Source organism: Dromaius novaehollandiae, chromosome 4 (assembly GCF_036370855.1).
Source record: "Dromaius novaehollandiae isolate bDroNov1 chromosome 4, bDroNov1.hap1, whole genome shotgun sequence".
NCBI classification, from domain to species: Eukaryota; Metazoa; Chordata; class Aves; order Casuariiformes; family Dromaiidae; genus Dromaius; species Dromaius novaehollandiae.
In genome coordinates this window covers 6,971,469-7,103,793 of record NC_088101.1, presented here as the reverse complement: position 1 = coordinate 7,103,793, position 132,325 = coordinate 6,971,469, and the positions used below count along the sequence as shown (strand labels likewise).

At 57.2% G+C, this 132,325-nt stretch overlaps 7 protein-coding genes and 9 long non-coding RNA genes across 21 annotated transcripts in view; 13 read left to right on the top strand and 3 right to left on the bottom strand.

The window, feature by feature from the left end:
- The window catches only part of PPM1K (protein phosphatase, Mg2+/Mn2+ dependent 1K), a 21,547-nt gene extending 12,494 nt beyond the window's left edge, over positions 1–9,053 (bottom strand). For 2 of the 5 annotated variants that reach the window (XR_010388829.1, XM_064510303.1), the window contains exons 1-3: positions 8,834–8,971; positions 4,587–5,114; positions 3,548–3,648 (exon numbers count right to left, since the gene is read on the bottom strand). Coding sequence is in view for 4 of the 5 variants with exons in the window: in XM_064510303.1 (XP_064366373.1) it covers positions 3,548–3,648; positions 4,587–5,026 (541 nt within the window). In the remaining variant the exon portion in view is untranslated. Of the gene's footprint in view, positions 1–3,547; positions 3,649–4,586; positions 5,115–6,762; positions 6,889–8,833; positions 8,972–9,029 lie in introns of those variants that run through there. The other 3 variants (XM_064510305.1, XM_064510304.1, XM_064510306.1) reach the window with 3 other exon arrangements.
- A 20,906-nt stretch (positions 9,054–29,959) lies between these two features.
- LOC135328104 (uncharacterized) lies at positions 29,960–32,558 on the top strand. Of its 2 annotated transcripts, none has more exons than XR_010388828.1 (5): positions 29,960–30,138; positions 30,559–30,682; positions 30,904–31,025; positions 31,791–31,967; positions 32,080–32,558. It is a non-coding gene; the product is annotated as an uncharacterized LOC135328104 (long non-coding RNA). The 2 variants fall into 2 exon arrangements; XR_010388827.1 differs by having other exon boundaries at positions 29,962–30,138; positions 30,569–30,682.
- Positions 32,559–59,293: 26,735 nt separating this feature from the next.
- On the bottom strand, positions 59,294–59,770 carry LOC135328367 (uncharacterized). Its single transcript, XR_010389199.1, has 3 exons — positions 59,730–59,770; positions 59,460–59,562; positions 59,294–59,317 (listed from the first exon to the last, which is right to left on the bottom strand). It is a non-coding gene; the product is annotated as an uncharacterized LOC135328367 (long non-coding RNA).
- A 936-nt stretch (positions 59,771–60,706) lies between these two features.
- On the bottom strand, positions 60,707–62,749 carry LOC135328271 (maestro heat-like repeat-containing protein family member 2B). Its single transcript, XM_064511203.1, has 6 exons — positions 62,610–62,749; positions 62,198–62,360; positions 61,736–61,902; positions 61,300–61,437; positions 61,015–61,126; positions 60,707–60,916 (listed from the first exon to the last, which is right to left on the bottom strand). Exons 2-6 carry the CDS (start codon positions 62,354–62,356, stop codon positions 60,707–60,709), a joined length of 786 nt encoding a protein of 261 aa, XP_064367273.1. The 5' UTR covers positions 62,357–62,360; positions 62,610–62,749.
- Positions 62,750–64,173: 1,424 nt separating this feature from the next.
- On the top strand, positions 64,174–66,662 carry LOC135328269 (maestro heat-like repeat-containing protein family member 2B). Its single transcript, XM_064511197.1, has 8 exons — positions 64,174–64,366; positions 64,695–64,814; positions 65,002–65,097; positions 65,262–65,411; positions 65,786–65,908; positions 66,268–66,338; positions 66,523–66,589; positions 66,627–66,662. The coding sequence occupies exons 3-8, from the start codon at positions 65,005–65,007 to the stop codon at positions 66,660–66,662; spliced, it is 540 nt and encodes a 179-aa protein (XP_064367267.1). The 5' UTR covers positions 64,174–64,366; positions 64,695–64,814; positions 65,002–65,004.
- Positions 66,663–66,809: 147 nt separating this feature from the next.
- LOC135328366 (uncharacterized) lies at positions 66,810–67,688 on the top strand. The gene is made up of 3 exons (XR_010389198.1): positions 66,810–66,883; positions 67,363–67,467; positions 67,654–67,688. It is a non-coding gene; the product is annotated as an uncharacterized LOC135328366 (long non-coding RNA).
- An 8,906-nt stretch (positions 67,689–76,594) lies between these two features.
- Positions 76,595–77,621, top strand: LOC135328103 (uncharacterized). The gene is made up of 3 exons (XR_010388826.1): positions 76,595–76,726; positions 77,088–77,210; positions 77,462–77,621. It is a non-coding gene; the product is annotated as an uncharacterized LOC135328103 (long non-coding RNA).
- Positions 77,622–80,019: 2,398 nt separating this feature from the next.
- On the top strand, positions 80,020–80,539 carry LOC135328101 (uncharacterized). Its single transcript, XR_010388824.1, has 3 exons — positions 80,020–80,098; positions 80,302–80,371; positions 80,484–80,539. It is a non-coding gene; the product is annotated as an uncharacterized LOC135328101 (long non-coding RNA).
- Positions 80,540–80,770: 231 nt separating this feature from the next.
- On the top strand, positions 80,771–85,913 carry LOC135328266 (maestro heat-like repeat-containing protein family member 2B; the record flags this gene model as incomplete). Its single annotated transcript, XM_064511166.1, has 14 exons — positions 80,771–80,846; positions 81,081–81,200; positions 81,398–81,505; positions 81,810–81,969; positions 82,303–82,421; positions 82,622–82,766; positions 82,984–83,036; positions 83,490–83,597; positions 83,926–84,045; positions 84,233–84,328; positions 84,493–84,642; positions 85,017–85,139; positions 85,499–85,569; positions 85,754–85,913. Coding segments are annotated over exons 1-14 (1,599 nt in total), but the record flags the coding sequence as incomplete, so codon positions are not given.
- Positions 85,914–86,040: 127 nt separating this feature from the next.
- LOC135328102 (uncharacterized) lies at positions 86,041–86,919 on the top strand. Its single transcript, XR_010388825.1, has 3 exons — positions 86,041–86,114; positions 86,594–86,698; positions 86,885–86,919. It is a non-coding gene; the product is annotated as an uncharacterized LOC135328102 (long non-coding RNA).
- A 354-nt stretch (positions 86,920–87,273) lies between these two features.
- On the top strand, positions 87,274–94,514 carry LOC135328263 (maestro heat-like repeat-containing protein family member 2B). The gene is made up of 13 exons (XM_064511156.1): positions 87,274–87,353; positions 87,507–87,662; positions 87,780–87,934; positions 88,184–88,346; positions 88,642–88,808; positions 89,416–89,527; positions 89,626–89,772; positions 90,061–90,243; positions 90,390–90,542; positions 90,690–90,812; positions 90,980–91,082; positions 91,225–91,290; positions 94,501–94,514. Exons 2-13 carry the CDS (start codon positions 87,549–87,551, stop codon positions 94,512–94,514), a joined length of 1,500 nt encoding a protein of 499 aa, XP_064367226.1. The 5' UTR covers positions 87,274–87,353; positions 87,507–87,548.
- Positions 94,515–95,844: 1,330 nt separating this feature from the next.
- On the top strand, positions 95,845–96,871 carry LOC135328100 (uncharacterized). Its single transcript, XR_010388823.1, has 3 exons — positions 95,845–95,976; positions 96,338–96,460; positions 96,712–96,871. It is a non-coding gene; the product is annotated as an uncharacterized LOC135328100 (long non-coding RNA).
- Positions 96,872–99,894: 3,023 nt separating this feature from the next.
- Positions 99,895–105,125, top strand: LOC135328260 (maestro heat-like repeat-containing protein family member 2B; the record flags this gene model as incomplete). Its single annotated transcript, XM_064511137.1, has 15 exons — positions 99,895–99,964; positions 100,048–100,121; positions 100,356–100,475; positions 100,673–100,780; positions 101,085–101,244; positions 101,578–101,618; positions 101,897–102,041; positions 102,259–102,311; positions 102,765–102,872; positions 103,201–103,320; positions 103,508–103,603; positions 103,768–103,917; positions 104,292–104,414; positions 104,774–104,844; positions 105,029–105,125. Coding segments are annotated over exons 1-15 (1,536 nt in total), but the record flags the coding sequence as incomplete, so codon positions are not given.
- A 173-nt stretch (positions 105,126–105,298) lies between these two features.
- On the top strand, positions 105,299–106,194 carry LOC135328099 (uncharacterized). The gene is made up of 3 exons (XR_010388822.1): positions 105,299–105,389; positions 105,869–105,973; positions 106,160–106,194. It is a non-coding gene; the product is annotated as an uncharacterized LOC135328099 (long non-coding RNA).
- Positions 106,195–107,344: 1,150 nt separating this feature from the next.
- LOC135328365 (maestro heat-like repeat-containing protein family member 7) lies at positions 107,345–108,537 on the top strand. Its single transcript, XM_064511761.1, has 3 exons — positions 107,345–107,625; positions 107,921–108,087; positions 108,386–108,537. Exons 1-3 carry the CDS (start codon positions 107,467–107,469, stop codon positions 108,525–108,527), a joined length of 468 nt encoding a protein of 155 aa, XP_064367831.1. The 5' UTR covers positions 107,345–107,466; the 3' UTR covers positions 108,528–108,537.
- Positions 108,538–110,033: 1,496 nt separating this feature from the next.
- LOC135328364 (uncharacterized) lies at positions 110,034–110,561 on the top strand. The gene is made up of 3 exons (XR_010389197.1): positions 110,034–110,093; positions 110,261–110,363; positions 110,506–110,561. It is a non-coding gene; the product is annotated as an uncharacterized LOC135328364 (long non-coding RNA).
- Positions 110,562–132,325: the final 21,764 nt, after the last annotated feature.

Here is a 132,325-nt window from a genome sequence, read left to right as displayed (position 1 = left end):
GTATAGCCTGAAAACACAGACTTCTTGTCTCTACTTTTATTCCCTTGCACTGAACCACAGCAGCACACATGCACTGCTATCCACTCTGCCAGTGCTCTCTCATCTTGAAGGCCACAAAGCCTTTTGGCTCCCATACAGTAAAGCACTCCAGATAAATACACTGTCACTGTCTGAAAAATACTGCACAGTGGACCTGGGTTGTGCCACAAACCTGTCACCTTCCGAGTCAACAGTAGCTGCCGTTGCTGTGAGAATGTCTTCTATTTCTCCTGAGTGATGCTCTAATTTCCGCAAGCGCGTTATTCACTTGCTTATTTCTGTCCTTATTCAGCCTTTACATATACATTTTTACTGCTATTCAGAAATACCAGAAAATTCTGTCCATCTGTATTAATGGTTGCCTCATGGATAACGATGTGTTTGCCTGACATGAGCATCCTTTAGTGTATCACATACTTAAGTTTAGCAGTGATTTAAAAGTGACTGAATGTATTTAAATGTGTGAAAGTGAATGAAAATGCATTTTTGAAGAGATAGCAAACATCATGCTTCAAGCCTCAGGCAGATCTCTGACCTGTTAACAACTAGAAAGGATTTATGTGGAGGACACATTATCCCAGATCTGCTTACAGCATGTTTCTTATGCTTGTGTGTGAAACATCTTGTACAGACCACTATCAGAGGGGATACTGGAATGGACCACAGGCCAGTACAGCAGTCCAGCAGCACTAGTCATCCTGCACACAAGACACAAGGAGCAATATCGGAACATACATCTTTAATTTTTACTGAAAGCTCAAAGAAAGTATTACTTTATGTATTTTTCAAGTATAGTTTCAAATATTCTGTCACAGGGAAGCGACCTTCAAAAAGCATTGTCCTCAAGGACACAGCCAGATGCTCTGAGAATGCACGCCTTCAGCCTGTTATATTTGTGCCATATTATGATTTTTTTTCCCTAAACAGTGTTATAAGCATAATGTTGCCCAAAGTACCTGTAACTTTGGCTACCGGGATTTGTCCCGGGAGTCATGCTCCTTCAAACACGCAGGCACACACTTTCAAAGTTGGGCACATGTTAGAAAAGTGAAGATCTGGAGTCATCCTGGACACTCACTGTATCTTTTCCAGACACGGTTAAAAGAGTGGATGCTGGCAGAGCGATCTACCAGAACAAGACTAAGCTATCATTTTCCACCGTCAGCTATAGAAGGGTTTGGAAAGGGAGTCAGTCCTGGGACCCATCCAGTGTGTCCTGGACACCCAGAGTTCCTCCACCACCGTTTTCAAGAAGCTTGAGCAACACTCTTGACAGTCACATCTAGAATAGCCACAATTAATCAGAAATTTTGCTGCCAAACTGAATCTTAGGCTTCTAACCAGGATACATGCAAAGCAACTGACTTTTATGTAACTTTCAAAACAGCAACAACAACAAAAATACCCACACCAAACAGTCAACAAAGCATTGAAAATTTTCAACAGCAGATATGTGAGAAGTTCACTTTGTTCATAAATCTGTGTTTGTCTTTACATCCTATTACTCCACTCTTCCCCCTATAGCTTGATTTTCAGCTGGGCAATCAGTCAAGAGCATTGGGCACATTCCCATCCTACAGGTTCCTCTGGGAGCTTGCCTGAAACCTACCTAAAGAAGCACTGAGTACTTTGCAAAATGCGGCCCTTGTGGTTGTTAAACAGTGTCTTTGCCCAATATTTTGTTTGACCTCAAGGTTTTTTAATGAAGAGAGTTTGTCCACGATCTTGTAACTGTGCTGTTTAGCTGTTATGTAAATTTGTTGGCATTTTCATTAAGTAAGCAGCCTAGTTATCCAGTTAAACAGTATGATAATACCCTAAAAGCAGTTCCAAATACTCAGCTTGCCGCTGAACTTGTCTGTCAAATATTCTTGTTATCCAGGTCAGTAAGACTCGTGTACAAAATGCTGTATGAGAAACCATTTTCAGAATAATCAAATAATACACCAAGTACGATTTCCAATTCTGCTTAAGGAGCTGCTCTGAAACTTAACAAAGGTCATTTAGATGAGCAAAAGCAAGACCTGTCTTGTTAACAAAGGGGAGGCCAAATGTAACAATCTTCATGTTAGTAGAAATGAAAGGTCTTGATCCAAGGAAGCACATAAGCCTGAATTCAGACGTTTTCTTGAATCCGAGCTCTCAAGATGACATTTACAAGGGCACTCTTGGATACAGAGCATATCTGCTCTACTGATGTATCTCAGACTACTCAGTCAGAACCGACTCCATAGTTCAAAAGTGACTCTGGATTTTTTACCATGTCATTGTTTTTTAAAAGAACACAGGTGGATTTCAATAGTGAAAGATAAAATGGTGGGTGGGGGAGAGACTTTTAAAGATTTAATTCTGCTTTTTTAAGGGATGCACTTCAGGATTTACGACTTTTTTTTTTCTGGTACCTCAGCTTGCACCAGGTAAGAGAAAAGGTATATATATATGTGTGTACATCGCTCACCATGCTGCAGCGTCCAGACTACCTGTCCTGCCAGGAAACATTTCCTAGGAGTCTAACCAGGTTCATTGGGCTGTTTGTTAAGCACAGGAAACAGTTCTCGTAATTTATGGTTTTCATTCATTGCTTAAGGAAAGTAACCCAAGAATACAGTATAATTTCAGTCCCAAGAGGGCTTGTTGTGTTTAACTTCTTTCTTGGAGGGAAAACTTTTAAAAATTCTGCTCTTCTAAAACAACCTCAGTTGTGTTGCAAGCATCTGCACCAACACTGGGACAGTTTAAGACTGGCGCAGCTGACTCCGAAAATAGTATCTTATTGCTGAGGAAATGCCTGTCACAGAGAACCAAGGCTGTAACCTCTATCACCTCCTCCTTTCCCAAAATACTCCCTCTAAGTCCTGGCTGCTGTAACTGGCACACTTCAGCTGTGCTTAGTCTCTAGACATGTATACAAGAACCCGATTCACAGCCAAGACTAAGGAGGCTAAAAGGGCTGATGCCAGCCTTATCACAGCCAACCTCGTTCTCCAGTTGCCTGCCTTCACACTCAGAGCTGCTCTTGTAACTCTGCGCAGAAGCAACATCTATTGTATTAATTTTGGCCTATGTTCCTCCTCAGTCGCAGCAGCTGAGTCAGCAAGGGGAACTTTAGACACTGTTCCTTAGAACACACAAAAATAACAGCTTTAAAAAAAAAATGACTGGGTTTATTTCTCACACAATATGTAAAGTTATGTATGTTCTGTGCCAATTGAAACCATTCCTTGCTAACTTGACAAACACTCTGCTTGACAGAATTTAAGATAAATTGAAGGTTATGCTAAGATTTTAGATTAATAACTCCCCAATAAATTTCATTTACACCTTTCATAGCTCTCTCATTTTAAAAAGGTTAAACATGATTGTTTCATCTGCAATAAGTGATCAGAGCAAAAATCTGTGTTAAGTAAGACTGCTTTTAAGTGTTTTTCAGGAAGTCTTAATACAAAACAACTGAGCAAATAAGAAAAAAACATTTTCCCACCCCAAGAGCAGAATATTTTTTACTTACCATCAGCAGACAGATGAGCGTGGCTTTCATATGCTTTGTTTATTTCTAGAAAAGCTTTGTTCAAAACATTTTCCAAGTTTTCATCCTGAGTAAGAAATTCTCTGGAAATAAAATTTTAAAAAATTTAATTTCTTTCCTGGAAATATTCATCTTACTGAATCTCTTCAATAGAATTATTTCCTCCCTGCATGCACTGAATCACACTTGATTATGTTAGAGCAATATGATGTCACTAATGATTTGCACTGGAAGCAAACCTTACAATTTTGCAAATAGATATAATAGTTTATCTTCTTGCATCTGATCTGTAAAGATAAAAGAACACTCTCATAGTGTAATTTCTACTTGTCCTGTCTAGGTCCACAGCTGAGCAGTTCCCCAGACAAGGCAACAGATTTGCATGTGCTGGGTTACAAAAAGGAGCTAGCTCCCTTAGCAAAGAAGACTCTGTTTCTTACGGACAGCAATACTACCTAGTCCTGACTAACTAGGTGCACTTTCCTATATTCTGGAATGAGGGAAAAACACCTTAAAAAAAACAAACCACCCCCTCCCCCAACAAAAGCCTTGAGCCCAAACCTGTAAGAAATGAACCACTTATCACAGTAGGGTCCAAGCCTTGTTCTGTCCCAGCAGCAGCAATTCCTCTGCAAACACCCAGCCATGCGACATGGCCCCACAGGGAAGCGTCAGCAAGCTATGCAGGTCACGATCAAAGTGACCTCATCTGACAACAGGCAAGTCACACTCCCTCTGTGTTCCCACCCCTTTCCCGAAAGGGGGGGACAATTACATTTTACTTTCTTGCCCTTATGGGCTTGCTCCATGGTGCAAGAACCATACAGGATAACAGGTTCATACCATGTCCAGCACAACAGGGACTATTCCAGTCCCATGTTCCTACTGTCCCGTTGGACTAGATGACAATATAACCTAAGATAACTAGGGACAATCTGTGACCCACAGGTTCCTTTTCAGTTCTGAGGAAGGAGGCTCTGCTGTAATTCAAATGCCATGCATTTGCCTGCTGCACACTTACTTAATGTATTTTTCCATATACTTATCACAGAAGTCAGCTGCTGCCGCCCCACCGTGTCCGTCATATACTGCAAAGTATAGGATGTCCTCTGTCAGCTGAGCGTAATCAAACCGGTCTTCGTTTTCCTTCCGTTTCCCAATATGGCTAGCGCAGCCCACATTGGTCAGGCTGACTTTTGGGATTGGCTTCCCATACTTTATGCTCGGTGGGAGGAGGATGGGTTCATCAATGCGATTGTCCCAGATGCCAAAGGTGTCCCATGTGGCGGGTCGCCCACTCCCGTCTGCTTCGAAGCGGGAGGCCCGGTGTTCGGAGGTGGAGCTGTAGCCCGCGGCTGCCGGACGCTTCTCGTCTTGCAAGAGGCGGGATGTCAGCAGGGCTCTCCTTCTTACTTGATACCCTCCATTTCTAACCAAATTAATTAAAGCAGCTGTTGACATAACTTGTCTTCACAGAGATTTGTAGGAATAAAAGATCAGGAATAAAAGATATGCAGCTGCTGGAATGTCTTCAAGAACAATGAGAAAACTGATCAGGAAACAAGAAGCACAGGAAGGGGAATTTTCAGTTACATCATTCGGGAAACATTTTCACGGTCAGAGCCCGCTAATCCTGCATAGCACAGCACTGCCTCGAAGCTACAGAGCAATCTGCATGACTCACCAAGAAACAGTCCTACACAGACCAGCCCACAGTTACAGCTCTGATGGGGAGTACTGCAGATAAATCAAGGTAAGGCATTTCTGCTGACCACCTGCATAATGATACCCTGAATTTTCAGAGGTGGTAATGGAGCAAACATTAGCAGCAATGACTTTGCTCCATGCCAGCTGAAATGTGAAAACTATTTAATAATGTATTGCCTAGATTTTAAAGAGTTGATTTTTCAATCCACACAAGAAACTTGCTATTCAATTGTGTCACGCTTCTTTAGGACTTCAGCAATACTTTTCAAAACAGACCTGTAAAGTGAATTGTAATTTTGTGAGGCTAAGAATGCCCATTAAGACTGTATCCACGGATGCACATGAGCACACACACACAAACTTCCCAAAATACAACTCTCATCTATTTTGTCTGGCCTGCAGTTCTCTACTACACAACCCCAAAATGTACGTCCTTGGCTAGCACCAGCAAGCAAGATTCTCTGCCAGTTTCTCAGATCCCTTCTCTAGCCCAAATAGATGGAAAACACCAGTTGGCTCTGCATAGATAAAAATGCGTTAATGCTGATTCATCTAGCATGCTGAAAGACGCAGAAAGATTTGTTTATTTTACCATTTGTAGAGTAACAGTCAACCTGATGAAAGTCAAACATGCGGGGAGGTAATTTGTAATAAGTTAATGCTGTAGTATCAGATTAGTTTGAACTGGACCATCAGGTCCCTGTAACTGACTGATTCAGATATTAAATGAGTGATTTCTCATTTCATTGCCAGATGTTTACTGGTGCTAGATATTTACTGACAGCAAAATTATGAGCTAAAGCTGACAGTTACCGTATGCCTCAATCACTTATAAGAAAGTGTACTTAAAATAGATGCCATAATAAAGGGATTAAAATATGCAGGCTCAAGGTGAAGGCCAATAAATAAGATAGCAGAGTGCTCTCACATCATCCAGAAGCAAAGAGCAACAAATGTACCCCAGAAATGCTGTAATACTTGGCTGAAGTGCCTCATAGCGGTAATTTCTAGATCCCAATTCCATTTTCATCTGTAGTTTTGAAATAATCATTAAAATTAATTTTTTAAATTCCTAGCCAAAAACCCAGTGCTTGCAAAAACATTCAGTCAAAGGCAACTTAATGAGTAGTTATTTTTATTAGAGAACAGCCTGGAAAAGAGGCCCATATTAAACTTGTCATTCACAGCTCAAAACACACTGTTTGGGATGTTCCTGTTTACCTTTAATGCAATTCTTAGATGAAGAAAGATTTGTTTATTTAGCATTAGTGGAGTAACAGTCAACCTGATGAAAGTCAAACATGCTGGGAGTGAATGTTGTTGCACCAGCTTAATGTGGTCTAACTCACCAGGTCACTTACCTGACTGATTTATATTTTAAATGAGCAATTTTCCATTTTATTGTTGGATGTCTGCAACATGCTATCATTGTGTCTATTCCCCCTTTGCCCTTATTTCAGTATACTTATAGGTATTAAAGACTGACTTACTTTCTTGACTTGCTCTCTTTTGTTACCCCGGACTCATAACAACAGCATGTTAACTTCCGTCTGTGAAATACAGCACGACAAAAGTTGCCAATTTACAAATCCCACATTTGATTTCACTTCTGCCAGCTTGAAAGGAGAACATTAAACGTTAGCTATACTTAGTTTTCCCTTTATCCACAGCCTGAATCAGAATATTAATCTAAAATCCAGAGCTAATTAGTATTTGTTTCGTATCATATTCATCTCTCAAAAGCCCATTGCTTCCAGGCAAGTATAAATACCCACAATGGTTTGGCTTTTTAAGTATCTCTGCGAGCCAGGAATGGGAACCCAGCTGGGCATACAGCAAACAGTCTGTGCCTTCACAACTGATACGTACTCAAACACAGAGCAAAGGTATACGGGAAAAATAAAACAAAGATATCATAAAGGATGGTACTGAAATTAAAGCCAAAGTCCTTGAGAGACAGCTATAGATGGAAATCTTTTCTGAGGTGCTCCATCTGATCTGCTAATCTGTACACATTTAACTTAAAAAAAACTCATAGACAGACACAGAAATATATAGTGTATAAAGTGAATGATTAAACAATAGTTCAAGTTGTACAGTGCCCTTTTTACAGGAGGCTGCTTCACAGCAGATGGAAATTTTCCAGACTGCTAGCCAAAAAAAGAAAGAAAAGAAAGAGATGCATGCCTGCTGCCCCAGGGGCTTAAACAGCCATTTAAAATTTTGAACACATATATAGCTAAATAAGATAAGCGTGCTTGCCTTGCTTGCTTTCCAAACCCCACAGATGAGGTCAGTACTATATGATGTTTCTGTAGATTAAGCCCTTGTTTTAATCAGCTTTTTCTTTTTAATCTACAACAACATAATTTTACCCCTCACCTGAATAATAAACTGCACAGGCAGCGTGAGTTTGCTTAAAGAGGTTTCTGCTGTTACTTAGTACTTGCAAATTAGTACATGATCATCTGAAATGCAGATGATCTATTCTATGCATACAAAAGATGTGCAGTTATCTTAGGTGGTGTTTAGGTGGCATTTACCCAGGACAAGCATCTTTTCTAATGCAAGCACCTCCATGATGGGAGAGACGTCTTTGCTGCAGCCTTTTCCTCCCAGGTTCTGGGGAGGGTCATCTGAATTGGTTAGCAAAGAGAAGTGCAGGCAGGTCATAGGATAGTCCTCACTTCTCCACTGAGGTCTTTGGGGCATGAAGGAGTGTGGCCCGCTGGCTAAAGCAGTGGCCTGGGACCAAAGCCCGGATGCTGTTTCTAAGCAGTGAAAGAAAAGCAGAAACCTCACACAGTTGCCTAAGGTAGCGGAGAAAGAAAAATCTAGAATAAGAACTTAGATCAGGAAAAGCATTTACCTCCCGGGGAGCTAAATGCTCCTCACAACTCTATTAATTAGGAGGGTAGAAGATCACGGACAGAGCCCTGCTGACGCTTAGACTGGACTCAACCAGCCACTTCTACTGCTGGGCCTATAAATAGGTTAGGTGAGCAAACAGTTCTCTCAGAGGCAACTCGCTGCAATGCCAAGTAGGCCATTTTCCAGAATTTCAGTCCCTTCACCGCAGGCGCACAGTGCATCGCCCCAGCAGATGCGCCCAGGCGTGTGCCCGGCAGCACGGCGACAGGAGCCGGCGGGGCTCGGACCTTGGCTGGCGGCCCCGCAACTCAAACTTCCTGACGGTCACCTCTAGCCCTGACGGGCGCTGCAGGGAAGGATGAGTTTAATAAACCAGTGCAAGCCTTCAGCCCAGCCTCCTCCGGGGGAACGGCGTGGTCTGCTTCGCAGCACCTCCGTGACGAGGGGCAGCGGGGGCGAGCCCTGCCGGGGGGCTCCGGGCAGAGCCGCTCCCTGCCCCTCCCAGCCTGCCCGGCATAAATTAATAAGGCGGCAAAGCTTTCCGCCCCGCTCGCGGGATCGCTTGCCAAGGGCGCGGCACGGCGACGCCGCTCGCCTCCCTCCCCGCGGCCCCGACGAGCCCCCCCCCCCGGGCCCGGCACCGCCGGCACCAAATGGCGGCGCGGGCGCGGCGCTGCCGCCGGCGCTCACCTCCCTCCGCGCCGCCGTGCCGCGCTCGCCGTCGCCTCTCGCACGCAGCCGGGCAGCTGTGCCCGAGCGGACCGTGTGAGGCGCCTCCCGAGAGCAATCCCCGAAAAAGGCTCCCCTTTTTCTTTCTTCCCTTTCCCCTCCCCTCCTACCCCCTCTCTCTTTATTTTTTCCTCCCCTTCCCCCGGCCCCCGCCCACCTCGCCCCCGCCGCCGCCGCGCCGGAGGCCGCCAAGCCAATGCGGCGGCGGCGGGGGCCGGGCCGCCCGCTGCCCGGCCCCCCCCGTCGGTCCCAATAGCGGCGGCAGAGGCGGGCGAGCCTCCCCCCCCGCCCCCGCCCCGCCCCGCCCCTCCCGCCGCGCGCTCGCGCGCGCGCCCGCTGGAGCCGTTGGGGGCGCCGCGCCAACGGCCGTAACGGCCCGACGCTGCCTCGCGCGCGGCGGGGAGCGGCGCCCGCAGCCGGGCCGGCGCTGTGTGCACCGGGGGGCAGCGAGGCGGCCTTTACACCCCGCCGCTCCAGCGACGGCGACATTTTATTTATTTTTTTCCCTCCTTTCCCCCCCCTCCGCCACAGCGTTGCTCGTCTCCCGCTGCGGGGGGGGCGGGAGGCCGAGGGACGTGGCGGGAGGCCCTGGGAGGTGTCCAGACAGCGTAAGGAAAAACACGGCGATAGATTAAAATAGAAACCTCCAGAGATAGAACATTTTTTCACGGGGGGGGGGGGGGGGAGGGGAAGCCCCTGCAACTGCATTCTTAGATGTTGGGTTTATATATCTGCAGTGAGTATCTGCTAGTAGGTGTTTTTCCGGGGCAGCTGTTTCTATGAAAAAAAAAAAAAAAAAACAACTGACTCGTTCTCCATTGATACACGTCCAAATTGCAGTTTAAAGAGATCATTCAGGTGGCACTGTGCCACACACACACACACACACACACGCTTTTTGACCTGGAACAAAATCTGATTACTCTCATTACAGAAGCGCTTGACGTGTGCCCTCCCGTTGACCTCCCGCTGTGCGCTCGGAGACAAGAGACCCTGGAAATGGAAACCTGGCGGGGGGGGGACATGATCCATGCTCATTTCTGTAGCTGCTTTAAAAGGGCGCTATCAAGTTTATCCCAGATGTTCATGATACAGAGAACCATTCTTTTTTAATTTCAAGATCACCAGGCATGCATAAATACTAACCCCCCCCCCCAAATCTTTTCCTTGTGCTTGACTTTGACATTATCAAAGTCCGTCAGTCTAAAAAGCCCTTTAAGATGTTATTCCAGACCTGTAGGTTTTCAGAAGGCATTCAGAAGGTTTGTCCCAAAGGCATCAATATTTCAGAAAAGCAGGTTCTTTTTAGGTCTGACCACACAGTTTTAAAAACTTGGCCCTATTTATGTGCACACAGCAGTATTATTAGATGATTGTCTGTCTTGATCTTTCAAAGCTGCCCTTAATGTTTATCACCCGCTCTGTAATGTCAGCTTCAGTGGGTTCTGAACAAAGCCTGATGTCGGTTTTGTCTCGTTTCTGTATTCAGGAGGACGCCCACTGTGTCTTGCCTGAAAAATCAATTGCTTTCTGGCTTCCCGGCAACAGAAAAGCAACAGGAAAACCTCTGAAATCTCTCACTGTATTGGTCGTCTTGTAAAAGAAGGGCTTAGGTCAGCGTCGTAGCACCAAGAACACTCTGCTTTCCAGATGTATGGTGTCCAACTCAGCATTTAGAATTGAATTTGACCCTGTGAGTCTGTTGGGGATAGCAGTACTATCTGCTGTTCTTACAGATTGTTCCAGTTTTCCCTCCAGTCTTCAGTGAGACAAAACAACGTGCCATGGAAACCAGTTCTTGTGGCATCATGAAAAGACCTGGCAGCTTTCCTGGGAAGGAGAGGTCCATGCAGAAATGTATCCAAACTAGCGCAGTGATTCATCAAGGCTGAAAACGGGATGTCAACCTGTAAAACATGTATTGCTATTTATACAGTGGTAGCAGTGGGAGGCCCCAAGAGAGGTTAGAGACCTATGGGGTTAGGCACAAATGCTGAGAGACAGTTCCTGCCCTTGATAGTTTGCAGTGAAAGCCAGCACCGAAATTATAAATGTTTCATGCTGAGCCATTAGGTTCAGTGGAACTACTCTTATAGGTAAGCAATATTTGGGTTTTGGAAGGCAAGTGTGAGGCAGCTCGAGGGGCAACAGCAGGAATTTGAGGTGGTGGGAAAAACGAGGCAGCAGCTGTAGGAAGAGCGTTGTGAGAAGGCAGCAGTCTTGAGGACAAGGCCAGGGCACAACAGCAAGGCTTAGCAGTGAAATACATGGGGAGCGAGCATACGATACAGTACTCAGTACTGTGAGGGGGCTCTGGCAGAACTCAGGAGAATAGGAGGAAAAAAACTCAGAAACCAAAGGGTAGAGACTTGCATTATGCTACATTTGTTTTCAGCAGCAAACAGCTATTTTGGACCTTCCCCTTCCATTTTCTTCCTAGAAAAAAAAATCAGTTAATTCTTCTAGATTCCATTTCTCTTAACCAGGAATTTCTGCTCCTGCAAGCTGATCTTTCTCACTCATTTCTGGTGTGCTGTATCTAGTTTTGTTTCTCCATCACATTCCTGACCATTTTTTCCCCCATTCTGCTTTATTTTTTCCTCCTTTTCCTTCACAGTTTACACCTCGTTTTCTGTGATTGTGTCTCTCCTGCTTCCCCTCCTCTCCCTTTTTTCACTCATCCTTCTTTCCTGTGTGCTTCCATCTTTGGAGTCTAAAAACTTAAATAACTGCCTCGTTTGATTGGAAAATGAGAGAAGCTACTGAGGAGGGATTGGTCGCTGGTGTGTTAACATGCTGTTGTGCCCAGAGTTGTAACTGAACACACGGCCTGCTTTGATTCTTGGGTAGAAAAGCAATCTCCATTTAAAGCTCCATGTATTCAATTTCTGATCAAGCTGGAAATGCGGAGAGAGCAAACTGATTCTGAATGCAGTTCTATTTTCATCAGCATGATGTGCTCTGCAATGGCTGACATTAGAGCTGGGAGTAATTACCGCTTTTTTACCATGCCTTCTATCCTCGTAAGTGGAGAACTGTTCCCCATGGTACATTCCTAGCTATTTTCTCTCTGTACTCTCCAGGTTTACTAGCAGATCAGCAGAGACCATGGCTTGGGTGAACAGAAGTGGCCAAACTCTTAACACTGACCTTCAAACAACTGGCAACAGCTCTTGCTTTTCTTGGCTGTTTTCAAAAGCAGCCCTTCCAAACTAGGAGAGACGACATGGGGGAGGCATGCAGGGCTGCTGTCGAGGCCTTGAGTGCACCAAGAGGCTCTGCTGACTCTCCCCCTGCCCCACGGCTTAGGCTGCCTGTGCTCATGGCCAGCTCTGCTACGGCCCAGCTGTTGGTCGCTTTGCTTATCCTGAAAATGTATATGGCTGTGGAATACTCAGGCAATTCGCCTGGAAGAGATTTTTCCTGGGCTGCTTGTGCACCTAGTGAACGATCTGTTCTTTTAAACAGAAGAAAAAAGCAAGTTAGAGCAGAATATTCCCAACCCTTCACATTGTGCCTTTGGCATTCTCCATTTGTAGCATTTTAGCTGTGCAAGTTGAGTTTGTCCTTGAAATTGATCCGTTGTGAAGCGTTGTAAGTTAGAACTGTTGCTTAACAGAGACATTAGGGTATCAGTAATTATAACTTCGTATTTTGAATATGCATTTGAAAAAAAATCTCATCTCTGCAGTGGCTGTGCAATGGAACAACTGGATTAATTTCAGTGACATTATTTCAAATCTACAAAGATAATACCCCAGATAAGAATTCAGTCCTTTGCCTGCCGTGAGGAACTACAAACATAGCTATAATTTAACGATTAAAGAATATTTTTAAAGACCTTTAAAGAGCTGTTTTGATTTGACAGCAGGAAATTATTCTGCCTTTTGATTACATGGCAAATATTATAAAACAGGCTTTTAAGTGGTTTCCTTAGCAACTGCTCATAGCTGGAGCTTGGTGCATGCTAGTACACATCATGCTGCGTTTGGACAAGCTTTGCAATATCGAAAGACACTTGCTTCAAACACTTGGCAGTGGTGCACAGCTCCTCGCTGTCCAGCAGCTCCAGAGCAGGGAGGGAAGCGTCTCTGATTTCTTTCCAAGCAGGCAGCGCCACACCTCCTGCTCCTGAGCTAGCATAGGCGGCCCCATGGGTGGAGGAGCTGGCTGCACTCACTATTGGCTGCTGTCTCATCCAGCAGCTGCCAGGAATGGAGAGGGGGGAATTTCTTTCTCATTCATGTACCCCCCCTGGAAGAAAACGGTCATGGCTTGCACTTCTTTTTCAGAGAGGTATCATGCACAGCTCTACACCGAGCACAGCTCATATTCTTTTCTTGTCATCTATCCCCAGTATCTGGGGCATCAGAGAATCCGTACTTCAATCCCACATCGAATGCTTATAATCAAAAGAAATATTAAGCCATTAGCAGGGTTAATGATGAAGTCTGTTGAAGTGCCATCAGTATGCAGAAGCACCTTTCTCCCCTCCTTCAAAGCTTTACATTTATTTATTTATTTGTTTGTTCTGACTTGGATTGCCTTCCCCATCTGCCGTGGATGCCTGAGGTTAAAGTCAGCTGTAGCACAGAGCTGACCTTAGCGTCTTAAAGAAAACAAATGTTACTCAGGTGAGAAATGTTATCCTAACTGAGGGCATTCACCTGGCATTTGTTGTCAGTTTGAGAGCCTGAATGGATGCCTGGTTATTGCTGGGAGCTTTTGGGGCAGGCTTCTCTCTATTTCTAGCTAGAAGGTAAGAGCTTTTTCTTACTTCTTACTTACTTTTTTTTTCTTACTTCTTACTTACAAACAGTAGGAGTAATTTCCCCCTGCCTTTGTGACCTTGTTACCTTAGGATTTGCTTGCTGTGAAGAGCTCTACTTGGGGCTTTTCTCTAAAGCTGTTCAGAGGCAACACTAGCGTAGCACGTGAAAACTGCCTGCCCTGCTCTGGGAGGGTGCCACGCTCAGCACGGTGTGTTCTTCTGCCCTGCTCTGGCTCCGAGGAGGCCTGGGTTTTGGTGTGCTGTGGGAGATGCCAAATCTCACCAAGAGAATCCCTTAATGATTTAATCATCGTGTTGCTTTGCGAGAGAGGCCACTCCTCTGGCTTCTGTGCCAGAGCTAAAATTGGAGCAGGTATTCAAGAGGGAAAAAGAAGGAATGTGAGCGCCCTTGTCACTGCGAGTCACTGCAGTGTTGGTCTAAAATAGCCCTTATTTGTTGACCTTCAGAGCCAGGTTGCAGTGATCTCTTTTTAGGTGACTTGGAAAATAAAGTGGTAAAGTGAGTTAATCTCTGGTGGGAATCTTTAAGGAGCAAGAGCATTCCGATACTTTATTTCTCTAGGCATGCCTAACTATATTGCTCTATGTATCAGCAGGGATAGCTTCTTGCCTGGCCATGCTTTTCCTCCTCTAAGTCTTAAGAGAGAGGCTTTTCTAGGACTTGCATGGAAAAAGACTGGGAGACTATACAAATCCAGCTTTTTGGCAGTGGTTCTGTTGCTTGTCTCTGTATTCCTGCTTTTGAAGGTAGGCTTATGTAGAAATCAGTTTACAGGTTACCCAGCCTGCTGCATTATTGTACTTAATAGCAATTTTTATTTCCAGTTGATGCTATTCTCATCCTTGCTTGGATACAAGGATGCAAGGTCCTTACAATTACAACCACTGTTTGCTGTTGTGGAAAGTATTATGACTTCAACCCAAGAACAAATAGGAAGAACAGAGTAATAGATTTTCAGTGTTATAAATCTATGCCTCTTTAGTAAGCCTTGAAGTTAAAAATATGTTTGTGCAATACAAAAAGCCCAGGTCCCAAATGCAAAAGGAAATATTGTAGCATGATGTTATAATGTAGATTATTATATTGAATCTTGTATATGTAAGTGAACCTAACAGGCCTTACTAATAGGGTATAGGGTCTGACTCAAAGTGTGCTGAACTTTCTGAAAATCCTCGTGTTGACTCAGCATGGGTTGCGCTGGGCCCACAGAAGAGATGGATGTAGTAAAAATAATGTTTAGCACTGAACAAAAGCTTCAGCAGTTCTTATTTTTTTTACTTGTCAGAGAGTGTTTTCAGCATGAGAGCACTGCATAGAAAGAATGTGTGGAAAAACATGTGTAACCTCATTTATCTCTGCATTCAACCTATGCAATCTCTGCCTGCTTTACCATTTTCCTTCTGTGTGGGCTTGTTGAAGTTAATGGGAATGTGAGGTGCATAGTAGGTGCTATGACTTTGCACTTGCAGACTATTTGCTATTGACATCTTCCATTATTTTCCTGCACAGAAATTTAGGGTTGTGTTTAATCCTAAAGCCAAGTGCTGAATTTTTAGAGCATTGTTATCTGATTATGTTTCTGTTCTATTTTGCTTGGTAACATAAAAGAACAGAGGGTTGGCATTTACTGAAAGTCATGTGGTTGACATAGAAAGTCCTTGAAAAAAGTACCATAATGGCATGGCATTTTTTCCCCCTTTTTCTTTACAGTAAGCTTTACTCGTCTTGATTTTCTCCAAGAACTGGGAAGGTTTAAAGTAGTGCCATGTCAAACATTTGCCACTGCCCTCCATTTGGGTTGTCTGCTCTGACAGACTGCAGCATTTGTGTTGGCGCTCCCCCAGTGCCCACTGGCACAAATGTGTCTGACCATAACTGGAGAAGGCTGGGACAGACAACACTTTCCTGCTAGAAAAAGATAGCATCATGTAGAAGATACTGACAAAAATGAACTGCACTCACCCTGACAGATGACAGCAAGCAGGCACTAGACTGTGATTTATTTGGAGCGGCCCTCTGTGCTGTGCCTAACACAGTGGTTTGCTAGGTCTCCTAGGTGTTACGGTAATTGAGGTAATAAATAACAATAATATCTGTTCATGGGCCAGTAAATTCAGGAAAATATTTTGAAGCTACAAGTGTTTGCTAATGGCTGGGCAAAGTCATTAAGCCCCATAAAATTAGCTGCTTTTCTGTGGAAACACTTTACCATTTTCAGAAAGATCCATTTCATCTTTAAAACAGCCCCTAAGCTTCAGGTCCAAATTCTCCCCTGATGCAAGAGAGCACAGCTGTGTTGAAATCAGGAGAACTGAATCCCCTTATCTCAGTGGTAAGTTAATCTTGTTTCTGCATTTTCACCTAATCTCTTTAGCTCAAGGAAACTAATGATATTATCAGGCTTTGAAGCAAAAGGTCTGTTTAGATTTCATGGAACAGAGAGAGGAGAGAGAGAGATGATCACTTGCATTCAGCTTTGTTCAAGAACTGAAGGTGCCATGGTTATGCTGTTAAATCTCACTGCACTTACTCTACTGATATCAATATTCTTGAGCTGTATTAAATATTTAGGATGATATTTAGGAACATTATTTGAAACTTTGTCAAGACAAAGTGCCTGATAGGAAACTCCTTGAAAGGAGTTCCACATATGGAATAAGTGTAGAAGAAAAAAATGAAGAATGGCTCATTTTTTTGCTCTGCTTTGACAGAAGTTGATGGAGTTTATCTGGGGGTTTTTTGCATCTAACTAAGGGATTACTAATTTCAAGGAGGTAAGCAGATCTCTGTCCAGTCTCTGGCCTATCATATTCTAAGTCTGGGCAATCCTATCCCAGATATAAACCCAGGTGAAGACCAAAACCATAGAGGCTACCAACTGGTTGGGAAAACCTGCATAAATAGAAATATTCATTCTCACAAGTCTTGGTTCCAAATCCCTTAGTTTTCCTGCCCTGTAGATATTGCTGAACTAACTGTTTGGCTAGTTCTGTCTCTGTCTTCCAGGTGAATCATTTTGTGCAACTGCATCTATACATGACTGTGTCCTTTCTCATGTGGGATTTCAGGTTGCCCCCAGCATGCATTTAAGATGCTTTTCTATACCACCATGAGGTGGCTCTTCTCCAACGATGGCTTTTCTACATATTGAAATAAGCAAAAACAAGGCAACAAGTAATGTAATGCATGGTGCTTATGTTTAGAGTTTGAGTCCACTTTGTGCACTTCAGTGAGGAGATAGTGACCTTCACACTGTTTTTTCCCCAGAACTCTTTTATTGGGGTGTAGTCTCATAACAATAAAATCAAGGGGGATTTTCACATTGCCACCACTAAGATCACTAGTGTAGAATTGAATCAGCCAATATGCTCCAAATTAAATAAAATCTTTTCCTTTCCTCCCCCCGTCTCCCCACCCATTTCCTTTCTCCCTGCAATATCCATTCTCTGCTTCTGTCTTAAATTGAAATTCTAAATCACAATGTGAACAGTAAATTAAATGCTAGAGTGCATGTTTACCAGTACGTTGCTTTAGGTCTTAGCTAAAACCACAGGGTTAGAGTGGAGGATCCTTTATGCATGTTGCAGCCTCAGGGCAGCTGAGGAGATGCTGCAGTTCCCCAGGCACCCATGCTGGGACTGATGGCAAATACTCCAGGCATGCAGGATGTAACAAGTAGTTTTAACCTTGGCCAAATTTTAAGTTGAGTAACTGCACTCCCCTCTCTGACATTTCAAAGAGAAAGGTCATTTCCTCACTCAGAATTTATGCAACCAAACATTCCCAAAGCAAAACTGTTGCAGCATTTCACCTTGAGACTGTCATTGTTCCTTTCTTCTGATTCCCTCCGAGTTTGGGGAAGTACACATGAATGACTACAAAGGATTTAATACCACCGTTTCTCTCTTGAACCAGAGCTAGGAGAACATGTTGCCTAGAAATGAGCAAAGAAACCATTAGCAGCATAGTTTGAAAATTAACCCCAGAACTGGAGGATTACCTCTTTGCAGGTAAATGTAGTTAGCTGGCTCCCCTCTCAAGCCATCTCACATGCCTCATTTACATCCCTAATTACATTATCACCACTCTTCTCCTGCAAAATAAAATACAACATTTTAGCTGATCACAACAATTGGAACTAATGTGATCTCTGGTGCTTGAAACTGCTGAAGAAAACACTGCTTTTGCAGATGTCCACTGTTGGGGTATAAAATACACCAACACCCACTGTGTAAATATGTATGTGCACACACAGAGGCAGATAGGCAAGACTAAGGCTATGTATTTAGCTGTGTATACATGGCTTTTTTCCCCTAGAAAGAACATGCAGCTATCTAGAAATTAATATAGTGACTTGCATCATTAAAAAACCAAAGTATAACTGTATACTATGATGGGCAAATATAATTTACTGAGATAGCAGAAATCCTAGAGTAAGTTTTGGGTGCATGTTTTTATCAAGATTGAGCAGATTTGAGTCTGGCTAAATGGTAAATATTTGTGCATGGATATAGACAAGGATAGATGAACCTGTATCCAAGCAACATTTGCTCATCATAGTTTAGTATATTAACTAGTTAGTGCACTTTGCATGAAAGGCTAAACATTTAATATCTTTGATTAAGCTTTGGAACTGAATACTGGATGCTGGAATATTTTACTCTCACCTCCCTTAAAATGAAGACAAAAAGTAAAATGACTCCTATAACTGAAAAATTGAGAAGATATTTCACTTGGCCTAGAAAGAGTCAATTGCTGGATCTCCAGAGTTTCCTGCTAGAAAAAGTATTCCAAAAATTTGGCTGGCATTCATGGATGATGAGTTTTAAATGTCAGTATTTTAAGTGTTCCTGGGGCAATTCCCATTCAGTGCAAGTGCAAAATACAATATCAATCCATAGAGATAATTTATGATATAGATGTTCTTGTTTGCTTGGAGCAGGTCATTGCTAGGGTGGAGTGGGTAATCTTCTATGGCAGCTGTGGATCTGGACATCTGTCAGGGAGCGTAGACAAAAGAATGACAAATAGTTACAACAACAGTAACCTATTGGTTAGGAACATAAATCTTCACAGGATTTGGTCAGGAATACAAGTCTTTAAATACCACCTCTGAAGTAATAGGAGAGAAACATTTATGTTCTTATTTATCCAAGCTTTTATTTTGCCTTAGAAGTGAAAAGTCACAGAAGAGTACTTTGCTTTCATAGCTCAGTATGATTTCTAAAGCCGCTTTGTTTGGAGATGTAAGCAAAAGCTGATTTAGCAGACTACAATTTGAGCTATTTCAGCCACATGAGCAAGAGCTCTGAGGAACCTCTCTAGCCTGATGCCCCTTAGCTCTTCCAGCAGCCTCCTCCCTTGCCTGCAGTACCACAAGGGCCCTCCTTCCAGAGGCTAGGAGAAGAGCAGCATATAACACTAAGGGAAATGAAAGCAATGGTTTCACAGCATAGGGCAATATGTGAGTAGTACATGGAAACTGTCTATTACAACCCTGAAGGTGCTCTCCTATCTGTTATCATAGAGCACTTAACACCCTGCCATGCCAAATAACTTGAATTCAAAAGCCCAACAGAAGCAATACGAACACTTACAGTTTGCCATTTATTCGGTCCCTGTAGCTGATGAAAGCAGAAGACAGAAATTCCCAAGTTGTACCAGAGGAGGAGTTTATTTTACTAAGTTAACTCAGGGTTCACAGTGAAGAGAGTCAGACCTTACTAACTCAATTTAGACCTGTCCCAGATTATGGCACATACCAAATTTAAATATTTGTTTTCAACCACAAAACAGCAGCATTTCATAAGCAATTATTGTAATTTAAGAATAAGATCTTGATCGTTGCTGAAGCTGGTCTGAGAACATTTGAAGGCAAGAGTGCCATGACAGAACAAAAACATCCTGAGCCCAAACTAAAGGGCTTGTGAGCATTTGCAGCTCCTATAGACCCTGGGCAGTAGCAGAAGCTCAGGGTGAGACAGTAGATAGGCTGCAAAGTTTTTCTGATGCCCTTTCCTTTATTAGTAACATGCCTTCTCCCCAAAAACCTATCCACATTTGTGGAGCTGTCTGTAGATGAGAGTCTTAGCCTATTCCATTGGAAGTGGAAGATTTTAAGTATATTCTTCACCGAGAAGAATACTTTTGTTTTATTACTAGTCATCAGAACTAGCTCTGAAAGCAGTAGTTTGAGACATCTGTCTGCCCATCTCCCTTACTCATTCTCAGTGAAAACCCAAAGCGCACATTAAACATGGACCTTGGACTCTAGTGCAGAAGTCAGTCATGTAACACAGCCTGCATGTCAACTAAAGTTGCATTACAATTCCTATTACACCGATTCATATTAGAAAGTTTTTGTTTGATTGAAAATACTGGGTGAGTGCAAACTCCACATGGAAGAAAAGCACGAAGCGTAAGTACCAAAGTCCTGCTGCGACTTTCTGCAGGTTTTAAGGTTTTTTGCTGTGGTGTGATGTGCCTCACCAGGGGTATGATTTTCACCATCAGCAGCTGCAGCAGAGATTGGCTACATGGTGCCACAGTTAGACTTGGAAAAGCCATTTTTAAATTCCTTGCTGTGGTTTGATCTCCTAGGGTAACCCCAAGGACCAGCTAAATGAATAGTGCTCCCACAGGCAGGATCCTTGGGGAGAAGGTCCAGATGTAACTGCCTCTACATAGCAGAGTCCTTCTGAAAAGCAGGCCCGGGGAAGCAGCAGCACTGAATAAGGAACCTGGACAGAATTCTTTGAGTTAGGACAATTTTTTCCCCCCACAAGACAAGGGTTTGGCACTTTAAGTTAATGCAACTCTCCCAGCAGAACTTGAGTTCCCAGAACATCCTGTTTCTGAACACCACTTCAGCAAAACATGCTTCAGTTCTCCTTCTGTAGAAGGAGAATCATTAGAATTTCCTACCTGCCCAGGGTATTAGAAATATGACTGTTAGAGACCATAAGAGACACTTCCATAACTGGGACACCTAAGTACAGTAGGCAGGCCACTTCATACTACCTATTGTGGGACCAGTGTGATACCATCACATGGAGGCAAAAAAAAAAAAAAAAGCCAGGTAGGCTTAAGACTTGTAGAAAAAAATCCTGAGAGCCAAGCTGAAAAGGGAGTTGTAACAGGAGACCATCTAGAGCTATGATAATTGGAGACTGATCACCATTTCCTCCCTGTGTGAGATTTGGATTTGAGGCACTGAGATATCTTTCTACTCCCAGGGGATTCCTGCACAGGTGGGAGATACATGGTCTTCACCAACATTGAAGTTTGCTTTTCAACTAAAACTGGGCTCATTTATCAGTTTCACAAGCTTGTGGACAAGTGGTGGTATGCACTCACCTGCTGCATCACTGCAGTAGCTCCTGCTGCCTTTCAGTTCTGGCAGAAACATCTGACCTTCAACAGCAGAGCTTCTCCAGTGTTGTCTAACAGGTCCTTGGACCACTTCTTGGATAAGTGTCTTACCTAGAGTCATTTGGCTTTGTAGCTCTGCCAGAGTTGGTCTCCTAAAGAACCCTTCTTCCACATCCAAAACAGTTTGGCTTTGGGTTTTCTTAGAAGATTACTTGTTTGCTGCTTAAGACCAAAGTTCTTCTCTGGGATATTTTGATGCAAGTGTTTTACTTTGTAGAAGTCCATTATTTATTTCCTTCTTCAGAGCTGCTGGAAAAACTGCAAGTGTTTCCAGAGGGGAGACTATGGATTTCTTCTCAGCATAATCACCCACTGCAAAACCACAAGAGGGATTAGTCTATAACTTCAAGGTAGTTCTGCTCCATTTTAGAGAAGAAATTATTAAAATACAAAGGTAAAGTTACCTAGCTCATACCCTTTCATTTCCCACTATAACAACCTGCTGCTTTTTTTTTTTTTTTTTTTTTTTTTTTTTTTTTAAGCTAATGCAACTAGGTGGTCATTTTTCAATATTTTATTGCCATGGTTCTTCAGAAAATGCACCTAAAGATGTCTGCTGAAAGGCTTCAAAAAAAAAATCCTGGCTTTGGTAGTAGACTAGTATACTTTAGCACTCTCCAAAAATCAGGTGTTTAAAGTGTCACAGAATCCATGATTCCTGGACCAAAACCAAAGTACTGCTAATACAAATAAAAATCTTAATACTAAAAAATTTTTGTCAGGTATGCAGGGAAGGAAGGGGTATGTTATCTGTGTATGTTAAGACAGTTCATTGTTATGCACTCCTGATATTCCCACTTTTTTACCTTTGTTTTTACAGCTCACACAGACAAGACAGCTTTTGTCCGTCACTTCAGTATTGAATGTCTTTCTGGAAGAGACACTTAAATCAAATTGAAGTTACCAGGTTCAGTACAGGGGGGCAAACAGTTCAAGTCCAACCTGTATTGTGCAGTCTTTTGGGTCTACTCTGAGTAATCTATCAATAACTTAAGAGGGTGCCTGTTTCTTAGGCAAACAGTAGGTACAGTTTAATTTCAACTTAGTTATAGAAAACAATAAAGCCCTTCAGCATTCACAGTGCTCTTAGCCCTTCTGCCTCTTAAATAGGAAGCTCACTCCTGGTCTGTATTCCTTGATCTGTTTTTAATTTGAGGATACATTCCCTTCATTAAACCAAATTAACAAGTCTGTAATGTGATTATACCCTGTAGAGAAGAGCACTGCTTTCTGGAAAGAGACCCAAAATACTGTGATAGGAAATTGAGGCAAATGGCATGCTGATGGTTAATCACATAGCCATTTTAATATTAAAAAGCCTCCCTGGGCAAATAAAGTTTAACCACCTACTAAGTGGGGTTGATTGCTCAACACTTATGTATCACATCAGCTCTGGACTCATGTTGCCTAAGGATTCCCTTTAAAAGCTTCCTGGACTGATTCAAATTATGCTTGGTTTAGTAACAGATTTGGAGGGAAAGGGAGATACTGCACCTGCTGTTGATTGTTCACCAGATTACACACAAACAGGCTCACAGCAGAGAAAACACCAGGAATAAAACGTGCCAAAGTAATCAGATTTCAAAATAAATTCCTCCATAGCTGGCTAAATTTTAAGTCTTGAGATTTGAGAGATTTCCTAACATAAAAAAATGGGGCATTTGGCTTTGCACAATCTTACTGAGATTTGACTCAGAGGTTAAGAATAGATAATTATCAGCCATTTTTTGTTTTAATAGGATCAACTAGCACTAGTATCTATCTAGGGTTGTTTTCTTTTGTAGGTTAAAAAGTTTCTCTGGACCCTGCCCCAAAGCCATCCTCACATGCACAATGAAGCCAGAATACCATATCAAGCCTGAAAAGAGAGTTGTCCTCTTCCAGCCTCAGCATAGCTGCATTTCCATAATGCATATGAAACAAGCCTTCCTTTGAAGACTTAAGAAGGATTGCTGATGTAGCGGGTAAGCACTTTGTTAGTTTTCTACATAGCTGTGAAACTGCAGCACAAGGATTTAAGTTCATGGGAAAAAAATTATATCAAATTATCTTTACTTGTACTTAGCTGGGAGTTTGTTGCTTCACTTTCAGGCTAAAACAGGGGCTCCAAAGGGTGGTTTGGTGCAGGAGCTCATCTAGTCCCACCCTACACTGCAGCCCAGTGGCCAGATTACCTCTGAGCCTCATGCCACAACCCCATACTTAATCCCCAGCACAGGCAACTCCTGTGCTAACCTGTCCCTCCATTCTGCTCTGATTCCTGCCAGTCCCAGCTCTTAATAATTGAGAGGAGAAATGATGGAGGGCAGGTATGAACAAAACACACTGTCCTGCTCTGCTTCCAAGAGCCTGCCCATCTTCAACCTTTCTGTCTCCACTTGCTTCCCACACCAATACACACTTCCCCATACCAGCACCCAAAACCAGGGTCCTCCATTGCCACATAGTCACCTCCCCAAACCTGAGGTCCTTTAAGCCTCTCCCTCCTATTGCGCACCTCATCTTACTAAATTCAAGCTGCAGTCTCCTGCTCACTGTGCTCTTATTTTCACAACTCCTTGGTGCCTGTCCCTGGAGATGCCTCTTTTCTGTCCTCACCAGAGGGACAAATATGACACTGCACAGTTCCTGCAGTACTATGTTGCACTTCCATAACAAGCTTCAGGTTATATAGCACTTGGTGATGATACTCTGGTACCAATAGGAATTTTTTCGATGGATTAAGGCCATGAGCCAAGCTGCATTTATCAGAGTAATTACCATATAAGAACTGCATTTAGCCCTATAACACTTGTCTACCTGACTTAAGAATTCTGGAGTAAAAGAAAACAGCCAAAGTTTTTTTCTGGAGTACCTACGTACTATGCTAGAGCAAGCTCTCAGTTATTTGTTATGGCAGGGCAAACAGCACACTATTGTTTCTTTCTGAGAAACTGGATTGTTTGCTTTATTTCCCCTCAAAGCAGTTCAGCAAAGCTAGCTGCTGCATACTTTAAATATGCAGTCATTGCAGAACTTTTAAGTGACTGAAAGTATTTTGTTCCTTTTACCTTCCAGTCTGGACTCTGGGTCCTCAAAGTTTTTCTGCACCAAGGAGGAGATGAAATGGCATTGATTGATGTCAGTGTCTTTTGTGGGTGGTTTGGTAGGAAGCTGAAGTAGGTTGTATGCATGTGTTTCCATTAATAATGCTGTGGACCACCAGTGTTGTAAAAAAATTGAAGAATGTCTCTGCTCCATTGACTCTAACAAGTTGTATGGCAGGTCATTCTCTATGTATTTCAGCTTATGAATGGCAGTAGCATTACAGAGCTAAAGGGAAATCAAGTGAGATGTTTCATTTATATTGCCACATGCTATTGACATGTCATATTTGCTGATTTGGTTTGGTTCCTTCCTCACCCTTCACCCCACAGCTTCTTGAATTGCTTTGCAAGGTTAGTGCAGGATAGTTTAGAGGCTATTCTGTCCTATTCTGATTTAAATTGTTGCTTTTAGGGGCCAGTTTCTAATACTCTTCTTCACATAGGGAGCAGTGCTGGTATTCAGGAAAGTCTGCAGCTGGAATAAATAGACTTCCTAGTCTGACAGTTTTAAATCAACAGCCTGGCAGCTACCAGGGCTGATCATCTTATTTTATCACCACAAGGCTATGCCTTTCCAAATAGACATTTTCCCTCTTCACCTTTCCCCTCCTGCTTTCCCTATAGCTGTGTACATGCAGGGAGAGAGACTGAGCAATTTGGGGTTTAGAAATATGCAGTCTGAAGAGTTTACTACCAGTAATCTTGATTGGCACTCTCTCTCTATGGTAGAAGGCAAAAAAAGGAAGAATAAAAGTAACTATATGCAGTATAGTTATGTTTTTGTTAGAAAATCATATCTGTAAATGGACTATTTTGTTAGCTCTACAAAAGCATCTACCCACAGTAAATATGAGCAAGCAATTAATGCAGCTAATTAATTAATACAACTGACACTAAGCACACCCAGCTTGAACAATTCAAGCTTGTAGGTGCCAGAGCAGACTCCTATCTCTTGGAGGATTACAGAATGTTAAGTATGACCACTTCACTTAGCAAAGTGAGGTTTGTTGCAAGAACTTGATTTTTCTCACTTTTTCCAAGAGTACTGGAGTTATTTTAGATGTCTATACACTAACATAACAGGTTTCATCTTGATTACCCTCTGGAATTGAATGCAAAACCAAGGGATGGGCTCAGAGCTTGGGCTAGGACAAGGACCAAATCCACATCCTTTGGAAAGAGGATTAGAAACATCTGCAGTGTGCCAGAACTTTGGGCTTGGTAGCTTCTCCACCGTAACCTTGCCTCAGTCTGACCTCTAAGTGATGGTTTCACTAAGAGGCAGGGCTGCTCCAGCAGGGCACACACTCTAGGAGCTGAAGATGACCACAGCACAGGCAGTGCCCCCACAGACCAGCAATCAGTCCTGCAGGAGTGGAGCAGGACAGACAGAGCTGGCTGCCAGTGACAGGGTCAGGACCAGGCAAAGGGAGGAACCAAGTCCAGGATGCAGCCAAGAAGTCCAGCCAGGAGCAGCAGGAGACAGGGTGAGAGGGACACTACCCACAGTGGAGGTCTAAGGGCCATCCCAGGAGATAGTAGCTGTCTCAAGGCCTTGAAGGCACCAATAGGCCTTAATTGCCCTGAGTAGCCTCATCTAAGGCCTCCACCCACCCCCTGCCCAGGGGCTCTATTTAAGCCCAGCCCTGGGCCTATAGTCCCTCCCTGAGCTACATCATAGTGATACCTGTCCCTGTTCTGGAGTTCTCCAGTCCAAGGTCAATCCAGGAAATCTAAGCTTGTTACTTTGCCCAGTTATCACTAGGCTGTTGACAGAACTAGCTGCTATCACCACCCTGCTCTGCTTGTCTGCCTTTGATACCCTGAACTGCATCCTGCTGGCGAGGTCCAGCCTGCACCAGGGATACCCCTGGCTCCCTGCTTACCTTCCCTTAGCCAGCAGCCCCACTCTTGCTGCTCCTGGACACAAGCTTCCCACAACATAGGTCCAACCTCTATCCCAGGAAGCAGGGCTGGAGACACGCTGCCTGTAATGTAGGTCTGAAGCCTGTCTCAGGAGACAAGGGCTGAAGTGAGATACACCTTCAGTGTAGCACAGGTAAGAGACATGGCCCCAGGCCTGAGCTTAAATAAGGCTCCTGGACCAATGGGCAGAGAGGGTGTGTGGTGGTCCCAGGTGAGGCGGGTCAGAGTCATTAAGGTGTCCTCACTGTCCTGACATGGAGATGAAGAGGAATAATGTTTGGAGTGGTTGATATGGTGGAAGTTTTGAAGAGCTGGCAGACACAGGAACAAAGAGAGAGAAGCTGATGAGAGGAGTATACTCTGGGGCTACTAAGCCTGTGGAGAGCTATGTGAACCAACACTGATTTCTGCTGTCTTCAGGGATGGGCACCGTTTCAAAGGAGAAACTAAGCACCGTGCCAGCTCTGGTAAGCTGTTGTCACGCTTCTCGTTTGATTGTTGTCTGTGACCTTTAATTTCATTTCCAATCTAAAGGGAGGTTAGTTAAAGCACAGATGTGCAGGGAGCATGTTATTCCTAGGTGGCAGCTGGGCACCCAGCAGACACCTGTGCAGTTGAAATACCTTCCAGGGTTGCTGAAGCACACTGTATCTTCTGAGGACTGGGTGCTAGAAACAGAAATGGCCCCTTTGAGATCATCGGGACTACTTGTAGGCTTGCTGGACTGCTTGTGCAGTGAAGTTGTCAGGACATCGTTTGGCCCACGTTTCTTTTTGGACCCCTCATGCTTTGTTCCCCCGTTCTGTGATAAATCAGCTGCAGTCCAGCAATCTGCTCTGTGCCTTGAGCCTTGTGGCCACTTTGTGCATGGATCCTTGTGGCGATGTGGATCCCCAGTAAGATCCCCAAGGCACTGCAGAATTCAGAATTCAGGAGCACAGGTATAAATTCCGGCCAAACCTCCTCCAGACATTGCTTTCACGTGCCTCTCCCTGGCCTAGTTTCCAAATGCTGTTCCTTGATCCCTCTAGCACGTGCCCCCCTCTTTTGAAGTAGCTTACTCATGAGATAGATGAGGTGAAATAGATGGGCAGATGGCTTAACCAGTTTTCTTTGGGGCTGTGAAGCAAGTGGCTCTTCAGGACATGCATATGGAAATACATTTTAAGGCCATGGATTATTTCATATGCTGCCTTCTGAAGCACCTGTCACTGTGCAGCATAGTGGAAGGTGAAGTCTTGCCCCAAGAAGGTGTTCTGTGATTCCCCCTGGGAAATCAGGAAAGAAGTCTAATTGCATTATTGACTTTGGTGTGGGAGCTTCTGGAAGCAGCAAAATCTCATAGAAAGGTGATTTTAGCCACTTGGAGACATCACTCTAATGTTTTTAGTGTTCTTCCATCATAGCGTTCTTTTTCAAAAGAAGAAAATTAGAATGCTTAAATCAGAGCTAGCAGAAAGAAAAAGATTTCCTTCTCCACTGATTCTTTTCCTATGTCTTGACCATCCTGGTGTTAGTTTCGATCTATTATTTTTTTCTTTTAAGACATGTTTTGCTAAGGACAGTCTCTTGGTATTACTGGTACTAGCAAACAGTAAGTGTTTGTTTAACTTGGGCTGATAACACACTGACAGCTTACAGGATTTTGTAAGTACCAAACTCTTTACAAGCTTCAGGTCAGCCATGGAGTGCTTCCACAGGTCAACAGCATCCCCGTTTTATGGGGGAAAAAAACCTGAAAGGTCGAGTAGCGTTCTCAAGGCCGTGGGAAGAGATGGCAGGAGTTGATTCCTGGTATTTTTGTCCCTGTGCCTCCCAAAAAATGGCTTTGTGGTGTTGCTGCCACAGCAGTGGCGGGAGCAGCTTCTGCTGCAGGTGGGAGCTGTCTTTCAAAGTGGCCAATGCACCTATTTCTGGGAGTCCATTATGGAGATGGGACACAATGGCATACTCCCACTGCGCAGCCGCTAGCTGAAGGCCTTAGCTCTACAGTAAGTGCATGTATTCAGACATATGGTTATTCGTCCTATTCCTTAGTAGTTGTTAGTGTAAATTACAGATGAGGTTTAACCCTTTTCTTGTAGGGAAATGATTTTGGCATGGATGAACGACGCGGGAACTATTTTTTGTCACCAGGATCTTTCGTGGCTGCTTTGGCACAGAAATAAGAACTGTGAGCTGCAGCAGCTATGAAATCACTGCGGGGCTTGCAACAGCATGTGAAAGGGAAAGATTTGTTCTCAGAGAACAGGCTCTAAGTAGCACACCCAGGACCGTCTTTTAGCCTCTCTTTCTGCACCTGTGTCCATCCCTTTGGCCCAACCCTGTTTAGAGCACAGCTCAGCTATGTGCTACTTGTCCTCCACAGTGCAGGGAACAGGGCTGCGGGGCTGGCGACAGGTCTGGCCGGCTCTGGCCAAGCTTGCAGTCATGAGAAAGACAGCAAGTTCCCAGTGAAAACTGAGATCAGAATCAACGATTTAAATGGAAGATTTTGCTTGCTAAGCTTAAGAATAGTGAAAATGGGTTTTATAAATAATTTCATTTAAATTATTACTTTGCCAGGGTACATCAGCAGCTCCCTCAAGGAACAAAATCATAAAATCCCACAGTGAGCAACTTAAATCTCTGCAGGATGGCTTGCTGAGAGAGGTTTCTCTGCAGCACACCACCTTGATTTTTTTTTGTCTGCAGTTTCTCACTTGATTTAAATACCTGTGTTTGCGGAAGCCAGATATAGTTCTTTCCTGCTGTTACAGGGTGGATGTGTCTTCTTATAGATGTGAGAGCTGACTGAGACTCCTATATATGATGGTTTCTGTTTGTTAAAGAGATATAGCTACATGTAATAACTTTGGTGTGAAGAACAGTGATGAAAAATTGAGGCAATTTGGTGTAGCATGCCCTGATTTTGCAGTGCTGTTGTAGAGTCATTTAAGCCCATTTAGAGCAAGTGCATGACACTGTGTAAGGGTTTTTAGACACTTTATTTTTGCTTTGTGCAGGTGTGCAAAAAAGGGCAGGGCGGTGGAAAATAAGCCTCTCTATTTACATGACCTGTATGCTATTAATAAAAAAACGGGAACATTTTTCACTTAGGAAATGCCTTCCATTTGAGAGTTTCAGAAAGCTGAACTACACTGAATGAAAATCAGTAACAGAAAAATATATGGGCCTGAAAAAAACCCGTAATTTTAAATAATGTGTTCCTTACATGTCTCATGTTTCTGTGTTACTTATTTAAAACATATCAGCACAAATTAAATGCTTCCACAGGGAGTTTGCATGCTGCCATCGTGCTGCATAAAGTTATGCCGGTACTTTCGTAACTGTGTGGGAAATGGCCGTCTCTGGCCGCAAGTGGGGAACAGCAGCATGAGCTCTCACACCTCCGCTCACACGCAAGTCGTGTTTAACGTGTTTAAACACAACTGTTTGTTGTGCAGGACAGATGCTGAATCTCCCAGGCCGTCTCTTTTCCTCGCTGCTTTACTTCACGCGCAGCCTCTTCCCTAACCTTTCCCGAGAGCCAGATATTCCCCTCAGCAGCAAAACAGCTGTGGTAAGAGCAGTTTAAGCCGAACCCAGCTCCCCACGTCCCAGCAGTGCAGCAGCCTCGTATCAGACCCCGTCGCGGCTGCGGGTGCCGCTCTGCCGGGTCCCGGCTGCGCAGTGGCCCGGGGGGCTGCTGCCCCCCGGCGTCGCCGTTGACGCTTGCAGCGTCGCAGCGAGTGACCGGGGGGCGGTGACACCAGGTTGCCTGGCGGCTCGGCGAGGCCTTGCAGCGCGCTGCGCCACCAGGCCCCGGCGCCAGGGGCAGCCGGCCGCGGCGGGGGGCAACCAAACCCGGGCCCTCGCTGCCCTCAGCGGGCGCGGCCCGCCGCGCTTCTAACGTCGCCTGGTGGCGGGGAGGACCCGGCGCCGACGGCGCCGCCGCTACCCAGGCGCCCACGCGGCGGCCGGCACCGGCGCCCCTCGCCGCGGCTGCCGTTACGGGCCTTCCGCCCCGCCCCTCGGCCCGCAGCACCAGGTAGGCGGCAGCGGCGGGGCCCCGCGGCTCCTTGTCGGGCCCGGCCAGGCCTGGGGCGCCGCCCAGGGCGCCCTCGGCGGCAAGGCCGGGCCGTGCGGGCGCGGCGCTCCGCGGTGCCCAGGCCGCGGCGGTCCCCGGAGCCCCCCCCCCCCCCCCTCCCCGGGCGGGCCCTGCCCCGAGGGCAGCGGGGGCCCCAGGGGCGGCCCCGGCGCCCCTCAAGCCCGGGAGCTTCCCCGGGGCCGGTCCCAGCCCAGGGGCTCCGCGGGCCCCCGGGGCTCGGCCGCCTGCTGGGGTGCGGGGGGCACTGTGGCCGGGGGGGGGGGTCGGGGCCGTTAGCGGGTTTGGGCAGGGGCAACGCAGCAGGTGCTTCGCTTCACTTCACTTCACTTTGCTTTGCTTCTCTTCTCTTCTCTTCTCTAGGAGGCTGCAGCGAGGCGCTGGGGCACCTGCGGCTGGACTGACCAAGCCTTTCGGTGTCTGAGCCCAGCAGTGAGGGCCAGCACTTCCCGCACACGGGTGTGTCGCAGCCGGCATCTCTGAGCAGGTGATGGGAACGAGCCCCAGCCCCCCCGGCTGTGCCGGCAGCCCCAGGCAGCCTCACGGGCCCCAGCAGGGCCTGCCGGGCTGGCTGAGCGCTGCCCTACCAGCACGTTGAGGTCAGGGCTTCAGGGCTGGGCACGTGAGCTGGGAACGCCTGCTTGGCAGGGCCGTGTCCTTGCTGCAGTTCTGCTATCGGGCCCTCACCGGGGGCTTTTGTCAGCACAGGCAATGCCGTGGCGGTGCAACAAGGAGTCAGAAATGCTCAGCCATGAGCCTCCGTGAGGAGCATGAACATCCACCCCCAGGTGAGGAGCGTCAGACCATGCAGGAGCTGCAGGAACTCTCAGGTGAGTGCCCAGATGTGGTGACCGAATACATTGAAGCCTTGCTGTGATGTTGAGGCCTGTGCTGGGGGGGGGCTCAGTGGGGCTCTGGCTGCTGGCTGTAGGCCCAAGAGTGCCTGAGGGGGTCTCCAAGGACTCTGGAGCCCAGGAGGTGGGTGGGGGCTGTTGTTTAGGGAAAAAAAAAAAAAAAAAGAAAAAATCTCATTTCACCTTGTAGCATCAGTTCGTGCTCCTTGTCCTGTAGCAGGGAGCAGTTTGGGGGGGGTCACTAGAGGCTGTGGTGCCCGTCCCCCCTGGCAGGTCTGCCCAAGGAGCAGCTGCCCCTCTGCGGTGTGGGGGGGGCCACGGGGTGGGCATGGCCGAGCTGGGTGCCGCTGCACCAGTGCTGTGTCCCTGCAGGGCCTGTGCCCGCTGTGGGGGTCAGAGCTGGTCTCTCCGCACGGCCAGGGAGCACCGGGCCGGGCTGCTGGGACTGTGCAGAGCTGCCGCAGCGTCACACACTGAGGCCCTCGTGGGGCAGGTTTGTGCCGCACATGGCTCAGGCTGGGTCCCTGCGAAGGGAGTTCAGGAAAGCTCCAGTGCCCAGCGCTGCCCTGGGAGCTGCTGCAGCACCTGCCCCAACCTGTGCCCGGGCAGCGGTGGTGCTGGAGCTGGGGCTGTGCTGGGCCAAGGCTGGGCTGGGAAAGGGCCCCATCACGGGGCTTGGGGTGGCTTGTGATGGTGCTGGGTCTCTCCTGAAACCCCCTTGATTTCTTTTTATTTTTCCAGGGACAGAGGAGCCCAAGCAGGGCTGTCTGGGATGGCCAGTGCAAACGCCCCTGCATCGCCCCAGCACTGGCTCTCGGACGCTGCTGCCTGCGCGCAGAGCCTGGGACAGCGTGTCCGGCAGCAGGGGCTGCATCCCGGCCCCCCTCACCCCCGCGGGGACCTCGGAGGCGCTTCCTGGTGAGTCTGGGGGCATTTTCCCCTGGTGCCTTCTCCCTAAGGAGCCTGGGGGGGTTGTGTCACTGGTGAGTAACAGCTCCAGCCTCACTGCCTGTCTCTGTGTCCTGGCCAGGGGCTGCTGACACCACGCAATGGCCTCGCGCCTCCTTTCTGCACTCCGCAGTGAAGCCGGGAGCACCGCGGCGCAGAGAGGCAGTGTGAGGTTTGTTTCCTCCGGGACAGAAGCCACCCGGCTCCCTGCTCGCAGCAGGACGATGCCTCCGCTCGCCGCCCTGCGCGGGGCCCTGCTCCTGGCTGGGGACGACCTGCCTGCGCCCGCCTGGCTCTGGGCCTCCTTGGGAACCTGCTGGGAGCACAGCAGGGGCTCCTCACAGCTCAGCTCTGGCTCCTTAGGGCTTGGCCTCATTACAGCAATGGTGGTGACTGACAAGGTCGTAAATCAATCACTGTCACAGCTTGCATATTAATATCATAATTTAATATTTCATACATATTGCACAGTTAGTTTATTAACAGTGTACATACGCCATACACACATTGAATAAAGAGTCCAAGTATTGTACAAATGGGGAATAAACAGGGGAACTGGAAGACGGTGTCTGCTCGTGTTTCCTCCCCAAAAAGCGCTTTCGCTCCAGAGACTATCTCAGACGCGAGGTTCGGCCTGGTGCATGCCAGCCTCCCTGCTGCCGGGGCACCCGCATGTGGACCCCCACCTCCGGTGAGGGTCCACAGGCCCTGCCCACCCCCCTCCCACCCCCCAGCCCAACCACCCTCCCACCCCTCTCACCCTCCCACCACCCACAAACAGGCCCCCTTGGCCTCTGGTTCTGGGGCTGAAAACAGATGGCTGTCTCTTGTTTTCAAGTCCCAAAAATGCAGGACTTAGTCTCTGGTTTCCAGGCCCAGAAACAGCCCCCTGGAGCAGTTTGCAAGTCCCAGAAACACAGGACTTAGCCTCACTTTTTGAGCTCAAAAACCCAAGACCAGGCCTCCACTTTCAAGCCCCAAAAATGCAGGACTTAGTCTCCATTTTTGAGGTGAAAGACCCAAGACCTGGCCTCTGTCTCCAAGCCCCCAGCACCTGCTTCCTGAGGCCCAAAAATGCAGGACTGAGAAAGGGAAGCTAAACCCTGCCCTCTTGCAGCTCAAACACAGGTCTGGGGGCTGTTTAGGGGCTCAGAAATGGACTCTGAGCCCCAACAGCAGCCCCCTGGACCCATCCTTGAGCCCCAAAACCACAGGACTTGGCTTCCCTTTCCAAGCCCCACACCTGACCCCCATCCTGCCTCTCCAGCCCCAAAACAGCCCCCTGAACCTGTTCTCCAGCACCAAAGCCCAGGACTAAACCCCCTGAGACCAGCCCCAGCAGCCTGGGGTTGAGACCCAGACTCGCAGGATAAGCCTCCATTTCGGAGCCCCCAAACGAGCCCCCGGAGCCTGTCTGGGAGCACCAGACACGCAGGACTTAGCCTCCATCCCCAAGCACTGCGTTTCTGGTGCTACCAGACAGGCCCCGGGGGCCCGTTTGGGGGCTCTGAAGTGGAGGCTGAGCCCCCCAAACCCCCCACCCTGCACCACCCCCGTTTCCAGCCCCGCAGCAGTGCCCTGAGCCCCTTTCGCAGCCCCCAGGCACCAGCCCTCCCCTCCCGGCCCCAGTGGGGGTTGGGGGGGGGGGGGGAATGAGCCCCGCGGCCCCGCGCGGGTCGGGCCGTGCCGGGCCCCTGGGCCGGGGGGACCCTCCGCTCCCTGCAGGCAGGGCCCAGCCCCGCGGCGCTGGGCAGCCCGGGCCAGGCAGGCGCTGGGCTCCGGCCCCTCGGCCTTTACAGCACCGCGCCGGCCCCCACCGGCCCCGCAGCCCGAACCCGGCCGAGCGCGGCTGCTCCCCCCCACCGCGGGGCCCGGGCCGAGCTGGCAGCGGGCAGCACCCGGCGGCGGCACCGAAGTGAGGGCACCGGGCCGGGCCCGCAGCTGCCTCCCGCCCCGCAGCCGCCTCGCCCGGCCGGGCACAGCACCCCGCCCCGGCCGGGCCCGCACCGCTTACCTGGGGCCGGGCGGCCCGGCCGGGGCAGCGCTCGCTGCTGCCGCCGCCCCGCCACCTCCGGGATGCGGCGAGCGGGAGCCCCGCGCCGGGGAGGGGGCGGCCCGGGGGCCCCGGACACCCAGCGCCGTCGCCCGCCCGCGGCTCTAGGGGCCGGAGCGGCCGCGCAGCCGCCGGGAAGTGGCCGCCCTGCTCCGCCCCGGCCCTGGCCCCGCCCCCTGCTCTGGCCCCGCCCCTCCCATGGCTCCACCCCACCTAGCTCCACCCCGCCCCTGGCATTGGCTCCGCCCACTTCGCGGTTCTGCCCCGCCCCTGGTCTGGCCCCGCCCCTTGCCCCGCCCCACCCGCGGCATTGCCCCGCCCCTGGTTCCGGCCCCGCCTCGGCCCAGCCCCGCCCTTCAGCCCCGCCCCAGCCGCAGCTCTGGCCCCGCCCCCGGCCCCGCCCCCTTCAGCCCCAGGACAGCGGCCCTGGCCAGAGCCCCGAGGACCCGGCAGCAAACGGGGGCGGCGGGGGGCAAAACGACTCCCAGGCCCCGGCGCAGAAACACCCCCGCTGCTGCAGCAGGTTCCCGGCGAGGTTTATTTCAGCGCCGCCGCGGGGGCTGCTCGAGGCCGGTGTCCCGGAGGAGCCGAGCGGCCGCCTGCTGCACCCGCGGGTCCTTGTCTTTCCGCAGCACCCGCAGAGCTGCAACGGCACCGGCCACGGCGTCAGGGCCGCACCCGGCACCAGCCCAGCCTCCCCGGCAGGGCGACGCCGCTCCACGGCCGCCACTATCTCAGCGACCGCTGCAGTGCCGGGGCCCAAACTCCCCCAAACCCCTGGGCCTGGGGCCCTGTCACCTACCTGCCGAGAGCAGCATCGCTTCCTCCCCTGTCAGCCACTCGGTGCCCGCGTGCACAGGGCGACACACCGACATCAGGGCGACACACCGACATCAGGGCGCCCCCGCAGCCCCCCGGCCCGGGCAGACGGGGACAGCAGCGGTGCAGGGGAAGCAGCCGCAGAGATCGCCCGCTCCAGCTCACCGGTGACGTCGAGGGCCGCAGCCTGCAGGTCCCCGCAGCTCCCCAGGAAGCAGCGCCTGGCAGCGACGTACAGAGTCTGCTGGTGCTCGGGGCTCTCCTGGGCCTGGGGGACGCGGGACACGCTGTCCTTCGCCGCCGCAAAACACCCCCTGCCGCCCCGCGGCAAGCAGGTCGCGCGGACTGTGGGGCATGGAGGAGATGAAGCGGGGCCGGGAGGCATGGCCAGGCCCAGCGCCAGCCCCGCAGCAGTGCCCTGCCGCCCTCAGCGTGTCGCCCGCTCCCTCTTTTGGGGCTGGCAAGGGCCCCATGGCCCCTGCAGTGCACAGCTCCTCCTCAGCTGGCTGCACAGGTCGTCCTGGAGCTTGGCCACGCTCAGCCTGGTGTTGATAGCAATACCCTCCTGCGGGACCCTCCTCAGACCCAAAAACAGAGCACGCAGCCTCTGAGTGCCCTGGCACACCTGACAAGGAGAGTTGAGCCCTGTCACTGCTGTCCCAGCACAGCTGGGCCCTTCCCAGGGAGCTCGTCATGCCGCAGTCTGCCAGTCCCGGCCCTCAGCCCGGAGAAGGGGTCGCGCTGCACGCAGTATCCCGGCGGGAGGGAGGGATGATACCGTAGGACGGAGCCTTCCCCAGCCTTGTCCGCGGCACCCTGCAAACAGCACTGCTGTGGATCGGAGGCGTCTGTGAGGCTGCTGCAAAAGCCCATCCCCAAAACTTAACACCAGGCCTACTCACAGCTTACCACTAAGAGGGCCACCCTCGTAAAACAGCTCCCAAACCAACCAGGGCTCACATGCACAAGCTCTGGGTAGGAAAACATTACTATTCCATGCCTAGGGCAGTCCCACAAGTGTCCTGCTCAGCTCCCTCGCCTCCTGTATCTTATGCCAGGCCTACTCATGGCTTACTACCAGGAGTGCCATCCTGTTAAAATGTCTCCCACACCAACCAGGGCTCACACGCACGAGCTCTGGGCACCTCAAGTTTGCCTCGGCATGACGAGGGCAGCCCCACAACAAGCGTCCTGCTCAGCTTCCTCCCCTCCCAGAACTTACACCAGGCCTACTCACAGCTTACTGCTAGGAGGGACAGCCTGCTGAAGTGACTCCCCCACCAACCAGGCCTCACAGGCAGGAGCTCTTGGCACGACAAGTTTGTCTTCACATGCCTAGGGCAGCACCACAACTAGTGCCCTGATCAGCTTCCTCCCCTCCCAAAACTTACACCAGGTCTACTCACAGCTTAGTCCAAGGAGTGCCATCCTGCTACAATGGATCCCCCACCAACCAGGGCCACACGCAAGAGCTCTGGGCATGACAAGATTGCCTCGGCATACCTAGGGCAGCCCCTCCACAAGTACTGCACTCGGCTTCCTCCCCTCCCAAAACTTACACCAGGCCTACTCACACCTTACCAGGATTTAAAGCGAGTTGCCCAAAACCTCCATACAGCTTAAACTGGATGCTGCTTTTGGGAAAATTCCTTTTTCCTTGCATAAAGAGGCTGCATTTATTCCAGTACCTGATCCTGGGTGTTACCTACAGGAGCCCTCACCCTTTTCACTGTGCTTTCAATTTTGTCAACCTTTCAGCTTTTTCTACCTTTTTGCTGATAAGCCCCTAATGTAATCACAGTATAGGAAGATGACTCACTCTATGCATAGATCAAGAAGTGTTTATACTTGGTTCTAACAGTCAAGAAACCTTCTCCTTAAAAGCTGGACATCCACTGCAAATTAGATTCATGTGGCCCCAAATTATGTTTGGTAATCACAGCTGTACTAAATTGATTTTCCTTACTACCATCCACACCCATCTGTGTTTGCTTAAAGATTATCACTATCCCTGCAGCAAATTAGTGACCTATATGGAATTCAGTTGAGTTACACATAATTTGTAAACTGTAAAATGTATTTTTTACAAATTGTACATTTGTAAAAAAAAAAAGAAAAAAAAGAAAAAAGCTTGTAAAAAAGGAAATAAAACAACCCCAGGAGGATTGGTGCCAACCCTGCTGCTGCAGCTGCTAACCTAACTGTTCTCCAGCCAAAGTGCATTAGGCCAGCCAGTATGTCAGTGCAGTTTACCTAGGAAGGTTTGTGCACACAGACCATGGGGTGGGGAGTGATTACTTTTGGCTGTATTGATCTGAGGTGGGTTTGGTAATTCTGCTTTGCATCAGCTTCCACAAAAAGAACAAAGCCTTTCCAATAGCCATGGCTGATGGCTTTGGAGCAGCTCAGTCTCAGGGGAGAAATCCAGCAATACCTGACCAAACTAAAATTGGAAGCACAGGCTCAGTGTTGCTGCCCACATCCCCCATTCAAAACACTCCAGGGCTGTGTCCAGTCCCACCCCTCCCGTGCCACCCCCCCATCCCCATCCCACCCATGTCCATGCTGGGAGCTACCAGAAGACTGAAGATCCTCCCTGCTCGCCTCGAGGCACCCCTGGACTGCAGCGGGTCATCCGGCACAGCAGAGCAACTGCCCCATTGCTCAAAGGGGCCTTTCTGGGGGAACACATGGCTGCCTCCAGTTGCCCTTTTACAAAGCTGTCTGCCCTGGGGGGGCAGGATTGAGCCCAGTAGATGGATTGAGCCCAGGCATTTGTGAGATACGAGTCTTCCCTTAAAGAAAAAAGCAAAAGAACCACAACAAAACTAACTGCTTGCTGGTTCACACAACCTCAGTCCAGGAGGCCTGATGCAAATCAGACAAGGCAGTAAGTCTGAACTCTTCCCAAGCTTGTTCAATAGGAGAAAGGGAAGGTGCTGCTTTAGGAAACACGTGTTTTGAAACATGCGAAGCCTGGGAAGCAGAAGGAAAAGCAATGCTGCATGACAGGCACTGTCTGACCATGGGGACTCAGGGGGACAAAGCCTTTGTGTGGGACCTTTCACAGTAGGAAAGACAGGGGAAGAAGACTCAAGTGTCTTTGACAAGGAGGATTTTCCAAGTCCTATATGGGACAGTTATAGTCTAGTATTCCTCACTATCATTTGTAAGGGAATGAAACGTGCCTTTGCTTTAACAAGAGAGGAAGAGCTAGACTTTCTGTTTGCTCTGCAGCTCCGCAGGGGATGGGCTGAGCCCATCCCTGCAGAGCACAGTGCTGGGAGCAGGTCGTGGAGCTGAGGAAGAGGCTGAGCCCACCCCTGCAGAGCACAGTGCTGGGAGCAGGTCGTGGAGCTGAGGAAGAGGCTGAGCCCACCCCTGCAGAGCACAGCACTGGGAGCAGGTCGTGGAGCTGAGGAAGAGATTGGAGGCCGGTCTCATCCCTGCTGCTGCCTGGGCCGTCCGTGACGCTGCTCTCGCCTGGCTGCCCTGGTCCTTGCTCTGCGACGTGGCCGTGGAGGTGAGGAGTTCCCTGGCACAGGACTTCTCTCTCTCCCAAGGTGTTACAGCGCCCGGCTTAAAGGGGCCCTGGATTTAACTAACAGCCTCTTCAAGCAAAGGGAGGAAATGTTAATCCATTCTTCTTTGTTACTTTCCACTTGGCTTTTTAAGGTGCTTTTCAAAAGCAATAGGTTTTAAAGGGAGAAGAAAAGCCAGGGCAGCGAGCCCTTTTCAGGAGTAAAACGTTTCAACTGTTTGTCCTTTCTAGTGAGCGGGTGTTAAGGGTTCTCTCTTCTGAGGTGCCTCACTCGCATCAGTACATGACCTTGTAGTGTTTTGCACTGAATGTTGAGCTGCAATTGCGTAGTGGCCCCTGAAACTACCATCGCTTACCTTCTCAAAAGCAGGATGGGGGGAGAAGAAGTAATGAAAAACAGTGGAGCAACTTGAAAATGCTTGAAATAAGAAAGTGACACAGCAAACTACCTGCCTTACTCTGGACACAACTTACCAAGAAAGCTAAGCAAGCAAATGAAGAGGGAATCGCTCAGAGTCTGACTCTCAATTGCCTTCAGCTCCCTTTGCACCACTGTGGAGATGTGACGCTCCCTCCCCAAGCACAAAGGGGTTCAGACTCATCGGGGGGTGCTATGCACAGGGGCCATGTCAAAGTGAGAATAAACCCTTGTGCTCAGTCTGGGCAGCTGATGGCTAGGGCTTGACTAGTTTCCTACCAATGGGAGTGGGAAGATACCTGCTGAGTTTGAAGGAAACCCAACTTGGCTTTTGTGGCTCATCTTCTCAGAAAAGGAAAATAATTCCTGATGGTGTTTCTGCAGTCTCTTGTAGCTGAACTGAAGAGCGGCTCAAAGGAGAAGCTCTTGATTCAGAGCCCCAACCTTCTTTGTACCATCTTGTCTGATCTGCTTTACATGGGAGAAGCTACTTTGTGATGTAGCAATACTCTGAGTTCATCAGGTTGTACCTCGAGACAGTTTCTCTTGTGTTCTCTTTTCTGTTCATCTTTCCCTTTCTCGAGCTGCTTTCTTTTCATGTTCTTATCAAATTTTTAGCAGACAGATGTGCACAGCAGTATGAAGAGGGCTGCCTCGCAGAAAATGAGTTCCAGAACTGCCGTTCATCTTAGTCACTATTTATTTTATTTTTATACCCTCTTATTGGATTTAGAGAAGGAAAATGCATAAAGCATGTTTGAACATCTTACACTTGCTTGGAGAACCCTTCCCTCAGCCAACAATGTCAATGGTGAGGACCAGGACTAGGATGTCGGAGGTGAGCCACTCAGTGGGCGAAACATGACCCGTTGCCCATGCAGTGAATTAGGAGCGGGAAGTCATGCCAGCTCTTCTCGCAGTGACTGTTGCATTTTTAAGTGCTTATTGATGTTTCTCCTGTTAATGGCAGCAGGATTTTCAGGAGCACAAAGAAGAGCCTGCTCTCCAGCAGGCCACTGGAGTGCTCTGTGACCTTGCCTTCTTAAGGGTCCTATTTTGCCCGCGAGCAGCTGAGGTTGCTGTTTCCTTCAGAGGGAGCTCAGCCCGGGAGTCAAGGTGCAATTCAGTTGTGAGCTGCCTCGTAAATGTGTCTGGGGAGAACTCCCATCCTGTCCCAGGCAGCCTTTGTGGCAGTGGAGGGGGAGGATACGTTCCCTTTGCACAAGTGCCACAAAATGTCTTCACCCACCTGCGAGGCAGCTTAAAGAGGGCACGAGGTGATGGTGGATTATGGTATTTGGCCTGTTCAGAAGGTGTGCGAGTATTGGCGGCGGCGGTGGTGGTGCAGTCTGGCTGGTCCTTGTGGGCTTAGCATCTGCCCTCGATCTACTGCCTTGTCTTCTGCTGCTTTTCCTGATTGCTGCCTGGGTCCTTGAGCTCTGTGCAAGAGAGAAATGGGGCAGCTTCTTGCAGTGAGTGCTGGGACACTTCGTCCGTGGCCTGGTAAGCTCCTACAGAGGCACCTGCTCACCCAGAGGGGCCTCCCCTTTGTCTCTGCCTTCTTCACGCCACTCTGCAAGCGCTTGTGGACTCCGCAGCCAGAGTTCCTGGCACTGCAGTCTGAAGGCTACCCGCACATCACCTTGGTGCAGTAAAATTGCTTTTGTTTTTTGTCCCTGGCAAGCGAATGACCAGGGATGACTGCTCAGTGCTGTTCAAACTCTGTGAGGTTTCCTCTTGCCAGGTTCATGCAGTCTGCTCCTGCGCAAGCTGGAGGATCCTTTCTTCCTGGGGGCAGGAGGGAGCCCTGGGTAGGTGGTTCTCAGGCTTCTTCTTCGGCTGGTGTCAAACGAGCCCTTCTTATAGGCAAGTATATATTCAGGTACCCTGGCATAAAGTGTGTAGTATCTTTCTTTTTCTATGCCAGTGCATTGTGGGTTGGACTGGCTTGGTGATGTTTGGTGGCAGATGGCACGTTTCTCCTGGAGGTCTCTGACTCCCCTCCAGGCCAGGAGGTTGTTGCTCTCAGGTAGCTGACAGTGTGTGCAGAAGAGTCTCAGTGTGAGGAGGGATGCTGCACAGGAACCTAGAGAAGTAGGCAAAAGACGCTAGTAGCCAAAGAGAACCATCCCCGGAGCTCCGTGCTTGGGGGACAGCAGAGGTGTGGGTCAGTTTGCCACCAGCGCTGTGGCGGGGAAACTCTCCAGCCCCTCCATGCTGGGCTGGGCTGCTCTTGGCAGCGTTGTGTCCTGGGGACAGGAACCAGGGCAGTGGCTGCAGGGCTGTTGCCAGTGGTATGCCTGCTCTGTCTGTGGTCTTCAAGCAAGCAGGGGAAGGAAGAGGGAAGCTGGAGGATGTCAATAAATTAGGAACATGCATTACCACTTACCTGAAAACACGGCCTCTTCAGTGTTTGTATCTCTTCATTTTTCTTTCTTGGTACCCCTAATGCATGCCAAGGCCCCTGTCATTACTGGGAAGGGTGAGTGCCCAAAGTGTGCAAGACTCTCGGCCTTGTGTGTGTAGAAAGCCTGAGCTTTACTGGAAGCGTTTGCCTGAGAAGGTGCTGCTGAGCTTTCAAGCTTGAACTGGAGAGTCCGGCTCCTGGTTTGTCTCCTTTGTGACCGGGCTGGCTGGACTTGGAGCAGGTGACGGTGCTGTGAGCCTTCAGGGACACAATGGCAAAATACTGATGGCCTTCAGGGAGGCCAGAAATTCTCCCTGGGCCTTTGTTGACCCGACCGTTGTCCCTTTCAGTAGAGCTCTGTGCCTGCTTCCAGCTGGGTCTCCTTACTTGCCCAGGGCGCAAGAAGGCCTGGCAGGTTTTAAGGGTCCTGCGAGTCATGTGAATCATGAGCGCACAGTCCTTGGCAGGGTAGGGCGTGTTTTGTGAAATAGCTCAGTACTACCGGGGTCTGCTCTGCAGTTTTGCCCTGAATTAACAAGCTAGTAATGGCAAAATGGTTTAATATTTGTCTCTCCTCTGCGTAGAAAAATGTCATGTGCCTAGGCTCTCCTGTTTTTAAAACCCACACGTTTTGCTGTGACACCCGCACCGTTTCCCCTCCAGTGCACGCAGCCCATGAGTAATTTTCTTGGAATTGCAGACAACCACTGCTTCTCACTGGCTAGGTGATGCCCATGCAAGCTGTATTTTGCTCTGTAACACTCCTTGGCCTTGTGAGGGACTCTGGGGGGCAAAAGGAAATGGCTGAGCAATTAGCTTTCTGGCAGCGCTTTTGTTGCTGCCTCCTGTCCCCCAGCAGGTTTTCTCAGGGATTTGTTGCCACAGGTGGGAAAGCAGCCTGCAGTGCCTGCTGGGGACCTGGGCCTGGGGGCTTTATTTCCCTTGGTGCTCTGGAGTGACGTGCCCAGCCATGGACGGGGCATATGTGACTGCTGTGTGACGGATTGTGAGTGACGGCAGCTCATTGCTGGGCCTTCCAGCCCCACTGCGGGTCGTGGGAGCTTTTCTGTGCCGAGAGGGAACCGGGGAATTGCTGGAGGTGAGCGTCCTTGGTGGGTGGTTTGGGGGAAGCTGGGGCAGGCTGAGTGTGTCTGTTTCCATTCCTGGCGGCGATGAAGCCTCCCGGTGCTGCAGAGGGGCTGGGAAAGTCTGCCTGTGTGCTGCTGGCACCAATAAAGTGTGCGGCAGGTCGTTCTCCCTTGCGCATCGCAGCCCTGCCAAGGCAGGAACGTAACAGCACGGGTGTGGGGTGGGAGAGCTGTTCATCTGTTGCCATGTGCTGCTGACGTGGGTCGTAGCTGGGTTTGGTCTGGGATCCTTCACTCGTGGTACTGGTACGTGCCTGGAGGAGAGCGTGGATGCAGATGGTGGGGATAATTTTGCAGAGTTAGCATTTGGGTTTGATGTTTTGCAGTTGCCCAGAAAGGATCGTGTTCAGCGCAGAAGTGCCAGCGGGCCGTGCTTTCCCGTTGTGTTTGCCTCCCAACCATTTGCTCCTTTTTCAGCAGAGCTGGAGCAGCCATTTCTCCAACAGTTGCTGTTTGATCAGCTGGGGCCCAGCTGCTTGTGGAAAGCAGCAGAACTGCTGCCAGGGGTTTGTAGGGGGCCGAGTAGGCTTGTGGTCAGAGCACTGGGACAGACTTGTGGCGGGAGAAAAGCGGTGTTACCAGCTGATCTCCACAGGGCTGCTTCGGTTTATGCTGATGGGGCTGAGGCATCACGCTGTAGCTTGCTGTCACAGAAGGGGGTAGCTTGAGTCCTGCTTGATCATCTTGTTTCATATTCAGTGAAGAAGTGCCATCAGGCCTCGCCTGGCAGCTCGTGCCTGGAGTGGCAGCAGTACAGTGCATCTGCATCACTACGAGTGCTGCTTACATCCCCCCCAGGACACCCGGAGAAACTTCCTGCTGTCCAAAATCACTGTTTGGAGGACCTTGTTTGCCTTGGTGTCGTGTGCTGTTCAGGGTGCTTCCCGGTTGTGGGCGCAAGGTGGGGGTGCCACCCCGACCCCAGGCAGGGACAGATGCACAAATACAAGGCACACAAGGATCGTTAGAAGATCAAACAGCAGCTGTTGGAGAAATGGCTGCTCCAGCCAGTCTGTGTCCCTGCAGGGGTTCCCCCGTGTTATCCTCATCAAGGCGATAAGAAGATGGGAGAGTCCCCGGCACCGCTGAGCGTCGGTCCATGGCGAGGAACCCAGGGAGGGGGAACTAAGAAGTTTTTATGCAACAAGCGCATGCGCAATAAGCAGAATTACGTTATGCTCATGAAACGGTCATGTGACATTATAGCCACTAAAGCATGCCAAGCTAGGGGTTGTAACAGATAAGATGTGCAGGACAGTTTATACTGTTTCTCTTTCCTCCTGGGACAGTCTGGCTAGTTCCCATCGCCTAGCTCCTCAACGCTCTTCCGCATTACTCCATACACCGGTGTTTGCATGCGTGGAGTTGTAGGGGAAGTTTTCCTGGGGTAGAACCGGCCGGTGAGGTGAGGCGGGGAGCTGGCTTACATGGAAGGGGCAGTTTGAAAGATGATGCTTCTTGGCTGACAGACCTTCCAGTACAGAAGGCCAAGTCCAGCCGAGCAATCTCCAGGCAGCTCTGCTCTTTGGGCTCTGCCATAAAACCCTGGTCTAGTCTGCTGGAACAGCTTCTGATAACGCACGTAAGGATGAATTTCTGCACTGACAGACTCCTCAGGAAACTTCACAAGACAAACATGGGGCTTCTGTAACAAAAGAAAAAAAGCTTTCTAATTCTGCGCTGCAGTTACACGTGTTAGCGATCACAAAAACAAGACACCCCTCAGAGACGGACAGACAGATAGGACCTGCTGTCTGAACATGACTTCCACCTGCTGTACTTAAATGAGACTCTCAGTTTAACGCGTGCATCAAGCATGCAATGCGATTAGCTTCCTGTAGACTCCTTTCTCAAGGAGTTGGGCTTGTAGCAGAGGGAGGATGCCAGCAAAAGAGGAGGACCCAAACCTGTGGAAGCAAGGATGCCTGTTGTGCCAGAAGCGGCCTCTTGCTCTGCTCCAGAGGCTCTCGCTCACCACTTGAAACGTGGCCGCGGGACCTTGTTCGACAGCGGTGGGAGGCTGATGCTGGATGACTCCTTGGTCTGTGAGCGATGAACAGCAGTGCACGACTGCAAACCTCTGCTCACGACTGAGCTCCCTCATTGCCCACAACTGTTGGAGCCAGGCAGGGCAGACGATGCTGAATTCTCCGTGTGCATCTCTACCACGCTCCTCTACGTCATGCTTTGCCACTTCCCTAGCTATGTCCCTGGGAGCCAAACCCCTCCCTCAGGAGCAGGGCAGCTCAGGCAGAGCGGCTTTGTGCCACTCGCTGCATTTGCACCAAGGAAATGATGCTGCAGCCTTGGGTCAGGCTCGGTGCTGTTGCTCGGGGCTCAGTGCAGGAGCTCGACCTGCTGGTTCCCAGGCTGGGCCATTTCCCTGGTTTTGCTGCTCCCCTCCCTGCCTTGGGAGAGACTTTGTGCGGGGCCAGTCTGGGCATTAGTGCTGGTGTCTGAGCAGGGCAAAACGCTGCAGGGAAAGAAATCCCCTCTGCAAGGGAGGACGAGGGCACCCGTGTGGCGTCGTTCAGCCCTGCTGGGAGGAGACTTGGGATGCTTTCTGCAGCAGCTGAGCACTGCTCCCACTGGACTCAGCCTCAGGGCCCCAGAAGAACGGCCTGCCTTGGCGATGGATGCAAAACTCGTCACAGCCCTGCGGAGGGCTGCGATGTCTCCCTGGCTCCCTGTCCCCCACTGCAGAGCCTTGCCTGCTCCCAGGGGGAAGAGGGAGCCAAAATCCTCTGCTGGCTCACAGGTCTCTGGGCACCGGCAGCTGCACCCTCTGCCTGGGGCTGCTGCACTGCAGTGGGGAGTTGGGGGACCTTCCTGCCCCATGGGAAGGGACTCAGCACAGAGCCTGCTGAGAGCCGCTCTCCAGGCAGGCAGCTCCCAAAGCGTTTCAGTGGGGGACATGGTCACGGCTCAACAGGGGCTGCGTGCTAGTGATTAAACCGAGGTGCCGGCCCTTTTCTCCCCTTGCGCTGCACCGCAGCCAGGAGAGAGGGGAGCCACTGCTCTGCTGAAGGAGGCCCTGAAAGAGCCCAGGTCTGCCCTGTCTGCTGTCACGCAGCCGGGGTGCTGCAGCTCCCCGAGCTCTGAGCGCAGCAGTGTCCCAGGCTCCCGCACGTGTCTGGCGGCTGGACCGTGCTGGTCTGCGCCATCTCCCTGGTGTGGAAGGGTGGCTCTGTGTCAGCTAGGGAGAGCAGCTGGGACTTGCTGCCCCCGCACACAGTTTTGGGGCTTCAGTATCCCATCTGACTAGTGAATAAGTAAATAAAAAAGGAAGAACAATGTGTGGTTGCTTAATATCCCAGGCGAGTTTGCTTGCTTTGCTGTCTGAAGAAGAGGGCAAACCATACACTTTGGCAGCTGCACACCTGGTGCTCAGTAATTTGGGTTGTGCCCTATTAAGGCTGCCCCCAGAGATGGTTGGGACGTTCGTCCTGCCTCAACTTCCGTGCCCAGGGTGCCAGGGCTGGCAGATGGGCCAGGAGACCTGCAGGAGAAAAATGCCTTTCTGCTGCTGGGGGAGACAGAAACAGATGATACGCCTTTCTGCTTTGGGGCTGCAAGACTTGTCTTGTGCAACATGAATTATCACATCTGCCCACGTCACAGACTGTAAAGGGACCATTCATATCAAGTGTGCCCAAGGCATCCTTTCTCCTTTTTCCACCGACTCACTGGGAACTGGCTGCGACAGGTATCTGGCTGCTGTATCTAGTATATAGCAGGCAGTTCCTGGTGGAGAGCTGATGGGATTATTCAGCTGACATCTTCAGCGGGGTGGGGGGGTGCGTTTCCCTGCGTTCCAGGCAGGCTGCTCTCATCACTGAGCCTTTGGGGCCGTTGGCTCCGCCAGGCAGGGAAGAGCCGAAGGCTGAGCGCTGCCAGCCCTGAGTGTGTTGGTGTCTGACAATAATCAGGGTGTAGGGGAGAATTACATGGGAGTTAGGCACGTCTGTGTTGCCCCCAGGCAGTGGGGGACAGAACTGCATTCGCCGTGTTGCCGAAGCCCTAAGTGTGGAGAGCCCGAGACCCCTGAAATGTGGCGCCTGCAGGATAAGTGTGGGAGCCGCTCGCTTCACGTTGGTTATGGTGATTTCAGAGCTGGGACTTGCTGCAGAGCTTGCGGTGCTCCTTCACTGCCCTCTGTCAGGGTTTGGTTTTAGTGATGCCCATTTCTGCTGAGTGTGGAAGGGTTGTTATGGCTTATGCTGATTAAAACCCCCAGTGCTCTTTCCTTTCAGACAAATGCACAGCATTTCTTGTGATTTGCTTGTTCCTGGTGCATCCTTTCATGTATTTAATAATGTTAAATGTAGTACAGATTAAAGCCTGGCAGTAGGCTTCCTGTTGGGCCCGCTGATGCTCTGTGAGTCAAAGGAGCAGGGCTGCAGCTCGCTGCACTTTTCCAGGTGCTTTAACAAAATGGTGCTGGGGAGTGACATTTGTGCTGTAGCCTTGGCACCGGTGATGCATGAATCCAACTGTGTGTGCGCGTGTGTTGTGATGGGCTTTGCTTAATTCACTTTGCATTTCACCCCCCGTGATGGCTTTCTGGTTTGATCTGAGCTGCCCGCTCCTGGTGCTGTCCGGCTGCTACCTGGAGCCTTTTCTGATCCTCGTAGGTTGAACCTGGGGTTACTGTTACACAGGCAGCGATCTGCTTCCATTCAATACAACGTGCAATTCCACACGTGCTTACTGATCAAAAGACACTGGATGCATGCTTATGCAGTTTTCATTTAGCTTTAGTTTCTCACAAAACACTCTGTATATGCAGGCTGATTTGAAGCATGACTTCTGAGCGCTCTTGCCTGTGTGCCTAATGCTGCAAGTAATTAAGAGCAGTCCTACTAACTTGTTATGTTGTCAGCAATCGCATGCCAGACGGTTTTCCCTTCCCACCACAGCAACAGTTGGAGTTTCTGTGGGGTGGAGTTGGCAGCACTTTCCTCCTCTCCTGGTTGCAAGACTGTCGGACACAGGGTGTGCAGGCAAGGACAGGAGGCTGTGCCAAGGGATGGGAAGATCCTTTGGGAGCCGTTCTCAGTGGTCCCAGGGGCTGCTCCTATCCTTCCCTGCCATCACCCCATGGTTCTCCTTGTTTCCTCTTTCATCAGCTTTGCAGCGGAGCCTCTGCAGGGTGACCTGAAGCCCTGGGAGGGTTTTTGAAGGGCCACTTGGGTTTAAACCGCTCTGCCTCCTGTTCATTTGCAGCCGTGGATTAAGTGGGGCAGCAGTGCTGCCTGAAGGCTCTGTGGTCTCCACCTCCTCAGAGGTGGTCAGAAATCAGCAGTGACCAACTGCTGCCTGCACGGATCAATCTGTTCTGCTCCATGCAGCGCCGGAGAGACACAGTGTGTCGCCTCGGGGCAGCCGGTGCAGGAGCGGTCCCTGATCCCCCGCAGAGCTGGCACCTGGGTTTTTACCCACAGCTTAGGAAAGTGATGTGCTGCGACAGGAGTGCTGCTGCTTCTCTTGCGCTCGTGAGCTGTACGTCGCCACCTTTGCTGTGAACGAGAAGCTGTCAGTGCGGTCTGAGCTGCCGCTTGCATCCCTGTCACGGTGGTCGGGAGGATGGAGGGGGCAGAGAGCTGCCCAGCTCTTATCTTGGGGTTCGGAAATGGTGAGACGGGGCCGTGATTTCTGTTTTACAGAGGCAGTGTTGCCCTCACCGCCCAGCATCTCTCTAGGATCCCTGGACGGACGGTCACCTCTGGAGGGATGTGTTACAGATAACTGCATGGGAAGCCCTGGCTACGGTAAGGCTGAGTGCAGGTGTGCGGAGCAGTACTGACCCGAAGGGACCTGAAGGTCAGCTCATCCGCTCCAGGTTTGGGATCGTCGGTGTTTGGGGCTCAGTGGCCTTAGTGGAAACTGTTGATCGCTGCCTGCTGTTGTGTGATTCCACGCTGCGTATTTACCTCGGGGAGTTCAGTAGCCACGTGAGGTGTGCGCCAAGCCGAACTCTGCTGGGAGCCAGGGAGATGCTCCGTCCCTCCTCTCGTTGTGTGCGGGGTAACTTTTTCATTTCTTTGGCTGGCTGATGTTTTGTGTGATTGTGTTTTCATTGCAGCAGTCGCGTCAGGATATACAAACTTTTCAACCTGGGGAGATTTCCCAAAGAGGATTATTGCAGCCTTTGGGATTCGGGCTGCCTCTTCACGTGCCCTTTGTGCCCCGTCTTTGTGTGCTCAAGGGAGGTCTTTTACTCTAGAATTTAGGAGTGAAGGCTTGTGGCTGACAGTATTTGCTGTCTTTGCAAGTAGCATTGCAATTGCAGAAAGGTCCCTTTTCTCCTCCCTGAGAGCTTTTGAAGAGCAAGGAGCCAGCATTGCTCTTCCTCACTTGTTCCCAAAGCTCCAGGCTGAGGGGTGCGGCTTCGTTGCTCCTGGGTACGTTAGCCTTTGCTGGCCGTTCAAATCCTTGTTCTGGGGCTGCCAGTGGACCTTGATGGAGCCCCGGCTTGCAGAGGGATTTACCTCCTCCAGCAGCAGCAGCAGCAGAGAGCACCAAGGCACTGGTGAAAAGGGAGGTGCCGATCATGCGCCAGCTCGCGAGGATCACTGCCGTTGCCTGGGTAGGGCAAAACTGCCTGTGGGGTAGCTCAGCAGTTCAGTTGATCACCAGGCAAATGAGCCCAAGTTTGCCGTTTTTCTAGATTTGGAAGAATGCCCTAAGTGGCTTCACAAATCCGTGCTACAGCAGGGGAGCTCCCAGTGTATTTGGGATGGGGAGGAAATCAAAGCCTGTTAGCAGTAAGTGTAGAGGAAGTGGGGCTCTGAATGTGCCCTGGCCTTTCTCTTTTGGATGTTAACTCCGACTATTGGAGCTGAGACACTGACCTAGAAGCATTTGAAAGACACGGCAGTGCCTGGCTGGGTTGAGCCGGAGTGACAGGAGAGCGGCAAAGCCTAGCAGGGCATTGCACCTAACCTGGGCTCCTTTTCCCTGCTGCAGAGGTCCCCGAGCAGAGGTGCCGCTCATCTGGAGTCCCCCCAGGAAAATGCGGGCGATGCTCCCCAGGAGCTGGGTGGCCGCTGCAGCCTGCCAGACAGTGCTGTGGCCACGGCCTCATCTGCTGCCCCTTCCTGGGAAGCTGCCGCTCACCTGTGAGCTCCTGCAGCTGCTCTTGTGTCTCCAAGGTCAGACTCGGGGAGCTGCTTTGCACCGCAGGAATTGCTCAAGGTTGGCAATGGCTGCAGTAAGCAACAGGCTACTGCGAAATCCTCTCTGTGGTTCCTCTCCGTCCCTTGTTCTCTTCTTGCTCTCTCTCTCTCTCCTCTGCCTTCCTCTCCTCTCTCTCTTGCCTTCTTTCCCCTCTCTTTCCCTCTCCTTGCCTCTTTCCCTCTTTTTCCTTCTTTCTCTTTCACTTTCTCTCCCTCACTCACTTTCTCCCTTCTCTCTCTCTTCTCTCTCTCTGTTCTCTCCCTCTCTCTTTTTGTCTCCTTCTGTCTTCTGTTTCTCTTACTTTCTCTACCTGTCTCCTTCTGCATTTCTCTTCTTGTCTCACTTTCTCTCTTCTCATTGTCTTTCTTTCTTACTTTTTCTTTCTCTCTCCCTCTCTTTCTCTACCTCACTTTCTCTTTTTTGCTTTTCTCTCATATTTGCCCATCCTTCTCTCTTTCTGTCTCTCCGTTTGCCTCTCTTGTTTCCTCTTTTCTCTCTTCTTCCCCCTTTGTCTCTCTTGTTCTTTTTTCTCTCCTTCCCCTCCTCTCTCCTTCCTTCTTTCTTTCTTCACCCTTTCTCTCTTTTCTTCTCTCCCTTTCTCCCTCCCTCTCTTTCCTTCTCCCTTTCTCCCTCTTCTCTCACCCCCCTCTAGTCTCTTCTTTCTCTCTCTTTTGCTCTTTCTCCCCTTCTTTTTCCCTTTTCCCTTTTTCTCTCTTCGTTTCTCTTTCCATCTTTCTCTCTCCATCTTTCTCTCTTGTTCTCTCCTCTCTCCTCTCCCTCTCCCTCTCTTTCCCTCTTTCTTTCTCTCTTCCTTTCTCTTCCTCTTTCTCTCTCCCTCCCTCTCTTGCTTTCATTTATCTCATTCTGTTCTCTCCGTCTACTTGTCTCCTCTCTCCCACTTTCTCTCCCTTTCCTTCTGTCATCTTGTCTCTCTCTTCCTCTGTCCTTCTGTATTTCTCTTCCTCTCTCACTCTTTCACTCTTCTCACTCTTGTTCTCACTCTCACTCCTTCCCTCCTCCTTTCTCTTTTGCTTTACCTCACTTTCTCTCTTCCTTTCTTCTCTCTTTCTCCCTCCCTTTCTCTTTCCCTCTCTCTCTCCTTCTCTTCCAGTCTTCTTTCTTTTTCTTCTCTCCCCCCTCTTTCTTCCTCTTTCTCCCTCTCCCTGTCTCTTTTTCATTCTCCCTCTCCCTCCCTTTTTTCTTTTTCTTTCCCACTTTTTTTCTCTCCCTATCACACTTCCCCTCCCTCTTTCTCTCCCTCTCTCCCTCTTTCTCTTTTGCTTTCCTCTCTTCTCTCCTACCACTCTCTTCTTTCCCCATCACCTTCTCTCCCTCTTTGCCTTTCTCTCACTCACTCCCCTTTTCCCTTTCTCCTTCTCATATTCTCTTCCTCTTTGTCTGTTTCTCTGTCCCTCTCTTTCTCCCTCTCTCTTTCTCTCCCTCCTTCCCTCCCTTTTTTCTGTCTCCTTCTGTCGCTCTCTCTTAGCTCCCTCTTTTCTTTCTCTTACTTTGTCCTGTATTTCTCATCTCACTCACTCGCTTTCTCCCTCTCTTCATTACTTTTTTGTCTCCTTCTCTTTTCCTCTCTCTCCTTCCCCTTCTCCCCTCTCCTTCTCCTGCTCTTCTCCCACCACTCTTTCCCCCTCTTCCCCGCTCTTTCCCCCTTCCTCCCTCTCTTCCCCTCCTCTTCCCCCCCTTCCCCCCTCTCTCTTCCCCCCTCTCTTCCCCCTCTTCCCCCCCTTCCCCGCTCTTTCCCCCTTCCTCCCTCTCTTCCCCTCCTCTTCCCCCCCTTCCCCCCTCTCTCTTCCCCCCTCTCTTCCCCCTCTTCCCCCCCTTCCCCGCTCTTCCCCCCTTTCCCCCCTCTTTCCCCCTTACCCCTCTCTTCCTCCCCTTTCCCCCTCTTCCCCCCTTTTCCCCCTCTTCCCCCTCCTTCCCCCCTCTCTTCCCCCCCTTTGCCCTCTCTTCCCCCTCCTTTCCCCCTCTCTTCCCCCTCCTTTCCCCCTCTCTTCCCCCTCCTTTCCCCCCTCTTCCCCCTCTCTCTTCTCTTCTTTCTTCCCCCTCTCTCTTCCCCTCTTTCCCCTATCTCTCTTCCCCCCTCTCTCTTCCCCCCTCTCTTCCCCCCTCTCTTCCCCCTCTCTTCCCCCTCTCTCTTCCCCTCTTTCCCCTCTCTCTCTTCCCCCTCTCTCTTCCCCCCTCTCTCTTCCCCCTCTCTTCCCCCTCTTCCCCCCCTTCCCCGCTCTTCCCCCCTTTCCCCCCTCTCTTTCCCCCCCTTATCCCCTTCCCCCTCTCTTCCTCCCCTTTCCCCCTCTTCCCCCCTTTTCCCCCTCTTCCCCCTCCTTTCCCCCCTCTTCCCCCTCCTTTCCCCCCTCTCTTCCCCCCTTTCCCCTCTCTTCCCCCTCCTTTCCCCCTCCTTTCCCCCTCTCTTCCCCCTCCTTTCCCCCCTCTTCCCCCCTTCCCCCTCTCTCTTCCCCTCTCTCTTCCCCTCTCTCTTCCCCCTCTCTCTTCCCCTCTTCCCGTCTCTCTTCCCCCTCTCTCTTCCCCCTTTCTCTTCCCCCCTCTTTCCCCCCTCTCTCTTCCCCCCTCTCTTCCCCCCCTCTTTCCCCCCTCTCTCTTCCCCCCCCTCTTCCCCCACCTGCTTCCCCCCTCCTCCCTCATGCTATTTCTGGTTTTCTCTTTATCTCTCTGTCTCTCTAGCTCACTTCCTCTCTTTTGCTTGTCTCTCCTTTCTCTCCTATCTACCACTCCTTCTTTCTCATTCTTTCCCTCTCATTGCCTCTCTCTCTTTCCTTTCTCTCTCTTTTGTTCTACTCCTTCCCTCTCCCTCTTCCCCCTCTTTTTCTCCTTTTTTTCTTTCCCTCCCTTTCCCTCATTCTTTCTCTCTCTCCCTTCCTCCTCCTCTGTTCTTTCTCTTTCCCTCTCTCCATCTCTCCTTTTCTCATCCTTTCCCTCTCTCTGTTCCCCCTCTCTTGTTTTCTTTCTCCCTTTTTCTCTCCCTTTCTTTCTTCTGTCTTCTCTCCCTTTCTCTCTTCTTTCCCTCTTTCTTTCCTGTCTTCCTCTTTTTTCTTTCTCTTTTCTTTTTCTCCCTTTCCCTCTCACTCTTTATCTCCTCTCTTCTTTCCCTTTCTCTCTCATTTTTTCTCTTTTTCTCCCTCCCTCCCTCTCTATTCCTTCTCTCTTTCCCTGTTTCCGTCGTTCTCACTCTCTCCCTTTCTCTCTCCATTTCTCCCCTCTCTTCCCCCTTTCTCCTCTCCTTCTTTCTCATTCTTTTTTCACTCCTTCTCTCTCCTCTTTCTCTTTCTCCCTCCTTCTGTCTCCCTCTTTCTTCTTCCCCTTTTTCCATATTTACCTCCCTCTTACTCCCTTTCTCTTCTTTCTCCATTTTTCTCTCTTGCTTTTTGTCTCTTTTCTTTTTCTCTCTCCCTCCCACTCCCCCCTTTTCTCTTTCACTCTCCCACTTTTCTCTTTTTACCTCTCTTTTCCCTTTCTCTTTCTTGCTGTCTTATTTTCCTTCTTTCTTTCTTGCTCTCTCTTCTTTTTGTTCTTTCTCCGTTATGCTTTTTCTTTCTCACTCCTCCTCCCTCTTTTTCTCTCTCCCTCTATCCTTCTTTCTTCCTCCCTCTTTCTCAATTTCTCTCCCTTTCTTCCCTTTTCTTTCTTTTCTCTATCCCTCACCCTCTTCTTTCTCTTTCCCTCTCTCCTCTCTTCAACTCCCTCTTTCTCTCGTCTTTCTCTCCATCTTCCTCTCTCTCCTCTCTACTATTCCTTTTCTGTTCCTCTCTTCCTCTCCCCCTTCCTCTCTCCTCCCCTCTCTCCTCCTCTCTTCCTCGCTCTCTTCCTCTCCCTCTCTCCCTCCTTCCCTCCCCCTCTCCCTTCCCTCTTCCCCCTCCCATTTCTTCCCTTCTCTCTCCCTTTTTCTCTCAACCTCTCCTTCCTCCCTCTTTCTCTCCTTCTCTCTCTTCTCTTCCTCTCTTTTGTCTCTGCTGTGTCACTCTCTACCTTTCCCTCTCTCTCTCTCTGCCTTGTCTTTCTTGCTCTCTTCCTCTGTCCTTCTGTATTCTCTTCCTCTCTCACTTTATCTTTCTCTTTTCTCACTCTTGTTCTCACTCTTGTTCTCACTCCTCCCCTGCTTCTCTTTACCTCACTTTCTCTTCCCTCTCTTTTGCTTTTCATCCCTCTCCTTTCTTTTTCCCTCTCTGCCTCCCTTTTTTTCTTACATCTCCCCCTTTTTTCTCATTTTCTCCCTTTCTTTCCCACTTTCCCTTTTTTCTTCCTTTCCTTCTTTAACTCTTATTCTTTTTCTCTTCCTTTCTCTCTCCCTTTCTTTCCCTCTTTCCCTCCCTCCCTCTCCCTTTTTGTTTCTTCTTGTTTCTCTCTTTCACTTTCTCTTTTCCCCTCCCTTTCTTCCTCATCTGCTTTTCTTTGTCTCTCTGTCCCTTTCTCTCTCCCCTTCTCCCTCCTCTTTCTTTCCCTTCCTTCCTTCCTCTTCCTGTCTTTCTCTCTTGTTCTCTCTTTATTTCTCCCCTTCTCTTTCTCTCCATTTTCCCTTTTTCTTTCTCCCTCCTTTCTTACTTCTCTCTCTCTCCCCTCTTTCTCCCTCCTTTCTTTCCTTCCTTTCTCTTTCTCTGTCTTTGGTCTCTATCTCTGCCCTTCTCTCTCTCTCTCCATTTTCCCCTTTTCTGTCTTTCTCTCCCCTTCTTTCTCACTTTCTCTCCTTTTCTTTCTTCTCTTTCTCCCCCGATCTCTTTCTCCTTTTCCTGCTTTTTCTCTTTTGCTCTCTCACTCTCTGACACCACTTTCTCTGCCTTTCTCCCTCTTCCTTCCTTTCTTTTTCTCTCTCTACCTTCTTCTCACAGTCTTCTCTCCTCCCTCCTCTCTTCTCTTTCTTTCCCTCTCTGTGCTGCTCTCTTATTCTCTCGTTCTATTTCTCTTTTGTCTCAGTCTCTCCTCTCTCTGTACTTCTTGCTCTCCTTCTCTCTGTTCTCTCCTCTTTTTCTCCCTTTCGCTCTTTCTCAGTCTCTTTTTTTCCCTTTCTCTCTCTTTCTTCCTTATGTTTCTTCTTTTCTCTCTTCCCTCCCTTTCCTCCCTCTTCCCCCCATCTTCACCCGTTTTCCCCCTTCTCTTTCCCCTGTCTTCCCCCTGGAATCTGGTGAAGGGAGAAGGTACACCTTGTAGTATTAATATACAGAATCAGTAATTAATGGATAATAAATGTTGTTCATATGTGGCAAACTGAATTGTCAGTATTGCATAAAGATGGTTTTCTTCCTCCTCCGCATGAGTCTCACACAATAAACATGAACTCAGGGCCTGAAGTACTAGAGTCTTTGTGCGAATATGTCTGCGGCTACTTCCAGATGCACTTGTCTGAGTCGCCATACGAGCTGTAACACTGTGAGGTGCTGCCTTGTCCTCTGCTGGTCTCTGAAGGTAAGCAGTGACTGTACAAAAAACATTCTTGTGCTTGACCAGGCACTCTGTCAAGAGTGTTTCTTGATGATGTGAGCTGCGTCCAGGTTCCTCAGGCAACATCATTTGGACTGCAGATTTTGCCATTAGCAAAACGCGCACAACTGAGTGTGCACTGTTAGAGAGAGATCTCTGTCAGTTGGAGTACTCAAGCTTTTGAAGGGCATTGCGTTCATCATTGAATCCCGCATCGTGGGGTGCAGGTTATTTGTATTTCTAACCTCAGGACCAGGAGTGGAAAGGCGAGCAATTTTCCCCTCTGATGTATGGGAATGAAGCCTAACTGTGCAATTTTTAGCTGTGTTTTTTCCTGCACACAGGAAGTGTCACCAAAAACTAGAGCCAGTCTTTGCCCTTAGTGAAGACAGACGTTTTAATTGCTTCTGTAACAGACTAATTCAATAAGACGGCTCCATTTCTGGTAGGTTGTTAGGAATAGGCATTGCGTGTCCCAGGGAACTCTCAAGAGTCCCCCTTCTCTTTTGCGTATAGGTAGAAGCAGTCTGTGACACACAGCGAATGTGATGTTCCCATGTGCCCTGTGCGAGTGGCCACTGCCCCGGGAGCTTTCCCCTCCAGCCATACCCTGTTGGGTGGTGAGGTGTGTTGGACCAGAGACCGCCCGGGCCCCGCAGTGCCCCCACGGCGCGTGGGCGGACCCGGGCAGTACCGGAACCAGCGAGGCGGGGCGGGGCAGGGCGAGCCGGGCCCTGGCAGTAGCGGCTGCAACAGGAGCAGAAGAGCAAGAGCAGCAGAAGCAGCAGATACCAGCGGGGAGGGGGGCACCAGGGGCGGGACGGGGCTCTGGGTGTGCGGGGAGGGGAAATGGAGATACTGATGGTCGCCGGAGCAGACCGAGGCAGGGAGGGTCACACCGGGACCGCCTGGCTCTCTCCCCTCCTGATGGGATCCCCGGGGGGCTCGGGCAGGGGCCGCCCCCAGTTCCCCCTTGGCTGCTGGCACCGGCGCTGGGCTGGGGCCCCTCCACTGGGAGAGCCCTGGACCGGGCCTGGTGCGGAGCCAGACAGGGCTGCGAGCGCTCACGGGACACCTCTTCCCTCCTGCAGGACCCCAGGAGCCAGGGAACAGCGGGGCCGGGGCTGCCGGGACCGACCGAGCCGGATGGAGCCGCAGAGACGCTGCCGAGAGCCCAGAGTCGCTGCTGCCCGGCCCCGCAGCCTGGGGCTGCTCTGGTGCAGGGCCCCGCGAGAGTGACCCAGCTGGGAAGCAGCTGCTGTCCTGGGACGGGGGGGTCACTGGGTCCTGCTGGGGCAGCCCTGAGCCCCTGTGTGGGGTCAGCGAGTGACCAGCGCGGGGGTGTTGGGATGGTGACGAGCAATGAGCTCGTGTACATGGCATCAATATTGACTCGTTAGTTCATACTGATTCAATACCTATAAGCTAACTGGTTAGTTATTATTGAAAGTACTGACAGCACCATAAATCAATCACTGCTTTAATAGTGGAGCAGTACTGAAGCCTTAGCTGATGTATATGGAATCAGTGTTGACTAATGACCTTATGTGTATGGAATCACTGTTGACTAATTAGTTACTAAATAACCAGTTACCTTTTAGGTACTGAAGTAATAGTAAGCATTCAAAGTATTGTGTAAATGCTAACTGATCAGCTTCTATATGTTGAATCACTGTTGGCTAATTGAACTAATTGAGCAGTTTGCTTAGGTCTGTTGAATTGATACTGACTCAGTGATCAGTCTTGATTCAATACCTATAAGCTAACTGGTTAATTAGGGTTGAAAGGAGGGGATGAGTGTTGCATAAATAGTGGACTTGGCCAATGATGCCTACTGGTGTTTTTCTCCCCAAAAAACTGCTTTTGTGCCAGAAACTCTCAGATGCAAGGTTTGGGCTGGTGCATGCCAGCCTCCCTGCCCTTGGGGCACTCGCAGATCCCTGCACCCCCCCCCACTTTCAGGGAGGGTCCACACACCCTGCCCTTTCCCCCCAGCCCTCTGCCTCCCCCCACCCCAAAAAGGGCCCCCTCATCCCCCACTTTGGGGCTGGAAATGGCCAGACTCACCTCTGTTTCCAAGTCCCCACAACACAGGACTTGGTCTCCATTTTCAGGCACAGAAACAGCACACTGAACCTCCATTTGTGGCCCCGAAAACACAGGACTTAGCCTCTCTTTTGGACCCCCCAATGCAGGCCTCCAGAACTGGGGAATGCGCTTGAAAACAGGGACTAAGCTTCCATTTGTGGGTCCAGAAATGCAGCACTCTGCCTCTGGTTGTAGCACCCCAAAACAGTCAGCCTCACCTCCATTTCCAAGTCCCAGAAACGCACGACACAGTCACCTTTTCTGGACCCAAAAACATAGCACTTGGTCTCTGCTTTGAGAATAAAACCCAGCCAACTAAGCCTCCATTTCAGGCCCCAAAAACGCAGGCCTTAGTCTTCACAGTTTGCAACCACACAAGCAGCTAAAGGAAAGCCCCTGTTTCTGGCCCCCCAAAACGCAGGCTTTAGCCTCTGCTTCCAACCGCAAAAATGGCGCGCTAAGCCTCTGCTGCTGATGCAAAACCACAGGGCTTCAGCCCTGCTTCTGAGCTCAGAGACGCAGGGCTTGGGCACCTGGTCTTGGCTCGAACACACAGCCTCCAGCCCCCAAACCCGCAGGATGTGGCCTCTTTTTGCCCGGCAGCCCCGGCCCGCTCGCAGCCCCAGCCCTGGCTCTCCCCCACGTCCCCTCCCCCGCGGCCGAGCCCCCCCCACTCCTCAGCTGGGGCCGCCGCCCTCCCCGCCCCCAGCGCCACGCGGGGCGACGGAAGTGGGACGGAGGCACCAGAACGACGGCAGCCGCGACAGACCAAACTGAGCTTCTCGCACGCGGCGGCCCGCGCATGCGCCCTGGCACCGCCCCGCCCCCGAGCTCCCGGCTCCGCCCCCACCCCCGAGAGCGGCCCCGGCCCGGCCCCGCCCCCGCACTCCGGGCCTCAGAGCGGCCCCGGCCCTGGCAACGGCCCCGCCGCGGCCTGTGTCACGAGCCCGCCGTCCTCGGCCAGGCCGCGCGCGCTGCAGGGGACTTGCCGGCAGTGCGGGGTGACCGGTGGGACGTGCCGGCAGTGCGGGGCGAACGGTGAGTCCCGCTCCCCCGCCGCGGGACCGGGCTGCCCGTGCCCGGCCCCAGCGCTGCGCCCCCCCCCGCACCCGCGGTCCTGCCATGCCCCTGGGGAGCAGCCCTGCCCGCTGCCCCCTCGGGGCCCCTCTCAGTGCCTCCCAGTGTCCCCAGTGACCCCGGAGTCCCCAGGCACCTCCCAGTGCCCCCCAGTAGCCCCAGTGCTCCCCGCACCCCCACTTGCCCCTCGGTCCCTCTGCTCCCCCTGGGGCCCCTCCCAGCCCTAGTCCTAGTCCCACCCCATCAGCCCTCTCACTCCCGTTCCCCCTGGTCTCCCCGGGCAACTCTGGGTGCCCCCTCATTTCCCCAGGCACCTCCTGGTATCCCCCAGTGTCCGCAGTATCCCCAAGCACCTCCCAGTGCCCCCAGGGCCCCAGGCTGCTCCCTCTGCCCCCATCGCCCCAAGCACCTCCCAGTATCCCCAGGCCCCCCAGTGTCCCATATGCCCCCAGGCACCTCCCAGTGCCCCTCAGTGTCCCGAGTGGCCCCACTGTCCCCACTTGCCCCTCGGTCCCTCTACTCCCCCTGGGGCCCCTCTCATCCCCAGTCCCACCCCATAGGCCCTACTCACCCCAGAGCTCCCAGTGCCCCAGGCTGCTCCCACTGCCCCCATCACCCCCAGGCCCCCCCTCACCCCGCTCTCTCCACTCCCCTGTGTCCCCAGGCAGCGCCACACTGCACCAAGGCCACATCTGGGGGGTGGCAGGGCCGGGGCCGGCGCAAGACCCCCCACAGAGCCCCACACGGCTGCCACTTTCCCTGCGAGGACGCAGCTTTATTGATCTCCTGCCCCGAGCAGCTGGGGGCCCCCGGCGTGGGGCACTGCGGCTGCTGCCCGCCACGCGCGGAGGGCCTCGATGGACCGCCACCTCCACCAAGCTGCAACGACACCGATGCCGCGGAGAGGCACCGTGGGCGCCTGGCCGTGATACCACCAGCGCCCCATGGCTCCTGGCCAGGGCGGCTTCCCCGGCAGCACCCTGGGGCCGTGCGAGCCCCACGCACCCCCAGCTGTTGGCATCCGCGGGGCCTCCGGACACCGCCTTGGCCCATGGGGCAGCAGTGCAGCCACCAGCACCTACCTCCCGACAGGAACGCCAGGTCCTGCTGCTGCAGCCACGCGGTCGGCGCTGTGTCCAGGAGGAGGCCTGGCATGAGGATGCCACTGTCAGGACATGGCCACGGCCATCGCCATGGCCCCAACCCCACCTCGACCTCAACCTCGACCCCTGACCCCGACCCGACCCAATGCAGCCGCGAGCAGTGCCAGAACCCAGCGCTGCCTCTCACCCAGGACGTGGACGGCTGCCGCCTGCGGCGCCACGCAGCTCCCCATGCAGCAGCTCCGGGCTGTGCTCCAGAGCCTCTCCAGCAGCGTGGGGCAGTCTTGGGCCTGGGGCAACGTAGGGGCGCAGGAGCTCGTCGCTGGCTCCAAGCACCCCTCTGTCCCCCCTCCATCCTCCCTCCACCCACGGCCCAGGCCCACGTGGCCCCCCGGCGCGAGAGCCACAGGGCGGGCGGCCGGCGCAGGGACACGACCCCAGCGCAGCGCTCGCTCACCAGGTGCCTGCAGATCTCATCCTGCAGCTCAGCCGCGCTCAGCCCGATGCTTGCGGCGATGCGCTGCCGCACCCTCTTCGACCCCAGAAACGGGGCACACAGGTGCAGGGAGACCTTGCACGCCTGGAAAAGAGCACCGGGCCTGGTCACGGGGATGCTGCGCGCCTGCCCCAGAGCTGAGCGAGGAACCTCGCCGCCGCAGCAGCACCAGCCAAGGCCTGCGGACACGTTGGCAACACGCGCCGGCCAGAGCAGCCCAAGGGCTCTTACGTTGCAGACGGCCGGGGCCGGGTCCCCGAGGTGCAGCACCAGGCTGGGAAATGCCGCCTCCACCTCTCTGCTGAAAAATGACCTCCTCCGAGAGGCGGAGGAGGCCAGGGCGCCATAGAGGACGAAGGCCGAGCGGCGCAGCACCTCTTCCTCCTGCAATGAGAAAGGCCGTTGGGCAGAGGCTGCGAGCGAGGGCGCCGTGCACGAGCCACTTGGCCCCAGCGGGGTGCTGCCCGCGGGGGACGGCGGCCCCGCGACGACTCCCGCCTGCCGACAGGAGAACGAGCGACTCCACTCACCGCCCCCCAGAACGCCCGGCTGGCCCTGGAGATCTCTTCAAAGGCAGAGCCCACGGCCCTCGCCTCCAGCAGCCCCAGCACCTTCGCCAGCACCAGCAGGCTCTCGGCAGCCAGCTCTGTGCTGGCCGCGTCCTCCAGGCCTCTGAGCAGCACCGACACCACGGCCGCCCCGTGCCTCCGCAGCTGCAGAGCGACAGGCGCATGAACTGCTCACTGCTCCCACCTCTCACCGCTGCTCTCCGCTGCGGCGCCAAGGACGGCACTTGCCGGAGCAAGCCCGGAGCAGACCCCAGCCCCAGGAGCCCCAGCCGGCACCCCTTGTCCCCTTTGCCACCCTGATGATGCCAGAGCGAGGAGCGCGGCCTCAGCACGGCCCCACGCCTGCCTCTGCTCCTCTCTCCGGGCTCCTCAAGCCCCCCGGGCAGCTCTCCACTCCGGGCTGCGCTCAGAGCCCAGGAAAGGCCGCCTCACCTTCGCGGGTGCTCCGCTGGGCGCGTTGCCCAGACCTCTCACGGCCATCTGCCGCACGGTGCTGACGGGGTCGCGCGCTCTCTCCCCCAAGGCCTCTAGGAGCGGCTTCAGCAGCTTCCTCTCCTGCACTAGCTTGTCCTTCATCAGCTGCAATCAAGTCACGTGGCCGCTAGCATCGGCCGCGATTCGCGCCGGGCGAGACGCAGGAACCCCTCCGAGCCCCCCCTGCTCTGCTGCTGCCTCACCTCGGCAAAGCAAGCTGTGGCCGTGAGCCGCAGGTTGGCAGAGGGCGAATCCAGCCAGGGGAAGAGGCTCTGCAGCAGGCGCTGTGGGACGAGCTCTGCGCGGAGCAGCACGCTGCGCACAGAGCACGAGCAGGCTCGTGACACGCAGTCACGCGGGACGGCCGCAGGCCGCGACTCCCACCTTCTCCCGCTCCCACGCAGACACCGCTCTGCACCTCAGCAGAGCTCCCAAGTGCGCAGGAAGCTCCCAGCAGCCCTTTCCCCGGGCGCATCCCGGGCTCTCACCTCGCCAGGAGACACACGCCGGTGCTGTGAGCCCGGGGCTCTGCCAGGGACGCCCACGCTCCCTGCTCCCGGAGCAGCCGCAGCCACCGATTGTCCAGGCACCTCGCCAGCACCAGCTCCAATGCCGCCACAAAAAGGCTGGTGAAAAAACCCAAAGAAAGCTCCAGGCACAGCAGTTTGGGGGAAGATTTCTCTTCAGCAGAGCCCCGCAACGGCCCCCGGCCGCAACACAGAGTTTATGGGCAGGAACGACCGTGCTGCGGCCAAATCCCCAGGCGCGCTGCCCTGCAGCGACCAGTCCCACCACCTCACGGAGGCAGCCCAGTGCCAGCGGGACAATTGGGTGCTCCTGCAAGGCCATGGACTGCACGACCAAAGACCTGGGGCACAGGCCAGCCCTGCCCCTGCCCCTACTCCTGCCACTGCCGCTCCTCACCTGCCCGGCATGTCAGCGCTCTCCAGGTCCCCAACGGACGGTGCCAGCTCCTCCCCCAGCGTCTCGCTGACCTGCCTCAGAAGGCCGGGAAGCAGGTAGGGAAGCAGGCGCTGGACCAGTGTCTTCCTCTGCAGCACTGACACCACCTCGCAGAGGGCGTGGGTGATCTGCAGAGAAATCCAACCAAGAGCCACCTGGTAAAACAAGGGCTTTTCCCACCAGCCACGGCCCCTGCCAGCCAGGGAGCTTTCACTGTCTCCAATTCTCACTGCAGCGACAGCCTTGCGGCCCAGCAGCAGCAAACTGTCCCGGCTCCCCACACTGCTAACGCTGTCGCCACCCCGGCACAGCACCCCGCGAGGCTCCACGGGCACTCGCAAAGGGCACAAAACTCCCTTGTGCAGAAGCACGAGCTGGAAAGCAGACGTGGAGTGGCACTAATGCCTGGGCCGCTGACCGTACCGTGCGAGGCTCCAGGGCAGCCTGGCTGCTGCCCAGCTCCCGAGTGCAGCACTCGCTCCTGTGGCTGCTCTTTCCCGCTGCCCTTAACTTTTCAGTTAAGCACACCAGGATTTGGCACCCCAGGACGCTTCTCCCCAGGCTCCTCCACACCTCCACCATGTCGCTGCAAGGGAACAGATGCTTGCCCGTAAGCCCGCATCCCCGGGTACCTGCGGCACCCTCACGAGAGGCCAAACGCTCCCCTCGTCTGCATCGGGGATGGCGATGCCCAGGTCCGGACAGGGAAACGAGCCCGTGATCCTGCAGCGCTCGCCTTTCCTGGGGAAAAACCACCTGCTTCCGACCGGGACCCCCCACGCAGGCACACCCCACGGCTGGGTCTGGCGGCAGAGGGAAGGGCGAGTGCACAGACCTGTCTGTGGGCAGGCACGCCTGGAGGAGGCTGTCGAGCACCGGCTGTGGGTGAGAGTGGGCCAGGAGGAACACGGCCCGCAGCACAAAGCACCTGCGAGCGCTCTGCCGGGTGCTCCGCAGGCAGGTGTAAAGGAGGTGCACGAGCCTGGGCACCTGAAAGGAGGAAGGCGACAAAGAATGGCTCGGCACGTCCTTTCCCCGTCTGTCTTCGGGGCCAACAGCCAACAACAGAGAGCAGCCAAAGGTGAATGCAAAAAACGCCTCTCTCACCTCCTCCTGGAATATTTGCTCTCCGCAATCCCCCAGGAAGGTGAGCGTCCACCGCTCAGCGGCCCACGCGCACACGGGCCTGGTGCACAGCAGGCTCTCCACAATGCTGCTCATGAAGCCTGAGGCCTGGCCTCGGGGGAAATATTTGCAAACGAGCTGGGGAGAAATCAGAAACACAAGCGACCACCTCACAGGCTGCTCAGATGCAAAACTCACGTCCTGACAGCAGCACCCACACACACACACACACGCACACACACGCACACACACACATACATATTGTGGCCCCCACTCTGCACTCCAGGGGCCAGTTACCTTCGCGATGTTGGTGGAGGTGGCCAGCAGAGACTCAGAGGTGACGGCACTGAGCCTCTCACGCAGGCGCCCGATCTCGTTGGTCCAGGGCGCCACGTCTGTGTTCTCGGCTGCAGCCAGGAGAAAAAGGAGTCATGTTCGCGGGGAACCAACCTCCGGCCACGCGGGTGGATAAGGGAGGACCCAAGGGAGGGTGGCGAAGGCCACGTCAAGCCAGGGCCCCCCAACGTAGCGCAGTGGGTTTGCCAGCCAGGCGAGGGTCCGGCCGCAGACAGGGACGGTCCCTGGCACTGGGGACACCATCCTGCCCTCAGCAGCGGGGACAGCTCTGCCCGCTCTCCTCACCTCCTGTTCGGAGCTGAGGGCATTTTGCTGCCCCCTCCACCCCCCAGCCTCTCCCTCCCACCAGCACTTTACCTGCCAGGTGCTGCAGCAGCAGGGGGATGTCTGCGGCCCACTTCACCCCCACGGCTCCGTGGATCGTGCCGGGGAGCGCCTGCAGCAGCTGCAGGGCCGCGGCTCCACGGCCACCGCCCGCGTGTGGAGCCACTGCCGCCACCACCTAGGCCAGGGCAGGAGAGAGATGGGCTCGCTCCTGCCCCAGGAGCTGTGGCTACCCTGCAGGCAGGCAGGTCAGCACTGCCCCGGCTCGCAGCAGGCAGCCAGTGGCTTTGCCCAGGGACTGCCGTGCCACAGGAGGAGCAGGAGCCCCTGACAGGCACCCTGCGACACGCTCCTGCCTCCTCCCGGGGCACCCGGCACCGGCCTCAGCACCGTCTCTCCTGCCCTCTGCCCTTGCCCCAGCCACAAAAGTTCTTTCCCCGGGGCCCCGCTACTCACCAGCAGGCGAGCCAGCAGGGCCTGGGGAGCTGGCAGAGCGGCTGTGGGCAGAAAGAAAGGCTGCGTGAGACGCCCAGCCCCACCGGGCCCTGCCCGCCCCATGTCCCAAGCCCTCACGCGGGGCTGAAGGGGACCCCGGCCGCGCCGCCTCCGCACAGTCCCTGCCGGGCTCCCGCGCTGAACAGCCGCCGCTGAAGGCAGCCCCAGCACGGCAGGAACCAGCCCCTGCAAACCTCTCTGGAGCTCATTGCAAGCGAGGCCTGGACCGTGGGCCTGAGCCAGGAGCTGAGCCGGCAGCTGGGCAGCTCTCCCCGCCTGTCCTGGGAGAAGGTTTGTTCCCTGCGTGGCGTGGCTGTGGCTCGTGCGCCCCGAGGGCTGCGGCGGCAGAGCCCGGGGACACTCAGGCCGGGGCGAGGGCTGGCGGTGGTGCTCTGCCGCGCGGGCTGGTTTCCCTGCTGCCTGCTCTCTTTCCCCACGAAGGGGCTCGCACTCCCCTCTGTGCTGAGCTGGCGGCGGGGCCGGGCTGGCCGCCGGCTGCTGTGGGGCCGGTGCCGCAGGCGCCTCGGCAGGTCCTGGCACAGTGTGGCCAGTGTGGCCTGGCCCTCTCTGGCCAGGCCGGGCTGTCACCACAGGCGGGGCTCGGCCTCTTCTCTTGCAGCGGTTCCTGTACAAGGCTCTCGGCACGGCCCTGGCAGCTTGTGGGTGTCTCCACCACGTGCAGGAGCAGACCTTGGAGCACCTGAAAGCAGCCAACTTCCTGGAGCTGTGGCAGGCGCAGGTGAGGTTTCCTCGTGTCGTCCTGCTTTCCCGCGTGTCCCCTGCATGTCCCTGGGACAGAGGGGCTCTGCGTGCCCTGCTGCAGCCCTTGCTGCTGTTCTGTTTGCGGCCGTTTCCCTGGGGAAAGCGGAGTCAGCCAGGGCTGGGCGTTGGGGCTGGAGCGACTCCCCGTTTCTGCTGTGCTGCAGGGCATGGTTTCAGTTGTGTCCCGCTGTGCCGAGAGCCACTTCCAGCTGGCCTTGTCCTTGGTGAAGGAGTTCACGGGGACTTTGAAACGCAAGAAGGTAAAGGGCCCGGGGTGTTGTTGCGGGGAGCTGCCGGGAGGTGCGTGGGGAGCTGAGCCGCCGGTCGGGTGCGGGGCAGCTCTCGCCTCGGGAGCGCGCGGGGTCCCGGGCACAGCAGGGCCACGGGCTGACGTCTCGGTGCTTCTCCGTCGACCCCCCGGCAGAGCAAGGCAAGAAGGACCCGCGCTACTCGCGCTGCGCTGCTGGTGATGTACGGCCGGATGGCGCTGCGCGCCCCCAGGGAGCAGCTGCTCGCCCGTGTCGAGAGAGACGTGGTGGCGAATGTCCTGCAGCTCTACCGAGAGGGCTGCCAGGTGGGTGCTCGGGGCGCGGGGCAGAGCCGGCCGGGTGCCGCCAGCTCCGGCCTCTCCTGGGCCTTGCCACGCGCACCTCTCCCGTCACAGCCAGCACCAGTGCTGCTCGCCCTGCTGCCGTGGGCCAGGGTCTGCGGGGTCTTTCCAGCTGGCAGCTGGGCAGCTGCTCCCCTCCCCGTGGGAGGCTCCTTCCCAGGAGGGGAGAGAGGTTTCCTTGGTGGGGCGCAGGTGCTGAGCTGGGTTCCACGGGGCTCCCGGAGGGCACAGTGTTGTCCCTGTGCTGTGCTTGGAGGCGGATCCCCCCCAGCCCAGCTGCTCTTTCAGCCCTGGGGCCTTGGAAGAGTTCCAAGTGTGTTTTTCTCCCCTGGGATCAGGATGCGCAGCTGAAGCTCTCCCTGGTGCAGAGCGTCACTGAGATCAGCCTTGCCATCCAGGCTGCAGGCGCCGGCCCCAGGTTTGAGCTCTGCTGCAAGCGGGAGCTGCTGCAGACCCTGCTGGTGAGTGCCCAGAGCCGGGGACGTTGCGCAGGGGAGCTTTGGGCTCTGCCGTGGGGCAGGTTTGTGCAGAGCCCGATGGTCTCCTGGGGCAGTGCGTGAGCTCCTGAGGGCCCTGAGCCGCATCCCCAGCCGGCGGGGCGCGTGGGTGCTGCTGCTCGGGGCCGTGGCAGGGGACTGTGGTGTGTCCGGGCGGCAGGGAGCTGCCACGTCATCCTGCGGGGCCTTGGTGGGAGCCATGGGGGTGGTGGAGCCGGTGCCTGCGGGGTCTGGCAGCAGAGCCCCTGGCCGGGGTGGGTGGGAAGGCTCTGCGGCACCCCTGCCCGCTGCCCACCTTGCGTGTGCCTGCCTGTGACTTGCAGGAGGTGATTCAGGAAGAGCCCCAGGAGTCCCCGGTGCACCCCCGGGCCCTCGTGGCCATGCAGCAGTTGAGGTAGGGTCTGTCCCTGGGGCTGTGGGAGTCACTGCATGTCCCAGCGCAGCTGGCTGGTCTGGCTGGGGCTGCGGGTGCTGGATTTGGGGCTGTCGATGGGGCCAAAGGCAGTCGTCCTCTGACTCGGCCTGGAGAGTGCTAGTAAGCGGCCTCTCTGTCTTCTGTGCCTTTTTTCTGCTGGCAGCAAGCTGAAGCCCCGTCTGAGCAGGGAGGAAAACCGCCACCTCCTGGCTCAGTGCTGCCAGGGCATCGTGTGCCTTCGTCGCCCGGAGCAGATGGACACGAGAGGGCAGACGGCGGTGGCTGCTTCATGCCCACCGGTAGGCACTGGCCCTTCTCAGCTGCCCCTCGGTGGGGGCCCAGGTCCGGGCACCCCATGCTCCGGCAGCCGCTGGCTGCGCTGGCGTCTCCGCAGGGTGCCCGGCCTCAGTCCCCCTTTCTGGTGTCAGGGTGTGCAGGCGTGGTCCCTGCGAGCGCTGGGCCAGCTCATGGGAGCCCTTCTCTGGGCAGAGCTGGCCCCCATCCGCTTCGAGGACATGGTGCAGGTGAGCGTCCTCGGCGTGGCAGGGAAAGTGTTGCCGCTGCCGGAGCGGGGCAGAGCCGTGGGGATCGTGCCCGTGGGGCTGGTCTGAGGAGGGGAGCTTCCCTGTAACTAGGTGCAACGCCCACATTGGCGGAGAGTGGAATGGTCCTCGTTCCAGGCCCCCTTGCCCAAAGTTTGGATCCAGGCTTTTGCCATCGGCCGCAGCTTCCTTGCAGGCAGCTTGCAGTGTCCTGCAGAGCCCCTAGATGAGCCAGAGCTTCTCCCCAGCCGCAGCTGTGAGCGAGGGGTGCTGCACAACTCAATGCTGCCCACGGCAGGAGCCCGGAGTGGGGAGGTCCCCACGGGGAAGGGCTCCTCGCCACGGGCCGGGTCGCACAGAGAGACCGGGGCCGTGGAGGTAGCAGGGTTGGGAAGGGAGGGGGCCAGCGAGGGGTGTCGAGCAGAAGGATGCCCGTGGTGAGACAGGTCTGCCTGTGCCAGGTCCTGCGGCGCTGGCTCACCTCGGCCCACGCATGCGAGCGGGAGAGGGCCCTGCAGGTGTGCGTGCAGGTGCTGGGCTCTTATGAAGAGAGATGCGAGCACAGGGTGAGTGGGGACCCCATGCACAGGGAGCTCTGTGTGGGCAGGCGCTGGGTTTGGGGCCTCCTGGGGCTGCAGGGCAGCCCCTCGTTTGCCCCCAGGTCAGCTGCGGCTTGGGGGCAGTGAGGCCGGGAGAAGGAGAGCGGCCACGGGGCTACCGGTGACCTTTTTGCCTGCCTCTTGCTCCCACAGCGAGGCCGTGCCTGCGAGTGGTTCGGCTCCCTGGCAGGACTGCTGGGGCCTCTGACGTGCGACACGTCGGCCGCGTCCCGCTGGTGGGCAGTGACCTGCCTCGGCCACCTGCTCCGAACAGGAGGTGAGGAGAGCGGGCAGAGCTGTCCCCGCTGCTGAGGGCAGGATGGTGTCCCCAGTGCCAGGGACCGTCCCTGTCCGCAGCCGGACCCTTGCCTGGCTGGCAAACCCACTGCTCTACGTTGGGGGGCCCTGGCTTGACGTGGCCTTCGCCACCCTCCCTTGGGTCCTCCCTTATCCACCCGCGTGGCCGGAGGTTGGTTCCCCGCGAACATGACTCCTCTTTCTCCTGGCTGCAGCCGAGAACACAGACGTGGCGCCCTGGACCAACGAGATCGGGCGCCTGCGTGAGAGGCTCAGTGCCGTCACCTCTGAGTCTCTGCTGGCCACCTCCACCAACATCGCGAAGGTAACTGGCCCCTGGAGTGCAGAGTGGGGGCCACAATATGTATGTGTGTGCGTGTGCGTGTGCGTGTGTGTGTGTGGGTGCTGCTGTCAGGACGTGAGTTTTGCATCTGAGCAGCCTGTGAGGTGGTCGCTCGTGTTTCTGATTTCTCCCCAGCTCGTTTGCAAATATTTCCCCCGAGGCCAGGCCTCAGGCTTCATGAGCAGCATTGTGGAGAGCCTGCTGTGCACCAGGCCCGTGTGCGCGTGGGCCACTGAGCGGTGGACGCTCACCTTCCTGGGGGATTGCGGAGAGCAAATATTCCAGGAGGAGGTGAGAGAGGCATTTTTTGCATTCACCTTTGGCTGCTCTCTGTTGTTGGCTGTTGGCCCCGAAGACAGACGGGGAAAGGACGTGCCGAGCCATTCTTTGTCGCCTTCCTCCTTTCAGGTGCCCAAACTCGTGCACCTCCTTTACACCTGCCTGCGGAGCACCCGGCAGAGCGCTCGCAGGTGCTTTGTGCTGCGGGCCGTGTTCCTCCTGGCCCACTCTCACCCACAGCCAGTGCTTGACAGCCTCCTCCAGGCGTGCCTGCCCACAGACAGGTCTGTGCACTCGCCCTTCCCTCTGCCGCCAGACCCAGCCGTGGGGTGTGCCTGCGTGGGGGGTCCCGGTCGGAAGCAGGTGGTTTTTCCCCAGGAAAGGCGAGCGCTGCAGGATCACGGGCTCGTTTCCCTGTCCGGACCTGGGCATCGCCATCCCCGATGCAGACGAGGGGAGCGTTTGGCCTCTCGTGAGGGTGCCGCAGGTACCCGGGGATGCGGGCTTACGGGCAAGCATCTGTTCCCTTGCAGCGACATGGTGGAGGTGTGGAGGAGCCTGGGGAGAAGCGTCCTGGGGTGCCAAATCCTGGTGTGCTTAACTGAAAAGTTAAGGGCAGTGGGAAAGAGCAGCCACAGGAGCGAGTGCTGCACTCGGGAGCTGGGCAGCAGCCAGGCTGCCCTGGAGCCTCGCACGGTACGGTCAGCGGCCCAGGCATTAGTGCCACTCCACGTCTGCTTTCCAGCTCGTGCTTCTGCACAAGGGAGTTTTGTGCCCTTTGCGAGTGCCCGTGGAGCCTCGCGGGGTGCTGTGCCGGGGTGGCGACAGCGTTAGCAGTGTGGGGAGCCGGGACAGTTTGCTGCTGCTGGGCCGCAAGGCTGTCGCTGCAGTGAGAATTGGAGACAGTGAAAGCTCCCTGGCTGGCAGGGGCCGTGGCTGGTGGGAAAAGCCCTTGTTTTACCAGGTGGCTCTTGGTTGGATTTCTCTGCAGATCACCCACGCCCTCTGCGAGGTGGTGTCAGTGCTGCAGAGGAAGACACTGGTCCAGCGCCTGCTTCCCTACCTGCTTCCCGGCCTTCTGAGGCAGGTCAGCGAGACGCTGGGGGAGGAGCTGGCACCGTCCGTTGGGGACCTGGAGAGCGCTGACATGCCGGGCAGGTGAGGAGCGGCAGTGGCAGGAGTAGGGGCAGGGGCAGGGCTGGCCTGTGCCCCAGGTCTTTGGTCGTGCGGTCCATGGCCTTGCAGGAGCACCCAATTGTCCCGCTGGCACTGGGCTGCCTCCGTGAGGTGGTGGGACTGGTCGCTGCAGGGCAGCGCGCCTGGGGATTTGGCCGCAGCACGGTCGTTCCTGCCCATAAACTCTGTGTTGCGGCCGGGGGCCGTTGCGGGGCTCTGCTGAAGAGAAATCTTCCCCCAAACTGCTGTGCCTGGAGCTTTCTTTGGGTTTTTTCACCAGCCTTTTTGTGGCGGCATTGGAGCTGGTGCTGGCGAGGTGCCTGGACAATCGGTGGCTGCGGCTGCTCCGGGAGCAGGGAGCGTGGGCGTCCCTGGCAGAGCCCCGGGCTCACAGCACCGGCGTGTGTCTCCTGGCGAGGTGAGAGCCCGGGATGCGCCCGGGGAAAGGGCTGCTGGGAGCTTCCTGCGCACTTGGGAGCTCTGCTGAGGTGCAGAGCGGTGTCTGCGTGGGAGCGGGAGAAGGTGGGAGTCGCAGCCTGCGGCCGTCCCGCGTGACTGCGTGTCACGAGCCTGCTCGTGCTCTGTGCACAGCGTGCTGCTCCGCGCAGAGCTCGTCCCACAGCGCCTGCTGCAGAGCCTCTTCCCCTGGCTGGATTCGCCCTCCGCCAACCTGCGGCTCACGGCCACAGCTTGCTTTGCCGAGGTGAGGCAGCAGCAGAGCAGGGGGGCTCGGAGGGGTTCCTGCGTCTCGCCCGGCGCGAATCGCGGCCGATGCTAGCGGCCACGTGACTTGATTGCAGCTGATGAAGGACAAGCTAGTGGAGGAGAGGAAGCTGCTGAAGCCGCTCCTAGAGGCCTTGGGGGAGAGAGCGCGCGACCCCGTCAGCACCGTGCGGCAGATGGCCGTGAGAGGTCTGGGCAACGCGGCCAGCGGAGCACCCGCGAAGGTGAGGCGGCCTTTCCTGGGCTCTGAGCGCAGCCCGGAGTGGAGAGCTGCCCGGGGGGCTTGAGGAGCCCGGAGAGAGGAGCAGAGGCAGGCGCGGGGCCGTGCTGAGGCCGCGCTCCTTGCTCTGGCATCATCAGGGTGGCAAAGGGGACACGGGGTGCCGGCTGGGGCTCCTGTGGCTGGGGTCTGCTCCGGGCTTGCTCCGGCAAGTGCCGTCCTTGGCGCCGCGGCGGAGAGCAGCGGTGAGAGGTGGGAGCAGTGAGCAGTTCATGCGCCTGTCGCTCTGCAGCTGCGGAGGCACGGGGCGGCCGTGGTGTCGGTGCTGCTCAGAGGCCTGGAGGACGCGGCCAGCACAGAGGTGGCTGCCGAGAGCCTGCTGGTGCTGGCGAAGGTGCTGGGGCTGCTGGAGGCGAGGGCCGTGGGCTCTGCCTTTGAAGAGATCTCCAGGGCCAGCCGGGCGTTCTGGGGGGCGGTGAGTGGAGTCGCTCGTTCTCCTGTTGGCAGGTGGGAGTCGTCGCGGGGCTGCCGTCCCCCGCGGGCAGCACCCCGCTGGGGCCAAGTGGCTCGTGCGCGGCGCCCTCGCTCGCAGCCTCTGCCCAACGGCCTTTCTCATTGCAGGAGGAAGAGGTGCTGCGCCGCTCGGCCTTCGTCCTCTATGGCGCCCTGGCCTCCTCCGCCTCTCGGAGGAGGTCATTTTTCAGCAGAGAGGTGGAGGCGGCATTTCCCAGCCTGGTGCTGCACCTTGGGGACCCGGCCCCGGCCGTCTGCAACGTAAGAGCCCTTGGGCTGCTCTGGCCGGCGCGTGTTGCCGACGTGTCCGCAGGCCTTGGCTGGTGCTGCTGCGGCGGCGAGGTTCCTCGCTCAGCTCCGGGGCTGGCGCGCAGCATCCCCATGAGCAGGCCCGGTGCTCTTTTCCAGGCGTGCAAGGTCTCCCTGCACCTGTGTGCCCCGTTTCTGGGGTTGAAGAGGGTGCGGCAGCGCATCGCCGCAAGCATCGGGCTGAGCGCGGCCGAGCTGCAGGATGAGATCTGCAGGCACCTGGTGAGCGAGCGCTGCGCTGGGGTCGTGTCCCTGCGCCGGCCACCCGCCCTGTGTCTCCCGCGCCGGGGGGCCACGTGGGCCTGGGCTGTGGGTGGAGGGAGGATGGAGGGGGGACGGAGGGGCGCTTGGAGCCAGCGACGAGCTCCTGCGCCCCTGTGTTGCCCCAGGCCCAAGACTGCCCCGCGCTGCTGGAGAGGCTCTGGAGCACAGCCCGCAGCTGCTGCATGGGGAGCTGCGTGGCGCCGCAGGCGGCAGCCGTCCACGTCCTGGGTGAGAGGCAGCGCTGGGTTCTGGCACTGCTCGCGGCCGCGTCCCCGGGTCGGGTCGGGGTCAGGGGTCGAGGTTGAGGTCGAGGTGGGGTTGGGGCCATGGCGATGGCCGTGGCCATGTCCTGACAGTGGCATCCTCATGCCAGGCCTCCTCCTGGACACAGTGCCGACCGCGTGGCTGCAGCAGCAGGACCTGGTGTTCCCGTCGGGAGGTAGGTGCTGGTGGCTGCACTGCTGCCCCACGGGCCAAGGCGGCGTCCGGAGGCCCCGCGGATGCCAACAGCTGGGGCGTGCACGGGGCTCGCACGGCCCTGGGGTGCTGCCGGGGAAGCCGCCCTGGCCGGGAGCCACGGGGTGCCGGTGGTATCGCGGCCAGGCGCCCACGGTGCCTCTCCGCGGCGTCGGTGTCGTTGCAGCTTGGTGGAGGTGGCGGTCCATCGAGGCCCCCCGCACGTGGCGGGCAGCAGCCGCAGTGCCCCACGCCGGGGGCCCCCAGCTGCTCGGGGCAGGAGATCAATAAAGCTGCGTCCTCGCAGGGAAAGTGCCAGCCGTGTGGGGCTCTGTGGGGGGTCTTGCGCCGGCCCCGGCCCTGCCACCCCCCAGATGTGGCCTTGGTGCAGTGTGGCGCTGCCTGGGGACACAGGGGAGTGGAGAGAGCGGGGTGAGGGGGGCCTGGGGGTGACGGGGGCAGTGGGAGCAGCCTGGGGCACTGGGAGCTCTGGGGTGAGTAGGGCCTATGGGGTGGGACTGGGGATGAGAGGGGCCCCAGGGGGAGTAGAGGGACCGAGGGGCAAGTGGGGACAGTAGGGGGCACTGGGGACACTGGGAGGTGCCTGGGGGCATATGGGAGACTGGGGGGCCTGGGGATACTGGGAGGTGCTTGGGGCGATGGGGGCAGGGGGAGCAGCCGGGGGCCCTGGGGGCACTGGGAGGTGCTTGGGGATACTGCGGACACTGGGGGATACCAGGAGGTGCCTGGGGAAATGAGGGGGCACCCAGAGTTGCCCGGGGAGACCAGGGGGAACTGGAGTGAGAGGGCTGATGGGGTGGGACTAGGACTAGGGCTGGGAGGGGCCCCAGGGGGAGCAGAGGGACCGAGGGGCAAGTGGGGGTGCGGGGAGCACTGGGGCTACTGGGGGGCACTGGGAGGTGCCTGGGGACTCCGGGGTCACTGGGGACACTGGGAGGCACTGAGAGGGGCCCCGAGGGGGCAGCGGGCAGGGCTGCTCCCCAGGGGCATGGCAGGACCGCGGGTGCGGGGGGGGCGCAGCGCTGGGGCCGGGCACGGGCAGCCCGGTCCCGCGGCGGGGGAGCGGGACTCACCGGTCGCCCCGCACTGCCGGCACGTCCCACCGGTCGCCCCGCACTGCCGGCAAGTCCCCTGCAGCGCGCGCGGCCTGGCCGAGGACGGCGGGCTCGTGACACAGGCCGCGGCGGGGCCGTTGCCAGGGCCGGGGCCGCTCTGAGGCCCGGAGTGCGGGGGCGGGGCCGGGCCGGGGCCGCTCTCGGGGGTGGGGGCGGGGCCGGGAGCTCGGGGGCGGGGCGGTGCCAGGGCGCATGCGCGGGCCGCCGCGTGCGAGAAGCTCAGTTTGGTCTGTCGCGGCTGCCGTCGTTCTGGTGCCTCCGTCCCACTTCCGTCGCCCCGCGTGGCGCTGGGGGCGGGGAGGGCGGCGGCCCCAGCTGAGGAGTGGGGGGGCCTCGGCCGCGGGGGAGGGGACGTGGGGGAGAGCCAGGGCTGGGGCTGCGAGCGGGCCGGGGCTGCCGGGCAAAAAGAGGCCACATCCTGCGGGTTTGGGGGCTGGAGGCTGTGTGTTCGAGCCAAGACCAGGTGCCCAAGCCCTGCGTCTCTGAGCTCAGAAGCAGGGCTGAAGCCCTGTGGTTTTGCATCAGCAGCAGAGGCTTAGCGCGCCATTTTTGCGGTTGGAAGCAGAGGCTAAAGCCTGCGTTTTGGGGGCCAGAAACAGGGGCTTTCAGTTAGCTGCTTTTGGTGCGGCAGCGCTGCCAGGGGATGGAGCCCGCGGGCCAAGGCGGCTCTGGCTGACAGGAATTGAAAGGGAAGAAGCAGTTTGTCCAGTGCCCTCCCCCAAAATCAAAAAGAGCACTCAGGGGATTTTTTAGGAATGGCTGGGTGGTGTTGCCTCTGCATACCTCGTTTTGGATTAACGGCAAAGCCTTTCTGTGAAGCTGTTAAGGGGCCGGGAGACTTGCTGGAGTGGACTCCCGAGCGCCAAAAAGGATTTGATGAACTCAAGATTGCTCTCCTGAGTGCTCCCGCATTAGGACTTCCAAACCTAACAAAGCCATTTGAGCTTTAGGTACCTGAGAGAGGGCACCAGGCTATGGGACTACTCGAAGCAGTTAATAAACCCAAAGAAACAGCAGTAGTGCATTGCAAAGTGCACCAATCTGGACAGACTGACATAGTTCAAGGGAACAAAAGGGCCGATGAGGCTGCAAAAAGCGTAGCATTGTCCGTGTCGGTAGCAGCATCAGTTCCAGAGAGAACATTAAAAATGGAAATTCCCGTATACACTGAAAAAGAAAATAAATTAGCAGAAATCCTGAAGTGCAGAAAGACTTCCGAAGGATGGTGGGTAACATCTACTGGACAATGTGTGGGAACTTTGCCGGTAACGAAGAAGCTGATGAAGCAAATACACGCTAGTAGCCGCATGGGAGCCGAGGCGTTGGCTGAAACAGCTACAAGGTTTGCTGTGGGAATTAGTATGTTCCTAATTGCAAAGGGTATTACACAAAAACGTGAACTCTGTCTTAGAAATAATCCCGAGAGTCAGAAGAAGCCCCTCCCTGCCAGGGGAAGTAAAAAGGGCCTTCACGCCCGGGGATTACTGGCAAATTGGTTTTTCTGAATTACCAAGCTGTAGTGGACATAAATATTTGTTGGTAATTGCTGAGACCTTTTCAGGATGGCCTGAGGCTTTGCCGTGCCATAGCAATAAAGCAAGGGAGGTAGTGAAAATGTTATTAAAAGAAATCATACCAAGATTTGGGGTACCAGAAGGATTTTCTTTGGATAGGGGACCTCATTTTATAGCAGAAATAGCACAGGAAATCTCAAAAATACTGCAAATTAAATGGGATTTACATCCCCCCTGGAGGCCACAATCCAGGGGAAAAGTGGAAAGAACGAATCAAACAATGAAGAGACAGACAGGGAAACTGCGTCAGGAGACTCAGATGAAATGGACTGATGTCTTCCCTCGGGCATTATTAAGACTCGGAATAACCCCAAGGGGTAGGGAGAAAGTTAGTCCCTTTGAGATTCTGTATGCTGAACCTTAGCCTGTAAATTTAACTGGAAATGCAATTCCAATGCACATTAAGGGGGATCAAATTTTAAGGGATTCTCTCTTGTCTCTGGCAAAGGTTCTTCCTTCTCTCCGCAGGTACATCCAGTTAAGATCTCCCGTGCTTTTAGATTCACCTGTACATTCATTGCAGCCGGGAGATCGAGTGTGTCTTCGAACCTGGAAGGATGAGCCGTTGAGAGAAAAATGGAGAGGACCGTATCTTGTACTGCTAACAACAAATGCTGCTGTGAAGCTGCAGGGAATTGATTCCTGGACCCACTACACCTAAGTGAAAGCAGTACCTCGAGAGACGTGGAAAGCTGAACAAGTTCAACCTTTAAAGTTAAAAATATATAAAGATATCTGAGTTGTATTAGAAGTGAATCAGTTCTAAATTTAGACTGTGTAATTAATAATTTCTTAAAGTATGGACTCTTGCAAAGACCAGCTTTGCTTTGCCTTTGTGCAGCGCTGAGCCCAGGGAGCCCGGGTCTATCAGAAGGCTCGTCGAGGCTGCAGGGACGCAGCTCCTAAATCCGGAGGGAAGGGCGATAACGTTGCCTTCCACCTGGCACCAGCTTTTATTCCATGACCTTGTAATGAATTAGTGCTGCTACATCTAAACAAAACGCTTGTGTTGTGGGCTGGCCGGGGGACTGGAGAGCAGCTTTGCAGCCTGCATGACCTGGCAGCTTGTGGCCCGATGCCGTCAGGCCCCGGGTGCCAGCGAGGCTTTCTAGGCGACCGAATGACCAGGTGCTTGTGTGAGCAATGGCGCGAACTGGCTCCCAGGGCCTCTCTGCCGGAGCACTTGCCCCTGTGTGACGGCAGGAGACAGTCGCCGCTGGAAAGGGCTGGGGGCCGAGGAGCGACCGCGAGCGCTGGAGCCTGTGGGACAGTGCCACGTTTGGGGTGTGTGTGTGGGGGGGTGTCCCCGGTGCCTGCCCCCCCCAGCCTCACGTTGCCAGCAGCCCTCTGTGAGGCGTTGGGGCCCCCGCGTGTCACAGTGGCCCTTGTGGGTCCCCCACCTCCCCGAGGCCGGCGCTGGCCCAGTGGCTCGCGGCACCCATGGGAGGAGGTGCTGGTGGAGCAGCGCATCTGTATAGGGAGTCCTGCCACGATGGGGGTGCTGCGAGCGCTCCGAGGTGGGGACCGGCACCGCGCTCAGCACCACGCCTGCCAGCACGCTGGTGGGGGGGACAGGGACCTGCTGGTGCCCATGTTCTTGGCACAGGGAGAGCCAGGGTCACGCGCTTGGGGCCAGCCCCAAACTGCCCCGGGCTGCTCTTCCCCAGGCTGCACAGAGCCGGCTCCACCGGCCTCTCCTGCCGGCCCATGCTCCGGCTGGGGAGACGTTTGCCCGACTCGGGGCCCGTCCCTGCGGCTGCTGGAGCGATGCAAACCCTCGGTTGCTTTCCTTCCAGGTTTCTTCACTTGTGTAGGTGCCCAGTCGGGACCTGCGCGTGGTGAGGACGGTGGCAAGGCGGCCGGGTCTGTCCCTGTGGCCATCGCTACCTTTGCCACCGTGGTGACTTCTCTGTTGAACCGGCTGCAAGACGCCGAGGTGAGGCGGGGGCGTCCTGCGGGGCTGCGTGGGGTTTGAGGGCTCCCCGCAGCACCCTGGCTTCCCCGAGTGCCGCAGGCTGATCTCGCCCAGCGGCACCTCTGCCCTCCTGCTGCGCCTCATCCCAAAACGCTGATCCTGCCGGTGGTGCTGGGCGGAGGCTCCCGCGTGCCCTCCTTTCCCACAGGAGGTGGCGGTGTCCCCGGGGTTGGGGGCGGGGTCAGGAAATCCCAGTGCTGGGTTTCTCGCCTGCTCCCGACGGCTGTGCTGAGCGGCACCGGCAGCTCGTCCGCGGCGTCAGCGTGGCGGAGCTGCTGCGGGGCGGCATGTCCCATCGCTGCCGTGTGCGGTGTGTCCCCAGGGCAGCAGAGCGGAGACCTACCGCGAGCTGGAGAGCGTCTTGTGGGGCGACGAGAGCCATCTGCAGAGCTCTGAGGTGGACAGAGTGATAGCAGTGGCGTTGGAGGACCTGCGAGCGGCCCAGGTGAGCTTGTTCTCTCTGAGGGTGACCCCGGACGCCGGCGCCCGGCCTGGCCGTCCTATGGAGAGCCTTTGGGACTTGTCCTGGCGGGGGGTTGGGGCGGTGGCCCGGGGCTGTGCAGAGAGGTGGCCGCGGGGCTGTTTGTGAGCGAGGGACGGTCGGAGTCAAGTTACGGGTTGTGTGTCCTGCCTGGAGGCCGAGCCGTGGGAGACGGCCGGTCGTGCTCCTGCCACACGCGAGCTGCTGTCTTCCAGGGTGGGACGGCCTCCGTGAGGACGGCGGCTAGTGATGTCCTGGTGGCGCTGGCCCGCTCCCACTTGTGCGACGTGGTGTCGGCGCTGCAGGGCCACCTGAAGGCCCTGGAGGAGACGTCGGAGGAGTTTGTCCTCATCACCCTGCGCAACCTCGCCACACGCTACGGTACGGCCCCCCAGCCTGCTGCTGTGGGTTGCAGCGGGTGCCGGGCGGGAGACGGGACTCCTGCCCCTGCCCAGAACGGTCTGGGCTGGGCTGGAGGGAACCCGCCAGAGACCAAACACGCCAGGCTCTGCCCTGCATCGCCCTCGCTGTGCCCAGGGCTTTCCCACGCACCTCGGGGAAGGCGGCCGGCACACGGGCACCCTGGCAGGAGCCTCCTCGTGCCGGGGCCTCTCCCAGTGCTGCGGCAGCTCTCCCGTCCCCCTGCCCCTGGCACAGCCCCGCGGCCCCGTAGCCTTGGCCCTGGTGCGGCAGCGCTGACGGGGGATGGAGCCCGCGGGCCAAGGCGGCTCTGGCTGACAGGGTCGCCCACCCCTGCCCTCTCTGCAGCCCTGCAGTGCGTGCCCTTTGCGGCAACGACCCTGTCAGCCCTGCGCGGCGTGCTGAGCGAGGTGGGGAGCGGCCGGATGCTGTGCGCCGTCTGCGGCGGTGAGTTTTGGGTCCATGGTTGGGCCACAGGAAGGGGAAGGAGAATGGGGAGGGGGAGGGGGAGGGATCGGGGTGGCCCTGGGTGCCTCGCCGGGGTCTCGGGGCCGGCATGGCAGGGCTGAGCCTGCGGCGAGCTCCAGCCTCAGCAGCCGCCAAGTGCCCTCAACGTGCGGGAGCAGCGGGTGCAGCCGGGGGTGGAGTCCGTGGGCTGGCCGGGATGGTGCTGGGTGCAGGTGCCCTGAGGAGCTCTTGGGTCCCTGCCTGGTCTCTCTGCTCCCGCACTTGCCTCCCAGTTTTAGCTACCTTTGGCCGAGCTCTGCCCAGTTTTGTTCCCCCCCCTTCTCCTCCCTTTCCCTGAGGGCAGCCTGGCTTTGTGTTGGTGGGCTTGAAGGGAGAGCATGGGAAAGAACAGCCAAAACCTCCAAGCGTGTGCTGAGGGGCAGACGTTTGGGAAGGGGGAGGCCGGGGCTGCAGCGGGCAGTGGTGGAAGGGAGCGAGGCTGTGCGGAGGAGAAGGTGTGGTGCTGGGGCGGAAGAGGGGAGAAACAAGGCAGCGTTGCCATCCAGGTGTCTCAGACCATGGCACAACGCGTCCCTGAAGGCAGATCTCCTTGCAACCTGTGCCCTGGCGAGCCTGGCCTGGGCTTAAAGCAGGCCCGGGGGCCAGTGCAAGGTCTTCACCAGTCAGAGACTTTGGTGCGATCCTGTTTCCCTTCTTGTGCTGCAGTTCTGGAGCAGTGGTGCAGCAGCATAAGCATGTACTTCCGCGAGGGGGAGAAAGGTGCCTTCCCTCGCCTGGGGCCTGCCCAGCTCTGTGCCCACGTTTACCCGCTCTTCTGCTACGTGAGCAGAAAGCGGCGGTGCTGCGAGGAGGAAGAGGTGAGTGTTGATGCTCTCGCAGCCGTGGGCAGCAGTGGGGTTGTCCGCGGCACTGTGCGAGGGGCCAAAGGGAGCAGGCTGGTCGCGAAAGCGCCCCGAGCCGGGAGTCCGGGGACTGGGGGCTGCCTTCTGGGAAGCGGCCGAATGCCAGGGCCTTTCGACGGGGGAGGCTGGGGGTGCCGGGAGGAAATGCTCTCTGTGCTGGCCAGCGAGCCCTTCTCACCAGGGGCGACAGGGAAGGGGAAGCCCCCGTGCGGGAAGGGCAGGCTGGTGTCTGGGGGAGGCGAGCGCTGGAGAGACCCTCAGCCCTTGACACGGCGTGTCACCGTCCCTCGGCAGGTCAAGCAGGCTGTGCTCAGGGCGATGGGTGCCATGATGGGTGTCCTCCTGCACGTGGAGGAGCACCGTGAGCACGCCTGGGAGCATCTCCTCTGGCTGCTGCACCAGTATCGGGAAGTCTGGGACCCCTCTGGGGTGACCGTGGTGAGGCATTGTGCGGGACATGGCGCGGCCAGGGGCCATGGGGGTGCCGCGAGGTGTCGGGGAGCTGTGGGGTGCTGGAAGGAGCCAGGTCCCTTGGAGCAGGAACGAGGAAATGGGGGCCCGGGGCTTTCTGGGCTCATGCTGGAAGAAACCAGCATGGCGGGAGGGCCAGGAGGGAGTGGTGAGTGGCTGGGGCGAGTGGCTTGGGAGGGGAGGCTGCGCCGCCTCCCGGGGCTGGGAGTGTGTGAGGAGGTCTGCCCTCACGCCCAGGGCCGCGTCCAGCCCCTGTGACGGGGAGAGGTGCAAGGGGGGGCAGTGTGCCAGGAAAGGCCATCCCGGCAGGGCTGCGTGGAGGAGAGAGACCTCGCGGTGCTGCTCTGCGGGAAGGATGAGCCAGAAGCCCCGTGCGGGGCTGGGGTTTCCCTGCAAGTGGGTTCCAGCCGCGGCATCTCCCAGCGATGCTGCTTTCTCGCTTTCTGGGTGGCTCGCAGTGACAGCCGCCCTCTCCCTCCCTCCCACACTCCCTTGCAGAGTCTCAGCTATTTCCTGGGGGCTGTGGCAGACATTCAGACCCGCGTGCCCCGGGCCAGGCATCTGGCCATCGCCACTGCTGTGCACCAGCAGGTAAGGCCTGGTGCCGCGTTGCTGGCCTGGGGCTCCTGGGCAGCCTTGGCTGCTGCACAGCTCTGCGTGTGCCTGGGGCTCGGGGCTCTGGTTGTGGCTCTGTGCCCAGAGCCACCCGCGAGACGAGCGCTGACAGTGCGGTTGCTTTTCTGTCCCTCTCCCCGCCGATCCGGCTTTCTCTGAAACGTGCCTTGTTCCCACAGCTCTGCGATGAGATGGAGCCGCCCAGCCCAGAGCACAGAGCAGAGCTGTGCCGCTGCATGGTGCTGCAGGGTAAGCAGAGGCGAGCTGGTGCCGCACTGCCGTGTCCCAGCAGCTCTCTTGCGAACCTGCCCGAGTGGGAAGACACTGCTCACTGATGCCAAGCGTGATTTCTTCCCCACAGCCCGAATTTGCCCGGAGGAGACCATCGAGTTCCTCTACTACAAGCTGAGGAACGGGAACAAGGCCGATCGTGTGGCAGCCGTGGCAGTGCTGCAAGCTCTGGTCCGCTCTGACGGTCAGTAAGGCAGGCCGGAGAAATGGCGTCCCCCTGGGATGCTGCTGCTTCTTCTGACGCGCAGTCTGGCCCTGCTTTTCTGTCCCGCCTGTGTATGGAAAGCCGGGGAGCTGTGACGAATCCCTGCAGGAACGGGGGCTCGGCCTCAGCACCCACCTCTCCTTGTCTCCTGCAGCCCCGGACATGAGGGAGAAGCTGCCCCTGTTTGCGAAGCTGGTGCAGTCCGTGTGCCATGACCGCGCGGCCCAGGTGAGCTGGTTTGGGCAGGGCTGGTGCTGCCACCGGGGCAGAGCAGCCCTTTTGCCGGGCAGAGCCTGGCGAGGCCATAGCCACAGGCCAAGGCAGGGCCCGGGGCTGGAGGCCGGTGGCGGCCAGGGAGTGAGGGCTGCTGCTGCGCGGCCCAGCCAGAAGGGCTGCAGCACGGCGAAGGCAGCTCCGCTGGGCTTTGGGCCGGGTCGTGACTGCAGCCTCTCGTGACTGCAGGTGAGGAGGGCAGTGCTGCATTTCATTGGGGAGCTGCTGCGCTCCAGTGCCCCAGGCTGCTCGGCGTGGGACGTGGTGGGGCACCTCTTCAGCGAGTTCAGCCGGGCCTCGGGCAGACTGGTAAGGGCAGAGTGCGGCACCGGGGCTGCCTCCCATGCCCTGGCCGTGCCGTGTTGCCGTGGGTGTCCCTGGCAGCGGGGAGCCCGGCACAGCAGGGCCGCCGGCCACAGTGCCCCAGAGGGAGCGGCCTCCCTGTCGCATGCATCGCGAGGTCTGGGATGGGGCAGTGACGGGTGTTTCCCGCGTCTGTCTTGCAGGCAATGGGAAACCTTAGCATGGTGAAAGCGCGGGAAGAAAGGGCTGTTCAGAGCCTGTGCGCCCACGTGCTGGGCACGCTGGATGTCTCTGCCGGAGCGGTGGCCAAAGTGAGTCGTCCTCCACCTGTGCGCTGGGACCCCCCACCTTAGCCACCAGCGCAGCTGAGAAGAGCTGGGGCGAGCTCTGCGGGGCCGGACTTGCTGGTGCTGGGAGGGGGAAAGGGGTGCGAAGGACAGCGGGCGAGAGGGAGAGAAGGTGGAGGAGGAAGGCAGGGCGAGACCACAGCTGCTGAGTTAGGGAAGGAGCGAGGCCGAGGGGCTGGGCCGGTGCCGGAGATGCGGCAGCGATGGGGGAACTGGACCGGAGGGGTGGAAACGCCAGTGTGCCAAATGGCCTGGTTCTTGCCTGCAGCTCCTGTGGCCGAAGCTGCTGTGGTACGTGGTGCCAGCCAAGTACACGGGCATGATGGTCCCGCTCTGCCGCTGCCTGCGCAGCCTGGCCGAGAGACGGGACAGGGCAGAGCAGGAGCAAGAGGAGGCGGCGCCTGAGGCCCTGGAGTCTGAGGAGCCAGGTGGGGAGCAGAAAGTCATGGCGCGCTGTGCCAGGCTGGGTGGGCGCAGGGCAGTGCGTGTGCCTGCGTCCCCTGCCAGCCCCACGCAGGGGCAGGGGCAGGGGCAGAGCCACCTGGCGCTGCTGCGCCCAGCTCTTGCCGGGGCCCAGGGGCTGGTTCCTGCCGTGCTGGGGCTGCCTTCAGCGGCGGCTGTTCAGCACAGGAGCCCGGCAGGGACTGTGCGGAGGTGGCGCGGCCGGGGTCCCCTTCAGCCCCGCGTGAGGGCTTGGGACATGGGGCGGGCAGGGCCCGGTGGGGCTGGGCGTCTCACGCAGCCTTTCTTTCTGCCCACAGCCGCTCTGCCAGCTCCCCAGGCCCTGCTGGCTCGCCTGCTGGTGAGTAGCGGGGCCCCGGGGAAAGAACTTTTGTGGCTGGGGCAAGGGCAGAGGGCAGGAGAGACGGTGCTGAGGCCGGTGCCGGGTGCCCCGGGAGGAGGCAGGAGCGTGTCGCAGGGTGCCTGTCAGGGGCTCCTGCTCCTCCTGTGGCACGGCAGTCCCTGGGCAAAGCCACTGGCTGCCTGCTGCAAGCCGGGGCAGTGCTGACCTGCCTGCCTGCAGGGTAGCCACAGCTCCTGGGGCAGGAGCGAGCCCATCTCTCTCCTGCCCTGGCCTAGGTGGTGGCGGCAGTGGCTCCACACGCAGGCGGTGGCCGTGGAGCCGCGGCCCTGCAGCTGCTGCAGGCGCTCCCCGGCACGATCCACGGAGCCGTGGGGGCGAAGTGGGCCGCAGACATCCCCCTGCTGCTGCAGCACCTGGCAGGTAAAGTGCTGGCGGGAGGGAGAGGCTGGGGGCGGAGGGGGCAGCAAAATGCCCTCAGCTCCCCAGCCTGGCAGCAGGGAACGGTGCCGGGTTTGCGGGCGCTTGTCAGCCTGGTGGCCTGAGGCTTTGGGGCATCAGACTGCAAAGGAGACACCCGGGCTCTGCCGTGGTGCTCGCTGGGATAACAGCGGGGGCTTTGCTTCCTCGGGCTTTGCAGGAACAACAGTGAGCTCCCTGGACGTGGCCGAGTGGGAGAGCCTTCTGCTGAAGGTACAGCGTCCCTGTGGGGGCCCTTGCTGGATAGGGCAAACGGGGGGCAGGAAAAGTGGTGGGAGGAACCTGGGGGCTCCCTGTTTGGGCACTGAGCGGTGCGGGCACGTCCCGAGCCCCCGGTGCCTGCCCCAGCCGTGGGTGCTGCCCGCTCAGAGGAGCTGCTCTCGGCACGTGGGGCACAGCTGAGCACAAATGCAGCCGAAGGCTGGGGCAGAGGCCTCCAGCGTGGCCCCATGCCGTGGCACCGCCTGCTTCTGGCGTGTGCCGAGCCCAGGGGCCTCGAGTGGCGCATTAGGGGAAGAGCGAGAGGCAGGTTGCAAGAGGGGCGGGTGAGGAGGCAGGCTGTCGCGAGGGGGAGCTCTGCCCCGCAGTCTCCAGGGCCACTTGGATGAGCAAAAGGCCCCGGCCAAGGGCAGGGGGGCGTTTGCTTCATCTCCCACTCTGCCCTAGTTCCTGCAAACCTCTCTGGAGCTCATTGCGAGCGAGGCCTGGACCGTGGGCCTGAGCCAGGAGCTGAGCCGGCAGCTGGGCAGCTCTCCCCGCCTGTCCTGGGAGAAGGTTTGTTCCCTGCGTGGCGTGGCTGTGGCTCGTGCGCCCCGAGGGCTGCGGCGGCAGAGCCCGGGGACACTCAGGCCGGGGCGAGGGCTGGCGGTGGTGCTCTGCCGCGCGGGCTGGTTTCCCTGCTGCCTGCTCTCTTTCCCCACGAAGGGGCTCGCACTCCCCTCTGTGCTGAGCTGGCGGCGGGGCCAGGCTGGCCGCTGGCTGCTGTGGGGCCGGTGCCATGGGCACCTCGGCAGGTCCTGGCACAGTGTGGCCAGTGTGGCCTGGCCCTCTCTGGCCAGGCCGGGCTGTCACCACAGGCGGGGCTCGGCCTCTTCTCTTGCAGCGGTTCCTGTACAAGGCTCTCGGCACGGCCCTGGCAGCTTGTGGGTGTCTCCACCACGTGCAGGAGCAGACCTTGGAGCACCTGAAAGCAGCCAACTTCCTGGAGCTGTGGCAGGCGCAGGTGAGGTTTCCTCGTGTCGCCCTGCTTTCCCGCGTGTCCCCTGCATGTCCCTGGGACAGAGGGGCTCTGCGTGCCCTGCTGCAGCCCTTGCTGCTGTTCTGTTTGCGGCCGTTTCCCTGGGGAAAGCAGAGCCAGCCAGGGCTGGGCGTTGGGGCTGGAGCGACTGCCCGTTTCTGCTGTGCTGCAGGGCATGGTTTCAGTTGTGTCCCGCTGTGCCGAGAGCCACTTCCAGCTGGCCTTGTCCTTGGTGAAGGAGTTCACGGGGACTTTGAAACGCAAGAAGGTAAAGGGCCCGGGGTGTTGTTGCGGGGAGCTGCCGGGAGGTGCGTGGGGAGCTGAGCCGCCGGTCGGGTGCGGGGCAGCTCCCGCCTCGGGAGCGCGCGGGGTCCCGGGCACAGCAGGGCCACGGGCTGACGTCTCGGTGCTTCTCCGTCGACCCCCCGGCAGAGCAAGGCAAGAAGGACCCGCGCTACTCGCGCTGCGCTGCTGGTGATGTACGGCCGGATGGCGCTGCGCGCCCCCAGGGAGCAGCTGCTCGCCCGTGTCGAGAGAGACATGGTGGCGAATGTCCTGCAGCTCTACCGAGAGGGCTGCCAGGTGGGTGCTCGGGGCGCGGGGCAGAGCCGGCCGGGTGCCGCCAGCTCCGGCCTCTCCTGGGCCTTGCCACGCGCACCTCTCCCGTCACAGCCAGCACCAGTGCTGCTCGCCCTGCTGCCGTGGGCCAGGGTCTGCGGGGTCTTTCCAGCTGGCAGCTGGGCAGCTGCTCCCCTCCCCGTGGGAGGCTCCTTCCCAGGAGGGGAGAGAGGTTTCCTTGGTGGGGCGCAGGTGCTGAGCTGGGTTCCGCGGGGCTCCCGGAGGGCACAGTGTTGTCCCTGTGCTGTGCTTGGAGGCGGATCCCCCCCAGCCCAGCTGCTCTTTCAGCCCTGGGGCCTTGGAAGAGCTCCAAGTGTGTTTTTCTCCCCTGGGATCAGGATGCGCAGCTGAAGCTCTCCCTGGTGCAGAGCGTCACTGAGATCAGCCTTGCCATCCAGGCTGCAGGCGCCGGCCCCAGGTTTGAGCTCTGCTGCAAGCGGGAGCTGCTGCAGACCCTGCTGGTGAGTGCCCAGAGCCGGGGACGTTGCGCAGGGGAGCTTTGGGCTCTGCCGTGGGGCAGGTTTGTGCAGAGCCCGATGGTCTCCTGGGGCAGTGCGCAAGCTCCCGAGGGCCCTGAGCCGCATCCCCAGCCGGCGGGGCGCGTGGGTGCTGCTGCTTGGGGCCGTGGCAGGGGAATGTGGTGTGTCCGGGCGCCAGGGAGCTGCCACGTCATCCTGCGGGGCCTTGGTGGGAGCCATGGGGGTGGTGGAGCCGGTGCCTGCGGGGTCTGGCAGCAGAGCCCCTGGCCGGGGTGGGTGGGAAGGCTCTGCGGCACCCCTGCCCGCTGCCCACCTTGCGTGTGCCTGCCTGTGACTTGCAGGAGGTGATTCAGGAAGAGCCCCAGGAGTCCCCGGTGCACCCCCGGGCCCTCGTGGCCATGCAGCAGTTGAGGTAGGGTCTGTCCCTGGGGCTGTGGGAGTCACTGCATGTCCCAGCGCAGCTGGCTGGTCTGGCTGGGGCTGCGGGTGCTGGATTTGGGGCTGTCGATGGGGCCAAGGGCAGTTGTCCTCTGACTCGGCCTGGAGAGTGCTAGTAAGCGGCCTCTCTGTCTTCTGTGCCTTTTTTCTGCTGGCAGCAAGCTGAAGCCCCGTCTGAGCAGGGAGGAAAACCGCCACCTCCTGGCTCATTGCTGCCAGGGCATCGTGTGCCTTCGTCGCCCGGAGCAGATGGACAGGAGAGGGCAGACGGCGGTGGCTGCTTCATGCCCACCGGTAGGCACTGGCCCTTCTCAGCTGCCCCTCGGTGGGGACCCAGGTCCGGGTACCCCATGCTCCGGCAGCCGCTGGCTGCGCTGGCGTCTCCGCAGGGTGCCCGGCCTCAGTCCCCCTTTCTGGTGTCAGGGTGTGCAGGCGTGGTCCCTGCGAGCGCTGGGCCAGCTCATGGGAGCCCTTCTCTGGGCAGAGCTGGCCCCCATCCGCTTCGAGGACATGGTGCAGGTGAGTGTCCTCGGCGTGGCAGGGAAAGTGTTGCCACTGCCGGAGCAGGGCAGAGCCGTGGGGATCGTGCCCGTGGGGCTGGTCTGAGGAGGGGAGCTTCCCTGTAACTAGGTGCAACGCCCACATTGGCGGAGAGTGGAATGGTCCTAGTTCCAGGCCCCCTTGCCCAAAGTTTGGATCCAGGCTTTTGCCATCGGCCACAGCTTCCTTGCAGGCAGCTTGCAGTGTCCTGCAGAGCCCCTAGATGAGCCAGAGCTTCTCCCCAGCCGCAGCTGTGAGCGAGGGGTGCTGCACAACTCAATGCTGCCCACGGCAGGAGCCCGGAGTGGGGAGGTCCCCACGGGGAAGGGCTCCTTGCCACGGGCCGGGTCGCCCGGAGAGTCCGGGGCCGTGGAGGTAGCAGGGTTGGGAAGGGAGGGGGCCAGCGAGGGGTGTCGAGCAGAAGGATGCCCGTGGTGAGACAGGTCTGCCTGTGCCAGGTCCTGCGGCGCTGGCTCACCTCGGCCCACGCATGCGAGCGGGAGAGGGCCCTGCAGGTGTGCGTGCAGGTGCTGGGCTCTTATGAAGAGAGATGCGAGCACAGGGTGAGCGGGGGCCCCATGCACAGGGAGCTCTGTGTGGGCAGGCGCTGGGTTTTGGGCCTCCTGGGGCTGCAGGGCAGCCCCTCGTTTGCCCCCAGGTCAGCTGCGGCTTGGGGGCAGTGAGGCCGGGAGAAGGAGAGCGGCCACGGGGCTACCGGTGACCTTTTTGCCTGCCTCTTGCTCCCACAGCGAGGCCGTGCCTGCGAGTGGTTCGGCTCCCTGGCAGGACTGCTGGGGCCTCTGACGTGCGACACGTCGGCCGCGTCCCGCTGGTGGGCAGTGACCTGCCTCGGCCACCTGCTCCAAACAGGAGGTGAGGAGAGCGGGCAGAGCTGTCCCCGCTGCTGAGGGCAGGACGGTGTCCCCAGTGCCAGGGACCGTCCCTGTCTGCGGCCGGACCCTTGCCTGGCTGGCAAACCCACTGCGCTACGTTGGGGGGACCTGGCTTGACGTGGCCTTCACCACCCTCCCTTGGGTCCTCCCTTATCCACCCGCGTGGCCGGAGGTTGGTTCCCCGCAAACATGACTCCTCTTTCTCCTGGCTGCAGCCGAGAACACAGACGTGGCGCCCTGGACCAACGAGATCAGGCGCCTGCGTGAGAGGCTCAGTGCCGTCACCTCTGAGTCTCTGCTGGCCACCTCCACCAACATCGCGAAGGTAACTGGCCCCTGGAGTGCAGAGTGGGGGCCACAATATGTATGTGTGTGCGTGTGCGTGTGCGTGTGTGTGTGTGGGTGCTGCTGTCAGGACGTGAGTTTTGCATCTGAGCAGCCTGTGAGGTGGTCGCTCGTGTTTCTGATTTCTCCCCAGCTCGTTTGCAAATATTTCCCCCGAGGCCAGGCCTCAGGCTTCATGAGCAGCATTGTGGAGAGCCTGCTGTGCACCAGGCCCGTGTGCGCGTGGGCCGCTGAGCGGTGGACGCTCACCTTCCTGGGGGATTGCGGAGAGCAAATATTCCAGGAGGAGGTGAGAGAGGCATTTTTTGCATTCACCTTTGGCTGCTCTCTGTTGTTGGCTGTTGGCCCCGAAGACAGACGGGGAAAGGACGTGCCGAGCCATTCTTTGTTGCCTTCCTCCTTTCAGGTGCCCAGACTCGTGCACCTCCTTTACACCTGCCTGCGGAGCACCCGGCAGAGCGCTCGCAGGTGCTTTGTGCTGCGGGCCGTGTTCCTCCTGGCCCACTCTCACCCACAGCCGGTGCTCGACAGCCTCCTCCAGGCGTGCCCGCCCACAGACAGGTCTGTGCACTCGCCCTTCCCTCTGCTGCCAGACCCAGCCGTGGGGTGTGCCTGCGTGGGGGGTCCCGGTCGGAAGCAGGTGGTTTTTCCCCGGGAAAGGCGAGCGCTGCAGGATCACGGGCTCGTTTCACTGTCCGGACCTGGGCATCGCCATCCCCGATGCAGACGAGGGGAGCGTTTGGCCTCTCGTGAGGGTGCCGCAGGTACCCGGGGATGCGGGCTTACGGGCAAGCATCTGTTCCCTTGCAGCGACATGGTGGAGGTGTGGAGGAGCCTGGGGAGAAGCGTCCTGGGGTGCCAAATCCTGGTGTGCTTAACTGAAAAGTTAAGGGCAGCGGGAAAGAGCAGCCACAGGAGCGAGTGCTGCACTCGGGAGCTGGGCAGCAGCCAGGCTGCCCTGGAGCCTCGCACGGTACGGTCAGCGGCCCAGGCATTAGTGCCACTCCACATCTGCTTTCCAGCTCGTGCTTCTGCACAAGGGAGTTTTGTGCCCTTTGCGAGTGCCCGTGGAGCCTCGCGGGGTGCTGTGCCGGGGTGGCGACAGCGTTAGCAGTGTGGGGAGCCGGGACAGTTTGCTGCTGCTGGGCCGCAAGGCTGTCGCTGCAGTGAGAATTGGAGACAGTGAAAGCTCCCTGGCTGGCAGGGGCCGTGGCTGGTGGGAAAAGCCCTTGTTTTACCAGGTGGCTCTTGGTTGGATTTCTCTGCAGATCACCCACGCCCTCTGCGAGGTGGTGTCAGTGCTGCAGAGGAAGACACTGGTCCAGCGCCTGCTTCCCTACCTGCTTCCCGGCCTTCTGAGGCAGGTCAGCGAGGCGCTGGGGGAGGAGCTGGCACCGTCCGTTGGGGACCTGGAGAGCGCTGACATGCCGGGCAGGTGAGGAGCGGCAGTGGCAGGAGTAGGGGCAGGGGCAGGGCTGGCCTGTGCCCCAGGTCTTTGGTCGTGCGGTCCATGGCCTTGCAGGAGCACCCAATTGTCCCGCTGGCACTGGGCTGCCTCCGTGAGGTGGTGGGACTGGTCGCTGCAGGGCAGCGCGCCTGGGGATTTGGCCGCAGCACGGTCGTTCCTGCCCATAAACTGTGTTGCGGCCGGGGGCCGTTGCGGGGCTCTGCTGAAGAGAAATCTTCCCCCAAACTGCTGTGCCTGGAGCTTTCTTTGGGTTTTTTCACCAGCCTTTTTGTGGCGGCATTGGAGCTGGTGCTGGCGAGGTGCCTGGACAATCGGTGGCTGCGGCTGCTCCGGGAGCAGGGAGCGTGGGCGTCCCTGGCAGAGCCCCGGGCTCACAGCACCGGCGTGTGTCTCCTGGCGAGGTGAGAGCCCGGGATGCGCCCGGGGAAAGGGCTGCTGGGAGCTTCCTGCGCGCTTGGGAGCTCTGCTGAGGTGCAGAGCGGTGTCTGCGTGGGAGCGGGAGAAGGTGGGAGTCGCGGCCTGCGGCCGTCCCGCGTGACTGCGTGTCACGAGCCTGCTCGTGCTCTGTGCGCAGCGTGCTGCTCCGTGCAGAGCTCGTCCCACAGCGCCTGCTGCAGAGCCTCTTCCCCTGGCTGGATTCGCCCTCTGCCAACCTGCGGCTCACGGCCACAGCTTTCTTTGCCGAGGTGAGGCAGCAGCAGAGCAGGGGGGGCTCGGAGGGGTTCCTGCGTCTCGCCCGGCGCGAATCGCGGCCGATGCTAGCGGCCACGTGACTTGATTGCAGCTGATGAAGGACAAGCTAGTGGAGGAGAGGAAGCTGCTGAAGCCGCTCCTAGAGGCCTTGGGGGAGAGAGCGCGCGACCCCGTCAGCACCGTGCGGCAGATGGCCGTGAGAGGTCTGGGCAACGCGGCCAGCGGAGCACCCGCGAAGGTGAGGCGGCCTTTCCTGGGCTCTGAGCGCAGCCCGGAGTGGAGAGCTGCCCGGGGGGCTTGAGGAGCCCGGAGAGAGGAGCAGAGGCAGGCGCGGGGCCGTGCTGAGGCCGCACTCCTCGCTCTGGCATCATCAGGGTGGCAAAGGGGACACGGGGTGCCGGCTGGGGCTCCTGTGGCTGGGGTCTGCTCCGGGCTTGCTCCGGCAAGTGCCGTCCTTGGCGCCGCAGCGGAGAGCAGCGGTGAGAGGTGGGAGCAGTGAGCAGTTCATGCGCCTGTCGCTCTGCAGCTGCGGAGGCACGGGGCGGCCGTGGTGTCGGTGCTGCTCAGAGGCCTGGAGGACGCGGCCAGCACAGAGGTGGCTGCCGAGAGCCTGCTGGTGCTGGCGAAGGTGCTGGGGCTGCTGGAGGCGAGGGCCGTGGGCTCTGCCTTTGAAGAGATCTCCAGGGCCAGCCGGGCGTTCTGGGGGGCGGTGAGTGGAGTCGCTCGTTCTCCTGTCGGCAGGTGGGAGTCGTCGCGGGGCCGCCGTCCCCCGCGGGCAGCACCCCGCTGGGGCCACGTGGCTCGTGCGCGGCGCCCTCGCTCGCAGCCTCTGCCCAACGGCCTTTCTCATTGCAGGAGGAAGAGGTGCTGCGCCGCTCGGCCTTCGTCCTCTATGGCGCCCTGGCCTCCTCCGCCTCTCGGAGGAGGTCATTTTTCAGCAGAGAGGTGGAGGCGGCATTTCCCAGCCTGGTGCTGCACCTCGGGGACCCGGCCCCGGCCGTCTGCAACGTAAGAGCCCTTGGGCTGCTCTGGCCGGCGCGTGTTGCCGACGTGTCCGCAGGCCTTGGCTGGTGCTGCTGCGGCGGCGAGGTTCCTCGCTCAGCTCCGGGACAGGCGCGCAGCATCCCCGTGACCAGGCCCGGTGCTCTTTTCCAGGCGTGCAAGGTCTCCCTGCACCTGTGTGCCCCGTTTCTGGGGTCAAAGAGGGTGCGGCAGCGCATCGCCGCAAGCATCGGGCTGAGCGCGGCCGAGCTGCAGGATGAGATCTGCAGGCACCTGGTGAGCGAGCGCTGCGCTGGGGCCGTGTCCCTGCGCCGGCCGCCCGCCCTGTGGCTCTCGCGCCGGGGGGCCACGTGGGCCTGGGCCGTGGGTGGAGGGAGGATGGAGGGGGGACGGAGGGGCGCTTGGAGCCAGCGAAGAGCTCCTGCGCCCCTGTGTTGCCCCAGGCCCAAGACTGCCCCGTGCTGCTGGAGAGGCTCTGGAGCACAGCCCGGAGCTGCTGCATGGGGAGCTGCGTGGCGCCGCAGGCAGCAGCCGTCCACGTCCTGGGTGAGAGGCAGCGCTGGGTTCTGGCACTGCTCGCGGCCGCATTGGGTCGGGTCGGGGTCAGGGGTCGAGGTTGAGGTCGAGGTGGGGTTGGGGCCATGGCGATGGCTGTGGCCATGTCCTGACAGTGGCATCCTCATGCCAGGCCTCCTCCTGGACACAGTGCCGACCGCGTGGCTGCAACAGCAGGACCTGGCGTTCCTGTCGGGAGGTAGGTGCTGGTGGCTGCACTGCTGCCCCATGGGCCAAGGCGGTGTCCGGAGGCCCCGCGGATGCCAACAGCTGGGGGGTGCGTGGGGCTCGCATGGCCCCGGGGTGCTGCTGGGGAAGCCGCCCTGGCCGGGAGCCACGGGGTGCCGGTGGTATCGCGGCCAGGCGCCCACGGTGCCTCCCCGCGGCGTCGGTGTCGTTGCAGCTTGGTGGAGGTGGCGGTCCATCGAGGCCCCCCGCGCGTGGCGGGCAGCAGCCGCAGTGCCCCACGCCGGGGGCCCCCAGCTGCTCGGGGCAGGAGATCAATAAAGCTGCGTCCTCGCAGGGAAAGTGCCAGCCGTGTGGGGCTCTGTGGGGGGTCTTGCGCCGGCCCCGGCCCTGCCACCCCCCAGATGTGGCCTTGGTGCAGTGTGGCGCTGCCTGGGGACACAGGGGAGTGGAGAGAGCGGGGTGAGGGGGGCCTGGGGGTGACGGGGGCAGTGGGAGCAGCCTGGGGCACTGGGAGCTCTGGGGTGAGTAGGGCCTATGGGGTGGGACTGGGGATGAGAGGGGCCCCAGGGGGAGTAGAGGGACCGAGGGGCAAGTGGGCACAGTAGGGGGCACTGGGGACACTGAGGGGCACTGGGAGGTGCCTGGGGGCATATGGGACACTGGGGGGCCTGGGGATACTGGGAGGTGCTTGGGGCGATGGGGGCAGGGGGAGCAGCCGGGGGCCCTGGGGGCACTGGGAGGTGCTTGGGGATACTGCGGACACTGGGGGATACCAGGAGGTGCCTGGGGAAATGAGGGGGCACCCAGAGTTGCCCGGGGAGACCAGGGGGAACTGGAGTGAGAGGGCTGATGGGGTGGGACTAGGACTAGGGCTGGGAGGGGCCCCAGGGGGAGCAGAGGGACCGAGGGGCAAGTGGGGGTGCGGGGAGCACTGGGGCTACTGGGGGGCACTGGGAGGTGCCTGGGGACTCCGGGGTCACTGGGGACACTGGGAGGCACTGAGAGGGGCCCCGAGGGGGCAGTGGGCAGGGCTGCTCCCCAGGGGCATGGCAGGACCGCGGGTGCGGGGGGGGCGCAGCGCTGGGGCCGGGCACGGGCAGCCCGGTCCCGCGGCGGGGGAGCGGGACTCACCGGTCGCCCCGCACTGCCGGCACGTCCCACCGGTCGCCCCGCACTGCCGGCAAGTCCCCTGCAGCGCGCGCGGCCTGGCCGAGGACGGCGGGCTCGTGACACAGGCCGCGGCGGGGCCGTTGCCAGGGCCGGGGCCGCTCTGAGGTCCGGAGTGCGGGGGCGGGGCCGGGCCGGGGCCGCTCTCGGGGGTGGGGGCGGAGCCGGGAGCTCGGGGGCGGGGCGGTGCCAGGGCGCATGCGCGGGCCGCCGCGTGCGAGAAGCTCAGTTTGGTCTGTCGCGGCTGCCGTCGTTCTGGCGCCTCCGTCCCACTTCCGTCGCCCCGCGTGGCGCTGGGGGCGGGGAGGGCGGCAGCCCCAGCTGAGGAGTGGGGGGGGCTCGGCCGCGGGGGAGGGGACGTGGGGGAGAGCCAGGGCTGGGGCTGCGAGCGGGCCGGGGCTGCCGGGCAAAAAGAGGCCACATCCTGCGGGTTTGGGGGCTGGAGGCTGTGTGTTCGAGCCAAGACCAGGTGCCCAAGCCCTGCGTCTCTGAGCTCAGAAGCAGGGCTGAAGCCCTGTGGTTTTGCATCAGCAGCAGAGGCTTAGCGCGCCATTTTTGCGGTTGGAAGCAGAGGCTAAAGCCTGCGTTTTGGGGGGCCAGAAACAGGGGCTTTCAGTTAGCTGCTTTTGGTGCGGCAGCGCTGCCAGGGGATGGAGCCCGCGGGCCAAGGCGGCTCTGGCTGACAGGAATTGAAAGGGAAGAAGCAGTTTGTCCAGTGCCCCCCCCCCCCCCCAAAATCAAAAAGAGCACTCAGGGGATTTTTTAGGAATGGCTGGGTGGTGTTGCCTCTGCATACCTCGTTTTGGATTAACGGCAAAGCCTTTCTGTGAAGCTGTTAAGGGGCCGGGAGACTTGCTGGAGTGGACTCCCGAGCGCCAAAAAGGATTTGATGAACTCAAGATTGCTCTCCTGAGTGCTCCCGCATTGGGACTTCCAAACCTAACAAAGCCATTTGAGCTTTAGGTACCTGAGAGAGGGCACCAGGCTATGGGACTACTCGAAGCAGTTAATAAACCCAAAGAAACAGCAGTAGTGCATTGCAAAGTGCACCAATCTGGACAGACTGACAGTTCAAGGGAACAAAAGGGCCGATGAGGCTGCAAAAAGCGTAGCATTGTCCGTGTTGGTAGCAGCATCAGTTCCAGAGAGAACATTAAAAATGGAAATTCCCGTATACACTGAAAAAGAAAATAAATTAGCAGAAATCTTGAAGTGCAGAAAGACTTCTGAAGGATGGTGGGTAACATCTACTGGACAATGTGTGGGAACTTTGCCGGTAACAAAGAAGCTGATGAAGCAAATGCACGCTAGTAGCCGCATGGGAGCCGAGGCGTTGGCTGAAACAGCTACAAGGTTTGCTGTGGGAATTAGTATGTTCCTAATTGCAAAGGGTATTACACAAAAACGTGAACTCTGTCTTAGAAATAATCCCGAGAGTCAGAAGAAACCGCTCCCTGCCAGGGGAAGTAAAAAGGGCCTTCACGCCCGGGGATTACTGGCAAATTGGTTTTTCTGAATTACCAAGCTGTAGTGGACATAAATATTTGTTGGTAATTGCTGAGACCTTTTCAGGATGGCCTGAGGCTTTGCCGTGCCATAGCAATAAAGCAAGGGAGGTAGTGAAAATGTTGTTAAAAGAAATCATACCAAGATTTGGGGTACGAGAAGGATTTTCTTTGGATAGGGGACCTCATTTTATAGCAGAAATAGCACAGGAAATCTCAAAAATACTGCAAATTAAATGGGATTTACATCCCCCCTGGAGGCCACAATCCAGGGGAAAAGTGGAAAGAACGAATCAAACAATGAAGAGACAGATAGGGAAACTGTGTCAGGAGACTCAGATGAAATGGACTGATGTCTTCCCTCGGGCATTATTAAGACTCGGAATAACCCCAAGGGGTAGGGAGAAAGTTAGTCCCTTTGAGATTCTGTATGCTGAACCTTAGCCTGTAAATTTAACTGGAAATGCAATTCCAATGCACATTAAGGGGGATCAAATTTTAAGGGATTCTCTCTTGTCTCTGGCAAAGGTTCTTCCTTCTCTCCGCAGGTACATCCAGTTAAGATCTCCCGTGCTTTTAGATTCACCTGTACATTCATTGCAGCCGGGAGATCGAGTGCGTCTTCGAACCTGGAAGGATGAGCCGTTGAGAGAAAAATGGAGAGGACCGTATCTTGTACTGCTAACAACAAATGCTGCTGTGAAGCTGCAGGGAATTGATTCCTGGACCCACTACACCTAAGTGAAAGCAGTACCTCGAGAGACGTGGAAAGCTGAACAAGTTCAACCTTTAAAGTTAAAAATATATAAAGATATCTGAGTTGTATTAGAAGTGAATCAGTTCTAAATTTAGACTGTGTAATTAATAATTTCTTAAAGTATGGACTCTTGCAAGAACTGTGGGGCAAAGACCAGCTTTGCTTTGCCTTTGTGCAGCGCTGAGCCCAGGGAGCCCGGGTCTATCAGAAGGCTCGTCGAGGCTGCAGGGACGCAGCTCCTAAATCCGGAGGGAAGGGCGATAACGTTGCCTTCCACCTGGCACCAGCTTTTATTCCACGACCTTGTAATGAGTTAGTGCTGCTACATCTAAACAAAACGCTTGTGGGCTGGCCGGGGGACTGAAGAGCAGCTTTGCAGCCTGTGTGACCTGGCAGCTTGTGGCCCGATGCCGTCAGGCCCCGGGTGCCAGCGAGGCTTTCTAGGCGACCGAATGACCAGGTGCTTGTGTGAGCAATGGCGCGAACTGGCTCCCAGGGCCTCTCTGCCGGAGCACTTGCCCCTGTGTGACGGCAGGAGACAGTCGCCGCTGGAAAGGGCTGGGGGCCGAGGAGCGACTGCGAGCGCTGGAGCCTGGGACAGTGCCACGTTTGGGGTGTGTGTGTGGGGGTGTGTCCCCGGTGCCTGCCCCCCCCCAGCCTCACGTTGCCAGCAGCCCTCTGTGAGGCGTTGGGGCCCCCGCGTGTCACAGTGGCCCTTGTGGGTCCCCCCCCTCCCCGAGGCCGGTGCTGGCCCAGTGGCTCGCGGCTCCCGTGGGAGGAGGTGCTGGTGGAGCAGCACATCTGTATAGGGAGTCCTGCCGCCATGGGGGTGCTGCGAGCGCTCCGAGGTGAGGACCGGCACCGCGCTCAGCACCACGCCTGCCAGCACGCTGGTGGGGGGGACGGGGACCTGCTGGTGCCCATGTTCTTGGCACAGGGAGAGCCAGGGTCACGCGCTTGGGGCCAGCCCCAAGCTGCCCCGGGCTGCTCTTCCCCAGGCTGCACAGAGCCGGCTCCACCGGCCTCTCCTGCCGGCCCATGCTCCGGCTGGGGAGACGTTTGCCCGACTCGGGGCCCGTCCCTGCGGCTGCTGGAGCGATGCAAACCCTCGGTTGCTTTCCTTCCAGGTTTCTTCACTTGTGTAGGTGCCCAGTCGGGACCTGCGCGTGGTGAGGACGGTGGCAAGGCGGCCGGGTCTGTCCCTGTGGCCATCGCTACCTTTGCCACCGTGGTGACTTCTCTGTTGAACCGGCTGCAAGACGCCGAGGTGAGGCGGGGGCGTCCTGCGGGGCTGCGTGGGGTTTGAGGGCTCCCCGCAGCACCCTGGCTTCCCCGAGTGCCGCAGGCTGATCTCGCCCAGCGGCACCTCTGCCCTCCTGCTGCGCCTCATCCCAAAACGCTGATCCTGCCGGTGGTGCTGGGCGGAGGCTCCCGCGTGCCCTCCTTTCCCACAGGAGGTGGCGGTGTCCCCGGGGTTGGGGGCGGGGTCAGGAAATCCCAGTGCTGGGTTTCTCGCCTGCTCCCGACGGCTGTGCTGAGCGGCACCGGCAGCTCGTCCGCGGCGTCAGCGTGGCGGAGCTGCTGCGGGGCGGCATGTCCCATCGCTGCCGTGTGCGGTGTGTCCCCAGGGCAGCAGAGCGGAGACCTACCGCGAGCTGGAGAGCGTCTTGTGGGGCGACGAGAGCCATCTGCAGAGCTCTGAGGTGGACAGAGTGATAGCAGTGGCGTTGGAGGACCTGCGAGCGGCCCAGGTGAGCTTGTTCTCTCTGAGGGTGACCCCGGACGCCGGCGCCCGGCCTGGCCGTCCTATGGAGAGCCTTTGGGACTTGTCCTGGCGGGGGGTTGGGGCGGTGGCCCGGGGCTGTGCAGAGAGGTGGCCGCGGGGCTGTTTGTGAGCGAGGGACGGTCGGAGTCAAGTTACGGGTTGTGTGTCCTGCCTGGAGGCGGAGCCGTGGGAGACGGCCGGTCGTGCTCCTGCCACACGCGAGCTGCTGTCTTCCAGGGTGGGACGGCCTCCGTGAGGACGGCGGCTAGTGATGTCCTGGTGGCGCTGGCCCGCTCCCACTTGTGCGACGTGGTGTCGGCGCTGCAGGGCCACCTGAAGGCCCTGGAGGAGACGTCGGAGGAGTTTGTCCTCATCACCCTGCGCAACCTCGCCACACGCTACGGTACGGCCCCCCAGCCTGCTGCTGCGGGTTGCAGCGGGTGCCGGGCGGGAGACGGGACTCCTGCCCCTGCCCAGAACGGTCTGGGCTGGGCTGGAGGGAACCCGCCAGAGACCAAACACGCCAGGCTCTGCCCTGCATCGCCCTCGCTGTGCCCAGGGCTTTCCCACGCACCTCGGGGAAGGCGGCCGGCACACGGGCACCCTGGCAGGAGCCTCCTCGTGCCGGGGCCTCTCCCAGTGCTGCGGCAGCTCTCCCGTCCCCCTGCCCCTGGCACAGCCCCGCGGCCCCGTAGCCTTGGCCCTGGTGCGGCAGCGCTGCCGGGGGATGGAGCCCGCGGGCCAAGGCGGCTCTGGCTGACAGGGTCGCCCACCCCTGCCCTCTCTGCAGCCCTGCAGTGCGTGCCCTTTGCGGCAACGACACTGTCAGCCCTGCGCGGCGTGCTGAGCGAGGTGGGGAGCGGCCGGATGCTGTGTGCCGTCTGCGGCGGTGAGTTTTGGGTCCATGGTTGGGCCACAGGAAGGGGAAGGAGAAGGGGAAGGGGAAGGGGGAGGGGGAGGGATCGGGGTGGCCCTGGGTGCCTCGCCGGGGTCTCGGGGCCGGCACGGCAGGGCTGAGCCTGCGGCGAGCTCCAGCCTCAGCAGCCGCCAAGTGCCCTCAACGTGCGGGAGCAGCGGGTGCCGCCGGGGGTGGGGTCCGTGGGCTGGCCGGGATGGTGCTGGGTGCAGGTGCCCTGAGGAGCTCTTGGGTCCCTGCCTGGTCTCTGCTCCCGCACTTGCCTCCCAGTTTTAGCTACCTTTGGCGGAGCTCTGCCCAGTTTTGTTCCCCCCCTTCTCCTCCCTTTCCCTGAGGGCAGCCTGGCTTTGTGTTGGTGGGCTTGAAGGGAGAGCATGGGAAAGAACAGCCAAAACCTCCAAGCGTGTGCTGAGGGGCAGACGTTTGGGAAGGGGGAGGCCGGGGCTGCAGCGGGCAGTGGTGGAAGGGAGCGAGGCTGTGCGGAGGAGAAGGTGTGGTGCTGGGGCGGAAGAGGGGAGAAACAAGGCAGCGTTGCCATCCAGGTGTCTCAGACCATGGCACAACGCGTCCCTGAAGGCAGATCTCCTTGCAACCTGTGCCCTGGCGAGCCTGGCCTGGGCTTAAAGCAGGCCCGCAGGCCAGTGCAAGGTCTTCACCAGTCAGAGACTTTGGTGCGATCCTGTTTCCCTTCTTGTGCTGCAGTTCTGGAGCAGTGGTGCAGCGGCATAAGCATGTACTTCCGCGAGGGGGAGAAAGGTGCCTTCCCTCGCCTGGGGCCTGCCCAGCTCTGTGCCCACGTTTACCCGCTCTTCTGCTACGTGAGCAGAAAGCGGCGGTGCTGCGAGGAGGAAGAGGCGAGTGTTGCTGCTCTCACAGCCGTGGGCAGCAGTGGGGATGTCCGCGGGGGCTGGTGGGGTTGTCCACGGCACTGTGTGAGGGGCCAAAGGGAGCAGGCTGGTCGCGAAAGCGCCCCGAGCCGGGAGTCCGGGGACTGGGGGCTGCCTTCTGGGAAGCGGCCGAATGCCAGGGCCTTTCGACAGGGGAGGCTGGGGGTGCCGGGAGGAAATGCTCTCTGTGCTGGCCAGCGAGCCCTTCTCACCAGGGGCGACAGGGAAGGGGAAGCCCCCGTGCGGGAAGGGCAGGCTGGTGTCTGGGGGAGGCGAGCGCTGGAGAGACCCTCAGCCCTTGACACGGCGTGTCACCGTCCCTCGGCAGGTCAAGCAGGCTGTGCTCAGGGCGATGGGTGCCATGATGGGTGTCCTCCTGCACGTGGAGGAGCACCGTGAGCACGCCTGGGAGCATCTCCTCTGGCTGCTGCACCAGTATCGGGAAGTCTGGGACCCCTCTGGGGTGACCGTGGTGAGGCATTGTGCGGGACATGGCGCGGCCAGGGGCCATGGGGGTGCCGCGAGGTGTCGGGGAGCTGTGGGGTGCTGGAAGGAGCCAGGTCCCTTGGAGCAGGAACGAGGAAATGGGGGCCCAGGGCTTTCTGGGCTCATGCTGGAAGAAACCAGCATGGCGGGAGGGCCAGGAGGGAGTGGTGAGTGGCTGGGGCGAGTGGCTTGGGAGGGGAGGCTGCGCCGCCTCCCGGGGCTGGGAGTGTGTGAGGAGCTCTGCCCTCACGCCCAGGGCCGCGTCCAGCCCCTGTGACGGGGAGAGGTGCAAGGGGGGGCAGTGTGCCAGGAAAGGCCATCCCGGCAGGGCTGCGTGGAGGAGAGAGACCTCGTGGTGCTGCTCTGTGGGAAGGATGAGCCAGAAGCCCCGTGCGGGGCTGGGGTTTCCCTGCAAGTGGGTTCCAGCCGCGGCATCTCCCAGCGATGCTGCTTTCTCGCTTTCTGGGTGGCTCGCAGTGACAGCCGCCCTCTCCCTCCCTCCCACACTCCCTTGCAGAGTCTCGGCTATTTCCTGGGGGCTGTGGCAGACATTCAGACCCGCGTGCCCCGGGCCAGGCATCTGGCCATCGCCACTGCTGTGCACCAGCAGGTAAGGCCTGGTGCCGCGTCGCTGGCCTGGGGCTCCTGGGCAGCCTTGGCTGCTGCACAGCTCTGCATGTGCCTGGGGCTCGGGGCTCTGGTTGTGGCTCTGTGCCCAGAGCCACCCGCGAGACGAGCGCTGACAGTGCGGTTGCTTTTCTGTCCCTCTCCCCGCCGATCCGGCTTTCTCTGAAACGTGCCTTGTTCCCACAGCTCTGCGATGAGATGGAGCCGCCCAGCCCAGAGCACAGAGCAGAGCTGTGCCGCTGCATGGTGCTGCAGGGTAAGCAGAGGCGAGCTGGTGCCGCACCGCCGTGTCCCAGCAGCTCTCTTGCGAACCTGCCCGAGTGGGAAGACACTGCTCACTGATGCCAAGCGTGATTTCTTCCCCACAGCCCGAATTTGCCCGGAGGAGACCATCGAGTTCCTCTACTACAAGCTGAGGAACGGGAACAAGGCCGATCGCGTGGCAGCCGTGGCAGTGCTGCAAGCTCTGGTCCGCTCTGACGGTCAGTAAGGCAGGCTGGAAAAATGGCGTCCCCCTGGGATGCTGCTGCTGCTTCTGACGCGCAGTCTGGCCCTGCTTTTCTGTCCCGCTTGTGTATGGAAAGCCGGGGAGCTGTGACGAATCCCTGCAGGAACGGGGGCTCGGCCTCAGCACCCACCTCTCCTTGTCTCCTGCAGCCCCAGACACGAGGGAGAAGCTGCCCCTGTTTGCGAAGCTGGTGCAGTCCGTGTGCCATGACCCCGCGGCCCAGGTGAGCTGGTTTGGGCAGGGCTGGTGCTGCCACCGGGGCACAGCAGCCCTTTTCCCGGGCAGAGCCTGGCAAGGCCATAGCCACAGGCCAAGGCAGGGCCCGGGGCTGGAGGCCGGTGGCGGCCAGGGAGTGAGGACTGCTGCTGCGCGGCCCAGCCAGAAGGGCTGCAGCACGGCGAAGGCAGCTCCGCTGGGCTTTGGGCCGGGTCATGACTGCAGCCTCCCGTGACTGCAGGTGAGGAGGGCAGTGCTGCATTTCATTGGGGAGCTGCTGCGCTCCAGTGCCCTGGGCTGCTCGGCGTGGGACGTGGTGGGGCACCTCTTCAGCGAGTTCAGCCGGGCCTCGGGCAGACTGGTAAGGGCAGAGTGCGGCACCGGGGCTGCCTCCCATGCCCTGGCCGTGCCATGTTGCCATGGGTGTCCCTGGCAGCGGGGAGCCCGGCACAGCAGGGCCGCCGGCCACAGTGCCCCAGAGGGAGCGGCCTCCCTGTCGCATGCACCGCGAGGTCTGGGATGGGGCAGTGACGGGTGTTTCCCGCGTCTGTCTTGCAGGCAATGGGAAACCTTAGCATGGTGAAAGCGCGGGAAGAAAGGGCTGTTCAGAGCCTGTGCGCCCACGTGCTGGGCACGCTGGATGTCTCTGCCGGAGCGGTGGCCAAAGTGAGTCGTCCTCCACCTGTGCGCTGGGACCCCCCACCTTAGCCACCAGCGCAGCTGAGAAGAGCTGGGGCGAGCTCTGCGGGGCCGGACTTGCTGGTGCTGGGAGGGGGAAAGGGGTGCGAAGGACAGCGGGCGAGAGGGAGAGAAGGTGGAGGAGGAAGGCAGGGCGAGACCACAGCTGCTGAGTTAGGGAAGGAGCGAGGCCGAGGGGCTGGGCCGGTGCCGGAGATGCGGCAGCGATGGGGGAACTGGACCGGAGGGGTGGAAACGCCAGTGTGCCAAATGGCCTGGTTCTTGCCTGCAGCTCCTGTGGCCGAAGCTGCTGTGGTACGTGGTGCCAGCCAAGTACACGGGCATGTTGGTCCCGCTCTGCCGCTGCCTGCGCAGCCTGGCCGAGAGACGGGACAGGGCAGAGCAGGAGCAAGAGGAGGCGGCGCCTGAGGCCCTGGAGTCTGAGGAGCCAGGTGGGGAGCAGAAAATCATGGCGCGCTGTGCCAGGCTGGGTGGGCGCAGGGCAGTGCGTGTGCCTGCGTCCCCTGCCAGCCCCGCGCAGGGGCAGGGGCAGGGGCAGAGCCACCTGGCGCTGCTGCGCCCAGCTCTTGCCGGGGCCCAGGGGCTGGTTCCTGCCGTGCTGGGGCTGCCTTCAGCGGCGGCTGTTCAGCGCGGGAGCCCGGCAGGGACTGTGCGGAGATGGCGCGGCCGGGGTCCCCTTCAGCCCCGCGTGAGGGCATGGGACATGGGGCGGGCAGGGCCCGGTGGGGCTGGGCGTCTCACGCAGCCTTTCTTTCTGCCCACAGCCGCTCTGCCAGCTCCCCAGGCCCTGCTGGCTCGCCTGCTGGTGAGTAGCGGGGCCCCGGGGAAAGAACTTTTGTGGCTGGGGCAAGGGCAGAGGGCAGGAGAGACGGTGCTGAGGCCGGTGCCGGGTGCCCCGGGAGGAGGCAGGAGCGTGTCGCAGGGTGCCTGTCAGGGGCTCCTGCTCCTCCTGTGGCACGGCAGTCCCTGGGCAAAGCCACTGGCTGCCTGCTGCAAGCCGGGGCAGTGCTGACCTGCCTGCCTGCAGGGTAGCCACAGCTCCTGGGGCAGGAGCGAGCCCATCTCTCTCCTGCCCTGGCCTAGGTGGTGGCGGCAGTGGCTCCACACGCGGGCGGTGGCCGTGGAGCCGCGGCCCTGCAGCTGCTGCAGGCGCTCCCCGGCACGATCCACGGAGCCGTGGGGGCGAAGTGGGCCGCAGACATCCCCCTGCTGCTGCAGCACCTGGCAGGTAAAGTGCTGGCGGGAGGGAGAGGCTGGGGGCGGAGAGGGCAGCAAAATGCCCTCAGCTCCCCAGCCTGGCAGCAGGGAACGGTGCCGGGTTTGCGGGCGCTTGTCAGCCTGGTGGCCTGAGGCTTTGGGGCATCAGACTGCAAAGGAGACACCCGGGCTCTGCCGTGGTGCTCGCTGGGATAACAGCGAGGGCTTTGCTTCCTCGGGCTTTGCAGGAACAACAGTGAGCTCCCTGGACGTGGCCGAGTGGGAGAGCCTTCTGCTGAAGGTACAGCGTCCCTGTGGGGGCCCTTGCTGGAGAGGGCAAACGGGGGGCAGGAAAAGTGGTGGGAGCAACCTGGGGGCTCCCTGTTTGGGCACTGAGCGGTGCGGGCACGTCCCGAGCCCCCGGTGCCTGCCCCAGCTGTGGGTGCTGCCCGCTCAGAGGAGCTGCTCTCGGCACGTGGGGCACAGCTGAGCACAAATGCAGCCGAAGGCTGGGGCAGAGGCCTCCAGCGTGGCCCCATGCCGTGGCACCGCCTGCTTCTGGTGTGTGCCGAGCCCAGGGGCCTCGAGTGGCGCATTAGGGGAAGAGCGAGAGGCAGGTTGCAAGAGGGGCGGGTGAGGAGACAGGCTGTCGCGAGGGGGAGCTCTGCCCGGCAGTCTCCAGGGCCACTTGGATGAGCAAAAGGCCCCGGCCAAGGGCAGGGGGGCGTTTGCTTCATCTCCCACTCTGCCCTAGTTCCTGCAAACCTCTCTGGAGCTCATTGCGAGCGAGGCCTGGACCGTGGGCCTGAGCCAGGAGCTGAGCCGGCAGCTGGGCAGCTCTCCCCGCCTGTCCTGGGAGAAGGTTTGTTCCCTGCGTGGCGTGGCTGTGGCTCGCGCGCCCCGAGGGCTGCGGCGGCAGAGCCCGGGGACACTCAGGCCGGGGCGAGGGCTGGCGCTGGTGCTCTGCCGCGCGGGCTGGTTTCCCTGCTGCCTGCTCTCTTTCCCCACGAAGGGGCTCGCACTCCCCTCTGTGCTGAGCTGGCGGCGGGGCCAGGCTGGCCGCTGGCTGCTGTGGGGCCGGTGCCATGGGCACCTCGGCAGGTCCTGGCACAGTGGGGCCAGTGTGGCCTGGCCCTCTCTGGCCAGGCCGGGCTGTCACCACAGGCGGGGCTCAGCCTCTTCTCTTGCAGCGGTTCCTGTACAAGGCTCTCGGCACGGCCCTGGCAGCTTGTGGGTGTCTCCACCACGTGCAGGAGCAGACCTTGGAGCACCTGAAAGCAGCCAACTTCCTGGAGCTGTGGCAGGCGCAGGTGAGGTTTCCTCGTGTCGCCCTGCTTTCCCGCGTGTCCCCTGCATGTCCCTGGGACAGAGGGGCTCTGCGTGCCCTGCTGCAGCCCTTGCTGCTGTTCTGTTTGCGGCCGTTTCCCTGGGGAAAGCAGAGCCAGCCAGGGCTGGGCGTTGGGGCTGGAGCGACTCCCCGTTTCTGCTGTGCTGCAGGGCATGGTTTCAGTTGTGTCCCGCTGTGCCGAGAGCCACTTCCAGCTGGCCTTGTCCTTGGTGAAGGAGTTCACGGGGACTTTGAAACGCAAGAAGGTAAAGGGCCCGGGGTGTTGTTGCGGGGAGCTGCTGGGAGGTGCGTGGGGAGCTGAGCCGCCGGTCGGGTGCGGGGCAGCTCCCGCCTCGGGAGCGCGCGGGGTCCCGGGCACAGCAGGGCCACGGGCTGACGTCTCGGTGCTTCTCCGTCGACGCCCCGGCAGAGCAAGGCAAGAAGGACCCGCGCTACTCGCGCTGCGCTGCTGGTGATGTACGGCCGGATGGCGCTGCGCGCCCCCAGGGAGCAGCTGCTCGCCCGTGTCGAGAGAGACGTGGTGGCGAATGTCCTGCAGCTCTACCGAGAGGGCTGCCAGGTGGGTGCTCGGGGTGCGAGGCAGAGCCGGCTGGGTGCCGCCAGCTCCGGCCTCTCCTGGGCCTTGCCACGCGCACCTCTCCCGTCACAGCCAGCACCAGTGCTGCTCGCCCTGCTGCCGTGGGCCAGGGTCTGCGGGGTCTTTCCAGCTGGCAGCTGGGCAGCTGCTCCCCTCCCCGTGGGAGGCTCCTTCCCAGGAGGGGAGAGAGGTTTCCTTGGTGGGGCGCAGGTGCTGAGCTGGGTTCCGCGGGGCTCCCGGAGGGCACAGTGTTGTCCCTGTGCTGTGCTTGGAGGCGGATCCCCCCCAGCCCAGCTGCTCTTTCAGCCCTGGGGCCTTGGAAGAGCTCCAAGTGTGTTTTTCTCCCCTGGGATCAGGATGCGCAGCTGAAGCTCTCCCTGGTGCAGAGCGTCACTGAGATCAGCCTTGCCATCCAGGCTGCAGGCGCCGGCCCCAGGTTTGAGCTCTGCTGCAAGCGGGAGCTGCTGCAGACCCTGCTGGTGAGTGCCAAGAGCCGGGGACGTTGCGCAGGGGAGCTTTGGGCTCTGCCGTGGGGCAGGTTTGTGCAGAGCCCGATGGTCTCCTGGGGCAGTGCGCAAGGTCCCGAGGGCCCTGAGCCGCATCCCCAGCCGGCGGGGCGCGTGGGTGCTGCTGCTTGGGGCCGTGGCAGGGGAATGTGGTGTGTCCGGGCGGCAGGGAGCTGCCACGTCATCCTGCGGGGCCTTGGTGGGAGCCATGGGGGTGGTGGAGCCGGTGCCTGCGGGGTCTGGCAGCAGAGCCCCTGGCCGGGGTGGGTGGGAAGGCTCTGCGGCACCCCTGCCCGCTGCCCACCTTGCGTGTGCCTGCCTGTGACTTGCAGGAGGTGATTCAGGAAGAGCCCCAGGAGTCCCCGGTGCACCCCCGGGCCCTCGTGGCCATGCAGCAGTTGAGGTAGGGTCTGTCCCTGGGGCTGTGGGAGTCACTGCATGTCCCAGCGCAGCTGGCTGGTCTGGCTGGGGCTGCGGGTGCTGGATTTGGGGCTGTCGATGGGGCCAAGGGCAGTTGTCCTCTGACTCGGCCTGGAGAGTGCTAGTAAGCGGCCTCTCTGTCTTCTGTGCCTTTTTTCTGCTGGCAGCAAGCTGAAGCCCCGTCTGAGCAGGGAGGAAAACCGCCACCTCCTGGCTCAGTGCTGCCAGGGCATCATGTGCCTTCGTCGCCCGGAGCAGATGGACAGGAGAGGGCAGACGGCGGTTGCTGCTTCATGCCCACCGGTAGGCACTGGCCCTTCTCAGCTGCCCCTCGGTGGGGACCCAGGTCCGGGTACCCCATGCTCCGGCAGCCGCTGGCTGCGCTGGCGTCTCCGCAGGGTGCCCGGCTTCAGTCCCCCTTTCTGGTGTCAGGGTGTGCAGGCGCCGTCCCTGCGAGCGCTGGGCCAGCTCATGGGAGCCCTTCTCTGGGCAGAGCTGGCCCCCATCCGCTTCGAGGACATGGTGCAGGTGAGTGTCCTCGGCGTGGCAGGGAAAGTGTTGCCGCTGCCGGAGCAGGGCAGAGCTGTGGGGATCGTGCCCGTGGGGCTGGTCTGAGTAGGGGAGCTTCCCTGTAACTAGGTGCAACGCCCACATTGGCGGAGAGTGGAATGGTCCTAGTTCCAGGCCCCCTTGCCCAAAGTTTGGATCCAGGCTTTTGCCATTGGCCACAGCTTCCTTGCAGGCAGCTTGCAGTGTCCTGCAGAGCCCCTAGATGAGCCAGAGCTTCTCCCCAGCCGCAGCTGTGAGCGAGGGGTGCTGCACAACTCAATGCTGCCCACGGCAGGAGCCCGGAGTGGGGAGGTCCCCACGGGGAAGGGCTCCTCGCCACGGGCCGGGTCGCACAGAGAGACCGGGGCCGTGGAGGTAGCAGGGTCGGGAAGGGAGGGGGCCAGCGAGGGGTGTCGAGCAGAAGGATGCCCGTGGTGAGACAGGTCTGCCTGTGCCAGGTCCTGCGGCGCTGGCTCACCTCGGCCCACGCATGCGAGCGGGAGAGGGCCCTGCAGGTGTGCGTGCAGGTGCTGGGCTCTTATGAAGAGAGATGCGAGCACAGGGTGAGCGGGGGCCCCATGCACAGGGAGCTCTGTGTGGGCAGGCGCTGGGTTTTGGGCCTCCTGGGGCTGCAGGGCAGCCCCTCGTTTGCCCCCAGGTAAGCTGCGGCTTGGGGGCAGTGAGGCCGGGAGAAGGAGAGCGGCCACGGGGCTACCGGTGACCTTTTTGCCTGCCTCTTGCTCCCACAGCGAGGCCGTGCCTGCGAGTGGTTCGGCTCCCTGGCAGGACTGCTGGGGCCTCTGACGTGCGACACGTCGGCCGCGTCCCGCTGGTGGGCAGTGACCTGCCTCGGCCACCTGCTCCAAACAGGAGGTGAGGAGAGCGGGCAGAGCTGTCCCCGCTGCTGAGGGCAGGACGGTGTCCCCAGTGCCAGGGACCGTCCCTGTCTGCGGCCGGACCCTTGCCTGGCTGGCAAACCCACTGCGCTACGTTGGGGGGACCTGGCTTGACGTGGCCTTCACCACCCTCCCTTGGGTCCTCCCTTATCCACCCGCGTGGCCGGAGGTTGGTTCCCCGCAAACATGACTCCTCTTTCTCCTGGCTGCAGCCGAGAACACAGACGTGGCGCCCTGGACCAACGAGATCGGGCGCCTGCGTGAGAGGCTCAGTGCCATCACCTCTGAGTCTCTGCTGGCCACCTCCACCAACATCGCGAAGGTAACTGGCCCCTGGAGTGCAGAGTGGGGGCCACAATATGTATGTGTGTGTGTGCGTGTGCGTGTGCGTGTGTGTGTGTGGGTGCTGCTGTCAGGACGTGAGTTTTGCATCTGAGCAGCCTGTGAGGTGGTCGCTCGTGTTTCTGATTTCTCCCCAGCTCGTTTGCAAATATTTCCCCCGAGGCCAGGCCTCAGGCTTCATGAGCAGCATTGTGGAGAGCCTGCTGTGCACCAGGCCTGTGTGCGCGTGGGCCGCTGAGCGGTGGACGCTCACCTTCCTGGGGAATTGCGGAGAGCAAATATTCCAGGAGGAGGTGAGAGAGGCGTTTTTTGCATTCACCTTTGGCTGCTCTCTGTTGTTGGCTGTTGGCCCCGAAGATGGGCGGGGAAAGGACGTGCCGAGCCATTCTTTGTCGCCTTCCTTCTTTCAGGTGCCCAGGCTCGTGCACCTCCTTTACACCTGCCTGCAGAGCACCCGGCAGAGCGCTCGCAGGTGCTTTGTGCTGCGGGCCGTGTTCCTCCTGGCCCACTCTCACCCACAGCCGGTGCTCGACAGCCTCCTCCAGGCGTGCCCGCCCACAGACAGGTCTGTGCACTCGCCCTTCCCTCTGCTGCCAGACCCAGCCGTGGGGTGTGCCTGCGTGGGGGGTCCCGGTCGGAAGCAGGTGGTTTTTCCCCGGGAAAGGCGAGCGCTGCAGGATCACGGGCTCGTTTCCCTGTCCGGACCTGGGCATCGCCATCCCCGATGCAGACGAGGGGAGCGTTTGGCCTCTCGTGAGGGTGCCGCAGGTACCCGGGGATGCGGGCTTACGGGCAAGCATCTGTTCCCTTGCAGCGACATGGTGGAGGTGTGGAGGAGCCTGGGGAGAAGCGTCCTGGGGTGCCAAATCCTGGTGTGCTTAACTGAAAAGTTAAGGGCAGCGGGAAAGAGCAGCCACAGGAGCGAGTGCTGCACTCGGGAGCTGGGCAGCAGCCAGGCTGCCCTGGAGCCTCGCACGGTACGGTCAGCGGCCCAGGCATTAGTGCCACTCCACGTCTGCTTTCCAGCTCGTGCTTCTGCACAAGGGAGTTTTGTGCCCTTTGCGAGTGCCCGTGGAGCCTCGCGGGGTGCTGTGCCGGGGTGGCGACAGCGTTAGCAGTGTGGGGAGCCGGGACAGTTTGCTGCTGCTGGGCCGCAAGGCTGTCGCTGCAGTGAGAATTGGAGACAGTGAAAGCTCCCTGGCTGGCAGGGGCCGTGGCTGGTGGGAAAAGCCCTTGTTTTACCAGGTGGCTCTTGGTTGGATTTCTCTGCAGATCACCCACGCCCTCTGCGAGGTGGTGTCAGTGCTGCAGAGGAAGACACTGGTCCAGCGCCTGCTTCCCTCCCTGCTTCCCGGCCTTCTGAGGCAGGTCAGCGAGGCGCTGGGGGAGGAGCTGGCACCGTCCGTTGGGGACCTGGAGAGCGCTGACATGCCGGGCAGGTGAGGAGCGGCAGTGGCAGGAGTAGGGGCAGGGGCAGGGCTGGCCTGTGCCCCAGGTCTTTGGTCGTGCGGTCCATGGCCTTGCAGGAGCACCCAATTGTCCCGCTGGCACTGGGCTGCCTCCGTGAGGTGGTGGGACTGGTCGCTGCAGGGCAGCGCGCCTGGGGATTTGGCCGCAGCACGGTCGTTCCTGCCCATAAACTCTGTGTTGCGGCCGGGGGCCGTTGCGGGGCTCTGCTGAAGAGAAATCTTCCCCCAAACTGCTGTGCCTGGAGCTTTCTTTGGGTTTTTTCACCAGCCTTTTTGTGGCGGCATTGGAGCTGGTGCTGGCGAGGTGCCTGGACAATCGGTGGCTGCGGCTGCTCCGGGAGCAGGGAGCGTGGGCGTCCCTGGCAGAGCCCCGGGCTCACAGCACCGGCGTGTGTCTCCTGGCGAGGTGAGAGCCCGGGATGCGCCCGGGGAAAGGGCTGCTGGGAGCTTCCTGCGCACTTGGGAGCTCTGCTGAGGTGCAGAGCGGTGTCTGCGTGGGAGCGGGAGAAGGTGGGAGTCGCGGCCTGCGGCCGTCCCGCGTGACTGCGTGTCACGAGCCTGCTCGTGCTCTGTGCGCAGCGTGCTGCTCCGTGCAGAGCTCGTCCCACAGCGCCTGCTGCAGAGCCTCTTCCCCTGGCTGGATTCGCCCTCTGCCAACCTGCGGCTCACGGCCACAGCTTTCTTTGCCGAGGTGAGGCAGCAGCAGAGCAGGGGGGGCTCGGAGGGGTTCCTGCGTCTCGCCCGGCGCGAATCGCGGCCGATGCTAGCGGCCATGTGACTTGATTGCAGCTGATGAAGGACAAGCTAGTGGAGGAGAGGAAGCTGCTGAAGCCGCTCCTAGAGGCCTTGGGGGAGAGAGCGCGCGACCCCGTCAGCACCGTGCGGCAGATGGCCGTGAGAGGTCTGGGCAACGCGGCCAGCGGAGCACCCGCGAAGGTGAGGCGGCCTTTCCTGGGCTCTGAGCGCAGCCCGGAGTGGAGAGCTGCCCGGGGGGCTTGAGGAGCCCGGAGAGAGGAGCAGAGGCAGGCGCGGGGCCGTGCTGAGGCCGCACTCCTCGCTCTGGCATCATCAGGGTGGCAAAGGGGACACGGGGTGCCGGCTGGGGCTCCTTTGGCTGGGGTCTGCTTCGGGCTTGCTCCGGCAAGTGCCGTCCTTGGCGCCGCAGCGGAGAGCAGCGGTGAGAGGTGGGAGCAGTGAGCAGTTCATGCGCCTGTCGCTCTGCAGCTGCGGAGGCACGGGGCGGCCGTGGTGTCGGTGCTGCTCAGAGGCCTGGAGGACGCGGCCAGCACAGAGGTGGCTGCCGAGAGCCTGCTGGTGCTGGCGAAGGTGCTGGGGCTGCTGGAGGCGAGGGCCGTGGGCTCTGCCTTTGAAGAGATCTCCAGGGCCAGCCGGGCGTTCTGGGGGGCGGTGAGTGGAGTCGCTCGTTCTCCTGTCGGCAGGTGGGAGTCGTCGCGGGGCCGCCGTCCCCCACGGGCAGCACCCCGCTGGGGCCAAGTGGCTCGTGCGCGGCGCCCTCGCTCGCAGCCTCTGCCCAACGGCCTTTCTCATTGCAGGAGGAAGAGGTGCTGCGCCGCTCGGCCTTCGTCCTCTACGGCGCCCTGGCCTCCTCCGCCTCTCGGAGGAGGTCATTTTTCAGCAGAGAGGTGGAGGCGGCATTTCCCAGCCTGGTGCTGCACCTCGGGGACCCGGCCCCGGCCGTCTGCAACGTAAGAGCCCTTGGGCTGCTCTGGTTGGCGCGTGTTGCCGACGTGTCCGCAGGCCTTGGCTGGTGCTGCTGCGGCGGCGAGGTTCCTCGCTCAGCTCCGGGACAGGCGCGCAGCATCCCCGTGACCAGGCCCGGTGCTCTTTTCCAGGCGTGCAAGGTCTCCCTGCACCTGTGTGCCCCGTTTCTGGGGTCGAAGAGGGTGCGGCAGCGCATCGCCGCAAGCATCGGGCTGAGCGCGGCCGAGCTGCAGGATGAGATCTGCAGGCACCTGGTGAGCGAGCGCTGCGCTGGGGCCGTGTCCCTGCGCCGGCCGCCCGCCCTGTGGCTCTCGCGCCGGGGGGCCACGTGGGCCTGGGCCGTGGGTGGAGGGAGGATGGAGGGGGGACGGAGGGGCGCTTGGAGCCAGCGAAGAGCTCCTGCGCCCCTGTGTTGCCCCAGGCCCAAGACTGCCCCGTGCTGCTGGAGAGGCTCTGGAGCACAGCCCGGAGCTGCTGCATGGGGAGCTGCGTGGCGCCGCAGGCAGCAGCCGTCCACGTCCTGGGTGAGAGGCAGCGCTGGGTTCTGGCACTGCTCACGGCCGCATTGGGTCGGGTCGGGGTCAGGGGTCGAGGTTGAGGTCGAGGTGGGGTTGGGGCCATGGCGATGGCCGTGGCCATGTCCTGACAGTGGCATCCTCATGCCAGGCCTCCTCCTGGACACAGTGCCGACCGCGTGGCTGCAACAGCAGGACCTGGCGTTCCTGTCGGGAGGTAGGTGCTGGTGGCTGCACTGCTGCCCCATGGGCCAAGGCGGTGTCCGGAGGCCCCGCGGATGCCAACAGCTGGGGGTGCGTGGGGCTCGCATGGCCCCGGGGTGCTGCTGGGGAAGCCGCCCTGGCCGGGAGCCACGGGGTGCCGGTGGTATCGCGGCCAGGCGCCCACGGTGCCTCCCCGCGGCGTCGGTGTCGTTGCAGCTTGGTGGAGGTGGCGGTCCATCGAGGCCCCCCGCGCGTGGCGGGCAGCAGCCGCAGTGCCCCACGCCGGGGGCCCCCAGCTGCTCGGGGCAGGAGATCAATAAAGCTGCGTCCTCGCAGGGAAAGTGCCAGCCGTGTGGGGCTCTGTGGGGGGTCTTGCGCCGGCCCCGGCCCTGCCACCCCCCAGATGTGGCCTTGGTGCAGTGTGGCGCTGCCTGGGGACACAGGGGAGTGGAGAGAGCGGGGTGAGGGGGGCCTGGGGGTGACGGGGGCAGTGGGAGCAGCCTGGGGCACTGGGAGCTCTGGGGTGAGTAGGGCCTATGGGGTGGGACTGGGGATGAGAGGGGCCCCAGGGGGAGTAGAGGGACCGAGGGGCAAGTGGGGACAGTGGGGCCACTTGGGACACTGAGGGGCACTGGGAGGTGCCTGGGGGCATATGGGACACTGGGGGGCCTGGGGATACTGGGAGGTGCTTGGGGGCGATGGGGGCAGGGGGAGCAGCCTGGGGCCCTGGGGGCACTGGGAGGTGCTTGGGGATACTGCGGACACTGGGGGATACCAGGAGGTGCCTGGGGAAATGAGGGGGCACCCAGAGTTGCCCGGGGAGACCAGGGGGAACTGGAGTGAGAGGGCTGATGGGGTGGGACTAGGACTAGGGCTGGGAGGGGCCCCAGGGGGAGCAGAGGGACCGAGGGGCAAGTGGGGGTGCGGGGAGCACTGGGGCTACTGGGGGGCACTGGGAGGTGCCTGGGGACTCCGGGGTCACTGGGGACACTGGGAGGCACTGAGAGGGGCCCCGAGGGGGCAGCGGGCAGGGCTGCTCCCCAGGGGCATGGCAGGACCGCGGGTGCGGGGGGGGCGCAGCGCTGGGGCCGGGCACGGGCAGCCCGGTCCCGCGGCGGGGGAGCGGGACTCACCGGTCGCCCCGCACTGCCGGCACGTCCCACCGGTCGCCCCGCACTGCCGGCAAGTCCCCTGCAGCGCGCGCGGCCTGGCCGAGGACGGCGGGCTCGTGACACAGGCCGCGGCGGGGCCGTTGCCAGGGCCGGGGCCGCTCTGAGGTCCGGAGTGCGGGGGCGGGGCCGGGCCGGGGCCGCTCTCGGGGGTGGGGGCGGAGCCGGGAGCTCGGGGGCGGGGCGGTGCCAGGGCGCATGCGCGGGCCGCCGCGTGCGAGAAGCTCAGTTTGGTCTGTCGCGGCTGCCGTCGTTCTGGTGCCTCCGTCCCACTTCCGTCGCCCCGCGTGGCGCTGGGGGCGGGGAGGGCGGCAGCCCCAGCTGAGGAGTGGGGGGGGCTCGGCCGCGGGGGAGGGGACGTGGGGGAGAGCCAGGGCTGGGGCTGCGAGCGGGCCGGGGCTGCCGGGCTGCGGCGGGCGGGCGGGCGGGCCGGGGCAGGGGAAAAAGAGGCCACATCCTGCGGGTTTGGGGGCTGGAGGCTGCGTGTTCGAGCCAAGACCAGGTGCCCAAGCCCTGCGTCTCTGAGCTCAGAAGCAGGGCTGAAGCCCTGTGGTTTTGCATCAGCAGCAGAGGCTTAGCGCGCCATTTTTGCGGTTGGAAGCAGAGGCTAAAGCCTGCGTTTTGGGGGGCCAGAAACAGGGGCTTTCTGTTAGCTGCTTGTGTGGTTGCAAACTGTGAAGACTAAGGCCTGCGTTTTTGGGGCCTGAAATGGAGGCTTAGTTGGCTGGGTTTTATTCTCAAAGCAGAGACCAAGTGCTATGTTTTTGGGTCCAGAAAAGGCGACTAAGTCGTGCGTTTCTGGGACTTGGAAATGGAGGTGAGGCTGACTGTTTTGGGGTGCTACAACCAGAGGCAGAGTGCTGCATTTCTGGACCCACAAATGGAAGCTTAGTCCCTGTTTTCAAGCGCATTCCCCAGTTCTGGAGGCCTGCATTGGGGGGTCCAAAAGAGAGGCTAAGTCCTGTGTTTTGGGGGCCACAAATGGAGGTTCAATGTGCTGTTTCTGTGCCTGAAAATGGAGACCAAGTCCTGTGTTGTGGGGACTTGGAAACGGAGGTGAGTCTGGCCATTTCCAGCCCCAAAGTGGGGGATGAGGGGGCCCTTTTTGGGGTGGGGGGAGGCAGAGGGCTGGGGGGAAGGGGCAGGGTGTGTGGACCCTCCCTGAAAGTGGGGGGGGGTGCAGGGATCTGCGAGTGCCCCAAGGGCAGGGAGGCTGGCATGCACCAGCCCAAACCTTGCATCTGAGAGTTTCTGGCACAAAAGCAGTTTTTTGGGGAGAAAAACACCAGTAGGCATCATTGGCCAAGTCCACTATTTATGCAACACTCATCCCCTCCTTTCAACCCTAATTAACCAGTTAGCTTATAGGTATTGAATCAAGACTGATCACTGAGTCAGTATCAATTCAACAGACCTAAGCAAACTGCTCAGTTAGTTCAATTAGCCAACAGTGATTCAACGTATAGAAGCTGATCAGTTAGCATTTACACAATACTTTGAATGCTTACTATTACTTCAGTACCTATAAGGTAACTGGTTATTTAGTAACTAATTAGTCAACAGTGATTCCATACACATAAGGTCATTAGTCAACACTGATTCCATATACATCAGCTAAGGCTTCAGTACTGCTCCACTATTAAAGCAGTGATTGACTTATGATGCTGTCAGTACTTTCAATAATAACTAACCAGTTAGCTTATAGGTATTGAATCAGTATGAACTAACGAGTCAATATTGATGCCATGTACACGAGCTCATTGCTCGTCACCATCCCAACACCCCCGCGCTGGTCACTCGCTGACCCCACACAGGGGCTCAGGGCTGCCCCAGCAGGACCCAGTGACCCCCCCTGTCCCAGGACAGCAGCTGCTTCCCAGCTGGGTCACTCTCGCAGGGCCCTGCACCAGAGCAGCCCCAGGCTGCGGGGCCGGGCAGCAGCGACTCTGGGCTCTCGGCAGCGTCTCTGCGGCTCCATCCGGCTCGGTCGGTCCCGGCAGCCCTGGCTCCGCCGTTCCCTGGCTCCTGGGGTCCTGCAGGAGGGAAGAGGTGTCCCGTGAGCGCTCGCAGCCCTGTCTGGCTCCGCACCAGGCCCGGTCCAGGGCTCTCCCAGTGGAGGGGCCCCAGCCCAGCGCCGGTGCCAGCAGCCAGGGGGGAGCTGGGGGCGGCCCCTGCCCGAGCCCCCCGGGGATCCCATCAGGAGGGGAGAGAGCCAGGCGGTCCCGGTGTGACCCTCCCTGCCTCGGTCTGCTCCGGCGACCCTCAGTATCTCCAGGTCCCCTCCCAGCACACCCAGAGCCCCGTCCCGCCCCTGGTGCCCCCCTCCCCGCTGGTATCTGCTGCTTCTGCTGCTCTTGCTCTTCTGCTCCTGTTGCAGCCGCTACTGCCAGGGCCCGGCTCGCCCTGCCCCGCCCCGCCTCGCTGGTTCCGGTACTGCCCGGGTCCGCCCACGCGCCGTGGGGGCACTGCGGGGCCCGGGCGGTCTCTGGTCCAACACACCTCACCACCCAACAGGGTATGGCTGGAGGGGAAAGCTCCCGGGGCAGCGGCCACTCGCACAGGGCACATGGGAACATCACATTCGCTGTGTGTCACAGACTGCTTCTACCTATACGCAAAAGAGAAGGGGGACTCTTGAGAGTTCCCTGGGACACGCAATGCCTATTCCTAACAACCTACCAGAAATGGAGCCGTCTTATTGAATTAGTCTGTTACAGAAGGAATTAAAAACGTCTGTCTTCACTAAGGGCAAAGACTGGCTCTAGTTTTTGGTGACACTTCCTGTGTGCAGGAAAAAACACAGCTGAAAATTGCACAATTAGGCTTCATTCCCATACATCAGAGGGGAAAATTGCTCGCCTTTCCACTCCTGGTCCTGAGGTTAGAAATACAAATAACCTGCACCCCACGATGCGGGATTCAATGATGAACGCAATGCCCTTCAAAAGCTTGAGTACTCCAGTTCAACTGACAGAGATCTCTCTCTAACAGTGCACACTCAGTTGTGCGCGTTTTGCTAATGGCAAAATCTGCAGTCCAAATGATGTTGCCTGAGGAACCTGGACGCAGCTCACATCATCAAGAAACACTCTTGACAGAGTGCCTGGTCAAGCACAAGAATGTTTTTTGTACAGTCACTGCTTACCTTCAGAGACCAGCAGAGGACAAGGCAGCACCTCACAGTGTTACAGCTCGTATGGCGACTCAGACAAGCGCATCTGGAAGTAGCCGCAGACATATTCGCACAAAGACTCTAGTACTTCAGGCCCTGAGTTCATGTTTATTGTGTGAGACTCATGCGGAGGAGGAAGAAAACCATCTTTATGCAATACTGACAATTCAGTTTGCCACATATGAACAACATTTATTATCCATTAATTACTGATTCTGTATATTAATACCACAAGGTGTACCTTCTCCCTTCACCAGATTCCAGGGGGAAGACAGGGGAAAGAGAAGGGGGGAAACAGGGGTGAAGATGGGGGGAAGAGGGAGGAAAGGGAGGGAAGAGAGAAAAGAAGAAACATAAGGAAGAAAGAGAGAGAAAGGGAAAAAAGAGACTGAGAAAGAGCGAAAGGGAGAAAAAGAGGAGAGAACAGAGAGAAGGAGAGCAACAAGTACAGAGAGAGGAGAGACTGAGACAAAAGAGAAATAGAACGAGAGAATAAGAGAGCAGCACAGAGAGGGAAAGAAAGAGAAGAGAGGAGGGAGGAGAGAAGACTGTGAGAAGAAGGTAGAGAGAGGAAAAGAAAGGAAGGAAGAGGGAGAAAGGCAGAGAAAGTGGTGTCAGAGAGTGAGAGAGCAAAAGAGAAAAAGCAGGAAAAGGAGAAAGAGATCGGGGGAAAAAGAGAAGAAAGAAAAGGAGAGAAAGTGAGAAAGAAGGGGAGAGAAAGACAGAAAAGGGGAAAATGGAGAGAGAGAGAGAAGGGCAGAGATAGAGACCAAAGACAGAGAAAGAGAAAGGAAGGAAAGAAAGAAGGGAGAAAGAGGGGAGAGAGAGAAGTAAGAAAGGAGGGAGAAAGAAAAAGGGAAAATGGAGAGAAAGAGAAGGGGAGAAATAAAGAGAGAACAAGAGAGAAAGACAGGAAGAAGAAGGAAGGAAGGGAAAGAAAGAGGAGGGAGAAGGGGAGAGAGAAAGGGAGAGACAAAGAAAAGCAGATGAGGAAGAAAGGGAGGGGAAAAGAGAAAGTGAAAGAGAGAAACAAGAAGAAACAAAAAGGGAGAGGGAGGGAGGGAAAGAGGGAAAGAAAGGGAGAGAGAAAGGAAGAGAAAAAGAATAAGAGTTAAAGAAGGAAAGGAAGAAAAAAGGGAAAGTGGGAAAGAAAGGGAGAAAATGAGAAAAAAGGGGGAGATGTAAGAAAAAAAGGGAGGCAGAGAGGGAAAAAGAAAGGAGAGGGATGAAAAGCAAAAGAGAGGGAAGAGAAAGTGAGGTAAAGAGAAGCAGGGGAGGAGTGAGAACAAGAGTGAGAACAAGAGTGAGAAAAGAGAAAGATAAAGTGAGAGAGGAAGAGAATACAGAAGGACAGAGGAAGAGAGCAAGAAAGAGACAAGGCAGAGAGAGAGAGAGGGAAAGGTAGAGAGTGACACAGCAGAGACAAAAGAGAGGAAGAGAAGAGAGAAGGAGAGAAAGAGGGAGGAAGGAGAGGTTGAGAGAAAAAGGGAGAGAGAAGGGAAGAAATGGGAGGGGGAAGAGGGAAGGGAGAGGGGGAGGGAAGGAGGGAGAGAGGGAGAGGAAGAGAGCGAGGAAGAGAGGAGGAGAGAGGGGAGGAGAGAGGAAGGGGGAGAGGAAGAGAGGAACAGAAAAGGAATAGTAGAGAGGAGAGAGGAAGATGGAGAGAAAGACGAGAGAAAGAGGGAGTTGAAGAGAGGAGAGAGGTAAAGGAAAGAAGAGGGTGAGGGATAGAGAAAAGAAAGAAAAGGGAAGAAAGGGAGAGAAATTGAGAAAGAGGGAGGAAGAAAGAAGGATAGAGGGAGAGAGAAAAAGAGGGAGGAGGAGTGAGAAAGAAAAAGCATAACGGAGAAAGAACAAAAAGAAGAGAGAGCAAGAAAGAAAGAAGGAAAATAAGACAGCAAGAAAGAGAAAGGGAAAAGAGAGGTAAAAAGAGAAAAGTGTGAGAGTGAAAGAGAAAAGGGGGGAGTGGGAGGGAGAGAGAAAAAGAAAAGAGACAAAAAGCAAGAGAAAAATGGAGAAAGAAGAGAAAGGGAGTAAGAGGGAGGTAAATATGGAAAAAGGGGAAGAAGAAAGAGGGAGACAGAAGGAGGGAGAAAGAGAAAGAGGAGAGAGAAGGAGTGAAAAAGAATGAGAAAGAGGGAGAGGAGAAAGGGGGAAGAGAGGGGAGAAATGGAGAGAGAAAGGGAGAGAGTGAGAACGACAGGGAAACAGGGAAAGAGAGAAGGAATAGAGAGGGAGGGAGGGAGAAAAAGAGAAAAAATGAGAGAGAAAGGGAAAGAAGAGAGGAGATAAAGAGTGAGAGGGAAAGGGAGAAAAAGAAAAGAGAAAGAAAAAAGAGGAAGACAGGAAAGAAAGAGGGAAAGAAGAGAGAAAGGGAGAGAAGACAGAAGAGAGAAAGGGAGAGAAAAAGGGAGAAAGAGAACAAGAGAGGGGGAACAGAGAGAGGGAAAGGATGAGAAAAGGAGAGATGGAGAGAGGGAAAGAGAAAGAACAGAGGAGGAGGAAGGGAGAGAGAAAGAATGAGGGAAAGGGAGGGAAAGAAAAAAAGGAGAAAAAGAGGGGGAAGAGGGAGAGGGAAGGAGTAGAACAAAAGAGAGAGAAAGGAAAGAGAGAGAGGCAATGAGAGGGAAAGAATGAGAAAGAAGGAGTGGTAGATAGGAGAGAAAGGAGAGACAAGCAAAAGAGAGGAAGTGAGCTAGAGAGACAGAGAGATAAAGAGAAAACCAGAAATAGCATGAGGGAGGAGGGGGGAAGCAGGTGGGGGAAGAGGGGGGGGAAGAGAGAGGGGGGAAAGAGGGGGGGAAGAGAGGGGGGAAGAGAGAGGGGGGAAAGGGAGGAAGAGAGAGGGGGGAAAGAGGGGGGAAGAGAGACGGGAAGAGGGGAAGAGAGAGGGGGAAGAGAGAGGGGAAGAGAGAGGGGAAGAGAGAGGGGGAAGAGAGAGGGGAAGAGAGAGGGGAAGAGAGAGGGGGAAGAGAGGGGGGAAGAGAGGGGGGGAAGAGAGAGGGGGGAAAGAGGGGAAAAGAAATGGGGAAGGGGGAAGAGAGAGGGGGAAGAGAGAGAGGGGAAAGAGGGGAAGAGAGAGGGGGAAGAAAGAAGGGAAGAGAGAGGGGGAAGAGGGGGGAAAGGAGGGGGAAGAGAGGGGGAAAGGAGGGGGAAGAGAGGGGGAAAGGAGGGGGAAGAGAGGGCAAAGGGGGGGAAGAGAGGGGGGAAGGAGGGGGAAGAGGGGGAAAAGGGGGGAAGAGGGGGAAAGGGGAGGAAGAGAGGGGTAAGGGGGAAAGAGGGGGGAAAGGGGGGAAGAGCGGGGAAGGGGGGGAAGAGGGGGAAGAGAGGGGGGAAGAGAGAGGGGGAAGGGGGGGAAGAGGAGGGGAAGAGAGGGAGGAAGGGGGAAAGAGCGGGGAAGAGGGGGAAAGAGTGGTGGGAGAAGAGCAGGAGAAGGAGAGGGGAGAAGGGGAAGGAGAGAGAGGAAAAGAGAAGGAGACAAAAAAGTAATGAAGAGAGGGAGAAAGCGAGTGAGTGAGATGAGAAATACAGGACAAAGTAAGAGAAAGAAAAGAGGGAGCTAAGAGAGAGCGACAGAAGGAGACAGAAAAAAGGGAGGGAAGGAGGGAGAGAAAGAGGGAGAAAGAGGGACAGAGAAACAGACAAAGAGGAAGAGAATATGAGAAGGAGAAAGGGAAAAAGGGAGTGAGTGAGAGAAAGGCAAAGAGGGAGAGAAGGTGATGGGGAAAGAAGAGAGTGGTAGGAGAGAAGAGAGGAAAGCAAAAGAGAAAGAGGGAGAGAGGGAGAGAAAGAGGGAGGGGAAGTGTGATAGGGAGAGAAAAAAAGTGGGAAAGAAAAAGAAAAAAGGGAGGGAGAGGGAGAATGAAAAAGAGACAGGGAGAGGGAGAAAGAGGAAGAAAGAGGGGGGAGAGAAGAAAAAGAAAGGAGACTGGAAGAGGAGAGAGAGAGGGAAAGAGAAAGGGAGGGAGAAAGAGAAAGAAGAAAGGAAGAGAGAAAGTGAGGTAAAGCAAAAGAGAAAGGAGGAGGGAAGGAGTGAGAGTGAGAACAAGAGTGAGAAGAGTGAAAGAGTGAGAGAGGAAGAGAAATACAGAAGGACAGAGGAAGAGAGAGACAAGATGACAGAAGGAAAGGGAGAGAAAGTGGGAGAGAGACAAGTAGACGGAGAGAACAGAATGAGATAAATGAAAGCAAGAGAGGGAGGGAGAGAGAAAGAGGAAGAGAAAGGAAGAGAGAAAGAAAGAGGGAAAGAGAGGGAGAGGGAGAGGAGAGAAGAGAGAACAAGAGAGAAAGATGGAGAGAGAAAGATGGAAAGAGAAACGAAGAGAGAAAAAGGGAAAAGGGAAAAAGAAGGGGAGAAAGAGCAAAAGAGAGAGAAAGAAGAGAGTAGAGGGGGGTGAGAGAAGAGGGAGAAAGGGAGAAGGAAAGAGAGGGAGGGAGAAAGGGAGAGAAGAAAAGAGAGAAAGGGTGAAGAAAGAAAGAAGGAAGGAGAGAGGAGGGGAAGGAGAGAAAAAAGAACAAGAGAGACAAAGGGGGAAGAAGAGAGAAAGGAAACAAGAGAGGCAAACGGAGAGACAGAAAGAGAGAAGGATGGGCAGATATGAGAGAAAAGCAAAAAAGAGAAAGTGAGGTAGAGAAAGAGAGGGAGAGAGAAAGAAAAAGTAAGAAAGAAAGACAATGAGAAGAGAGAAAGTGAGACAAGAAGAGAAATGCAGAAGGAGACAGGTAGAGAAAGTAAGAGAAACAGAAGACAGAAGGAGACAAAAAGAGAGAGGCAGAGAACAGAGAGAGAGAAGAGAGAGAAGAAGGGAGAAAGTGAGTGAGGGAGAGAAAGTGAAAGAGAAAGAAGGAAAAAGAGGGAAAGAGGCAAGGAGAGGGAAAGAGAGGGGAAAGAAGGCAAGAGAGAGAGGAGAGGAAGGCAGAGGAGAGAGAGAGAGAGCAAGAAGAGAACAAGGGACAGAGAGGAACCACAGAGAGGATTTCACAGCAGCCTGTTGCTTACTGCAGCCATTGCCAACCTTGAGCAATTCCTGTGGTGCGAAGCAGCTCCCCGAGTCTGACCTTGGAGACACAAGAGCAGCTGCAGGAGCTCACAGGTGAGTGGCAGCTTCCCAGGAAGGGGCAGCAGATGAGGCCGTGGCCACAGCACTGTCTGGCAGGCTGCAGCGGCCACCCAGCTCCTGGGGAGCATCGCCCGCATTTTCCTGGGGGGACTCCAGATGAGCGGCACCTCTGCTCGGGGACCTCTGCAGCAGGGAAAAGGAGCCCAGGTTAGGTGCAATGCCCTGCTAGGCTTTGCCGCTCTCCTGTCACTCCGGCTCAACCCAGCCAGGCACTGCCGTGTCTTTCAAATGCTTCTAGGTCAGTGTCTCAGCTCCAATAGTTGGAGTTAACATCCAAAAGAGAAAGGCCAGGGCACATTCAGAGCCCCACTTCCTCTACACTTACTGCTAACAGGCTTTGATTTCCTCCCCATCCCAAATACACTGGGAGCTCCCCTGCTGTAGCATGGATTTGTGAAGCCACTTAGGGCATTCTTCCAAATCTAGAAAAACGGCAAACTTGGGCTCATTTGCCTGGTGATCAACTGAACTGCTGAGCTACCCCACAGGCAGTTTTGCCCTACCCAGGCAACGGCAGTGATCCTCGCGAGCTGGCGCATGATCAGCACCTCCCTTTTCACCAGTGCCTTGGTGCTCGCTGCTGCTGCTGCTGCTGGAGGAGGTAAATCCCTCTGCAAGCCGGGGCTCCATCAAGGTCCAGTAATAAGGACCGGGAGCCAAGTTGCCTGTTAAGAGCTGCCAGACGCAGCCAACACACAGCCAACCGCAGCTTGCGTTTTTCAGAAAGCACCCAGAGTGCACTGGCAGCCCCAGAACAAGGATTTGAACGGCCAGCAAAGGCTAACGTACCCAGGAGCAACGAAGCCGCACCCCTCAGCCTGGAGCTTTGGGAACAAGTGAGGAAGAGCAATGCTGGCTCCTTGCTCTTCAAAAGCTCTCAGGGAGGAGAAAAGGGACCTTTCTGCAATTGCAATGCTACTTGCAAAGACAGCAAATACTGTCAGCCACAAGCCTTCACTCCTAAATTCTAGAGTAAAAGACCTCCCTTGAGCACACAAAGACGGGGCACAAAGGGCACGTGAAGAGGCAGCCCGAATCCCAAAGGCTGCAATAATCCTCTTTGGGAAATCTCCCCAGGTTGAAAAGTTTGTATATCCTGACGCGACTGCTGCAATGAAAACACAATCACACAAAACATCAGCCAGCCAAAGAAATGAAAAAGTTACCCCGCACACAACGAGAGGAGGGACGGAGCATCTCCCTGGCTCCCAGCAGAGTTCGGCTTGGCGCACACCTCACGTGGCTACTGAACTCCCCGAGGCAAATACGCAGCGTGGAATCACACAACAGCAGGCAGCGATCAACAGTTTCCACTAAGGCCACTGAGCCCCAAACACCGACGATCCCAAACCTGGAGCGGATGAGCTGACCTTCAGGTCCCTTCGGGTCAGTACTGCTCCGCACACCTGTACTCAGCCTTACCGTAGCCAGGGCTTCCCATGCAGTTATCTGTAACACATCCCTCCAGAGGTGACCGTCCATCCAGGGACCCTAGAGAGATGCTGGGCGGTGAGGGCAACACTGCCTCTGTAAAACAGAAATCACGACCCCATCTCACCATTTCCGAACCCCAAGACAAGAGCTGGGCAGCTCTCTGCCCCCTCCATCCTCCCGACCACCGTGACAGGGATGCAAGCGGCAGCTCAGACCGCACTGACAGCTTCTCGTTCACAGCAAAGGTGGCGACGTACAGCTCACGAGCGCAAGAGAAGCAGCAGCACTCCTGTCGCAGCACATCACTGTTCTAAGCTGTGGGTAAAAACCCAGGTGCCAGCTCTGCAGGGCATCAGGGACCGCTCCTGCACCGGCTGCCCCGAGGCGACACACTGTGTCTCTCCGGCGCTGCATGGAGCAGAACAGATTGATCCGTGCAGGCCGCAGTTGGTCACTGCTGATTTCTGACCACCTCTGAGGAGGTGGAGACCACAGAGCCTTCAGGCAGCACTGCTGCCCCACTTAATCCATGGCTGCAAATGAACAGGAGGCAGAGCGGTTTAAACCCAAGTGGCCCTTCAAAAACCCTCCCAGGGCTTCAGGTCACCCTGCAGAGGCTCCGCTGCAAAGCTGATGAAAGAGGAAACAAGGAGAACCATGGGGTGATGGCAGGAAAGGATAGGAGCAGCCCCTGGGACCACTGAGAACGGCTCCCAAAGGATCTTCCCATCCCTTGGCACAGCCTCCTGTCCTTGCCTGCACACCCTGTGTCCGACAGTCTTGCAACCAGGAGAGGAGGAAAGTGCTGCCAACTCCACCCCACAGAAACTCCAACTGTTGCTGTGGTGGGAAGGGAAAACTGTCTGGCATGCGATTGCTGACAACATAACAAGTTAGTAGGACTGCTCTTAATTACCTGCAGCATTAGGCACACAGGCAAGAGCGCTCAGAAGTCATGCTTCAAATCAGCCTGCATATACAGAGTGTTTTGTGAGAAACTAAAGCTAAATGAAAACTGCATAAGCATGCATCCAGTGTCTTTTGATCAGTAAGCACGTGTGGAATTGCACGTTGTATTGAATGGAAGCAGATCGCTGCCTGTGTAACAGTAACCCCAGATTCAACCTACGAGGATCAGAAAAGGCTCCAGGTAGCAGCCGGACAGCACCAGGAGCGGGCAGCTCAGATCAAACCAGAAAGCCATCACGGGGGGTGAAATGCAAAGTGAATTAAGCAAAGCCCATCACAACACACGCGCACACACAGTTGGATTCATGCATCACCGGTGCCAAGGCTACAGCACAAATGTCACTCCCCAGCACCATTTTGTTAAAGCACCGGGAAAAGTGCAGCGAGCTGCAGCCCTGCTCCTTTGACTCACAGAGCATCAGCGGGCCCAACAGGAAGCCTACTGCCAGGCTTTAATCTGTACTACATTTAACATTATTAAATACATGAAAGGATGCACCAGGAACAAGCAAATCACAAGAAATGCTGTGCATTTGTCTGAAAGGAAAGAGCACTGGGGGTTTTAATCAGCATAAGCCATAACAACCCTTCCACACTCAGCAGAAATGGGCATCACTAAAACCAAACCCTGACAGAGGGCAGTGAAGGAGCACCGCAAGCTCTGCAGCAAGTCCCAGCTCTGAAATCACCATAACCAACGTGAAGCGAGCGGCTCCCACACTTATCCTGCGGGCACCACATTTCAGGGGGTCTCGGGCTCTCCACACTTAGGGCTTCGGCAACACGGCGAATGCAGGTCTGTCCCCCACTGCCTGGGGGCAACACAGACGTGCCTAACTCCCATGTAATTCTCCCCTACACCCTGATTATTGTCAGACACCAACACACTCAGGGCTGGCAGCGCTCAGCCTTCGGCTCTTCCCTGCCTGGCAGAGCCAACGGCCCCAAAGGCTCAGTGATGAGAGCAGCCTGCCTGGAACGCAGGGAAACGCCTTAATAGGGCACAACCCAAATTACTGAGCACCAGGTGTGCAGCTGCCAAAGTGTATGGTTTGCCCTCTTCTTCAGACAGCAAAGCAAGCAAACTCGCCTGGGATATTAAGCAACCACACATTGTTCTTCCTTTTTTATTTACTTATTCACTAGTGAGGTGGGATACTGAAGCCCCAAAACTGTGTGCGGGGGCAGCAAGTTCCAGCTGCTCTCCCTGGCTGACACAGAGCCACCCTTCCACACCAGGGAGATGGCGCAGACCAGCACGGTCCAGCCGCCAGACACGTGCGGGAGCCCAGGACACTGCTGCGCTCAGAGCTCGGGGAGCTACAGCACCCCGGCTGCGTGACAGCAGACAGGGCAGACCTGGGCTCTTTCAGGGCCTCCTTCAGCAGAGCAGCGGCTCCCCTCTCTCCTGGCTGCGGTGCAGCGCAAGGGGAGAAAAGGGCCGGCACCTCGGTTTAATCACTAGCACGCAGCCCCTGTTGAGCCGTGACCATGTCCCCCACTGAAACGCTTTGGGAGCTGCCTGCCTGGAGAGCGGCTCTCAGCAGGCTCTGTGCTGAGTCCCTTCCCATGGGGCAGGAAGGTTCCCCCAACTCCCCACTGCAGTGCAGCAGCCCCAGGCAGAGGGTGCAGCTGCCGGTGCCCAGAGACCTGTGAGCCAGCAGAGGATTTTGGCTCCCTCTTCCCCCTGGGAGCAGGCAAGGCTCTGCAGTGGGGGACAGGGAGCCAGGGAGACATCGCAGCCCTCCGCAGGGCTGTGACCGGTTTCGCATCCATCGCCAAGGCAGGCCGTTCTTCTGGGGCCCTGAGGCTGAGTCCAGTGGGAGCAGTGCTCAGCTGCTGCAGAAAGCATCCCAAGTCTCCTCCCAGCAGGGCTGAACGACGCCACACAGGCGCCCTCGTCCTCCCTTGCAGAGGGGATTTCTTTCCCTGCAGCGTTTTGCCCTGCTCAGACACCAGCACTAATGCCCAGACTGGCCCCGAACAAAGTCTCTCCCAAGGCAGGGAGGGGAGCAGCAAAACCAGGGAAATGGCCCAGCCTGGGAACCAGCAGGTCGAGCTCCTGCACTGAGCCCCGAGCAACAGCACCGAGCCTGACCCAAGGCTGCAGCATCATTTCCTTGGTGCAAATGCAGTGAGTGGCACGAAGCCGCTCTGCCTGAGCTGCCCTGCTCCTGAGGGAGGGGTTTGGCTCCCAGGGACATAGCTAGGGAAGTGGCAAAGCATGACGTAGAGGAGCGTGGTAGAGATGCACACGGAGAATTCAGCATCGTCTGCCCTGCCTGGCTCCAACAGTTGTGGGCAATGAGGGAGCTCAGTCGTGAGCAGAGGTTTGCAGTCGTGCACTGCTGTTCATCGCTCACAGACCAAGGAGTCATCCAGCATCAGCCTCCCACCGCTGTCGAACAAGGTCCCGCGGCCACGTTTCAAGTGGTGAGCGAGAGCCTCTGGAGCTGAGCAAGAGGCTGCTTCTGGCACAACAGGCATCCTTGCTTCCGCAGGTTTGGGTCCTCCTCTTTTGCTGGCATCCTCCCTCTGCTACAAGCCCAACTCCTTGAGAAAGGAGTCTACAGGAAGCTAATCGCATTGCATGCTTGATGCACGCGTTAAACTGAGAGTCTCATTTAAGTACAGCAGGTGGAAGTCATGTTCAGACAGCAGGTCCTATCTGTCTGTCCGTCTCTGAGGGGTGTCTTGTTTTTGTGATCGCTAACACGTGTAACTGCAGCGCAGAATTAGAAAGCTTTTTTTCTTTTGTTACAGAAGCCCCATGTTTGTCTTGTGAAGTTTCCTGAGGAGTCTGTCAGTGCAGAAATTCATCCTTACGTGCGTTATCAGAAGCTGTTCCAGCAGACTAGACCAGGGTTTTATGGCAGAGCCCAAAGAGCAGAGCTGCCTGGAGATTGCTCGGCTGGACTTGGCCTTCTGTACTGGAAGGTCTGTCAGCCAAGAAGCATCATCTTTCAAACTGCCCCTTCCATGTAAGCCAGCTCCCCGCCTCACCTCACCGGCCGGTTCTACCCCAGGAAAACTTCCCCTACAACTCCACGCATGCAAACACCGGTGTATGGAGTAATGCGGAAGAGCGTTGAGGAGCTAGGCGATGGGAACTAGCCAGACTGTCCCAGGAGGAAAGAGAAACAGTATAAACTGTCCTGCACATCTTATCTGTTACAACCCCTAGCTTGGCATGCTTTAGTGGCTATAATGTCACATGACCGTTTCATGAGCATAACGTAATTCTGCTTATTGCGCATGTGCTTGTTGCATAAAAACTTCTTAGTTCCCCCTCCCTGGGTTCCTCGCCATGGACCGACGCTCAGCGGTGCCGGGGACTCTCCCATCTTCTTATCGCCTTGATGAGGATAACACGGGGGAACCCCTGCAGGGACACAGACTGGCTGGAGCAGCCATTTCTCCAACAGCTGCTGTTTGATCTTCTAACGATCCTTGTGTGCCTTGTATTTGTGCATCTGTCCCTGCCTGGGGTCGGGGTGGCACCCCCACCTTGCGCCCACAACCGGGAAGCACCCTGAACAGCACACGACACCAAGGCAAACAAGGTCCTCCAAACAGTGATTTTGGACAGCAGGAAGTTTCTCCGGGTGTCCTGGGGGGGATGTAAGCAGCACTCGTAGTGATGCAGATGCACTGTACTGCTGCCACTCCAGGCATGAGCTGCCAGGCGAGGCCTGATGGCACTTCTTCACTGAATATGAAACAAGATGATCAAGCAGGACTCAAGCTACCCCCTTCTGTGACAGCAAGCTACAGCGTGATGCCTCAGCCCCATCAGCATAAACCGAAGCAGCCCTGTGGAGATCAGCTGGTAACACCGCTTTTCTCCCGCCACAAGTCTGTCCCAGTGCTCTGACCACAAGCCTACTCGGCCCCCTACAAACCCATGGCAGCAGTTCTGCTGCTTTCCACAAGCAGCTGGGCCCCAGCTGATCAAACAGCAACTGTTGGAGAAATGGCTGCTCCAGCTCTGCTGAAAAAGGAGCAAATGGTTGGGAGGCAAACACAACGGGAAAGCACGGCCCGCTGGCACTTCTGCGCTGAACACGATCCTTTCCGGGCAACTGCAAAACATCAAACCCAAATGCTAACTCTGCAAAATTATCCCCACCGTCTGCATCCACGCTCTCCTCCAGGCACGTACCAGTACCACGAGTGAAGGATCCCAGACCAAACCCAGCTACGACCCACGTCAGCAGCACATGGCAACAGATGAACAGCTCTCCCACCCCACACCCGTGCTGTTACGTTCCTGCCTTGGCAGGGCTGCGATGCGCAAGGGAGAACGACCTGCCGCACACTTTATTGGTGCCAGCAGCACACAGGCAGACTTTCCCAGCCCCTCTGCAGCACCGGGAGGCTTCATCGCCGCCAGGAATGGAAACAGACACACTCAGCCTGCCCCAGCTTCCCCCAAACCACCCACCAAGGACGCTCACCTCCAGCAATTCCCCGGTTCCCTCTCGGCACAGAAAAGCTCCCACGACCCGCAGTGGGGCTGGAAGGCCCAGCAATGAGCTGCCGTCACTCACAATCCGTCACACAGCAGTCACATATGCCCCGTCCATGGCTGGGCACGTCACTCCAGAGCACCAAGGGAAATAAAGCCCCCAGGCCCAGGTCCCCAGCAGGCACTGCAGGCTGCTTTCCCACCTGTGGCAACAAATCCCTGAGAAAACCTGCTGGGGGACAGGAGGCAGCAACAAAAGCGCTGCCAGAAAGCTAATTGCTCAGCCATTTCCTTTTGCCCCCCAGAGTCCCTCACAAGGTCAAGGAGCATTACAGAGCAAAATACAGCTTGCATGGGCATCACCTAGCCAGTGAGAAGCAGTGGTTGTCTGCAATTCCAAGAAAATTACTCATGGGCTGCGTGCACTGGAGGGGAAACGGTGCGGGTGTCACAGCAAAACGTGTGGGTTTTAAAAACAGGAGAGCCTAGGCACATGACATTTTTCTACGCAGAGGAGAGACAAATATTAAACCATTTTGCCATTACTAGCTTGTTAATTCAGGGCAAAACTGCAGAGCAGACCCCGGTAGTACTGAGCTATTTCACAAAACACGCCCTACCCTGCCAAGGACTGTGCGCTCATGATTCACATGACTCGCAGGACCCTTAAAACCTGCCAGGCCTTCTTGCGCCCTGGGCAAGTAAGGAGACCCAGCTGGAAGCAGGCACAGAGCTCTACTGAAAGGGACAACGGTCGGGTCAACAAAGGCCCAGGGAGAATTTCTGGCCTCCCTGAAGGCCATCAGTATTTTGCCATTGTGTCCCTGAAGGCTCACAGCACCGTCACCTGCTCCAAGTCCAGCCAGCCCGGTCACAAAGGAGACAAACCAGGAGCCGGACTCTCCAGTTCAAGCTTGAAAGCTCAGCAGCACCTTCTCAGGCAAACGCTTCCAGTAAAGCTCAGGCTTTCTACACACACAAGGCCGAGAGTCTTGCACACTTTGGGCACTCACCCTTCCCAGTAATGACAGGGGCCTTGGCATGCATTAGGGGTACCAAGAAAGAAAAATGAAGAGATACAAACACTGAAGAGGCCGTGTTTTCAGGTAAGTGGTAATGCATGTTCCTAATTTATTGACATCCTCCAGCTTCCCTCTTCCTTCCCCTGCTTGCTTGAAGACCACAGACAGAGCAGGCATACCACTGGCAACAGCCCTGCAGCCACTGCCCTGGTTCCTGTCCCCAGGACACAACGCTGCCAAGAGCAGCCCAGCCCAGCATGGAGGGGCTGGAGAGTTTCCCCGCCACAGCGCTGGTGGCAAACTGACCCACACCTCTGCTGTCCCCCAAGCACGGAGCTCCGGGGATGGTTCTCTTTGGCTACTAGCTTCTTTTGCCTACTTCTCTAGGTTCCTGTGCAGCATCCCTCCTCACACTGAGACTCTTCTGCACACACTGTCAGCTACCTGAGAGCAACAACCTCCTGGCCTGGAGGGGAGTCAGAGACCTCCAGGAGAAACGTGCCATCTGCCACCAAACATCACCAAGCCAGTCCAACCCACAATGCACTGGCATAGAAAAAGAAAGATACTACACACTTTATGCCAGGGTACCTGAATATATACTTGCCTATAAGAAGGGCTCGTTTGACACCGGCCGAAGAAGAAGCCTGAGAACCACCTACCCAGGGCTCCCTCCTGCCCCCAGGAAGAAAGGATCCTCCAGCTTGCGCAGGAGCAGACTGCATGAACCTGGCAAGAGGAAACCTCACAGAGTTTGAACAGCACTGAACAGTCATCCCTGGTCATTCGCTTGCCAGGGACAAAAAACAAAAGCAATTTTACTGCACCAAGGTGATGTGCGGGTAGCCTTCAGACTGCAGTGCCAGGAACTCTGGCTGCGGAGTCCACAAGCGCTTGCAGAGTGGCGTGAAGAAGGCAGAGACAAAGGGGAGGCCCCTCTGGGTGAGCAGGTGCCTCTGTAGGAGCTTACCAGGCCACGGACAAAGTGTCCCAGCACTCACTGCAAGAAGCTGCCCCATTTCTCTCTTGCACAGAGCTCAAGGACCCAGGCAGCAATCAGGAAAAGCAGCAGAAGACAAGGCAGTAGATCGAGGGCAGATGCTAAGCCCACAAGGACCAGCCAGACTGCACCACCACCGCCGCCGCCAATACTCGCACACCTTCTGAACAGGCCAAATACCATAACCCACCATCACCTCGTGCCCTCTTTAAGCTGCCTCGCAGGTGGGTGAAGACATTTTGTGGCACTTGTGCAAAGGGAACCTATCCTCCCCCTCCACTGCCGCAAAGGCTGCCTGGGGCAGGATGGGAGTTCTCCCCAGACACATTTACGAGGCAGCTCACAACTGAATTGCACCTTGACTCCCGGGCTGAGCTCCCTCTGAAGGAAACAGCAACCTCAGCTGCTCGCGGGCAAAATAGGACCCTTAAGAAGGCAAGGTCACAGAGCACTCCAGTGGCCTGCTGGAGAGCAGGCTCTTCTTTGTGCTCCTGAAAATCCTGCTGCCATTAACAGGAGAAACATCAATAAGCACTTAAAAATGCAACAGTCACTGCGAGAAGAGCTGGCATGACTTCCCGCTCCTAATTCACTGCATGGGCAACGGGTCGTGTTTCGCCCACTGAGTGGCTCACCTCCGACATCCTAGTCCTGGTCCTCACCATTGACATTGTTGGCAGAGGGAAGGGTTCTCCAAGCAAGTGTAAGATGTTCAAACATGCTTTATGTATTTTCCTTCTCTAAATCCAATAAGAGGGTATAAAAATAAAATAAATAGTGACTAAGATGAACGGCAGTTCTGGAACTCATTTTCCGCGAGGCAGCCCTCTTCATACTGCTGTGCACATCTGTCTGCTAAAAATTTGATAAGAACATGAAAAGAAAGCAGCTCGAGAAAGGGAAAGATGAACAGAAAAGAGAACACAAGAGAAACTGTCTCGAGGTACAACCTGATGAACTCAGAGTATTGCTACATCACAAAGTAGCTTCTCCCATGTAAAGCAGATCAGACAAGATGGTACAAAGAAGGTTGGGGCTCTGAATCAAGAGCTTCTCCTTTGAGCCGCTCTTCAGTTCAGCTACAAGAGACTGCAGAAACACCATCAGGAATTATTTTCCTTTTCTGAGAAGATGAGCCACAAAAGCCAAGTTGGGTTTCCTTCAAACTCAGCAGGTATCTTTCCACTCCCATTGGTAGGAAACTAGTCAAGCCCTAGCCATCAGCTGCCCAGACTGAGCACAAGGGTTTATTCTCACTTTGACATGGCCCCTGTGCATAGCACCCCCCGATGAGTCTGAACCCCTTTGTGCTTGGGGAGGGAGCGTCACATCTCCACAGTGGTGCAAAGGGAGCTGAAGGCAATTGAGAGTCAGACTCTGAGCGATTCCCTCTTCATTTGCTTGCTTAGCTTTCTTGGTAAGTTGTGTCCAGAGTAAGGCAGGTAGTTTGCTGTGTCACTTTCTTATTTCAAGTATTTTCAAGTTGCTCCACTGTTTTTCATTACTTCTTCTCCCCCCATCCTGCTTTTGAGAAGGTAAGCGATGGTAGTTTCAAGGGCCACTACGCAATTGCAGCTCAACCTTCAGTGCAAAACACTACAAGGTCATGTACTGATGCGAGTGAGGCACCTCAGAAGAGAGAACCCTTAACACCCGCTCACTAGAAAGGACAAACAGTTGAAACGTTTTACTCCTGAAAAGGGCTCGCTGCCCTGGCTTTTCTTCTCCCTTTAAAACCTATTGCTTTTGAAAAGCACCTTAAAAAGCCAGGTGGAAAGTAACAAAGAAGAATGGATTAACATTTCCTCCCTTTGCTTGAAGAGGCTGTTAGTTAAATCCAGGGCCCCTTTGTGCCGGGCGCTGTAACACCTTGGGAGAGAGAGAAGTCCTGTGCCAGGGAACTCCTCACCTCCACGGCCACGTCGCAGAGCAAGGACCAGGGCAGCCAGGCGAGAGCAGCGTCACGGACGGCCCAGGCAGCAGCAGGGATGAGACCGGCCTCCAATCTCTTCCTCAGCTCCACGACCTGCTCCCAGCACTGTGCTCTGCAGGGGTGGGCTCAGCCTCTTCCTCAGCTCCACGACCTGCTCCCAGCACTGTGCTCTGCAGGGATGGGCTCAGCCCATCCCCTGCGGAGCTGCAGAGCAAACAGAAAGTCTAGCTCTTCCTCTCTTGTTAAAGCAAAGGCACGTTTCACTCCCTTACAAATGATAGTGAGGAATACGAGACTATAACTGTCCCATATAGGACTTGGAAAATCCTCCTTGTCGAAGACACTTGAGTCTTCTTCCCCTGTCTTTCCTACTGTGAAAGGTCCCACACAAAGGCTTTGTCCCCCTGAGTCCCCATGGTCAGACAGTGCCTGTCATGCAGCATTGCTTTTCCTTCTGCTTCCCAGGCTTCGCATGTTTCAAAACACGTGTTTCCTAAAGAAGCACCTTCCCTTTCTCCTATTGAACAAGCTTGGGAAGAGTTCAGACTTACTGCCTTGTCTGATTTGCATCAGGCCTCCTGGACTGAGGTTGTGTGAACCAGCAAGCAGTTAGTTTTGTTGTGGTTCTTTTGCTTTTTTCTTTAAGGGAAGACTCGTATCTCACAAATGCCTGGGCTCAATCCATCTACTGGGCTCAATCCTGCCCCCCCAGGGCAGACAGCTTTGTAAAAGGGCAACTGGAGGCAGCCATGTGTTCCCCCAGAAAGGCCCCTTTGAGCAATGGGACAGTTGCTCTGCTGTGCCGGATGACCCGCTGCAGTCCAGGGGTGCCTCGAGGCGAGCAGGGAGGATCTTCAGTCTTCTGGTAGCTCCCAGCATGGACATGGGTGGGATGGGGATGGGGGGGTGGCACGGGAGGGGTGGGACTGGACACAGCCCTGGAGTGTTTTGAATGGGGGATGTGGGCAGCAACACTGAGCCTGTGCTTCCAATTTTAGTTTGGTCAGGTATTGCTGGATTTCTCCCCTGAGACTGAGCTGCTCCAAAGCCATCAGCCATGGCTATTGGAAAGGCTTTGTTCTTTTTGTGGAAGTTGATGCAAAGCAGAATTACCAAACCCACCTCAGATCAATACAGCCAAAAGTAATCACTCCCCACCCCATGGTCTGTGTGCACAAACCTTCCTAGGTAAACTGCACTGACATACTGGCTGGCCTAATGCACTTTGGCTGGAGAACAGTTATGTTAGCAGCTGCACCAGCAGGGTTGGCACCAATCCTCCTGGGGTTGTTTTATTTCCTTTTTTACAAGCTTTTTTCTTTTCTTTCTTTTTTTTTTTTTACAAATGTACAATTTGTAAAAAATACATTTTACAATTTACAAATTATGTGTAACTCAACTGAATTCCATATAGGTCACTAATTTGCTGCAGGGATAGTGATAATCTTTAAGCAAACACAGATGGGTGTGGATGGTAGTA

Coding starts and splice junctions, on each gene's coding strand:
- LOC135328271 (XM_064511203.1), bottom strand. CDS start 62,356: ATGGTGGAGGTGTGGAGGAGCCTGGGGAGAAGCGTCCTGGGGTGCCAA. Junction 61,438..61,735: donor AGCGCTGACATGCCGGGCAG/GTGAGGAGCGGC, acceptor TTTTTTCACCAG/CCTTTTTGTGGCGGCATTGG. Junction 60,917..61,014: donor CCACAGCTTGCTTTGCCGAG/GTGAGGCAGCAG, acceptor ACTTGATTGCAG/CTGATGAAGGACAAGCTAGT.
- LOC135328269 (XM_064511197.1), top strand. CDS start 65,005: ATGGTTTCAGTTGTGTCCCGCTGTGCCGAGAGCCACTTCCAGCTGGCC. Junction 65,909..66,267: donor AGCTGCTGCAGACCCTGCTG/GTGAGTGCCCAG, acceptor TGTGACTTGCAG/GAGGTGATTCAGGAAGAGCC. Junction 66,590..66,626: donor CTCAGTGCTGCCAGGGCATC/GTGTGCCTTCGT, acceptor TGGACACGAGAG/GGCAGACGGCGGTGGCTGCT.
- LOC135328263 (XM_064511156.1), top strand. CDS start 87,549: ATGAGCAGCATTGTGGAGAGCCTGCTGTGCACCAGGCCCGTGTGCGCG. Junction 90,543..90,689: donor CGGCCCCGGCCGTCTGCAAC/GTAAGAGCCCTT, acceptor GCTCTTTTCCAG/GCGTGCAAGGTCTCCCTGCA. Junction 91,083..91,224: donor AGCAGCCGTCCACGTCCTGG/GTGAGAGGCAGC, acceptor TCCTCATGCCAG/GCCTCCTCCTGGACACAGTG.
- LOC135328365 (XM_064511761.1), top strand. CDS start 107,467: ATGGTGGAGGTGTGGAGGAGCCTGGGGAGAAGCGTCCTGGGGTGCCAA. Junction 107,626..107,920: donor CTGCCCTGGAGCCTCGCACG/GTACGGTCAGCG, acceptor ATTTCTCTGCAG/ATCACCCACGCCCTCTGCGA. Junction 108,088..108,385: donor AGCGCTGACATGCCGGGCAG/GTGAGGAGCGGC, acceptor TTTTTTCACCAG/CCTTTTTGTGGCGGCATTGG.